Genomic DNA, 135,359 nt, shown 5'->3' on the forward strand with positions numbered 1-135,359 from the left:
GTGGTTTCAGTTCAGTTCAGTTCAGTCACACAGTCGTGTCTGACTCTTTGTGACCCCATGAACCGCAGCACACCAAGCCTCCCTGTCCATCACCAGCTCCAGGAGTCCACACAAACCCATGTCCAGTGAGTCAGTGATGCCATCCAACCATCTCATCCTCTGCCATCCCCTTCTCCTCCTGCCCTCAATCTTTCCCAGCATCAGGGTCTTTTCAAATGAGTCAGCTCTTCACATCAGGTGGCCAAAGTATTGGAGTTTCAGCTTCAACATCAGTCCTTCCAATGAACACCCAGGACTGATCTCCTTTAGGATGGACTGGTTGGATCTCCTTGCAGTCCAAGGGACTCTCAAGAGTCTTCTCCAACATCACAGTTCAAAAGCATCAATTCTTCGGCACTCAGCTTTCTTTATAGTCCAACTCTCACATCCATACATGACCACTAGAAAAACCATAGCCTTGACTAGACGGACATTTGTTGGCAAAGTAACGTCTCTGCTTTTTAATAAGCTGTCTAGGTTGGTCATAACTTTCCTTCCAAGGAATAAGCATCTTTTAATTTCATGGCTGCAATCACCATCTGCAGTGACTTTGGAGCCCAGAAAAATAAAGTCAGCCACTATTTCCACTGTTTCCCCATCTATTTCCCATGAAGTGATGGGACCGGAGGCCATGATCTTAGTTTTCTGAATGTTGAGCTTTAAGCCAACTTTTTCACTCTTCTCTTTCACTTTCATCAAGAGGCTCTTTAGTTCTTCACTTTCTGCCATAAGGGTGGTGTCATCTGCATATCTGAGGTGATTGATATTTCTCCCAGCAATCTTGATTCCAGCTTGTACTTCCCCCATCCCAGCGTTTCTCATGATGTACTCTTCATGTAAGTTAAATAAGCAGGGTGACAATATACAGCCTTGATGTACTCCTTTTCCTATTTGGAACCAGTCTGTTGTTCCATGTCCAGTTCTAACTGTTGCTTCCTGACCTGCATACAGGTTTCTCAAGAGGCAGGTCAGGTGGTCTGGTATGCCCATCTTTTCAGAATTTTCCACAGTTTATTATGATCTGGGCTTCCTCAAAGCATGAACTGCAGCAGCAGAATTGCACTTCATTGTGCACCAAGGCTCCAGAGCTAGCCATTCCAGCAGACAAAGAGGAAACTGCATTACCTTTTACTACCTCGCCTTGGAAATCACATAGTGTCAGTTCCTATTCATTCCTATTCTCTATTGGTTGAAGTTGTCACAGTCTTGCCCAGATTCAGGAGGGAGGAAAGGCAGACTTTACTTTCTCACGAGAGGAGCGTGAAAGAATTTGCAGTTGTGTTTCAATGAGGGGAAGGGGGGGTGCAAAGAATATTCCAGGCAGAGGGTACTTCATGTGGGAAATACCTGTTGTGGAAGTGAGGTCAACAAGTTCAATAAATTGAAGTAAGTAGCTGTAAATTGACTCCTCTATCACACTCCCTTTCCCCAATCTCTGCTTAATTTTTATCCATATTTTAAAATATTTATTTTGCAAATTCTTTTCCCACTAGCTTTTGAGTTCCATGTGGGCAGGGTATATTTCCCCCGTTTTGGTTACTGATAGATCCACAAATTACATGATCAGAGTTTTTGAATGAATGAATGGATTGATCAAGGATGTACCTTTGAGGACCTTGTTGAGGGCATGACCAATGGCAAGTTCTCTTGGAAAGGGTATTGTTACAGAGCGTTTTCTGAGCTTCAGTCAACAACAGGAAAAATTAGAATTGAGTTTGTGCGAGTCATCTGAGCCAGTGAAAAACATCCATGGGCCAATGTTCTTAGTATTCCAAGAACAGGGGTAGGGGCTGAGTCGGGACTGACAAAGTGGGGAGCGGGACTTTGAAGAGCTGCTTAGGGAGTGGAGAAAAGCTTGCGTTCATGAGAGAAGCCAGCTAAGTGTCAGAAGAGCCATCACTGACAGTGGACTAAGGGAAGGGTCCACTGCTTAGTGTTAGAAATGTTAGAAGCAAAGCATAAAGAACCTGGGGGTGTGTCTCAGGAGGGGAATGACGACCAATGAAACGCAGGCATGGGCGTGGTGCTGTCAAACTTCGCGGGGCGGGACCGAAGAGATCTAGCCAGAAATAGGACCCAAGCTGAAGCCAATGATTAGCCGCCAGGTGGGCGGGGCGTCATCTTAAGGCCAAGGGTAGAGCCAATGAGAATCTGCGCCGCGTCCCTCATTGCCCCCGCCCCCGCGGAGCGCGCGCGCCAGAGCCACGGGCAGCCGTTAGAGGCGGGGCCTGCAGCCGCCCGCGCGCGGCCTGCGCCCTCCCCTTTGTGTCGCCATGGCGGCGGCATCGGCGGCGAGGACAACGAGCGAGGGGTCCAGCGCGGCTGGCGCCTGAGGAGGCTACGCGGCTATGGTGGTGAGGCGCCCACGCGGCCGTCGGTCCATCGGCGAAGTCAGTCTGTCCGCGCGCGGCCACGCCCCACGCGCCCCGCCCCTGGCCCCGCCCGAGTCCGCGGCCCGCGCCGCCCCTCACCCCTCGTCGCGGTCCCTCTCGTACCCCGGCCTGGTCTTGGGCTCGAGCCCTTACCCCGGCCCCGCCCCCTCAACGCGCATCCCTGTTCCACGCCCTGTATGGGGGTGACAGTAGCCGAAGACCCAGACTTGGGAGGAAAAAGGGCTGGTCCAGGGAAGGACCTCGCATCCTCTAAGTGGCCTCCGCGGGGGCCTTCTGAGGGTCTCCGAGTCCTCCACCGGCCGCTGTCCCAGATCCATCCTCAGCATCGTCATCCCATCTTCCTCCTCTCCCTGGCTTAGACCCCTCCTCCTCCTACCATCAGCCCCTTTCTCATTCTTGAGCCCCACCCCCACCCGGCTCCATCCTCAGCCTGACCCTTTTCTTCTCCTTTCTCATCCCATCCCAGTCCTTCTCAACCAACCCTCCCTTACCCCATCCCCGCATCAGCCTGAACCTTTACTTCAGCCTCTCCAACTGCTCCCCTCCTCCTTACTCCACCTCAATCCCCAGCGTGCATTGTACCCCCCGATGTGATCATTGGGTCCTCTCCATCTTCTTGTCCTCATCCCCCCTCCCCCACCATCTCCCTCTCCCACCATGCTGCTCCTGCTCATTCATCCATTCATTCCCTCACTTAGCATTCACTGAGACCTCTGTGTAGCCCCTTTGCTCCAGGCACGGAGAAAGTCAGAACCCATCCTGCCTTGGGGAGCTTCATGGGCTGGAGGGGGACCGACCCAAGGGTGAGACCCAAAGGATGAAGTCGGGGTTGTAGGAGAATGAAGGAGGGAGAGGCTAGGGCCCATTCTGGGAAATCCTCATCTGGCAGATGGTTAATTTATTCATCAGATTTTACCCAGCCCCTGCTGGGTGACTGAGCTGGCACTGGGCATTGGGACCCAGAGAGGAATCAGGCACAACCCTACTTGTGAGGAGCTTCAATTCTCTGCCCAGCTCTGTGCAGGGCAATGCTAGGGGAGTAGGGACTGAGCCTCAGTCCAGTGGGGGAGATGGACTTGTCACCAGATGGGGACATCTCAGAGTGCACAGGGCTGTAATGAGGGAAGTTAAGGCAATATCATCAAGCCTGGGATGGGGGAGGCTACCATGAGAGTCAGATCTGAGGGCTGAGTGAAAGCATGGGAAAAGATGGGGATGAGTGTTCCATGCAGCGGGAACAGCCTTTGCAAAGGCCTAGAAGGAAATAAGAAGATGATTCTTTTGTTGGACTCTTAGAAGTCTGAGAGCTCTGAGAGTAGAGGCAGTGGGAAGAAATGAGGCTGGAGAGGTAAGCAGAGACCACAGTATTTAGACTTTATCTTAAAGACAGCAGGGAGCCATTGAAGATCCCTGACCTGGGGAGAGACAGAGGCAGGTTTGTGTTTTGTGAAAGTGATACTGACTCTTGCTGTGAAGAAGCTGGCAGGAAGGGAGAGGTGGAAGCAGGGAGACTGATAAGATGGGAGCTGTGATTGTCCAGACGTTGATGAAAGGCGCGGAAGGCACAACCCCTTCTCTCCTGGGGCTGGAGGCGGCTTTTAAACAGGGAGAGAGAGCACCAGCATGCTCTTGCCCTGACGCACCCATGGCCCCTGCTCTTCCAGCCCCCACTCCAGACTACACATGAGGAAGCAGACCTACCCTGAGCCCGGCCTTCACCTCCCCCTGACCCACCCCTCTACCCCATGCTCAGGACAGCGTGTGGAGCAATTCGGGCCTGCAGGCCCAGGCTGCCAGATAACAATGCTCCCGTTGTCTCTCTGCTCCCATCTCTGGGGGCCTCTGATTCTTCTTTCTGCTCTACAGGCTCGCAGCACTGACAGCCTGGATGGCCCAGGGGAGGGCTCGGTGCAGCCCCTCCCCCCCGCTGGGGGACCCAGTGTGAAGGGGAAGCCTGGGAAGAGGTGAGAGGTGAGGGAGAGCCTCAACCTAGGAGGGGAGCCAAGCATAGGGCTGCCAGTGACCTGTCGTTTGTCCCCCAGGCTCTCGGCTCCTCGAGGTCCCTTTCCCCGGCTGGCAGACTGTGCCCATTTTCACTACGAGAACGTTGACTTCGGCCACATTCAGGTATGGGGGTTGCACCCAGGTGGGTAGGTGGGATCCCACCCAGCCCTGAAGCAGCATCAGCCACTTTACCCCTGAAACCTCCCCCCAGGAGTGACTACTCGGTGGCGGGAGCTGCAGGGCAGAGGGGAGACTTGTTCCTTCATTCATTCAGCAATGACTTTGTGCCAGGACCTTGGACTCTGACTGAGCCATCACCAGGCCTTGACTGTGGGGAGACCCAGGAGGCGGACACGGTCCCATCCCTTAAAAGTGCCCATCTGGAGAGGTCAGGACAGGGACAAAAGCGAGACCCTCACCTGGGCCTTTTGTTTCCCTCTGCAGCTCCTGCTGTCTCCAGAGCGTGACAGTCCGAACGTCTCTGGAGAGAATGAACTGGTGTTCGGGGTGCAGGTGACCTGTCAGGTGCGGCAGCCACCCCTGCCTCTCCGCTGGCCTGGTGAACTGACTGCCGTGGTCCTCAGCTCAGTATAATGAAGCTGCTGTATCCCCGTCCTTCCCTCTCCCACAGGGCCGTTCCTGGCCAGTTCTCCGCAGTTATGATGACTTCCGTTCCTTGGATGCCCACCTCCACCGATGCATATTTGACCGGAGGTTTTCCTGCCTCCCAGAGCTTCCTCCACCCCCAGAGGGCGCCAGGGCTGCTCAGGTAAACTACTTGTCCTAGCCCTGCTACAGCCAAGGTGTGTCCCCACCAGTGATGGGTGAAACCATCAAGGCAGGGGAAATAGATAAATATTAAACACTGGTATGTCCTGAGTTCCAACCAGTTGGGGGCCTCAGAACTGCAGCAAGGTGACTCCCTGTAGTTTTTAGGATCATGGGGAGCTTCAGGGGGCTCCAGGGGAGGGTCAGGATGGCCAGACCGCTGGAGGCACACAGGGCCTTGGTTCAGCCTGTTTATCAACTGATATGGCAGCATTTCAGTACTTCACAGCAGAGTGGCACCCATGTGTTCACGCTGAATTTCAGCCCTGCCAGAGGCGACCCAGGGCAGTACAGGAGGGCGGTGGGCTCTCTTGGGTGGGGTCTTCTCACAAACCCCACTCTGACAACCTGCCCCAGATGCTGGTGCCGCTGCTGCTGCAGTACCTGGAAACCCTGTCAGGGCTGGTGGACAGTAACCTCAACTGTGGGCCGGTGCTTACCTGGATGGAGGTGGGCCCGGGCAGGGGGCTTGGAGCTGGGGGTGAGGGAGGGATGTCTGAGGAGCAAGAAGCAGCCTGGGAGGGTGTGTGGGCACAGGAAAGAAAAGAGCTGGAGTGGAGGAGGTACTGGTATTTCAGTGTCTGTGTGGGCGCTTGCCTGTGAGAGAGAACACAAGTGGGTGCATGCGTGCGTGTGTGTGTGTGTGTGTGTGTGTGTGTGTGCAGGTGTTGGGCTGTGGGGATGTGAGAATTTCAAGGTATATTGATATACTGGCTAGAAATAGTTTTGGCTGTAGCTAGCAGAACGCCAGGCTAAGAGTGCAGGTTTTCAGATAGGAGATATGCAGTGTTTGCTGTGGAGGATGTGGGTGCAGGAGTGAATCAGCATGGTTTCGGGCAGGGGCATCCTGGGACATGGAAGGGAATTTGCTTTGGAAGGAGCAAGAGTGTAGGTGTTTTACCAATAGCTCTGAGTGACAGGGGCACCCAGGTAGGGGACAGGGGGTGGCCTCTAGTGGGGGAAACTTCTCGGTCTTTACTGTTACCTTCTTCTGGCCTCTCCCTGCCACATCCCCCTCCATCTCAGCTGGACAACCACGGCCGGCGACTGCTCCTCAGTGAGGAGGCCTCACTCAATATCCCCGCAGTGGCCGCTGCCCATGTGGTAAAGCGGTACACGGCCCAGGCACCTGACGAGCTGTCCTTCGAGGTAAGGCTGTGGGGGAGCCGGCTCCGGCTGGGCTCCCACTTCATCTGCACCTTCTGACCCTGCCTCCTCATGCCCACCTACTCCCAGGTGGGGGACATTGTCTCCGTGATCGACATGCCGCCCACGGAGGATCGGAGCTGGTGGCGGGGCAAGCGGGGCTTCCAGGTGAGCCTGGCTAGAGCTGGACAGGTAGGGCTGGGGCACTGGGCCAGCTCAGGTGGCCCCATCACTGACCCCAAATCCTCCTCAGGTCGGTTTCTTCCCCAGTGAGTGTGTGGAACTATTCACGGAGCGGCCAGGTCCAGGACTAAAGGGGGGTGAGTGTCCTGGGCAGAATGGGGAGGCCCTCCTGCATCCCTTCCCTGCCCTCCATCCTTTCCACCATTGTTCACCCTGCAGATGCCGATGGTTCCCCATGTGGTGTCCTGGCTTCCCAGGGTGTTTCCTCTCTGACCTCAGGTAATGTGAACATGACCCGTTTGTAATTACCAGGGGCCAGACCCTGCCCCGTCTCCCCATGCGACCCTGTGTGACCAGCCTTTATCTCCACAGTGGTGCCCCGGCCGCGGGGGAAGCTGGCTGGCCTCCTCCGCACCTTTATGCGCTCCCGCCCTTCCCGGCAGCGTCTGCGGCAGCGGGGCATTCTGCGGCAGAGGGTATTTGGCTGTGACCTGGGAGAACACCTCAGCAACTCAGGCCAGGATGGTGAGGCCCAGTCCGCCCCCCCTGCCCTTCCTCCCCGCCAGGGTGTGACCCACAGCAGCAGGCCCAACCCCTGCTTTCTCCCAGTGCCCCAGGTGCTGCGCTGCTGTTCTGAGTTTATTGAGGCCCATGGGGTGGTGGATGGAATCTATCGACTCTCAGGTGTGTCATCCAACATCCAGAGGCTACGGTGAGGACCCTCCACCAACCTTCGTGAGCACCTCCCACACGTCAAGCGTTAAGTTCTAGGGACACCATGGTGAACGAGACAGCCGGAGACTCCTGCCTCTTGGGGTCCACGTGCTGGAAGGAGAGGCAGACAGGAAAGGAGAGAGTTGACAATAGTGACAGGTGGACTGGAGAAAAAAAAGACGGGGTGAGGGAGATCATAATAACAAATCAAGGTGGGTGGAGAAGGCCTCCTGGGAGAGTGCTCGCTGTGGAGGAGGTGGGGGAGCGAGCATTGTGGTTGCCCACCGTGGAGAGAACAGCCAGCGAGAGGGGAAAGTGGCAGGAGATGATGTTTGAGAAGTGATAAGGGGCGAGTAGGCTCACGGGCCTTTTTTGATGACTGTTAGGCTCTTGGCTTTTACTGGGAGTAAGGGAGGAACCACAGGAAGGATTGTGGGCCGAAGAGGGGCAGTAGGCATAACAGTCTAAGAAATGGGAAGCGCTGAGGCCCGGGCTTCCAGGCGAGAGCAGAGGGCCTGAGGCCGAGGTCCCGTGTATAGAGCTTTCTCACCTGAGAGGGCGAGACACTGCCAGGTGGTGAGCAGAGGCCGCTGGGATTCCAGCTGCAGTTTGCAGTGCCTCTTGGAGCCAGGAGAATGGCACAATTTTGTGGATGGAGCCCAGTCACACTCTGGAGGCAGATGGGCTTGGGTAGCTACAAGCAGGGTGTCTCCCACCAGAGCCCCAGTGTGCTCCTGTGTAAATGGGGCGCCCTGTCTTTGGCATGCAGGGTTGTTGGAGGGGAGGGGGCTCAGTAAGGTACTGCCTCTGAAAAGCCAGCACAGGAAGCGGGTTGCATCTACCTGTGGACACTTTGGGTGTGGGGGCAGCACCCAGCCCGGTGGGCCAGCTCTGACCTGCATCTTCTCGACGTGGTGGCCTCAGGCATGAGTTCGACAGTGAGAGGATCCCTGAACTGTCTGGCCCCGCCTTCCTGCAGGACATCCACAGCGTGTCCTCCCTCTGCAAGCTCTACTTCCGAGAGCTGCCCAACCCCTTACTCACTTACCAGCTCTACGGGAAGTTCAGTGTGAGTGAGGGTGACTGCGAGGTAGGAGGGGCTGGGAGGCAGCAGCCCAGCCCCGCTCACACTGTGCACTGTCTCAGGAGGCCATGTCGGTGCCAGGGGAGGAGGAGCGCCTGGTGAGGGTTCACGATGTCATCCAGCAGTTGCCCCCGCCGCACTACCGGTAAACCAGGAGGGGCAGGGAAGGGTGGTGGTGGACTCCCAAGGGAGGTGAGGCTCAGGCGTTCTCTCTCTACTCCCACCCCCAGGACCCTGGAGTACCTGCTGAGGCACTTGGCCCGCATGGCGAGACACAGTGCCAACACCAGCATGCATGCCCGCAACCTGGCCATCGTTTGGGCACCTAACCTGTTACGGTAAGCTGGCGGCTCACCAGCCTGCTCCCCCAGCTCCCTACCAACCCCCAGGCTGGGCCTGGAGTCTCCCCGCCCCCACCCCCCAACCTCACTCCAGAAACCCATCGAGCTTTTGCTCTTTTGATCATTTCACCCAACACATTATTTCTTTTCTTGTAATTTATTTATGGTTGTGGGGGTCTTCGTTGCTGCGTTCGGGGTTTTCTCTAGTTGCAGTGAGCAGGGGCTGTCCCTCGCGGTGCACAGGCTCCTCATCGTGGTGGTGTTTCTTGTTGCAGAACACAGGCTCTAGGCACATGGGCTTCAGCAGTCGCAGCGTGTGAGCTCCAGGGCGCCCAGGACTCAGTAGCTGCAGCACAGGGTCCCATTAGCTGTGGCTCACCAGCCCTAGAGCTCACGGGCTCAGTAGCTGTGGCACACAGGCTTTAGTTGCCCCAAGTCATGTGGGATCCTCCCAGACCAGGGACGGAACCCACATTCCCTGCATTGGCAGGCAGACTCCTGCCACTACCACCAGGGAAGTCCCTCAACACATATTTCTTAAGTGTTGGGTGCCCCTATGCCCGCCCTTGTTCTCAGCACTGGGGTCGCAGTGGTGAGCAGGAACCTACGCTCTGAGCTCACAATCCTATGTGGGAGATGACAGTGGACATTACCAAAAAACAAGAGCACAGTGTGACAGTGATGAGGGCTGAGGAGAAAGATTACAAAGTAGGGGATGGAGATCTGGTCAGTCATGGCACTTGAAATTTTTAGATAGAGTGGCAGGGAAGGCTTCAGGAAGAAGTCCTTGTTGGCCAGCAGCAGGGTAAGCCCGAAAGGATTTGATGGTGACCAAGACAGGGAAGTTCTCTTTCCTGGAGGAGTTCAGTTCTTCTTGGGAATCAGATAAATAAATAAATAAAATAGCTAGTACGTGGTAGGTATAAGAACTGTGAGCAAAAATACAGACAGACCTGGGATATCTAGATTTACAATTTTAAATAAAATAGGTGGGGAAGACTCCGTTGAGAAGGTAACATTTGAATTAACAGCTGCAGAAGGTAAGAGAAGGACCTGTGTAGCTGAGAAGGAGCAAACCAAGTAGAGGGAATAGCAAGTACAAAGGTCCTGGGGCTGGGTTAGGGCCCAGCGTTTTGGAGGCCATTGTCACTGGAGCTGAGTGAGAGAGTGCAGGGTTGAAGGGGAGGAGATGGTAAGGTCAGAGAGGTAATGCAGGAACAGACAGGGGAGTGACTTACAAGTTGTGGGTCATGGTGAGGATCTGGCTTTTACCAGGAATGACGTGCAGCCAGAGGAGGGCTCTAAGCCAGGAGGGCCCTGATCTGTGACTTAGGGGTTCACAGGCTCCCTCTGGCTAAGTGTGGGGAACAGACTGTAGGGATTTGGCAGGGAGCAAGGAGAACAGGGAGGAGGCCGTGTGTTGGTCCAGGACGGAGAGGATGGAGGCGGGGCCAGAGTAGGGGCAAGGGGAGCCGAGTTCAGATTCTGCATAGAGTTTGTAGGTGGAGCCCACAGGGTCTCCTGCAATTGGATGTGGGTGTTAGGGAAAGAGGGGTCAAGGGCAATACCAAGGTATTGACTGAGATGGGATAGGCAGGGAGGGAGCAGGTTCTGGGGAAAGGCTGAGAATCTAATTCTAGATGTGATCAGTGGATAAGGTCAGAGACGTTGAATGACAGTCACTGCTCCCACGGCGCCCCACCCCCGCCCCCGGCCAGAACCTACCAGCTGGGGCTCCAGGCACCTGGCCACCCTCACCCTCCTCCCATCCAGGTCCATGGAGCTGGAGTCAGTGGGGCTAGGGGGGGCAGCAGCATTCCGGGAGGTGCGGGTACAGTCGGTGGTGGTGGAATTCCTGCTCACCCACGTGGACGTCCTGTTCAGCGACACCTTCACATCTGCTGGCCTCGACCCTGCAGGTATGCCCATCCTATCCCATGTCCTAACTACTGCCCCCCATCATCAGGGCTGCAGTGGGAGGGTAGGTGGGCTCCCAGCCCCATCCCTGTCCCACTGAAGCTGGACCTCCCTTCTGGTTCCTTGAGGACCCCGCCCCGGCCTCTCCCTCCCCTTCCCCCACCTTCTCATTTCAGCTCCTACGCTCAGGATCCCCACTTCTTGGCCCGGACATCGTTCTTCCTTCACCCATTGTAGCTCCTGGGGGCACTTGGGGCCATGGGTCCACCTGGGAGGAGGTGGGAGGTCCCCAGACTTGACCCTGCCCCGGCCCCACCCAGACTCCCTGCCCTGCCCCGGACCCCAGCCCAGTCAGGACTCAGCACGTCGGAGGGCCCTCTGGCCCGAGGTAACTGAAGCCAGAGCCGCTGTCCTCGCTGGCTGCTGGGAGCTGCCTCCTCATCAGCTCGTTCTGCCTCACTCCTCCTCCTCACCTGCCTGCTGCCCACCCATTCCCGCCTGATCCGTCCTGGCCCCCTGCCTTGCCAGCCCGGGTGGGCACGCTGCGGGGCCGGGGCTTGGGCTGTAGCGCTTGGCTTTGCCTGTGGCCTTCAACAGCCCCAGGGCTGATGGCTGCCCCCTCTCCCGACTCCTCAGGCCGCTGCCTCCTCCCCAGGCCCAAGTCCCTTGCGGGCAGCGGCCCCTCCACTCGCCTGCTAACACTAGAGGAAGCCCAGGCTCGGACCCAGGGTCGGCTGGGGACACCCACCGAGCCCACAACTTCCAAGGCCCCAACTTCACCTGTGGAAAGGTGAGTAGGATGTCCAGAAGGGAGGGACTGGCCTGGGGGGCCCAGCTCCTCAGCCAGCCTCCTATGTCTTGACCCAAACTCCAGGAGGAAAGGGGAGAGAGGCGAGAAACAGCGGAAGCCTGGGGGTAGCAGCTGGAAGACCTTCTTTGCACTGGGCCGGGGCCCCAGCATCCCCCGAAAGAAGCCTCTGCCCTGGCTAGGGGGCACCCGGGCCCGACCACAGCCTTCAGGTCAGAGGCCGGGCAGTGGGCGTGGTGGCTGGAGAGGCACCCTGGAGTGCCCCCCATGACCCCTCATCCTCTCCCTGCAGGCTGCCGACCTGACACTGTCACACTGAGGTCTGCCAAGAGTGAGGAGTCTCTGTCATCGCAGGCCAGTGGGGCTGGTGAGCACGGGGTGACCCTTGCCTGCACCCAGGTGGAGCTGGGAGGGACTGGGGCTCTGAGCTGGCCTCCACGTGGTGTTCTTAGGTTTGGGGGTCTTGAGGTTTTTTGTTTTAATCTAGACCTTACGTACAATAAGTTTGATAAAGCTTCACTCTTGGTTCACGATGCCCTCTGGTCATTGGCCCACGCAGGGTCCTTCTAGTCTTTTGTTCATCCCTTTTGAAAAAAATTAAATAGTATCATGAACACCCATGAATCCACTGGCCAGAAATAAAGGCCTCCCACCACAGTACCTGCGAAGTCCTCCCCGTCCCACCTGCTGCCTCCTCACCTCAGGCATCCTCTGATAGTCTCTGTCCCTTTGCTTTTACAGATTTGCCACCTACAGGTGTAGGGATCGACAGCATACTGCTAGTTGTTTTGAATCTTTGATTAAAGGGTGTCGTTAAAAAGGGGTATCGTGCTGTGAGTGTACTCACTCACCACTCCATCACAGGCTGCCGTCCGCGCAGCTGGCGTGGCTCAGGCTCCTTCCTCTCCATCACTGTCCACTGTCGAGTGTGGGTATCCCCTCAGGGGAGGGGATACTTGTCCATGCCCCTCCTGATGGATGTGGGGGCTCTGACAAGCGCGCCCAGGAGGGGAGGCGCACACTGTATGATAGGCCCACATCCAGCTGTACAAGACGAGGCCCGAGTATTTCCCAGAAGTGGTCGCCTCAGGCTGTCCTCCCAGCCACCGGGTATGAGATCCTGTCGGTGTGGAGCTTGTAGCCAGTGGGGTTGTCAGACTTTGTTCTTGCCTCTGGAACAGTCCTCTTCATGGACTTGCCACTGATGGCCTCTTATCACCCGAGAGTCTGCACAGCTCTCCCTGGATCCCCAGCCATTGTGACCCTAGGCAGGGATGTGTCTCTGTGTTATTTCCCCAGCTTACTGGGGGTGTGTGTCCTGTTCTCACTGATGTATCTGGGTAGGTAGTTCTGACCCCTGACCCCTAACTCCACCTCCCCCGCACTGCCCTTCCAGGCCTCCAGCGGCTGCACAGGCTACGGCGACCCCACTCCAGCAGTGATGCTTTTCCCGTGGGCCCCGCACCTGCTGGCTCCTGTGAGAGCCTGTCGTCATCCGAGTCCACCGAGTCCTCCTCCGAGTCGTCTTCTTCCTCTTCCTCCGAGTCCTCCGCAGCTGGGCTGGGAGCACTCTCGGGCTCCCCTTCACACCGAACCTCGGCCTGGCTAGACGACGGTGACGAGCTGGACTTTAGCCCACCCCGATGCCTGGAGGGGCTCCGGGGGCTTGACTTTGATCCCCTTACCTTTCGCTGCAGCAGCCCCACCCCCGGGGACCCAGCACCTCCCGCCAGCCCGGCGCCCCCAGCCCCCGCTTCTGCCTTTCCACCCAGGGCGACCCCCCAGGCCCTCTCGCCCCGGGGCCCCACCAGCCCTGCCTCACCCACTGCCCTGGACATCTCGGAGCCTCTGTCTGTGTCAGTGCCACCTGCTGTCCTGGAGCTGCTGGGGGCTGGAGGAACACCTGCCTCGGCCACGCCAACACCAGCCCTCAGCCCTAGCCCAGGCCGGCGCCCCCACCTCATCCCCTTGCTGCTGCGTGGAGCTGAGGCCCAGCTGAGTGACACCTGCCAACAAGAGATCTGCAGCAAGTTGGCATTGCCTGGTCCCCGGGGAGCCCAAGGCCAGCATGGTGTGTCCTGTCCAGCCCAGCCCAGCCCAGCCCACTCCTTCACAACCCCGAGGCTATACCCAAGACCTGGCTGACTCCTCTTCCCGTTCCTCTCCTAGGTGCTGGTATGGATTCACCGCTGCTGCCCCCTCCCCTGTCCCTCCTGCGCCCCGGGGGGGCCCCACCCCCGCCTCCCAAAAATCCAGCACGCCTCATGGCCCTGGCCCTGGCTGAGCGGGCTCAGCAGGTGGCCCAGAGACAGAGCCAGCAGGAGCAGGGGGGCACCCCGTCTGCTCCTCAGTCCCCTTTCCGCCGTTCACTGTCCCTGGAGGTGGGCGGTGAGCCCCCAGGGACCTCAGGGAGTGGGCCACCCCCCCACCCCCTAGCCCACCCAGGTGGCTGGGCTCCGGGACCCCCACCTTCCTTACCAAGGCAACAAAGTGATGGGAGCCTGGTGAGGAGCCAGCGGCCCACAGGGACCTCGAGGAGGACACCCCGAGGCCCTACCCAGGTTAGTGCTCAGCTCAGGATGGGTGGGGGGTGCGGGGCTGCGCCAGAGACGGCAGCCCAGTCCCTGTGTTCTGTCCCCCAGCAGGTTCCCACCCCTGGCTTCTTCTCAGCCCCCCGGGAGTGCCTGCCACCCTTCCTCGGGGTCCCCAAACCAGGCTTGTACCCCCTCGGCTCCCCATCCTTCCAGCCCAGCTCCCCAGGCCCAGTCTGGAGGAGCCCCCTGGTTCCTCCTACACCACTGGACAGAGGAGAGAACCTGTACTATGAGATCGAGGCGGGCGAGGGGTCCCCCTACTCTGGCCCCACTCGGTCCTGGAGTCCCTTGCGCCCCATGCCCCCAGACAGGCTCAGTGCCTCGTACGGCATGCTTGGCCAATCCCCACCACTCCATAGGTCCCCTGACTTCCCACTCAGTTACCCACCACCCTCCTGTTTTCCCCACGACCACCTTGGCTACTCAGCCCCCCAGCACTCGGCCCGGCGCCCCACCCGACCTGAACCCCTCTACGTCAACCTAGCCCTGGGGCCCAGGGGCCCCTCACCCGCTTCTTCCAGCTCCTCCTCCCCTCCTGCCCACCCTCGCAGTCGCTCTGATCCTGGCCCCCCAGCCCCCCGCCTCCCCCAAAAGCAGCGGGCCCCCTGGGGCCACCACACCCCTCACAGGGTACCTGGGCCCTGGGGCCCTCCAGACCCTCTCCCCTACAGGGCAGCCCCACCAGCCTATAGGAGGGGGGGCGAGCACCACCGAGGGTCCCTGTACAGGAATGGGGGGCAAGGGAGGGAGGGGGCTGGTCCCCCAGCCCCCTACCCTACTCCCAGCTGGTCCTTCCACCCTGAGAGCCAGACCCAAAGCTACTGCTGAGCCAGAGCTGGGAGGGACCTTCCTTCTTTCTCTTCCCCTTTCACTGATCTTGGTCCAACCTGATCCCTTGTTTTGTATTTTCCTGAGCTTCTGACCCCTACCCCAGGTTTCTAACTTTGTAATTTGCCTTTGATGTGGGTCCCTAACCCGTTATCATAGCCTACCTACCCTGGGCTGATGGGCATGCCCGCCTCCCACCATCCTCCATCCTGGGGCCTCTCGCACAAATCTGAGAGGGTTAGGCTGACTCCTTACCCTCCCTTTCCCTCCAGGGGTCCCCAGCATGTCCTGTCCTGTGCACGGGGGTGGGGGGCTGCTCCTGCTATCTCCCCACACACCCCACTAAACCATCTGACAAAATTAATGAATAAAAATGGTGAAAATGTGGCTGCTGCTGTCATGCTGAGGCCAGGCTCAATGAATAAAGAGGCAGTGACAGGTGGGTTGCTTTCTCATTTTATCATTTCAGCAGGTGCTAAGTGGGGAGTCACTCCTGGGAGGCTCTGAGGGGCGACATCTGCACAGAAGGGGCCACAGGTGCCCTAACAATGTGTGTCAGGAGTGGGATTGAGCCTGGGCCCGTCTTCAAGTTGGCATCCACCTTGCAGCTCTGCTATGATCTCCTCCAGCAGATCCATCCTGGGAGAGGGTGGGGTAGGGGTGGGCTGAAGTTGACCTCGGGGAGGTGGAAGGGGCCCAGGGACCTCCCACCAGCACCCCACTTCTCACTTTTGCAGGCTGGAGAAGCGACTTCCTCTGATCAGCTCAGGGCTGGGTACCTGCAGGAGTAAAGACTAGAGCTGCCACCAGTGGCCACGGAGCTCAGGAGGGCCCTGGGTGGGCGGGCTAGGGCAGGGCCTGGGCTCAGGGCCCTCTGCTTCACCTGCCCTCGTGGCCTTCCCTGCCAGCAGCCGCCAGGGCATGGGAAGCCTCCCTGTGGGTCAGCAGGCAGGGGCTGGGCTCCCAGGGCTGGGGATCCAGCAGGGCAGCCCTGTGTGTGTGCCGCCGCAGCCCCCGCAGGGCTTGGATCTTGGCTGAGAACTTCCTCTCAAACCGCTCCTCAGAGCTCTGAGTCCCCAGCAGGGAGGCTGAGTCCTGAAGGCTGGCGTGCAGGGCAGGGCCCTGGGGGAAGCAGGGTTGGTCGGGAATGGGGGTGGGGAGGGGGTAACCGGTCAGTGAGGGGAACATTGTGGGTCCCAGGTGGTCCCTGGTCAGAGGAGAGGCAGCCAGGGAAATTGGGGTTGGTGACAGCTGGGGGGAAGGGTCATGGGTAAGCAAATGGACAATGGCGCAGGACTTGGGGTATCCATACTGTTGATCTGGGCTCCAGGCTCTGGTCCAGGCTGACCCTGGCTGTGGGGCTGTGCCCTGGGCAGACGCCAGGGCGGGGACTTGGGCTGCTGCCTAGAGTCAAGCTGCTGCCTGAGTCCCAGGTGGCACCCCTCTGGACTCTGCTGTGGCCCATGACCTGCAGAGAGCGACGGCAGAGGGCTGGCGTGGGTGGCCCACAGCTCCCTTGGTCCTCCACATGCCTGTCCTGGCCCCTGCCTAGGATGGGGAGGGGCCTAGGGACATCACAGCGGGCCACAGGCCCGGGTGCAGTCTTGGCTCTGGGAGCCAGCTCACAGTACAGTGTCTGGGCTTGCAGACCAGCCAGTTGGAAATGGGGCGGGGGCACAGCCGAGCTCTGCTCAGCGCCGGCTCCCATCCCTTCTGGGCCCTCTAACCTGGGAGAGAACCCTGCGGTGGCGGGCACTGTGTGGCCCAGTCCCTCGGGGAGCTCACCTCAGAGGCCGAGTCCTGTGGGGAGGAGTAAATACTGCAGGAGTAAAGTGGGTGTGGCACACACGCCCTGCCTGAGGTTCCCCGGCCGCAGCCCTCCCCTGCCCGCCTGTCCTGTACCTGAGCCACGGCCTCCCGCAGCAGGTAGCGTGTACTCTGCAGGCTGCCGCAGCGGTCGGCAGGCCCTAGGCCCAGCCCAGCCCGAACCAGGGCCTGGTAGGGGGCTGGCACCAGGGGGTCCAGGGCCGGGCTCTCACCCGCCTCTAGTTTAGCCTTCACTTCAGCTCCTTTTTTTCCAGCCCAGGGCAGCTCTCCTGTGAGGAAGCATGATTGGGGGACCCAACCGAGGTGGGGGGCCTCAGTGGGGCTGGGAGCAGGGTTACTCACTGACCCGTGAAGACCTCCTGAGCCAGGATGCAGAAGCTGTAGAGGTCTGAGGTGGCCGCAGGCGTGTCACCATGGATGAGCTCCAGCGGCAGCCATGGGTACAGTTCAGGAGGTGGGGGGAGCCCTGGGCCTGGGCCTCCCCAGGGGTAACCCTGCCGCGGCCTGTGGAGGCCAAGGGACCTGGTGAGTCAGTGACTGCCGGACGGGGCCACGGGGGCAGGACAGGGAGGCAGGCACTCACTTGGGCTGCAGCCAGCGTTGGTGCAGCGGGCGCCCGTGCTCCAGGCTGCCCACCTTTGCCAGGCCTGGCCGCACCAGCTGCACAGCATGGGAGCTGAGGCCGCCGTGAGCACGCCAGCGGGCTTGCAGGAACAGCAGGGCCTCCAGTACCTGCAGCAGCAGGTGGCCCGGCAGCAGGCCTGGCACGAGGTGGGGGGGTCTCCCTTCTCGTGGGCCCCGGGGGTGTAGCACCACATGAAGGGAGCCCAGCCACACGGGTTCGAAGAGAAGGCACAGCCCCGACAGGTCCTCGGAGGGGCTCAGTGCCATCAGCAGCAGCAGGCTGGGGTGGTGCAGGGCGCTGGGCAGGAGGAGAGCAGGCCACTTGTGAGGAGGCCCTAGCCCACCTGGCCCGGAGCTGACCATCTGCCTCAGCCACCAGACAGAGGAGAAACGGTGACCCCAGGTCACAAAGCCTGGCAGTGGTGGGGCCAGCACCACTGTCCTTGGTACCCTCCCAACACCCACTCCTCTCCGAGGCCTACAAAACTGGGCGCCCACTTTCCCGTGGTAAGCTGTGTCACTCCAGTAGGAGGGCTCCATGCCAAATGCTGGCCCAGGGGTGAAGGCTGTAACCACGGCCACCACCACATTCCCTGGGCATCTATTTCCAAAACACTCAAGTTGGGCAGGGTGGGTAGAAGATGGCGGGCCTGGGGGGCTGGCTGGAGGGACCCACCTGCAGTGTTGAAGGTCAGCCAACAGCACATCAGCCTGGGCTCCTGGCACCTTCAGCTGCCGCACGGTCACAGGGTGGCCCCTCCACAGGAGGCTGGAGGAAGGCGGAGGGAAGAGAGCACGGGTCTGAGACAAGGGGTTTCCCAGTGAGGGGGGGCAGGAGGGCCAGACTCTCCCCAGCTCTGCTAGACACCAGGCAGGGTGTCGGAGGGGCTCTCTCACTTGGCCATGAGGGTGTGGGAGCTGCTCCTGTAGGTGCGGTCGGGCTCGCCCTGCGCTGGCAGCAGCTCCTTGGGGTCCACGACAGGTACGCCTGTTACCAGCCCCAGTGGCCACAGGCTGCTCAGCTGGGGGTGGGGAGCCGGACCATGAGGCAGGAAGAGGGCGGATGCCATGGTCCCCGCTCCCTCCGACATCTCCAGCTTACCTGGCCGAACCCTAAGGCAGGGACATGGGGGGGTCTCCTGGTCTGCTCCGGCCTCCATGCCCTGAGGTAAAGGGCCATCTGAGAGCAAGTCCAGGGTAGCCAGGCATGGTGGGTAGGCAGGCCTCAGGACGTGCACCGTTACCTGTTCGCCTGCACCAGCCGCAGACCACCACACAGGCTGTGTCCAGAGCTAGCCTGCCACTGGCCCAGGGAGACAGCGGGCGCCAACTCACTGCCGTGCACCAGGGCTGACATGTGGGCCCGGCACAGCTGTAACAGTTCCAGCATCTGGATGGGGCGGGGAGCATGTGGGGTGAGGCAGGGTGGGAGGCCCGGCCCTGAGGCCCTCAGCCCACCCTGGCCACAGCTCACCTCCCAGCTCTGCTTGGCACCACCTTGTTCTGCCCAGTCCCAAGGGCTGTGCCCCTGCTGGTCACGCAGACGCAGGTCGCCGCCCGCCTGCAGCAGGTGTAGGAGTACGAGGCTACGGCCCGAGAAGGCGCCCGCGTGCACAGGCGTGCTGCCGTCCAGGCAGCGGCTGCAGCAGAACAGCGAGGACAGGAATGGGTTAGGAAAGGCATGGAACAGGGACAGGAGGTGGCAGGAGGGGAGCATGGAGAGATACGGGGGTCACTATGCTCATGGGAAGAGGGCATCAGGGCTGGGGCCTCACTTGGGGACACAGCAGAGTCCTTGAAAGAGTGAGAGGATGGCGGTGAGCATAGAGGCACCAGGAAGATGGGAATAGTTTCTGGAGGACAAGAAGGGGTTAACAGAGAGCAAGATGGGTCACCGGGGATGGGAGGGGGTCTGAGGGAGAGAGGTCTCTGGGGAAGACAGCTGTGGCTCTCAGGCTCTCTGGGGCTCAGACTCAGAGCACTGGGAGTGTGGGGCATCACCACGTGTCCACGTACTGGTTGGGGTTGGCACCAGAGGCCAGCAGGAGCTGCACAGCCGAGCTGTGGCCCAGCAGCGCCGAGAGGAAGAGCGCCGTCTGCCCAGCCGAGTTCTCGCCATCTACCTGGACAACTGAGGGGCAGCGAGGCTTAGGACTATCCCGGCCCCTTACTCCAGGGACAGAGGTCCTGGCAACACCTTTCCCAATTCCCAGCCCCCACAATCCCTCCCTGACTGGGTGACCCTCGGCTCCAGATTCCATCTCTATGTCCTGGAACCGCCACCTTCCAGCCGCTGGGGAGTCTGCCTCAGAATCCATCTCAACACACTTCTCACCACTAAATCCACAGAACTGGAACAAGGTGATGTCTACTTGCCCGGCCAACATCCACCCCACCCCCATCCCAGAGGTGTCAAAATCACACAAAGGGGGGTTTCCCTGGTAGCTCAGTAAAGAATCCGCCTGCCAATGCAGGAGACACAGGTTCAATCCCTGGTCTGGGAAGATCCCATATGCCATGGAGCAACTAAGCCCATGCACCACAAGTACTGAGCCTGTGCTCTAGAACCTGGGAGCCTCAGCTACTGAGCTCCACTGCCTAGAATCCATGCTCCACAATAAGGGAAGCCACCGCAAAGAGAAGCCTGTGAAGCACAACTGAGAAAAAGCCTGCACATCAGTGAAGACCCAGTGCAGCCACAAATAAATAAATTTTTAAAATCACACAAAGGTACCCAGGGCAAGAGGGCAAGGCTCATTTTTATGAGGCAAAATTTGACCTTAACTCCGAAACGAGATGCGAGTTCCAGAACCAGAAATGAAGTCATAAACCAATTCAATTTATGATCATATATGTAAAGCCCCTAAATAAAGTAAAAGGGGTAACCCAATAGATTTATTCCCAGAAAGCAAGGATGAATCAACAAAAGAAAATCTATCAATGTAAAAAAACACATTCACAAATTAAAAAATAAAAATCACATTTAACTGTATCAGTAGATGCAGAAAAAGCACTTGGTAAAATTAAATGCCAAAACACACAAAAAAATTCAATGCCTGCTTATGATTAGAAAAAGAAATCTACCTCAGAAAACTAAGAATAGATGGAAAGTTTCTTACTTGATAAAAATTACAAACCAAAACCCAAGAGCAAGCAAAGTACCTAATGCAGAAACATAAGACTCTTCTCTTTAAGAAAAAAGATGTCCAGTGATAATAAGGTTTAGAAGTTCTGGCCAATACCTTATGACAGAAAAAAGAGACTGTGGTTTAAAGACTGAATAGCTGAGAACAAACTGTTACTGTCTGCAGATAACAATAAAGTAAAAGAATCAACACACACTTACAACTATTAAGCAAGCTCAGAAAGCGGCTGGATACGCAATCAACTTACAAAAATCAGTGAACAACAGGAACTGTAAGTCTGACCATGTTAATTTCCTGCCTACAACTCCCGGGGTTTCCAATTACACACAGAACAAAATCCAACAAAATTGACACCATTCTTAAGGCCTGTTTCTGTCTGTAGTTGCTGCCTCCCTGAGTCCTTTTGCTCCCTGCTGCTACTTACATATCCCCAGTTTTGGGGTTTGTGGGAGGGTTTTTTTGCTTTTCAAATTTATTTTTAATTGGAGAATAATCGCTTTCCGATACTGTGTACCCAGTGTGTTTTGATTTCAGGGCCTTTGCACTGGCTATTCCCTCTGAAGTGCTTGTTCCCCAGCTGTTTCCCTGACTGGCTCTTATGCTGTGGGACTCAAATATCAACCCATTCGAAAAGCCATCCTTCCGGGGTGTCTCCCTCATTCTCATCACTCTCTTAAATTCTCATTATAGATTTAATTCACAGTGATCTGGAGGGTCATTCTCACCCCTAAGTCTCCATCACAGACAACAGTGCCTTGGCACATGACAGGTGCCTGATACACAATTGTTAACAGGTCAGCTGAAGTTGCATCCTCCTTTCTGCTCCTTGATCTAGTGCCCCCAGGCAGTTTCAGCAGCCAAACTCACCTCTCCGCAGGAGTCGGGTGAGGCCCCAGCTTGGGCCCCCAGCCACAGCCAGGCGATGCAGACGGCCCACCTGGCTTTCTGGATCCGGAACAGAGCCCAGCTCCACAGGGAGTCGAGAACGCAGTGAGGGCATCTGTGGACTCCGTCAGCTCCTGGCCAGGGATCAGTGAGCAGGTCTCATGAGGGCAGGAGGACATGAAGGACTAGATCCCTGGGAGCAATAAAGACAGAGCTGGCTGTGAGTCTTGCGGGGCAGTCTGAGAAAGAAAGGTGATTTGAGAGGGGTGTGACTTGGAGAGAGGCGTCTGAATGAGAAATAGGGTGGGACGTGGGAGAGCTTCAGACCAGAAGGTCAGGAGTCCAAGGGAGTCTGGAAGTGAAAAGAAGCTAAGGAAATCTGCTCTGTGGTAGAGGAGTAGTAAGGGCTATGAGGATAGGAGTCAGGGGCTTGGGAAGAGAGTCTGAAGACTACATAGGGCTGGAGGAAGAGGGCTCTGAGGGTTAGGACCTGAGAGGGAGGCGCAGTCTACAGGCTGTGAGACAGGAGTGTCCAAGGAAGGCGGACAGCCTGAGGGCAGGGTCTGCAGGCTGGGAAAGGGCCTCGAGGAGGGTTAGGGGGCGGTGGCTGGGGTCCGTGGGCTGGGAAAGGGTCTGAGGGCTGGGGGCATGGACTGAGCTTCAGGGAAGTGTTTGTGTACTAGGATGGGGTCTATGGATTAGAAGGGATGGAAGAAAGAAGGAGTCCTGAAGACGGTATCTGTGGGCTGGGGAAAAGGTGTGCAGAACTGAGACCGAGGCTGAGAAACGGGTGGGGTCTGTGGGCACAGGAGGGGTAGAAAGGGAGAATGGGGGCGGGGTTCTGTGGGCTGGGGGCGGGGCCTGGTGGCCAGCTGGGGACCCAGTCCCCACAGCTTTGCACCTACCGTTGGGCTCCGACAGTGACCACCACGTGACTGCCACGTGACCCCACGCTGAAGTTTCGGAGGTCTAGGCGGCAATTCCAGGCGCATGCGCATCAGTGATCGCCAGCCATCTTTGCGCTTGCGCACAGTAGCGTCTCGCCTCTGAGAGCCACTCTTACGGCCCTGAGGCGACGCCATAGAAAAGACGGCAATTTCCACCCTAGAGCTGTGGCTGTTCCCTAATGTTACTGCCTTGTTGTTTGGAATGCCCAGCCTTTCACCATCCCTGTCTTTGGCTGTCTTCCCATGCTTCTCCTCTCAGCCGCACGGGCAGTTTCCTGTTCGTCTCTGCCCCAGTCTCTCTTCTTTGCCCCACAGGTAGGCTCCTCAGTGTGCTGGACACCTCTCCCTGGATGTCCCCTGGGACCTTCACACCCACCCGGTCCCACACTGGCTTCAGTATCTCCTCCAAACTGCATTTCCGGCCAGATCCCCATCTTAAGAGTTGGTCCCATTTCCCCTCTCACCCAGAGCCCTGGGTCTCCCTCATATTCAGGCTCTCAGCTCCACGGCCCTTCCACTCAGTCTTCTGGTGGTTCTTTCCCCTAGTCCACCCACCATGTGACAACCAGGGGACTCTTAAGTCTTACCTGACTCTGTCCCTTCCCTACTTCAAACCTTCCTGACTCCCTAGTGACCTTGGACAGAGTTGAAGCCCTGCAGTGTGGCACCTAGGACTGCATCATCTGCCCCCGCCCATCCTTGTCTCCCCATTCCCCAGTCTGTTTGTGCACATGCCCTTGGCTTTGAATGCTCTTCTCAATATTTACTTGGTTATTCTTGGGAATTCTCTGGGAAGTCCTCTTGATCACCAAATGTCTCCTCTGGCCTCCTTCAGTCTCTGGGCTTTCCCCAAGGTTGCCCAGGTACTCCCCTGAGCTCACCCATCACAGCCCTGATTACCCTGGGCTGTCACTGCCTGAAGGTGGGTCTGTCTACCCTTACTGGACTAAAAACCCGGTGAGGCCAGGCCTGGGGTTGTGTTGGTCTCTGTTGTGTCCCCAGCGTTATTTACCTCAGAGCCTAGCTCAGAAGGAGACTCAGTAAATGCTTATTAAGTGAGAGAGTGGTTTGCTCTTCTCTCTGTCCCTCCTTGGACGTGTGGCCTTAGCCCAGCCTCTAGATTTCAGTGTTTCAGTGTTTGCTCTTCATCTGTGCTGTTTACCTGGGTGTCCACAGGAGTGAAGAAAATTCCCATGTCAGCCACTGACTGGTTGAGTAGAGCTGACCCCAGGCCCTTTGCAGGATAGACTGCCTCAGGGCTTGGGGGGTACCTCCTTAGTCTTTGATCAATGCCCTCGCTGTGCTCTAGGGTCATCTAAAGATCCTTCTTGAGCCACAGAGCCCCCGAACTTGGGCTGGCTGAGGTCAAGATGAGCCCGTCCCCAAAGAGGTGGCTTTGGTGCAAGGCAGCTGCCTGGGCAATAGCTCAAGAACTTTATTCACCACGTGACTCCTGAGGGTGCTAATGGGGGGATACCCTCAGGCCCCGCCCCAGCAGCCTCCGCCGAAGTTCTTGGCTGAGCAGCTCCTGTTCCCTGCGGGCACCCCGTAGTACACTTCGGTTCTCCTGGGCCCTCCGGATCAGGTAAGGGATCACCTCCTCCAGGGAGCCATAGGGGATGGACTTGTACACAGCATAGCCAGCCTGCCCTGGAGGGAGAGTATTGGCAGGGTGTGGGCTCAAGTTTGACGAGAGGCTTCCCTAGGCTCCATCTAGAACAAAGACTTCCATTTCTGAGAGCATGACAGATTAGGTGAGTTGGACAAAATCTCCCGCTGAAAAAAACTAAAACTCCTGGAGTAAACATTAAAGTAAAAAATTCTCAAAGTTATAAAAATGCTGCAAAGAGAATAAAGTGAAAGTGAAAGTCACTCAGTCATGTCCAACTCTTTGCAACCCCGTGGACTATACAGTCCATAGAATTCTCCAGGCCAGAATACTGGAGTAGGTAGCCTTTCCCTTCTCCAGGGGATCTTCCCAACTCAGGGATCGAACCCAGGTTTCCCGATTGCAGGTGGGTTCTCTACCAGCTTAGCCACAAAGGAAGCCCAAGAATACTGGAGTGGGTAGCATGTCCCTTCTCCAGGGGAATCTTCCCGACCCAGGAATCGAACCGCAGTCTCCTGCACTGTGGGCGAATTCTTTACCAACTGAGCTATTAGGGAAGCAAAGCGAATAAGGAATTTACTAATTCAAGAATTAAGAGAAAATGAGGGGCTTCTCTGGTGGAGCAGTGGTAGAGAATCTGCCTGCCAATGCAGGAGAGACGGGTTCAATCCCTGGTCCGGGAAGCGCAACTACTGAAGCCCCCATGCCTAGAGCCCGTGCTCTGCAACAAGAGAAACTGCAATGAGGAGCCCGTGCACTGCAACTAGAAAGTAACCCCCTGCTCACCACAGCTAGAGAAGAGACCATGCAGCAGTGAAGACTTAGCACAGCCAAAAATAAATTAAAAAAAAATTTTTTTTTTAAAGAGAGAGAACCCAGAGCAGAAGGATTACACAAGAAGTGTTTCTTTCCTGAGGACAAAACTGAGTTTCTGTCTAATGACTTCAAAGTTAAGGGGGTACAGAAATGGAGGCCTAAAGCCTGACCAGGATTAAGAGTTATTAAGGAGAGTTCCCCCAGATTGAGTGTGAACCCCAAAATCTAGACCCTCAGAGTAAGAGTTAACTAGAAGTCAGCTCTCCCATAAGGAAGGTTGGCCTTGGCTGTAAACAGAGCAAGGAGGAAAACAGAAATCCATCTCTGAGAAGTTGTGGCCATGGGTTGCGTGCGTGTGTGCTCAATCACTTCAGTCGTTGTCAGACTTTGCATACAAGGCTGTGGACTGTTAGCCCACAAGGCTCCTCTGTTCCTGAGATTCTCCAGGCAAGAATACTGGAGTGAGTTGCCATGCCCTCCTCCAGGGGATCTTCCTGACCCAGGGATTGAACCTGCATCTCCTTCATTGCAGGCAGATTCTTTACTACTGAGCCACTCGGGAAGCCCATTACCGTAGGTTAGTCTCCTAAAATATTTGCAGCCCCAGTGTGGATCCTTGGGATATCTCAAGAAACCTCAAGCTATGAATTTAGGGTGCAGTGATTTTGCACCCCTTAGTGCCTGGCAGAAGAAAACATAAATATTCTGGTCTCAGGCCCTGGGGAACAACACAGTAAAGATAACAAAGCAGACAGGAAACAAGATACCAAGATCAAGAACCAAGATACCAAGATCAAGACAAAAACAGCAGAGCACAGACACAGAAACATAGGCCCGCGAGGCCTTCAGATATGGAGCAGACCTCTCTGAGGGCCTGCCACTGGGCTGGCTGCGAGCTGTTGATGGGAGCCTGGCCAGGCTTCATCTGGGAATGGGAGAAGGGATCTGTTTGGGAGGGAATGATGCTGGGGCAGGTTAGGTGGGAGGTGGGAGTAGGGGTCAGGAAGGACGGATCACTCACATACCCAGTGCCAAGGAGACATGGTCACACATCCCCAGAAGTTGTCCAAAGCAGACTGGCCCATCTGGAGGAATGCCCAGCTCCCACATGCTACAGAAAAGGTCACATCATCAATCTAGACAGTGGCTGGATCCAGAGCTGAAAGCCATGACACACTCATATGGCTCTTCTAGTTATTCAAATATTGAAGTATTTCCAAACTCACTGATAAATAACCATGGCCCTGGGACCTCTGAAAGTTCCCCGGTAAGTCTCAGCTCCTTTCCTGAAATATTTGGACTTCCCTGCTGCTGCTGCCAAGTCACTTCAGTCATGTCCGACTCTGTGCTATCCCATAGGTGGCAGCCCACCAGGCTCCCCCATCCCTGGGATTCTCCAGGCAAGAACACTGGAGTGGGTTGCCATTGCCTTCTCCATTGGACTTCCCTATTCCCCAGCAAATAAGGGGCAGTTCCTTGTTCAGCTAGAGCCTACAGGTGTAGCAGGGGTTAAATATTTTGAATATTCTCCCCAGACCCCCTTTGAACCTACTGGCCCCTACAGTCCCTCCCCTTGTCAACCACCCTTTGGGCGCTTCATACCGCTTGGTTGCCTGGCGAACAGAGTCCTCATTATGGGAAGCCACCATGAGGTGGCACATGGGGCCACGATGGGACACCTGGGTCAGCATCAGCTCCAAACAGCGGCTGTAACTGAAGGGAGATGAAGGATCAGCATATGGTACCTGGTGAGTTAGGGTCAGGCCCCAGAGACTGAGGATTTATGTCCTTGAGGGGCAGGGTGCCTAAGGGCAAGGACCCTGAAGTCAGGAAGTACCTACATCCCACCTGCCTCAGCTGTAAGGGGCATCTTCTTTCTGAGCCTTTTTCTTCTCTTTAACAACACACGTTCACCTGTTAGCCTTGTTGTGAGGATGGAGTGAGATGAGGGTAGACCTAAAGTCTTTGGCACAATGGCAGTCTCACAGCAAAGGGCCATGTCACAGGAGATGACATTTACCCACTGACATTCACTTCAGCAACGTCTGCAGAGCAGGGTTCGCAACACCCCCAAATGTCTGTAAGTGGGAAACTGGCTAAATGAACACCCAGAGGATAGTGGAAGGCCCCTGTAGGGGCAGGGACCACCCCCCTCATGATTGGATGGGGATGTGGGTGGAAGTGAGCTGTATCAGCCTGTTTATTTTTGTGTCATTTTGATTTTTGTTTTGGTTGTGCAGAGAGTGGCATGTGGGATCTTAGTTCTTCAACCAGGGATCAAACCCATGCCCCTCAAAGTAGAAGCATGGAGTCCTAACCTCTGGACCATCAGGTAAGTCCCCATTTTGATTTTTGAATCATGTGAATGTATTATTTACTTAAAATCTCTATTAAAACATTAATGGTACTATGCTGGAGAAGATGTGGAGAAACTGGAATTCTCCCACTGTGCTGGTGTGAGTCTAAAAGGCTGCAGCCGCTTTGGGAAACCATCTGGCAGTTCCTCAAAAAGTTAACCATGGAGTGACCATAGGACCCAGCAATGCCAGTCCTAGAGAGCTGGACTTTCAAGAGAATTTAAAATGTACATTTACCAAAAAAATATGTACATGAATGTTCATAGCAGCACTATCCGCAATTGACAAAAAGTGTAAACAATCCAGATATCCATCAATTGATGGATGGATAAATCAAATGCGGTCTCTCCATACAATGGAATAGTATTCAACTGTAACAAGGAATGAAGCATTGACACACACTACAACATGGTTGAACCTTGAAAACATTATGCTGAGTGAAAGAGGCCAGGTACGGAAGGCCGCATATTATGTGACTGTACTAATGAGAGATGTCCAGAATAGACAGACCCATAGTGACAAAAAGTAGATCTGTGGCTTCCAGGGCCTAAGGGGATGGGAATTACGAGTGACTGCTAGTGGATATTTGCATTAGCAAATTAGCAAATAGAAGGGGGAGAGGTGGAAGCAGTGACAGATTTTCTCTTCTTGGGCTCCAAAATCACTGCGTGGTGATTGCAGCCATGAAATTAGAAGATGATTGCTTCTTGGCAGGAAAGCTATGACAACCCTAGACAGTGTGTTAAAAAAGCAAAGACATCACTTTGCTGACAAAGGTCTATATAGTCAAGGATATGGTCTTTCCAGTAGTCGTGTACAGATGTGAGAGCTGGACTATAAACAAGGCTGAGTGCCAAAGAAATGATGCTTTCAAACTGCAGTGCAGTGCTGGAGATGACTCTTGAGGGTCCCTTGAAAAGCAAGGAAATCAAACCAGTCAATCTTAAAGGAAATCAACCCTGAATACTCTTTGGAAGGACTGATGCTGAAGCTGAAACTCCAATACTTTGCAAACAGCTGACTCAGTGGAAAAGACCCTGACACTGGTAAAGATTGAAGGCAGAAGGAGAAGAGGGCGACAGAGGATGAGACGGTTGGATGGCATCACTGATTCAATGGTCATGAACTTGGGCAAACTCTTGGAGATGGTGAGGGACAGGGAAGCCTGACGTGTTGAAGTCCATGGTGTCCTGAAGAGTCAGACACAATTTGGCTACTGAACAAAAACAGCTGATGGATATGGTTGTGTTTTTTTTGGGCTGTGCCATGTTTATTTGTCTGTCTGTCTGTTTGTTTGTTTTGCTGAGGGATGTGAGACCTTAGTTCCCAGACCAGGGATCAAGTCCATGTCCCCTGCAGTGGACCCTCAGAGTCTTAACCACTGGACCACCTGGGAAGTCCCAGAGTTTCTTTTTGAGATGATGAAAATGTTCTGGAATTGGTGGTGATGGCTGCACAATTTAAGGAATATACTGAAAGCCACTGAATTGTCTAAAATAGCAAATTGTATGGTATGTGAATTATATCTCAGTAAAAAAAAAAAAAAGATTCCAAATGATTAAGCCCATAGAACACAAATGTGCCTAGGAGGCTTCGTGGGCTTTGGATTCAAGCTTAGCCTTCGTGGCTTGGCCACTTTCTATGGGAGCTTGGTAAGTCCCTGTGGCTCTACAGACCCCTCCTTTTCCACTGGGAAATGAAATCAGGCTTTGAAAGCTCCATGAGGACAGGGCCTGGGGTCCAGCTGGATTGCTACTGCAACCAGAATCCAACACAGGTCCTGATCTAAAACAAGTGATCAGCAAGTGTGTATTGAAAGAATAAATCTTTTCTTCTCGGGGCCATGAGATGGTGGCCCCAGGAGCTCAGCCATGTCTTGCCTGTGATTTGAGGTGTATCAGAATGAGGGTTCTAGAGTCAGTCTGCATGCGCTAAGTCGCTTCAGTCGTGTCCAACTCTGTGACCCGATGGACTGCAGCCCGCCACGCTTCTTTGTCCATGGGATTCTTCAGGCAAGAACAGTGGAGTGGGTTGCCATGCCCTCCTCCAGGGCATCTTCATGACCCAGGGATCGAACCTGCATCTCTTGCATTGGGAGGAGGGTTCTTTACTGCTACCGCCACCAGGGAAGCCAGTCTGCCAAGGCTCAAATCTTGGCACTGCCACTCACTAGCTCTGCAACCTTGGGTAAGAGATGTCATGTCTCTGAGCCTCAGTTTCATCCTCTGTGAAATAGAGAGAGAGCAATAGTATCTACTTCTTGGGCTCATTTACTCCTTCATTCACCAGACCTGTACCAAGCACCTCCCATGGAGCAGGAGCAGTGTTAAGCACTGAGGACTCAGCAGTGAACAAGTTAGAAAACCCTGCCCTCCTGGGCCCACGCACTCATGGGAGAGAAAGGCAATGAGCAACTGAACGCCAAAGCTCTACTGACAATAAGTTCTGGGAGAAAAATCAGTCCAAGAAGAGAGGGTGTGGTATGTGTCAGTTTTTGGTAGGGAGGGCAAGAAGGTCCCCTGAGAAGGTCCCAACAAGTGAAGACCTAAGAACATGAGTGGCTGAGCCCTGCCACACGGCCATCTGGAGGGAGAAGGTTCTGGGCAGTGGGAACAAGAAGTGCAAAGTCCCTGGGGTCGTCAAGGAGGCCAGTGTGGCTGGAGTGAAGTGAGTGAGGGGACAGGACTGCCGGCCACTGATCGAGGGTGTGCTGGGAGCTATGGGAGGATTTGAACTGAGGAGGGAGATTTGACAACAGGTATTAACAGGCTCCCCACTGGTGACAGGTTGGGGAGGGGTGACAGAGAAGGGAGTAGGCTGCTGTTCATGTGGGAAGTGACAGTCTCATGGTCGGGGAGAGAGATGACCTGTAGACGCACGTAGGTTGCTGGACACTGTGGGGAATGAGCTCTAATGAAAGGTTAGATGCTATTGCTATTCCTCTCAAGGCCAGCAGAGGATGAGATGGCTAGATAGCATCACTGACTCAATGGACATGAATTTGAGCAAACTCCAGGAGATAGTGAAGGACAGGGAAGCCTGGCGTGCTGCCAGGCCATGGGGTCACAGAGTCAGACACGACTTAGCTACTGAACAACCACAGCAACAATTATTCATCTCAGAGGCCGGTCTGCCCCTGTCCCACCTCTGACTGGTAGCCTCATAGTCAGGCTGAGTGGGATCTTCGGTTTCCTGGAGCCGGGCCATCTCTCTCTCCTTGTCCAGATACGCCCCTCGTACCAGCTTCACCCCAAAGGCCAGGCCAGCCCTGTCTGCGGCCTCAGCATCCCGCTTCAGCCGCTTGTAGGTGTCCTGGTGGAGCACATGGGTGGCTTCAGATCAAGGCGCTGGGACCCCAGCCTGCAGCCCCTTGTCCCCAACCACACCCCGCCCCCATCCCCGGAGTGCACCACACACCTTCAGATAGGCCTGGTAAGTGTTCCACACCCAGGGCCCGCCTTCCCCGGAGCTGTTCCAGCGCATGGCCAGGGCAGCCACCAGCAGAGAGAGTGCCGGGTTCAGGGAGGTGTACTCAGCATCCACCAGGAGCCTAACGCGCTGGGCCCGGGCGTGCTGAGGGAGAGAGGGACTGCAGTCGGGGCCCAGGAGTGACCAGCAAACAGGTGCAGTGGAGGCAGGCCTCGACCGAAGCTGTTACCTGTACCACCCGGTGCAAGCGACTCAGGGAGGCCTGGAGATGTCTTGTTTGCTCCGTGTTGAGGCAGGAGACCCGGAGGTCCTAGGGGGCAGTGGGGAGGCAAGGCGGATCAGGCCTTCTGGACCCTTCCAGAGCCCAAGCCGCATCTCCCCAACCAGCAGGCAGGGAAAAAAGTTTAGAAATTACTAGAACTCTGGAAGCCAGCTGTGTCATATAGATACTGTTTATTGAGGTGTAATATACGGATGGACGGGCTTCCCAGGGGGTGCTAGTGGTAAAGAACTTGCCTGCCAATGCAGGTAAAGAGACCCTGGTTCTATCCCTGGGCCGGGAAGATCCCCTGGAGGAGGGGATGGCAACCCACTCCAGTATTCTTGCCTGGGAAGTCCCATGGACAGAGGAGCCTGGCCAATTACAGTCCCGTGGGGTCACACAGAGTCGGACATAACTGAAGAGACTTAGCACGCGCTCACACACACACACACGGATTGAGAGCCCAGAATTTGAGTTTGAGTTTTGGCTCCACCATTCACTGTGTGGCCTTGAACAAATGTAACCTCTCTGGGCCTCAGTGTTCTCCTCTGTAAAATGGGGATGATTATAGCATCTACCTCATTCAGTTGCTGTGTGGATAAAAATGGGTTAATATGTGAGAAGTGCCTGGCCATAAACAGGACAGGACAGGGCCAGCATATGAGAAGCGCTCAATGTTTTTGTTGTTTTGTGTGCATGCTCAGTCGTGTCTGACTGTTTGAGACCCCGTGGACTATAGCCCGCCAGGCTCCTCTGTCCATGGGATTTCCCAGGCAAGAATACTGGGGCAGGTTGCCATTTCCTACTCCAGGGGATCTTCCTGATCCAGGGATCAAACCCATGTCTCTAGCACCTCCTGCTTTGGCAGGTGGGTTCTTTACCACTGTGCTACCTGGGAAGCCCTAAGCACTCAATACATGTTGCTATTGTTATGATAATAGGTGACCTCAAATGCCATCTTCTGTATTTAATCTTCACAATGATCCTAGTAGGCAGATGTTATTCGAAGCTCCGTTTTCCAGTGAGAAAACCAAAGCTGGGAAAGTGAAGTGACTTGGAATTAGCATCTAGGAACAGTTCAGTTCAGTTCAGTCGCTCAGTCGTGTCCGACTCTTTGTGACCCCATGAATCGCAGCACGCCAGGCTTCCCTGTCCATCACCAGCTCCCGGAGTTCACTCAGACTCAAGTCCATCGAGTCCGTGATGCCATCCAGCCATCTCATCCTCTGTCGTCCCCTTCTCCTCCTGCCCCTAATCCCTCCCAGCATCAGTCTTTTCCAATGAGTCAACTCTTCGCATCAGGTGGCCAAAGTACTGGAGCTTCAGCTTTAGCATCATTCCCTCCAAAAAACACCCAGGGCTGATCTCCTTCAGAATGGACTGACTGGATCTCCTTGCAGTCCCAGGGACTCTCAGAAGTAGTAGCCAGCTCCTAATAAGAGCCGTGTTACCTTGCGTTAGTTTCTCAGGATGCCTCATTGCAACTCACAAGGCTCCCCTGGTCTGACCCCTTTATGCTGCCTCCTCCCACCCTTCACCTCGCTCCCTGCTCTCCGGCCTCGCTGGCCTCCCTTTGATCATGCCAGGTACCTTCCCACCTCAGAGCCTCTGCTCTGGCTGTTCCTTTCACCTGGAACACTGTTCCCCCAGATGTCGATCCACCCAGCTCCAACCTCTCAGCAGGGTCTTTATTTTCTCTGGTTTGAATTTGTAACTCCCTAGCTGGGGCTTTCCCTTCCCCTTCCTCAGCCTTATTTTTCCCTACAATGCTCGTTTTTTTAAATTAGTTTATTTATCTGGCTGCGCAGGGTCTAGGTTGCAGCACTTGAACTCTTAGTTGTGAGATTTGGGATCTAGTTTCCTGACAGGGATCTGACATGAGCCCCCTGCATTAGGAGCATGGAGTCTTAGCCACTGGATCACGAGAGAAGTCCTCGTTGTTGTTCAGTCGCTAAGTCATGTCTGACTCTTTGCAACCCCATGGGCTGCAGCACACTAGGCTTACTTGTTCTTCACTCTCTCTCAGAGTGTGCCCAAACTCACTTCCATTGAGTTGGTGATGCCATCCAACCATCTGATTCTACAGTGCTTATTTATACTTGTTGCTGCTAAGTCACTTCAGTCGTGTCCGACTCTGTGCGACCCCATAGACGCCAGCCCACCAGGCTCCCCTGTCCCTGGGATTCTCCAGGCAAGAACACTGGAGTGGGTTGCCATTTCCTTCTCCAGTGCATGAAAGTGAAAAGTTAAAGTGAAGTCACTCAGTCGTGTCCAACTCTTAGTGACCCCAGGGACTGCAGCCCACCAGGCTCCTCCGTCCATGGGATTTTCCAAGCGAGAGTACTGGAGTGGGGTGCCATTGCCTTCTCCAATTTATACTTAATGTTACATATCTGGTTTGAAGTTTTTTTTTTAATAATTAAACATTTTTCACACACTTATGAATAGAGTGAAGAGAGGGTAGTATTTTTCTGTGTCTGTCTCTGCATCACCCTCCACATCTGAATCCAAGATCACTTCTAATAAACAGGAACCTTTCAGAACAGCTCAAGTGAAAAGGCAGTTTACTAATACAGGAAAACTCTCAAAACCCAGTTTTGAATGTATCTACTTTATCTGCATTAATTTCTGCATTAATTTCCCTAAAACAATTAAGTAAACATAATTTCCAATTTACAAATAAGGAAACTGAGACCCAGAGGGCAACCTAACCTTTAAAAAGAACGAATTTCCTGGCTGGGTGCACTTGCGCCCCCTCCCCACCACGTGACCGGGAGCCGAGCAAGTCTGCACTCAGCTTTGGTTTTTTGTCTTAACTTTTTATTGGACTTTTTTGGGGCTTTTATTGCTGCTTTTTGGGGCTTCCCCAATGGCTCAGTGGTAAAGAATCCACCTGCCAATGCAAGAGACTTGGAGACACAGGTTCCGTCCCTGGGTTGGGAAGCTCCTCTGGAGGAGGAAATGGCAACTCACTCCAGTATTCTTGCCTGGAGAATGTCATGGACAAAGAAACCTGGTGAGCTACAGTCCATGGGGTCTCAAAAGAGTCAGTCAAGACTGAGCACAGCACAGCACAGCACACATAGTTGCTTTACAATGATGTGTTAATTTCTGCTATACATCTAAGTGAATCAGCCATACATATGCATATTCTCCTTTTTTGGATTTCCTACCCATGTAAGTCACCATAAAGCATTGAGTAGAGTTATCTGTGCTATACAGTAGGTTCTCATTCAGTTCAGTCGCTCAGTCGTGTCTGACTCTTTGCAACCCCATGAATCACAGCACGCCAGGCCTCCCTGTCCATCATCAACTCCTGGAGTTCACTCAGACTCACGTCCATCAAGTCAATGATGCCATCCAGCCATCTCATCCTCTGTCGTTCCCTTCTCCTCCTGCCCCTAATCCCTCCCAGCATCAGAGTCTTTTCCAGTGAGTCAACTCTTCGCATCAGGTGGCCAAAGTACTGGAGTTTCAGCTTTAGCATCATTCCTTCCAAAAGAAATCCCAGGGTTGATCTCCTTCAGAATGGACTGGTTGGATCTCCTTGCAGTCCAAGGGACTCTCAAGAGTCTTCTCCAACACCACAGTTCAAAAGCATCAGTTATTCGGTGCTCAGCCTTCTTCACAGTCCAACTCTCACCTCCATACCTGACTACTGGAAAAACCATAGCCTTGACTAGATGGACCTTTGTTGGCAAAGTAATGTCTCTGCTTTTGAATATGTTATCTACATTACATATAATACTGTATATGACTGCCAGAAGAAATATCAATAACCTCAGATACGCAGATGATACCACCCTTATGGCAGAAAGTGAAGAAGAACTAAAGAGCCTCTTGATGAAAGTGAAAGAGGAGAGTGAAAAAGTTGGCTTACAACTCAACATTCAGAAAACTAAGATCATGGCATCCGGTCCCATCACTTCATAGCAAATAGATGGGGAAACAATGGAAACAATGAGATACTTTATTTTCTTGGGCTCCCAAATCACTGCAGATGGTGACTGCAGCCATGAAATTAAAAGACATTTGCTCCTTGGAAGAAAAGTTATGACCAACTTAGATAACATATTAAAAAGCTGAGACATTACTTTGCCAACAAGGGTCCGTCTAGTCAAAGCTGTGGTTTTCCCAGTAGTCACGTATGGATGTGAGAGTTGGACTAGAAAGAAAGCTGAGTGCCGAAGAATTGATGCTTCTGAACTGTGGTGTTGAAGAAGACCCTTGAGAGTCCCTTGGACTGCAAGGAGATACAACCAGTCCATTCTAAAGGAAATCAGTCCTGAATATTCATTGGAAGTACTGATGCTGAAGCTGAAACTCCAATACTCTGGCCACCTGATACAAAGAACTGACTCATTTGAAAAGACCCCAATGCTGGGAAAGATTGAAGGCAGGAGGAGAAAGGGATGACAGAGGATGAGATGGTTGGATGGCATCACCGACTCTATGGACATGTGTTTGAGTAAGCTCTGGGAGTTGGTGATGGACAGGGAAGCCTGGCGTGCTGCAGTCTATGGGGTCAAAAAGAGTCAAACACAATTGAGCGACTGAACTGAACTGATAAATGTCAATCCCAATCTCCCAGTTCGTCCTACCCTCTGCCCTTGGTATCCATACATTTGTTCTCTATATCTTTGTCTCTATTTCTGCTTTGCAGTAGGTTCATCTGTACCATTTTTCTAGATTCCACATGTATGCGTTAATATACGATATTTGTTTTTCTCTTTGGCTTTGATTTGAATGATTGTGTCTTGCAAGTAAGTGCCTCAAGGACATATATTTTGTTTATCTTGGTCAGCATCCCCACCCCTCAGTGGACATGAGCAAGCTCTGGGAGATGGTGAAGGACAGGGAAGCCTGGCGTGCCGCAGTTCATGGGGTTGCAAAGAGTCAGACATGATTGAGTGACTGATCAACAACAGTCGCTACCCCTAGCACAGCACCTGGAACATGGTCCATATTCAACAGACATTTAAGGAACTGTTACACATTTGTAACAGGAGTCTTCTCTGGTGGCTCAGATGGTAAAGAATCTGCCTGCAATGCTGGAGACCTGGGTTCAATCCCTGGGTCGGGAAGATTCCCCTGGAGGAGGGAATGGCAACCCACTCTAGTAATTCTTGCCTGGAGAATTCCATGGACAGAGGAGCCTGGCAGGCTACAGTCCATGGGGTCGCAGAGTTGGACATGAGTGACTAACTCACACAGTTCTCGGTCTTCTTATGGGGATTCCACAGTGAATGTGAGCTGCTAGTGACTCAGGGAGTCCAGCTGGGTTCAGAGAAATGGGGAAGTTAAAAGAGAGGAACAGGTGGAATTCAGGGCTCTGTTATGGCCAACAGGACTCCTTCCCAGGCGGCGCTAGTGGTAAAGAACCTGCCTGCCAATGCAGGAGATACAAGAGATACGGGTTCAACCCCTGGGTTGGGAAGATCCCCTGGAGGAGGGCATGACAACCCACTCCAATATTCTTGGCTGGAGAATCCCATGGATAGAGGAGCCTGGAGGGCTACAGTCCATAGGGTCACAAAAAGTTGGACACGACTGAAGTGACTTAGCACACACACACACACACACACACTCATGGCCAACAGGATGGATATGGACCACTTCCTGGGGAAGAAGACTCTCTCCAGGAGGAGGGAGGAGCAAGGGGCACCTACCTGCCCAGTGCTTCTCCCCAGTCAGGGAATCGTCCCCCTGTGGGGCATCATCCGGGGGAGTTCTGGGGTGTGAGCAGCTGGTGGAGCTGCCACCCTCACAGGGGGCCGGCCCAGCCCTCATTTACCCTTCACTACTGTCTGAGGTGGCGACTACTGTCACCCCCGGTTTACAGAGGGGAAGCAGAGGTCAAGGCACAGAGAGGTGACGTTACTCATCTAAAGTCACACAGCTTGACCTAGGATTTAAACCTCAGCTTCTCCAGAGCCTGAGTACTTAACCGTCACCATGTACACCCACCCACAGGCAGAGAGGAAATGCTTCCCTCAAATATATGTAAAGCCATTAGGACAGCGCACGGCACGTTGTGAGTGGTCGGTAAGTTCTCCACCATTAATATGTTGTTCCAAACTCACTTGCTTCATTCATTTATTCATTCACTTGACATGTTTATCACATCCTGTCTAGGTGCTAGGGCCTGGGACAAGGCCGTGAACAAGACAGTCAGAAATCATGCTGACTATGAAGACCAAGGATGGGTGGGGGCTGGGATCTATGGGGGGGAAGGCAAGGAGGCTCTGACATGGGAACAGGAAGAAGGGAGAGCTTTAGGGAGACACAGGCCAGTGTGGGACCCCGTGGGTGTGAGGTCTGGGGGACGCCCAAGGGGAAGTTCGGTGCAGAGGGAGGGTCAGGGGAAAGGCTGGGCCTGGAGACAGAAAGGTGGGCATCATTAGTGCAAAGCAGGGAAACTGAGGCTGAAGGGGTGGGTGAGAAGGCCCTTTGAGGGGAGTGAGGAGCAAGCCTGGGCCTCACCCTGGGGAACCTCCATATTTGAGTTTCAGGCAGAGTAAACTTAACAAAGACTGAGGATGAGCCAGGAGAGATGGAAACTGAGGAACACCAGGTCTGATGGTATTGGGGAAGACAAGGGAAGTGAGGGACACAGAAGGAGGCGGGCCCCTATGCCATGGTGAAGATGCCAGCCTGGCAAGGGTTTTAGTCCTGAAAACTGCCCTGGGAAGAAATTACTACCATTGCCACGTGCAAGTGGAAAGCTCATGAAGGGGTGAAGCTTGTTATGCTCCAAAGCTGATCCTTTAAGCACTGCTTCTATGTGTTCTGTGATGCATTAAAAAAAATTACAAATTAAAAAAGAAACATCAGCAGGTCCCAGGTAGTGTTATTTGGCAGTGATGGAGACTGAGAGGCCACCTGGGTGCCCATCCCAGGAGAGGTAAACCAGGCGGCCAGAAGCCCAAATTAGAAACAATGGATTAGGACTTCCCTTGTGGTTCAGGGGTTAAGAATCTGCCTGCCAATGCAGCGGATGCGGGTTTGATTCCTGGTCTGGGAAAACTCCACATGACTTGGAGCAACTAAGCCCAAGCACCACAACTAGTGAAGCCCGGGCACCCCAGAACCTGTGCTCCGCACCAAGAGAAGCCACCGCAGTGAGGAATCCCATGCACCACAATCAGAGTATCCCCCACTCTCCCCAACTAGAGAATGTCCAAGCACAGCAATGGAGACCCAGGACAGCCAAAAAGAAATAGGTAATTAAAAAACACAATGGATTAGGTGTATACAGAGATGCTTGGAGAGATCTAAAAATCAGAGTGCTCAGTGGAAAAACATAAAAAACAGAACGCAACAGATAACATAATGTTGTTTAGTCGTAAAGTTGTGTCTGACTCTTTATGACCCCATAGACTGTGGTGTGCCAGGAGTCTCTGCCCTTCACTATCTCCAGGAGTTTCCTCAAACTCATGTTCACTGAGTTGATGCTGTCTAACCACCTCATCCTCTGCCACCTCCTTCTCCTCCTGCTCTCAATCTTTCCCAGTATCAGAGTCTTTTTCAACATAATGATGAATGTTACTTGTAGATATTTAAAACTATACCCAACCCCCAGATTGATGGAGAAGGGCTCAAAGGGACTTTCTGCAGGGATGGAAATGTTCTGTACGTTGATAGGGATTATAGTAGCTCCAATGTGTATTTGTCAAAACTCATCAAAAGGTACATTTACAATGTATGCATCTCACTGTATATAAATTTTACCTGAAAAGAAATGACTCCTGAGCTCTAGTTGGTGATATGCGTTCTGAAGCATTTGGGGGAGAAGCGTGCTGATATCTGCAAATTACTTTGAAATGCATCAGAAAATAAGATGGGTGGGTGGATGGATAGAGGAGTGGATACGATTTTAAAGCAACAGTAGTTAAATGTTAACAATGGCAGGTGTTCACCATAAAATACTTCTGATTTTTCTGTATGTTTGAAAAATTTCATAATAAAATGTTGGAAAAATATGCCCCCAAATACCATATATTTGGCAAAACCACATCATGGTAACAAAGAGATGTATATTATACAAGGTGAAGTGATTGCTGATGGCGGGGAAGGTAGAAATAAGATGCGGAAACCAAAGAGTAAATGAGAGCGCGAATGAGTGAATGAATGAACCACAACCCCGCTGGTCTAATCATAGCTCCTAGCTAGTTAGCACACACTAGCGTAGCCGAGTTGATTGAAAAAATATTGGTTACTTTTTTATTGGTAAGGAGCTACTGTCTTAATTGATCCTACAAGAGCTCCCAGCTCCCAGGCCCCTAGCCTAGAATCCCCAGGTGACCCGTATTCCGGTTGCTCTCCAGCCATGCCCCAGGGCAGTAACCCTGTTTATTCTGATAGTTCTAAGCCTGGGAAGTAGAGATAGTTAAATATTTAGAACATCGCGCTGGCAGGTGTCTGCCGCCTCTGCACTCCCCACCAACCATTCCTCTCCCCCAGCCTGTGGTCCTTACCTGTCCAGAGTCCATGGCTTCTGCCAGCCTCTCAGGGCTCAGCTCCAAAGAATCCCCTGGCCTTCGGACCCACGAGGTGAGCTCCTTCTGGAATGGGATGATGGGTGGGGCGGTGAGGGGGACCCGGTGGGCAGCCGCCCCTCCCCTCCCAACCGGCCTGTCCCTTACACAGAGCCGAGTGCTCATCAGCGCCGTCATCTTCAGCTGCATCAGGGCGGTTCCCTTCGGGTCAGGGGTCTCCAGGAGGCCTCGTGACAGGTCCACGCATCGCAGCATCGCGCTGAGGTTCCCTTCATACCAGGCCTCGCTGCCCAGCCGGCAGGCATCAGGGCTGGGAGCCCACTAGCCCCCTTCCCACCAGCCTCCCAGCCTCCCTGGGCCCGGGCCCCCCTACTCACCCCGTCTTGACAGCCGAGTCTGGCTCCTCCTCAGTGGGCACTGCCAGCAGAGGCCGCAGTCCTAGGTTCTGGAGCTGTAGGACACAGCCCCTCACCTCCTCGGCAGTCTCACCAGCCACAAACTGCCCGTAGATGGATGCTCGGAGAAGCGCACCCGAGAGCCGGGAGCCCAGGAGTCGCTGAGACCAGGCTTGGAGCTGGGGTGACAGGGAGCAGGGGCTCAGAACCAGGCCCCGGGAACTTCCTAGGCTAGTCCCCTGGGGATGACTGCTCACCGCCAGGCCATGGGTGACCAGAGGCGGCCAGGCACACAGCCGTAGCACCAGCAAAGCCCGGGTCAGTTCTCCCGTGCCCTTGAGATGGAAGGCCCCACCATCAAAGCTGAGGGGCTGCCAGCCCCCCGGGGAGGGGCCAGCTCGGGAGCAGAGCACACGACAGGTCTGGAGCATCAGGAACCCTTCACCACTTCCACACTGGATCAGGGGGCTTTGGAGGCAGCTGGTCTACCCAGTGCCCCTTGCCCGGCCAGGGACAGTGACTGATTAACCAGACAGTAGCCAGGGAAAGGCAAATCTTTAGGATCACAGACTCCTTGATGGGCAGTTAATTATTAACTTATAGGGACATAGTTCAGAATAATGGGGACAGGAAAGGAAAGCCCCCCCTCAAAACCTCAATAACCCTCAGCATAACAGCTCACAATTATTAGGCACCCATCATATGCCAATGGGTATTAAGTCAGCTCTGGGAGCCAGGCAGTGTGGCTTTGTGATCTTGAGAAAGTTATTAAACATCTCTCGTTGCAACTGTTTCATCTTAAAGTGGGAGAGAGTGTAGTTTGCAAATACACATAATCTTTAATCTATCTGTTCTATATTAAGTATATAATCCTAGAGAACTTGAACATGGACCTCCCGAAACATGTACAGGAAGAAATGTTCACAACAGTGTTTTCTTCAGTAGCCCGAAATGGAAGCTACCCAAGTGTCCATCAGCTCGAGAATGGAGAAACGCACTGTGGTAGATTCATATGACAGACTACTATACAGCAATGGAAAGAGGATAAACTACTGATGCGTACAACCACACGGATGAGTCTCACAATGTTGTGTGAGAGGAACCAGGCTCCAAACAGGACATGCTGTCTTATTCTAATGAATAAACTTGAAAGCAGGGATAATGAAATGGCAATATAGTGTGTGGGGGGATGGGTGCATACATGGGTGGTAAAACTATAAAGAAAAGCAAGGAAATCATTAGCACAAAGATCAGAAAGGGATCAGAGGAGCTCTAACCGGGTGGGGTCTCATGGGGGCTTCTGTGCCCTTTTTTCATAACCTGATAATGATTCACAGTTGTTCATATTATAAGGGTTTTAAAATATATTCTTATTTTCCCTCCCACCCACTCTCAAGATTGAAGTGGGGAAGTTTGCTTAGTATTTATTTGGCTGTGTCTGGTCTTAGTTGCAGCACTTGGGACCTTTAGCTGTGGCATGTGGGATCCAGTTCCCTGACCGAGGATGGAACCCGGGCCTCCTGCATTGGGAGGGCGAAGTCTTAGCCACTGGACCACCAGCGAAGTCCTTAAACTTTTTTTTAGTTACATGTACAGTTTTAAAAATTATTTTAAAATTAAGATAGCACAAAAGGAAATGAAGTGAAACAGTCTTTCTCCAACTTCTCAATTTCAGTCCCTCAATTTCATGCCTCCAAGGCAATGAGGCATCCTTGGAGGGGATAGTTTGTGCATAAAAATGCACCTGTATAACTCCTTTTTATATATAAATGAGAAAATATTATTTGTCCCTTTGCACATTGACTTTTTTTTTACTTAATGTATTTTGAAGGATTATGCTCATCTCAGCATGTAAAACTATATGTCAAATTTGGAAGCTTCTATGTTATTTCTTCCTTTAATCTTTCGTAGATTTCACCAGTGAAGCCATCTGGTCCTGGAGCTTTCTTTGTGGGAAGGATTTGAATAATAAGTTCAATTTCTTTAATGAACATAGGGCTGTTCATACTTTCTGTTGCATCTTGGGTTAGCTCTTATATGTATATGTATATGTATTTTTCAAGGAATTGGCATTTCATCTAACTTGTCAAAGCCCTTGGCACAGAGTTGTCATAATATTCTCTTTATACCCTTTTAAGGGTAACAGAATTTTTTAATATCGTTTATTTATTTTTGGCTGTGCTGGGTCTTTGGTGCTGCCCAGGCTTTTCTCTAGTCAGCGAGCAGGAGCTACTCTTCATTGCAGTGCATGGGCTTCTCTCGTTGCAGAGCACGGGCTCTAGGGTGTGTGGGCTTCGTAGTTGTCACTCACAAGTCGCGGAGCACAGGCTCAGTAGCTGTGGTGCACGGGTTTAGCTGCTCCACGGCAAGTGGGATCTTACCGGACCAGGGACCGAACTCGTGTGCCGTGCATAGGCAGGGGGATTCTTAACCACTGGATCACAGGGAAGTCCCTAGAGAAGATATTGTCTTTTATTTCTCAGCTGGCAGGTCTTACTTTCCCCGCCCCCCCCCCACCCCCTTGCTTATTCTTAAGGAGATAGGACCAAACAGCAGATGAGTTGCTTTCATTTGTGGATCACAAAGGTTAATGGTGATAGAAGGAGATTGTTGAACAGAGAAATAATTTGCTCCTTTCTCAAATTAGGCATAGGTGAGCCACACTTAAGTTTAACTAGTGATGTGTGTGGTTGTCTTCTATTTCCTATTTTGGAAATAGGAGGAATTTCCTGTTGGCAGGAGAAATAAAACCCACTTTCTGACTTCTGACATTGTGTTAACCAATCAGGAGAATTTCGTTCTTCTCCCAGGGTAGAGATGTGGGGGGTGCACTGGGGTATGGTGATGAGATTATCCTTCTGATGTTGATATTTACATATGTGAAAAGTACAGACTGTCCCAAGATGGGGCAATCCAGAACTAGGGGTGAATTCTTTAGGGTTATTGAGCAAGAGGGATGAGAAATGGGAAGTCTCATCTGTAGTTAACCTTGAGGTCTGTCCTAAGACAGAAGCTTCCAGTAGCCTTGGAAGAGCTTAAGTGAAGCTCCCAGATTGTCCTTCTGTGGGTGACTTCGGGGTGAGAGTGAAAGAAGCTTTAATATTAGCTCAGAGGCGGGGCAAGAGTTCTAAGTGGGAGGCCAGTCCTCAGAGTCCTCTCATTGGCTCTGACTGGGCCGCCTGGTGAACCCTAAGCCAATCACTGGGCTTGGAAAATGAGACACTCTGGTTGGCCAGTTCTGAGAGCTATGCCTATTGGTGGAGCTCCAGGTAGTGTCGGGGCTTGGTACAAAATATATCCGAAGTAGGGGACCTGGGCACTGACTGATGCTTCCCAAGAGAAGACTGCATATCACCAGGAAAAGGGTGAATAAACCCTGGATGACGGAACAACTGAGCTCATGAGTGATTCTGATGGTTCTGGGAAAGAATACATAAACTTAGAAGAGACTGGCATGTAGAAACAACTCATAAATGCTGTTCATCTGTTGTTTCAACTGTTCAGTGGCTTCCTATCACCCAGGGGATAAACTACAATCCTTCGTAATGTATCTTTGCCCATCTCACCAACCTCAACTCCTACCACTCCCTGTTATTCTCCAGCCTCAATTTTAGGAAAATCCCTTCCCACACTGTGTTCCTGCGGTCCTCTGCATCCCAATGCCCTACACAGCTACTTCGCCTTTAATATTGGGCCTCAGTGACCACAACATGCAGAGGACATTCTCTTCCACGACACAGACACTCTGAGCTCCAGATCCCAATACACAACCAATCTTCTGGTATATTGAGTCTTCTCAAACGGGCCGGTACTGCCCCCTGGTGGGAGTTTCGGGAAATTGCCTGAACGTTCTTGGTTGCCGCATTATGGAGGATGCTACGGTAGGCTGAGCGCGGAGTTAATGCTTTCAAAATTAATGCTTTCAAATTGTGGTGTTGGAGAAGACTCTTGAGAGTACCTTGGACAGCAAGGAGATCAGTCCGTCCTAAAGGAGATCAACCCTGAATATTCATTGGAAGGACTGATGCTGAAGCTGAAGCTGCAATAATTTGGCCACCTGATGTGAAGAACTAACTCATTGGGAAAGACCTTAATGCTAAGAAAGATTGAGGGCAGGAGGAGAAGGGAGCTACAGAGGATGAGATAGTTGGATGGCATCATTGACTCAGTGGACATGAGTTTGAGCAAGTTTCAGGAGATGATGGGAAGTTTCAGGGAAGCCTGGCATGCTGCAGTTCATGGGGTTGCAAGGAGTCAGACGCGACTTATCCACTGAACAACAACAGACATTGAGAAGCCAGGGTCAAGGCAGGCTGAACACTGTGTCTGCATCCTCAACAACTTGAAAATATCTTTAAAAGCATTCATATGGGTACAAAGAAAAGTTTATAATTATCTAAAATTAATATAACACAAATACACATGTATGCATATTTGGGGGGTGGTTTAAAGTATACTTTTTTCTGAAATGAAACAGTATCATAAATAGAATGACAAATATAATTTAGTATTTCTTCAGAATGGTACCAAGGGTTGTTCACCATATCAGAAAAATCATACCATCTATGAGATATACTGTAAAAAATTTAATGTTGTATAATACAGAGAAAGAAATACGCATATAATCACAAGTATTCAGTGTGATAAATTTCAGAAAGTGACAACACCTGTGTAACTAGCACCCAGGTCAAGGAACAACATTATCAGTCCCCTAGAAACCCTCCTTGGGTCCCTTTCAAGTCACTGTTTCCCTCTCCCCCAAAGGAAACCACCTTTGCCATAAATCAGTTTTCACTTTTTAACTTTAAAGAGTTGAAATCATACAGTATGTTCTCTTTTGAGTCTTTTGGATTCAGTATTGTGTTTGTGAGATTCAACCATGTTGTCGGTCAGTAGTTCATTTATCTTCATTGTCATAGTATCTGTTGGATGAATATACAATTTAAATGGGCTTCCCTGGTGGCTCAACAGTAAAGAATCTGCCTGCCAAAGAGGGAGACATGGGTTTGATCCCTGGGTCAGGAAGATCGCCTGGAAAAGGAGATGGCAACCCACTCCAGTATTTTTGCCTGGAGAATCCCATGGACAGAGGAGCATGATGAGCTACAGTCCACGGGGTCACAGTCAGACATGACTTAGCGACTGAGCATGCGCGCATGCGTATGTGTGTGTTCAGAATTAGTAGATACAGCCAGTTTGGCAAAACGGTTGTACTGATTTACAGTCCCATAAGCACATGCTTTTTCCTGACCATTTTTGTTCAGTTTTATTTTTCTTTTTTCTTTCTGTCCTCAGGCACACGGAATGAATTAACCACTATCCTTGGTTCATGATGCCATCTGATCCATGCAGGTTCCCTTCTCTGATAGTGAGAAACCAGCTGTCATTAATATATTGATGTTCTTTTATGAATTCCTCTGTATTTAACCGATTTCGCACTGTTACTGCCTCCCTTGTCCCAGGTACTAGCCCTTTGCATTACCCCAGGGCTCTAAGAGCCTGCACTAGGCAGCCCTCTCATTGTGCTTGGGTTCTGACACCGTACCTCGGTGGGGCGGGGGGGGTCATGGCTCTCCACCCGGCACACACATGTGCATGAACACACACACACACACACTCATGTGGTCTTTGGGATTGCTTTAGCCTACAGAATACCATTAGGACTGAAAGCTCTTATTTTTTTCTCTTAGTTTATTTTTTTTAATACATATTTATTTATTTGGCTGCCCTGGCTGTTAGTTGCGGCACCTGGGATCCCCAGTTTTCCTTACAGCACACTAGATTTTTTTTTTTTTTTAAGGCATGTGGGATCTAGTTCCCTGACCAGGGATTCAACCCAGGCCCCCTGCCTTGGGAGCACAGAGTCTTAACCACTGGACCACCAGGAAAATCCTTCTTTTACTTTATCTTTAACCCTTCCTTTTCATAGTTTTATCGCCTTTTTTATTCATATTCCTAATGATTTTCTTTACTATGTAGTCAGATTTGTATATTTTGTTAGTTTCAAAGACCATACTTCTGGATTTTTAAACAAGAATCTGCATTTTTCCTTTAATTTATTTGATTTAATTTTCTTATTCCTTCTTCTTCCTTTGGGTTTATTCTGTGGTTCATTTATTCGTTTCTTAAGATAGTCACCTCATGACTTTGGAGCTTTCTCCTTTTCTAGTATAAGTATATAAGGGTTAAATTTTTTTCCCCAAATTCTGCTTTTGATGCCTCTCACAAGTTCTGATAGGTAGTATTTCCACTTTCTTCCAGTACTCGATAGTCTTCATTTCCCCATGATTTCCTTTTCTTAACCTGACTTGAGCCCATCCAGCTTGGTCCATCTGGAATGTGGAATAAAGCCACCACATTTCAGTCAGGCAAGCGTGTGGTGCTCTAGAACTGGGGCAGCCAGTCTCCGGACAAGCAGTAATTATGGACGAAGAGGGAAGCTAGGTATCTATAAGGAGAGAGTGAGAGGAATTTGCTGAGGGATGCAGACAAGAGATGACGAGATCGAGGGAAGATGGAAAGAACCAGTCAGATCTGCACAACCCATGAGACGCGGTGGTACTTCCTATTCTTTGTCTCTATGACTTTGTCATAAACCTTCACAGTGTACTTTTAAAAATCTTTTTTTAAAGATTTTCTCATGTGAACTTTTATTTTAAAAGTCCTTATTGAATTCATTGCAATATTGTTTCTGTTTTCTGTTTTGGTTTTTTGGCCACACTGCATGTGGGGTCTTAGTTCCCTGACTAGGGATAGAATCCTCAATACCTGAATTGGAAGGTGAAGTCTTAACCATTGGACCACCAGGGAAATCCTGGCAATGTACTTTTTAATCCTAACTTTAAAAAAATAATAAAATCTTAACCTTCATTTTGATGTAATACTAGCTCTACAGAAAAGTTCTAAGATGGATGCAAAGAATTTCAATACATTTCACCCTCTTTCCCCAAACGTCAACATCAAACCCCATATCCCGCTCAGAGGGCTCAGACATAACTTGTGCACACTAGGACCCAGAAAAACCACAGAGACTGAGACAGAACTGTTTGAGTGTCTCTCATTGGAGGTACGGGTCAGCAGTGGCCTGCCACAGGGGCAGGGGCTCTGGGTGCAGCAGACCTGGGTATGGCATAAGCCCTCCTGGAGGAGGTTGCCATTAACCCCACCACAGAGCTGCCAAAACTTACACAGGACTGGGGAAATAGGCTCTTGGAGGGCACAAACAGAACCTTGTGTGCACCAGGGCCCAGGAGAGAGGAGCAGTGACCCCACAAGAGACTGATTCAGACTTGCCCAGGAGTGTCCAGGAGTCTCCTGTGGAGGCGTGGGTTGGCGGTGGCCTGATGCAGGGTTGGGGGCACTGAGGGTAGCAGTGCCTGCATGGGACCTTGTGAAGGAGGTTGCCATTATCTACATTACCTCCATCATAGTTTCGTGAAGTCATGAAGTCTCTCAGTCGTGACCGACTCTTTGCGATCCCATAGACTGTAGCCTACCAGGCTCCTCTGTCCATGGGATTTTCCAGGCAATAGTACTGGAGTGAATTGCCATTTCCTTCTCCAGGGGATCTTCCCAACCCAGGGCTTGAACCCGGGTCTCCCGCATTGTAGACAGACGCTTTGCTGTCTGAGCCACCAGGGAAGTCCCATCCATCATAGTTTGGCCCCAGGTAAATAACAGGGAGGGAACACAGCCCTGCCCATCAACAGAAAATTGGATTAAAGATTTACTGAGCATGGTCCACCAATCAGACAAGACCCAGTTTCCCCCTCAGTCAGTCTCTCCCACCAGGAAGCTTCCATAAGCCTCTTATCCTTGTCCATCAGAGGGCAGGCAGACTGAAAACCACAGTCACAGAAAACTAACCAGTCTAATCACATGGACCACAGCCTTGTCTAACTCAGTGAAACTATGAGCCATGCCATGTAGGGCCACCCAAGACAGACGGGTCATGGTGGAGACTTCTGACAAAATTTGGTCCACTGGAGAAGGGAATGGTAAACCGCTTCAGTATTCCTGCCTTGAGAACCCCATGAACAGTATGAACAGGCTTTATTATAGTGCCTTTTTTAAAGTATTTGTTTATTTGACTGCACCAGGTCTGGGACATAGGATTTTCAGTCTTCACTGCAGCATGTGGGATCTTTAATTGTGGTCTTTTGGAGTCTCGTTCCATGATCAGGGATTGAACCCAGGCCCCCTGCATTGGGAGCACAGAGTCTTAGCCACCAAACCACCAGGAAAGACCCTATGGTGCCTGTTTTTAAGGTCACTTTTGTTGAGGTAAATTTATGTACCATAAAATGCACCCATCTTAAGCATAGAGTTCAGTGAGTTTTGACCACCACAGTCATCATATAGAATATTTCTATCACCCCCTCAAAAGTTTTCTCCTACTGTTTTGTAGTCAGTTCCTTCTCATGGTCCCAGGCAACCACTAATTGCTCTGTCACTGTAGATTAGCTTTGCTTGTTCTAGAATTTCTATGAGCAAAACCATACAGTATGCATTCTTTTGAGCACAGCTTTTTCAATAAAGTCTGTTTATTTTCTGTGGAGTCTGTTTGCGTATACATATGTGTCATAGTTTATACATCGTGTTGTAGATAACTGTGGAAAAGCATAAAACAAGTAGGATACAATAATGGCTCATAAATTCCACTTGTTAGCTATTTCAGATTTAGTTGAACTCCAAATGAACTGAGTTTTTAGTATGTCTTTTACCACTTCTAAAATTTTTACTTCAAAAAGCATAAAGACACTTTTCATTATTGAGATGTCTTTTACAATTCCTGCGTCCCTACAGAGAACTCTAAAACCAAGCCTAGGAGGAGCCTTGTTGATACTTGGACCAGCTTGAACCATCTGTCACTTACACACACCCCCTCCACTTCTCCTGAAAAAGCCCAGTCCCTTTGTATCCAATGGAGCTCACTTCACAAGCTCAGCCTAGCCCGGAATAAAAAGGACAATAGGCATATTGTGTCTTGCAGGTGTAGGAAAAGGGTGTTGAGGAGGTTCTCACACCAGATGTCCCCTCAGCTCAAAGGGTATAGCATCGGGATCCACAGGGTCCAGATCTCCCGCCACCTGATCATAAATTCCTCTTGCATCCTCATATCTGTCCCCAGGCCAGCGGAAATCACAGGAGTCCTGACAAGCAAAGGTGGAGTTAGAACCATAGAGAGATGTTATGGGTGAGTCATGTTTGCAGCTCTGGGGGATACACTCTCCTGCTCTACTTCACAGGAAAGAAAAATGTTTTAGCTTCTAATTATAAGGGCAGTTCCAACATATACAAAGAGGATAGTGATTATAATAAACCCCCATGAACCCATCACCTAATTTCAACAGTATCAACCTTTGGTCAATCTTGATTTATTTTTATCTCTATCTTCTCATCCCTTGCCCCCACTAAATGGAATTCTTTTAAAGCAAATCCAAGATAACTCAGGATTTCATGTCAAAAAGCAATTTAAATGTCATACATGTGAAACTTTTCTTTTTGAATATGGAACGCATCACAAATTTGCATGTCATCCTCACACAGGGGCTATGCTAATCTTCTCTGTATCATTCCAGTTTTAGTATATGTGCTGCTGAAGCAAGTACGTGAAACTTTTAATTAGCCCACGATATCATCTTAAAGGAAATCAACATGAAATATTCACTGGAAGGACTGATGCTGGGGCTGAAGCTCCAATACATTGGCCACCTGATGTGAAAAGCCAACTCACTGGAAAAGACCCTGATGCTGGGAAATATTGAAAGCAAGAGGAGAAGACAGAGACAGAGGATGAGATGGTTGAATGGCATCATCAACTCAATGGACATGAGTTTGAGCAAACTCCAGGAGATGGCAAAGGACAGGGAAGCCTGGTGTGCTGCAGTCCCTGGGATCTCAAAGAGTCAGACACAACTTAGCGACAGAACAACAACATCAGTTATGGGAACTGTGGCATGTGAATCTTGATTGTTGGTCTTATGAATGTCCAAAACACGACCTCATCAAAATAGAAGAAATAAAAGGCTGTGTAGGGTGGTCCTTACTGAGGATGTGCTTTGCCTTAGATTTGGGGAGAAAATGGTTGTTTTTGATCAGCAAACTTAGGAGCAAGCAGCCAAATATGGCTCGTTGCATGTTTTTTGTAGTGCCCAAGAATATTTTTTATATTTTTTAATTGCTGAGAAATATTTGTTTAAAAAGTGATACTTGTGACATGTGAGAACTATATGAGGTTCAAATTTCAGTGTCCAAAAATAAAAGATTTATTGGAAGTTAGTCATAATTGTTTATGTATTCTCTATGGGTATTTTTATGGCAGAGTTGAGTAGTTTTTAGGAAGACACTATATCCTGCAAAGCCCCAAATATTTACTATCTAGCCCTTTACAGAAAAAGAGGGCAGGCTCTGTCTGTGCTTTTAGAGGGCAGGTGTGTTCAGCACCATGGACAGCATCACGCTATTTCCACAGTGCTGGGGAGGACGGTGCCCCATTGGGAACAGAGTTACAGAGGGAAGTCTTTGGCCCACAGATGCTAGAGCATTAGTCAAGGTCACACGGAAAGGCAGGGGTTCTGCCCCATCTCTTTCTGTGAGCCAGTAGGTGGGGCTTAGTTGGTGGTCAAGGTGCTTGTTTGTGGTTTGTGCCTGCCCAGGCACCATCTTCACTTCCCTCTGGCTTCTGCATCTGTCTCCCACTCTCAGTTCAATGGACTGAGTGGGGCTGGCCTCTAATCCCAGATGCCATGCGTGGACACTGCCTCAGATTTGTCCATTAGTATATATTCTATCTCCTGCCTCAGTGAACCAGCAACATTCAGCAACAACTTTGTGAACCAAGCTAAACCACTAAGTGTCTGAGCCGGGGCTTTGGAGTGATTGGATGAGAGGCATTCTCTTTCTCTGAAGGTTTATAATCTAATAGGATAGAAACCTGGATTTGCTAGGGATTGTCTTTAGAGAGGCAATTCTGGGTGGGCCTGAAGACAATTCTATCCGTTGACTTTTCCATTGAGTGGGTCAAAAAAGTATTTCTCTCCATCTGTCTGCTGTAACCAGTATAGTGGAAATGGCTAGTTATCCAACCAAATACACACCTTCCTTCTTGCACAGTAACAGAATCCTAGTAGGGCACAGAGCTGCCAAGGAGACTGCATTTCTCAGCCTCCTTTGCAGTTAGAGTGTGGCCATGTCCATATGCTCACCAGTGGAATAAGAGCAGTGTGTACATTTCGGGGCCTGGACCATAAGTCAGGGTCGTGCCTCTACCATGCTTTCTTTTTCCCTTTCCCACAAGCTGAAACCCCCAGTGAACTGGCCCATCCATGTAAACTTGTTCAACTCACTAGAGGATAGCAGAGGAACACAATGGGAAGAACATGGGTGGCAGAATAACCATGTGCAGCATGGCCGCTCCCTCTGAGAAAGAAATAGACTGTCTCGTTTAGGCCGCTGGATTATGGCCAGGCCTCTTTGCTACAGCAGCTAGCTTACCTGAACTAATAGAGGCAGTAGGAGGGGGATCTCTGGCACTAACTAGGAAATATTTCTGTGGATATAAATCTCACCATCTGTACTTCATCGTAGAGGGGTCCCCAGGCCTGAGATGGAGCACACACTCTTTCCACCTCATCATACAGGTGCCCAGGAAAGGCCATATTCTCCTCCTCAAGAGCCCTGAGACCTGGAATTGGAGTGGCAGGGGGGGAGTGATGATCAGACAGCTAGGTCCAGATGTCAGGAGTATCAAAGATGGGGAGGGGATGTTCCACTGTGCATACCACTCACCTCGGGGATAAGACACCTCTTCCATCGTGGGGGGCAGCTGGGGGCTGAAGTCCCTCATGGAGTGGTAATATGGCTCTACATCTGTTGTGCTAACCTGTCCACACCCCCCCACCAATAAAAATACATTAAGTGTTTTCCATCCTCTGACTCCATCATTCCTGGAAAGGACAATGATGAACCTAAAGCTAATGGAGGGATTTTAGTCACAGTCAGTCCCCTGTCAGTGGGGTGTCAGGACCACCCCCACTTACCGTGGAGCTTCGAGTGTCCCGATCTCCAGTCCACTGGCTCTCCTCATATTCATTCCTGACTCGGTCTTCCTCCGACCTTCCAGGATGGAGGCATGGGGAGGCAGTTGGGCATTGACCCTTTGACAGCTGTCACCCTCACACCTCCTCCCCACAGTCTTCCTTATAGACAGATATCCCCACTTACCCTGTCTCTGTCTTCTCTGAAATGCCTGAGGGAAGTAGGGGGAAAGGGGTCAGAGATACACCCCTTGAGCCCATTTGGCCCTGGGAGACCTTCAGTATGCAGCAAACCCAGAGTTCCCATCACCCTTGGACCTCTGTCCCAGCAGGAGAAGGGTCTCTTCTCACCCTCAGCAAGACGCTTCAGTCTCCGCTGCCAGAGGAATCCCCCGACGCAGGAGGCGTTAGAAAGCAGCAAAAGACCTCCAACAGCAAGCAGCACAGGCAGCAAAGGCATCTCCGAGGGTCCTGTGGGTGGAAGTTCCCCCTTAATGAGCCCAAACAATTGGTTTCAGACTTCAATTGAGGTTCTCTGAAAAAGCCTGTTGCCGACCAAGCAAAGCCCTCCTCCTAGGTCAGGGAAGCAGATGGGCAGGGGTTTCTATGTCCACTTCTTTTAAAAAAATTTTCTTGGCCGCACCACAGGGCATGTGGGATCATAGTTCCTTAACCAGGGGTTGAACCCACACCCCTTGCATTGGAAGCACAGTCTTAACCACTGGACCACCGTGAAGACTCCATGTTCACTCCTTTTGCCAACTCAGAGCAGGTGGCTCCTTTCTCAAATCAAGCCATTAGCAGTGCTACTGCTAATGCTACCTTTGTCCAAGCCCCATGTATGGACTCAAGTAGGAACTTCAGGTCCTTAGCTGGGCATTCAAGATCTTCTCTGATCTGGCCTCTTCCCACATCTTCACTCTTGCCCACCAACTATTGACCCTCCAGCCACACAAAACTAACCACTGGCTGTTTCCAGAATCATTGAGGCAAACCCACACATCTAAGCCTTTAAATAGTAGAGTGTCTGTCTTTCAATGTCCTTTCATCTCAAGCAAGCTTCTAGTCTTCTTTCAAACTTCATCTCAAATGACTTCCTTTTTGCACAAACTTCCATCTCAGACATCAGAATCCTCTGCTATATCCCTGAGGATAAGACTAAGTCCCTCTCAGCAGCCATCTGCTCAGCACCCATTTTTCCACCTCCTGCTAACAGGACTCATTTTCCTTTGCCAGTCATTACTCCCTGCTCTCAGTCTGGTTGGCTCCACAGGACTCCATGGAGGACACATGGCCTGACTTGGCCGTTAAGAGTTTCCATCCCCATTCCCCCAGTGATCAGTTCAGAGACTGGCATTTGACCCAAGGTAGATTTTTGGCAGAACACCTAGCACACGCTTTGGCTAGTTGCTAAGAAGTGAAATAAAAGTTGAAGGTGTGGGAGGACTTCTCTGCCTTCTTAAGAGAAAAATCTGAGAAAGAAGTCATCAGAGTTGAAGGCAAAGTTGAGAGAATGAGAAACGGATCCTTGGTGAACATTTTGAGTACCTGAATCCAGCCACAATTGGAGTTTCAATTTCATGAGCCAAGCCATTCTTTTTATTGTCAACAACAACTGAATTTCTGTCATTTACAACCTTCTCAGACTCTAAAGGGGATTGATTATTTGCAAAATGGTCATGATTGTCTCACTATATGCATAGTCTGAGAGCTTTCCTGGTGGGTCAGATGATAAAGAATCTGCCTGCAATACAAGAGACCTGTGTTCAATCCCTGGGTCAGGAAGCTCCCCTGGAGAAGGGAATGGTTACCTACTCCAGTATTCTTTCCTGGAGAAGCCCATGCACAAAGGAGCCTGACGATGTACTGTCCATGGGGGTCACAAATAGTTGGACATAACTTAGCAACTAACATGCATAGTCTTAAGACTTCCCCCTACACTAACTCTGAGTTGAGCCATGCCACTTCAGCCAATCAGACACAATGAGAAGCTCAAAGGGAAATCCCTCATGGTCCAGTGGTTAAGACTCCACACTTGAAAGGCAGAGAGTGTGGGTTCAATCCCTGATCGAGGAGCTGAGATCCCACATGCCTCATGGCCTGGCCCAAAATTTTTAATAATTAATATTTTAAAATTAAAATAAAAAAATAATCTGAAGCTTGAAAAGTGCCTATAAATTGGAACTTGCACTCTCTTGTTGCTTTTAGGACTCCAGTGACCACCTCCATGTGAACAAGCCAAGGAGACACATGTGACTCAGTGATCTCCAATGTCCCAACTACAAGTCAGATTGCCAGACGAGTGAGGAGAGGCTATCCTAGATCCGCAGGTCCCAGCAGAGCTGCCAGCTGACCATAGCCCAGAGCAGAACTGTTCAGCCACTCATAGAATCATGAGAAATCATGTTTGTTGCTATAAGTGCCCGTGTTTGGGATAGTCTGTTATGCAGCAAAAGCCAACTGACACAGGCTCTGCACAGGGAAGAGAGAAATTTTATCACATGCAGGTAAATTAGGAAAAAAGAAAATTTATCACACTCAAGTAAGAGGAAGAGCTAAGGATATGAGTGAGGGCCTATGAGGCTGACTTAAGTCTTAAGAGACGATAGTCATAAGGCAAAGGGGTGGGGTTAGAGACCAGAAAGTTGTTTTCAAGAGGGAGAGGGCTATTTGGGGATTGAAGACTTACCTGCAGGCTGCTCTGTGGGTAGCTGGGAGTCGGGTTCTCGAGAAGGTTGGTCTAGACCTGGGAGGTGGATATAGAGAATGAAAATTAACAAACTGAGATAAACCTTAAATATTTCTACGTCTCCTATTAAGCTTTGCAACCCAGTTTTGAGACTTATAGGAACTAATTTCTGACTTTAGGAATATTTCAAAGAGAACTGGAAATTGCTAATGATAATGATGATACTATTAATAGCCATTCTAAAGCTAATGCTAATAATAAAATAATAATAATATATCATTGATGAGTGCTTTATGGTGTGGAAGTCTCCTTTAACCTGCATTGTCAATTGGGGGGATTAATTTTTAAAAACGCAGGGTTCTCTGGATGCCTTAATATAGGTATAAGTTTTAGAGCAAGGGAGGTGAATATAGTACTACTTTATGCTTTAGAGCTTAAAGGGAAAACTGGAACAGGGAAAGAGGAGGCAACATTGTAGGGATGGGAAAGAGTCCTTACTTCCATGAGGAAAAAGTCTGCCCTACCAGAAAGGAAAAGGGGGGGGGGGGCGGGAAGCAGGAGGAGAAGGGGATGACAGAGGTTGAGATGGTTGGATGGCATCACCAACTCATTGGACATGAGTTTGAGCCAGCTCCGGGATTGGTAATGGACGGGGAAGCCTAGCATGCTGCAGTCCATGGGGTTGCAAAGAATTGGACATGACTGAGTGACTGATCTGAACTGACCAGAAAGGAAAAGATAGAAAAAGGGAACTTTCCTGGGGTAAAGTAAAAAGTGAGTGGGGGCATTTCTTTAAATTAGCATCTACATAGCACTAGCTTTGTTCAGGGCCCTGTTCTAAGAGCTTTAGATATATTAATTTATTTATTGCAATTGTCTAAGAAAGACCTTACTTTCAGAAACTGAGGTATAGAGACTGGAGACACACTTTATCTTTACAGACTGAGGCTCAAAGGTTATACTGAGTCTTCAGTAACTTGCCTAAGGTCTCACACCTAGGAAGTTGCAGAGCTGGGACTTGAACCCAGGTTTGTTGGAACCAGCCTCTGTGTGATTGGCCACTGCACCGTAGTAGTCTACCAGAGTCCAGATGTTCTCGTTCATATTCAAGGAATTAATCCATGTCATCAAAGTTGCTGAATTTATTGACATAAAGTTGTTTGTAGTACTTCCTAATTTTCCCATAATGTCTGTAGGATCAGTAGTAATGTCCCCTTTTTCATTCCTTATATTGGTTAAGAGTGGTGTCTTCTTTCTTTTTTTTGTCTTGATTAGCTCTATAAACATTGATCTTTTCAAAGAATCAGCTTTTGGTTTCATTATTTTCTTTTATTGCTTTTTAATTTTCTAGTTCCTTAATTTCTGTTCTTTATTATTTCCTTCCTTTTGTCTACCTTGGGTTTAATTTTCCCTTCTTTTTCTAGTCTTTTTAGGATGGAAATGTAGTCAATTTGAAGACTTAAAAAAATCTAATATGAGAACCTAGTGCTATAAATTTCTTGCTAAGCACTGCTTCAGCTGCACCTCACAATTTTCATTTGTTTTCATTTTCATTCGATTCAAATTCTCTTTGAATTTCCCTTGTGTCACTAATCACATTCAGACAGTATAGTCTAGTGGCAAAATCTAGTCTCTGGAGTTCATCTGCCTGAGTTTAAATTTCATCTGTAGCTCCTTCTACGTGTGTGAGTTTTGACAAGTTGATTAACCTCTCTGGACCTCAGTTTCTCCATCAGCAAAAAGGGAATAGTAGTATCGACTCCACCCCATAAGTCCTCTGAGTAATTTTGTAAACTGTGTAAGAATGTCCCTTCCCACCTGGGGTGGTGATTGAGATCTGGGACCCTTTGTCAACTAGTCCGCTGTCACCCAGGGCATTGCTGGCTAGCAACCAGACCCTGTATCGTGTAGAAGGCTGAAGCCCGGTCAGTGTGAAGCTGGTGGCCTGGGGTGGTAGGACATCCATGTAGAGGAACCCTGGAGTCCCCAGAGCCTCATACCTGCATAAAAGGGAGGGCAGTCAATCAGGAAGGTGCCCCAGCCCTATTGGCTACAACCCTTTCCTTTCATGATAGAGACCTACCTGATTTGGAACCTCTGTGGCAAGCCCCCATCAAAGCCAGGCTTCCACTCCAGGCCCACTGAATATGGGGTCACGCTCACAGCCTTCAGTCCCGATGGTGGATCAGGGCGGCCTTTGAGGTAAGAGATGGGGGACATAGAGGATTCAGAAGGATTCTGGAAGATCCCTTCCAGATTATTGCTAAGAATGATTTCAAATATACAGTTGAGTCTCATTATTCATGGTGGTTATGTTCTCTAAAGTCATTGGGAACATTCAGTTAGCAAATACCAAGCCATTGCTCCCAAGGGAAATGCAGTCAGACTCCCACAAGCCTCCAGTCACAACATTTTCATCAACCAATTAATGTATGATATTGTATTATACATGTTTCTGCTTAAAGATATCTTATTTAATACATCTGTTGATTCATTAACATTGAATGAATTGCTGGAACTCAACAACTGTTCGAAGCTTACCAAACACAAGTATTTTCTCAAAATGGCACATCTCAGCCTTCCTGAGCTTAGGAACACCAGACAGCACTTTAGTGCTGTGCTTAAGGGCCATTTTATATAGCAAAATGATTAACAAAAAGCACAAAGGTGCAAAAAGAGGGCTGTAAGAAGGCAGAGTGTCATCTTGTTCCACCTCTGCTGAGAGTGTACTCATTGGGTGACTCAAATTTTTCATCCCCTCTTTACAGTCCCCTGAATGTCTGAGAAAGCAGAATGGGTATTGATTTGGGAGTTATGAATACATTCTAACAAGTAGGCAAAACTGTAAATACAGACTCTGCCAATCATGAGGATTGACTGTATGACACACGTTTCTTACAGTGGACTTTTGTGTCTATCTCGTATCCATTCCCCTCATTTCTTCTGGTTACAGAACACTGACTACCCATTGGAGAGTCACTAGCCCACATTCTCAGGCCACGTGCATCTGATGGAAGTGACTCCACTCCTTGTAGGATGGACACATGACTGGGTCTCGCCAACAAGAACAACAATCAGGTTGTCTTCCTTTCGCCACCTGATTGGTTCAGGAATGGGCTGGGAGTCAAGGGGAGCCAGTGGATCTTAATCCTAGTACGTTCATACCACTGTTAGGAAGCCTTACAAGATAGCCAACACAGAGAAAAGTAGTCCAGAGAGATGGAGAGTTCTTGATGACAGCTGAACCTAGATCCAGCGACTCCTGAAAATCTACTTTTCAGTTGCATTGCATTCAGTCACTCAGTCATGACTCTTTGTGACCCCGTGGACTGTAGCATGCCAGGCTCTTCTGTCCATGGGGTTCTCCAGGCAAGAAAACTGGGGTGGGTTGTCATTTCCTTCTCCAGGGGATCTTCCCAGACCAGGGATCAAACCTGTGTCTCCTGCACTGGCAGGTGGGTTCCTTACCACTGAGCCACCAGGCTTGGGGCAATAAGAAACCCCTTCCATTTTTTCCTTTGTTGTCAGTTTCCCTAAAAAAATCCAGTCTCCACTGGGACTTTTGGAGCAGGCAAAAACTCCATCCTTATTCATAAACACTTCTCAGGTCTCAGGAACATTGTCATTCTGGGACCAACCAGAGACTGGGGGATTTACTTAGGGGATTACCCTCCCAGCAGCCTCCCAGCCCTCTCCCACCATACTGATGCTGACGAGTTGAATGTTGGTGTGGTCCGAGCCGAGGGGGTTGGTGGCTATGCATGTGAAGAGGGCATAGTCCTGGGCTGCAGACACGTTGGCAATGGTCAGAAGGCTGCTGTGGACGCCACCCTGGTGGTATGTGTGCTCTGTGTACCTGGAGCGGAGATGCAGCAGGGACTCAGGGAGGGTGACTGTTGCTGGGGGATCAAAGTTAGGGCTGGAGGGTTACCTGGTTCAGCCTGGACTCACCTTGGATCCTGGAGATCCAGAGGGACCCCATTTTTGGTCCAAGTGAAGACGATGTTGGGGACACCTCGGGCACGACAGTGAAGGGTGGCAGAACTAGTGCTGTCCCCAGCTGCAGCCACTTTCGTTAGGGGAGCAGGATGCTCCACGTGGGGGGCAACTAGAAGGGTTGGAGGTCAACATGAGGTGTATGGAAGGACATGATATGTGGATTTAGTGGCAGGCCTTGAAGTTAGGGCTTTGGTTGTTACTCACATCTGACAACAAGACGGACCAGCCCTCGGGCTGGAGGTGCCACCCCATTGTCCACAATGCATTGGTAAGCACCAGCCTGGGTCAGCTTGGCATGGTGAATACGAAGACGCCCTGTGGATCCCTTTGACATCTTCTCCATGTCATCCAGACTCTGGTCCTCCCCTTCTTCTCCCTAGAGGTCCAAGACTCAGGAGATTGTCCCCAGGTCCAGCCCCAGCTCCATTAGCCCTCAAACTGGGTCCCCATCTGTAGCCTCTATCTCCCAGCCACAATCACTTCCTAGCAAAGAAAAAAATTTCCCTGTCATTCCACCCAATTATTCATTTATTTATCCAACCATTCATGCATGGATCCATCCGTTCAGCCACCAATCCAGTCAACTACTCATCCATCCATTTACTCAACCATTCTTGCTTGGCACTCTCTATCCACCCATCCATCAATGTATTTAACCATCCACCTATCTGTCAATTCATTCATTTATCCATTCATCCATCAATCTTTCCTTCCATTCATTCATCCATTCACCCATCATTCATCTAACTATTTGCTTCCTTGTACCCATCCATTCACCCTTCTATCTCTCTACTTATCCACTCCGTCTATTCACTCAAACACATGCACATCAATACATCCAGGCATCTGTTCATCAATTTACCTAGCTGCCTATTTATCCGTCTCTCCATTGGCCTGTGCACCCACCCGTCCATCCATCCATTTATCCATTTTCCTTCCATAGACATCTTTTCCACCAATGGTGTATCTACCCATCCATCTACTCTCTAATCTAATCAGTCTACTCATTTCTCTCATTCAGTCGTCTAATTGCCTAATTTATTGATCCATTTATCCACTCATTCACTTGCTCATTTGTCTAGCTGTTCTTCCATCCACTCATTCATCTGTCTACTAACTCATCCACCCACCACGTATCCATCCATATATCCAACCATGTAACCCCCACCCAGCTGATTATCTATTCACTTATGCACCTATCCATTTACCATCTTAGTTCTTGGAGCATGTCCTGACAACTACAGTTATATAGGATCACAAAGATGTGCCCCTCCTCCCGAGGAGCTTACAGTCAAGAAATCACATCTCCCAGCCCACACCTCTATTTACCAAATGTTAGATCCTCACCAGCCTCTCCCAGCTGAACATCTCAGGAAGGATGGGATTGGCATCCACAGTGCAGACTATGTCCACAGAATCCCCAACATTCACCTCAGTGGGGTCTTGGAGAGCTCGGATGGTGGGAGCATCTAGGGAAGGCAGGAGCTTGGGGAAGGCATTTGGGCCCAGACGGGCCATGGTGGAAGAGGGCCCCAGGTGGGAGGGGTGTCTTAGAGGTGCCCAGGAAAGTTATGAGTGTGATCAAGTTGGCCTCTGGAATAAAGTTCTCGGTGTTAGTGAGGTTGTCCCCACCGTCTGTTATGCCACTGTAGTGACAAGAGTAGGTCCGATGGACTTCCAGAATTGAGTGGAGTGGGCTTGGCTTCCTGACCAGAGTAGGTGGGCAGAGATTCTACAAAGGGTCTCTCTAATGGGCACGTTCCCCAAAGTGGGCGTGGCTCCGTCACGGTAGGGTCTCCCAGAATGGGGAGGTTTCCAGGATGGGTATGTCCCTTGGGTGCGGAGCTTCCACAGTGAGGAAACTCCACAGCGGGCAAGATTCCCTGGGTGGGCCGGGCTTCCGTGATGGGCGGGGCTCCCGAGCTCCTTAGTTTCCTATGGTGATGAGGGGTCTCACATTGTACATCCAGTCTCACGAGAGCTTCCGCTGTGCCCTCCGAGTTCTGACAGTGCAACTGGTAGAGGCCATCGTCAGCGCGGGTCACGTTCGATAGCTGCAGCGCTCCACCAGACAGTATACGATGCCGAGGGCCGCCAGCTGGGGGAAGTAAAGGTGAGGAGCTTGCCTAATCCTCCCTCAACCCCGTCCGGGAGTCCTGGAGACCTGCGCCCCTCTCCATGGCCCCTCCGTGCACCTGGGCTGAGTCGGTAGCCGCGGAAGGTCCAGTTGAAGGCCTCCGGGGCGGGGTTGGCAGACACGGAGACGGGCAGCAGTGCCTCGCCCTGCTCCACCGCGGTCACCACAAGCACCTGCTCCCCCAGGAACTCTGGAGGGTCTGCGGACGAGGAGGCCCGGCGGGGAGTCAAGATTGGTAAGATTCGGGCCGGGGATGGATTTGAGATCAGGTGCAGGTATAAAGGGTTGAAGTCGAGGTCTCGCCGAGATTTTAAGCTTGTGGACAAGGAAGCAATTAAGTTCAGAGCTGAGATGGGGGTTAGGTTCAGAGAGACCAGAGTCAGACTGAAGGATGGAAACAGGGTTCGGGATACAGGTCAAGGTCAGGGGTTAGGATACAGGACAAAAAAAGGAAGATGAGGGATGGGCAGGATAGGAATCGGTGCAGGTCGAGTGTCAGGATAAAGAGCGGGAAAGTTTCTGAAGTTAAGAATGAAAGTCAAAGACAGTATTCAGGTATTGTACTGTATTGGATTGTATATTGTAACCCAAGTATTGTAGTATAGGGTCAGATAGGAATCAAGAGGGATGCCAGGCCTGCGCACGTACACAGCACGTTGAGGCGGTAGAAGGCGCTCACGGTTTCCCGCAGCTCGGTGCTGTGGGCGCTACAGGTCACGCGGTGGCCGTGATCGCGGGATGAGAGTCTCAGAAGGACGCTCCTAGCGGCGGCGGAACCTTTGAATGGAGCCCGGCGGGGCTGGGCGGCCACACCTTCCAGCCTGCGGACCGGGCGGGGAGCGGGACCAGAGCTAGAGTCTGGGTACTGGGTGCCGGGTACCGGGCAGGACCGCAAGTCGGGCTGGGGCAGGTTTCTGACTGTAAAGGAATGCGATCAGAACCGGGGAGGGACGGGGGTTGTCGCACTCTCACCTCTCCCCCTCCTTGTCCCACGACAAGTTGACTGGAGGATTGCTGCTAACGCTGACACACGTCAAGTTTAAGGCATCCCCGGGGCGTAGCGTCGACGCGTTGGCCAGGATCGTCACATTAGTCGGGGGGACTTCGGGAAAGGGTGGGAGGAGCGAGGCTCAGAGGTGAAGAGGAGACCCGTCTGGCTTCCGCTCGGCGGGGACCCAGGCCCCGCCCAGCCGCGAGCGCGTCCTGGGCTCTTCGGCCTCCACCCCTCCCCCAGCCGCCTCCACTCCCCCACCCCACCAGCCAAGGCTCCCTCTCAGTTCCCCGCGGCAGCAGCCCTCCCAGCCCCGCAGTGCGCCCCTCACACTGCACCACGAGCTGCGTGGACGCGCTGAGCTGGCCGGCTTTGCATGTGAACTTGGCCTGGTTGTCGGACGGACCCGTGATCAGCACCAGCTCTCGGGAGAAGATGCTCCCCGACTTCTCCACACTTCCCAGCTGCACCCGCCGTGGTTCCTGGGGCGGCCGCGGTTCGGTCACGGTGCGCGAGTCCTAAGGGCCGAGACTGACTGGGGGACCACGAGGAGCCCTGCCATCCTCCCCCCCCCCCCCCCCCCAGACGTCCCCATTAGGTGGGCTGCCTCCAGCCCAGATAAATAAAGCCGTTGTGTGGTGTGGAAAAGGCGCCCCCTTCGGCGAGCATCGGCTAAGGCAGAGGAATGGGGACTAGAATTGAGCCGACCCCACCCGGCATCTCTCCCGTCTACTGGGCCCCTGGAGCCCCGAGATTTTGCAGTCTGAACCCGCCTCCAGTCCCACGCTTCATCCCCCACTCCCGCCCCGCTCCTCTGCTTTCTGGAAGCCTGCAACTGTCGATGCGCTCGGCCCACCCTCAGCCCCACTCCTCGAAATTCATTCCAGCTATATTTACTGAACCTCCCACACTGGGAAACTCCCTTGGAATTCCCAAACCTTTCCCAGAATTTGTTCATTTTTGCCTCTCCTTAACTCTTTTTCTTAAAATCCCAACCTTCCTCAAAGATTTTCTTTGATCTTTCCCTTAATTCCATTCCCTGGTCACAGATTTCTGAATCCACTAATGGCCTCTTATTATACTAGTCCTTTACTAGAATCCTTTGTGTTGCCCCAGTTCTTGGCATTTCCCCATCCAGTTAAACGAGAGTCCCTTAGACAGAGATCAAACCAGTCAATCCTAAAGGAATCAACCTTGAATGTTCAGTGGAAGGACTGATCCTGAAGCTGAAGCTCCAATACTTTGGCCACCTGATGCACAGAGCCAGCTCATTGGAAAAGACCCTGATAATGGGAAAGATTAGGGCAGGAGGAGAAGGGGGTGACAAAGGATGAGGTCGTTGGATGGCATCACCAACTCAGTGGACATGAGTTTTCGCAAACTCTGGGAGATAATGAAGGACAGGGAAGCCTGATGTGCTGCCGTCCGTGGAGTTGCAAAGAGTCGGACACAGCTGAGCAACTGAACAACAACAAAATGAAGAATTTCATTCCTAGAATTCCTAGTCTTTCCCCAAGAATTTCCACTAGATTCCTATTTTCCCAAAATTCTCCAAGAATTCAGTCAGAATTCTTAAATTTTAATGAAATTTCATTTTCTTACTCCCAATCCCAAGAATTCAACTTAATATTAATATTAGTGACTTTTCAAATGTTCTGTAGAATTACTGGTCTTTCCTCCCCTAATTTCTAGCTTTTATCCACCTTTGTCTTTGTTTCTGGAATTCTTAGTCTTTCCCTGAAATTATAGCCATTTTACCTGAATTCCAAGCTTTCACCATTTATTGCCTTTTCTCTAGAATTCCCATTGCTGATCCAGAATTCTTTAATTCTATAATTCTCACTGTTTTCCCAGAATTTCCTCAGTTTTCCTAAGATTGCATTTAATTCTCACAGTGTTTGTCGTTTCAGTTCCCTGCTGAAACTCAAAATCTCCAGTATTTTTCAAGAAACTCAGGTTGCCCTAGACTCTGGAGGAGAGAAGGAGCTTCATCTTTCCCCCATGTTCCTGGCCACCCCATAACCCTTCTTGCTGGGCACCAACCTTATACCAGGTGAGGGAAGGGTCTGGGTTGCCTCCGATGGCCAAACACACCAGCCTCACCCGGTTCCCAGCCCGGAGGCGCTGCCCCTCTGGGGGGCCCTCAATCCACAGCTTCTGGGCAGGATCTGTGGGGAAAGCCAGGTAGAGTGACTTCTCTCTGGGCTGGGGCCTGAGGTTGAGGGTCTCAAAGGCTTGGGGTACCCCCGGGCAAGGGTGGAGGCTCACATTTCACATTGAGGGTGAGCGACTTCTTGAAGGTCTCTTTGGTGAAAGCCTCGCTAAAGGCCTCACACGTGAGGGTCAGACCGTTGTCCTCCCTTCGTGCCAGGAACGTCAAGTTAGACATGGAGATGTGGCCACCATGTAGGCCCTGGCGGGGATCGGGCTTCAGATTTGGGGGACTAGGGCACCCGCATCCATGATACCAGCCCAGGTCACAACAGGGACCCATGAATCATGTCCACCGACTCATCTGTTAAACCCAGGGGGCCCCGGACCCCAGTCCAGGCTCCCCAGGGATCAAGGCATCCCAGATGCCAGACTCCTCCTCTCCCGGATCCAGGAGATGTACCTTTACCTCCCTCCACCCTTGGACCCAGGAGCCTGACCCCCGCCTCACGTCCATGACCGTCTCCTCGCTGGGCTGCAGCTGCCGCCAGCCCAGCCACCATCGCAGGAGGACCCGTGGGCGACTGGACTTGGTGATGCAGGAGACTGTCACATTCTTGTTCTCAGACTGGGACGCAGATCCCAAGATAGTAATGGCGCTGGGGGGAACTGCAGGGAGGAACGGAGGAGAGACACTAAGCTGGGCTGGATGCCTCACAGATCAGCCCAGACAGACAGGAGACTGGGGACAGATGATGAGGTCTTTGGCATCTGACCGGCATGGTTTGGGGGCACAAACAGATGGTTCCCTGGGGCACAGACTGACAACAGATGGGCAGCTGGCACCAGGACTCACAGGTGACCTGCAGCGTGACCCCACGTTCCTGGATCCCTGTAGATACGCTGTTGTAGGCCTCACAGCTGAGCCTCGCCCCATGGTCTTCCGGCCTCACGATCATCACTAAGAGGCTGCGGGCTACCGCCTGAGCATGTTCTGTGCCCCACGCTGTGGACACGGGCTGGCCGTTCTGGAGACACAGACAGGCCTGGGCCAGCTCGGGGCCAGCGCCTGGCCCCACCCTTCCCCCCACCTCCATGCTGCCTCTGCCCTCACCTTCAGCCACTGCAGTGTGGCTAGCGGATTCCCTCCTCGGGCTGTGCACGAGAGCTCCAAGCTCTGCCCTGCTCGCACCTGCCCCTCGTCCAGGCCTGGCCATTCGATGATGGGGGGCCCTGGGGGGACTGGGGAGCAACTCACTCAGTGGGCCTGGGGAGTCCATCCATTCTTTCCAAGCCCCACAACCTGCCTCTGAACCCCCATGTTTCCCCCTTAGAACTTGAGCCTTCCATAATCCCTGTGCTCCTCGGGCCCCCCACTTCCTGTTCCCCAGCGGCCAACTCAGTTCTCCACTTACACAGAACATTCATGGTGACTGAAGCCTTGATAGGAGTATCCAAAGCTGGGCTGGATCCCTCACAGACCAGTAACTGCCCATTATCCGAGCTCTGGGGTGTCACCCTAGGGGGGGATATTGGGACTTTTAAGTCAGTTATCATCTGAAATTTGGGTAGTCAAGGTAGAGAGGTGGGGATCCAGGTCCCCACACCTAGTTTAAGTCTCTGCGGTGGTTTCCTTTAGGATCTAGAGCTCCGTGGAAGAGAGCTGAGGGTCAGCAGTGAGAGTGGAGGTCCCAGAGGCCCACACCTGGCCAAAACCTTTGTACTTGATACTCTGGAACTAGGGTTCCTACGAAGAAATTTTAGAGCACCCAAGTGGGGAATTGGGTCCCAGATGTACCTACCTGACCCAAGTTCCCATGCATGAATCCCTAGGGTATGGGGTTTTCATGGAGAATCGGGCTAAGAGGGGGGCATCCCAGTTTCCATACCTGGCTGTGGCCTCCGTGGTGAAGAGTTTCTGCTGGGACCCCTCATTCACATTAGCAGAGATACCGGAAATTGTTTGTCCACCTTGGGGTTAACAAGAAGGCTAGAGGAGTGGCAGGTTTCCCCCAGGGTAGATCCTGGAGGCCTGGCTTGAAAGCCTTCAGGATGTACAGCCCCCCTCCCTCCTGGTTCTGGAGGCGAAACACCAGCTTCTTTCCCTCTGCACACTCTGGCTTCTTTGAATCCTGGAGGCCCCAGGACTGGGTCCTGGGCCTCTCCTATCCCCTCCCCTCCTTGCCAGGTTGTATCACCCATTCATAGCTTCTCGTATCTGCACCAGAAAGACATACATATCTCTGTCCGGAGCCTCAGCCTCGTAATTTCAGCAATTACGAAAATTCTCAGTCCTTTCCCTTGATGTCCCCTCCACTCACCGGGTCCCACACCAGCCTCAGCATCTCCCCACGCCTGCTCCTGCATCCCATCTCAGGAGGGCCCTGATCACGGATACACCCACTCCCCACTCCAGGGGCTTCACACTGCTCCCACCAGTTCACCCACACTCACTCAAGAGAAAGGTGATGTCAGGTGCTGGCTTGGCGTCCCCAGACACACAGCTGACGGTGTACTCCTGCCCAGCTACCCATGTGACTGTGCTCCCTGCTTCAGGGGTCAGCTGAAGCACCTTGGGGGGCACTGGTAAGAAAGGGTCTGGGGTGAGCTGGAACCACCCAGAGGGATATAAGGATTTGGGCTTTGAGTCTGAGGAAGCGGGGGCGGGGCCAGAGGCTTGGACTCCCAACTCTGGAGATGGCGAGGGTGGAAGTCCAGACTCATCGGTCCTGGGGAGGTCTCTCATTCATACCCAGGATGGAGAGGATCACTCTGGGAGACACGAGTTCAGGGCCTGTCTCTGAGCGGCCAACCTGGCACTCATACTCTGCATCATCGCTGAGGTCACACGCTTCAATACGCAGGTGGAATTCACCTGCAGGTAGGACCCAAGGTCAGGGCCAAGGTCAGCCTCGGCTGGTGGCTCAGGATCTCAGGGTCTGGCCCCTTACCTTTAGCATGGTCTCCCTCCAGGCGATACCGCGGGAAACTGGGGATCCTAGGATCGGGGCCGAGGAGTAGCCCATCTTTGGCCCATTGCACCGCGCTGCCAGGAGCGTGGACCCCGCACCGCAGTTCAGCAACAGCCCCCTCCACCACTGTCAAGTTTTCGGGCAGAGCCCAGAAGCCTCGGGGGGCTGAGGCCAGGATCGGCACCTGGGTCAGGCCTGGGGACACAGAGGTGTCAATAGGAGAGGGCGGAGAGGGCAGAGTCTGTCTAGAGAAGGGGCCGTGGGAATGAGGGCCACCTGGCTCTGGTCACAGCCCAGGCTCCTACTCACCTGTCGTCAGAAGCCCCAGGAGCAGTAGTTCAGCCTTGATGCGGGTGCTCAGGGCCATCCCAGGTCCTCTGTCTTTGATGTCCGCGGTATTCGCGCCCACCTCCTGCGTCTGCCTGCCTTTCTCTGGGTCCCTCTTTATGTCTGTCCTTTACTTTTCTCTTTGTTTCTCTTTTTCTATTTGTCTCCTTCGTTCTCTCTTTCTCTCTTCCTGCCCTAGGTCCCCTTCTGCTCTCCCTCCTGTATTCTATCTCACGCCCCTTCCTGCTCTAAGGTTCTCTCTCTCTCAGTCTCTGTCTCCTTCCCCAAAGTCAGTCTCTGTTGCTCTTTTTTCTCTCATGCCACTCCCACCCCTGGTCTTCACTCACAGCTCCTCAGGGAGGACCCACCGCTGAACCCAGCAGGCCCCGTGAACCCAGGGCAGCAATGATGCAGTCAGTGGCAGAACTGGGCCTGTTCTCAGTTGATCTCGTCCTCACACTGCTCATCCTCACCTCCCCCAGGCACACTCTTGAGTCTCCAGCTTCAGGCCTCTGCCGGAGGGCTCCTCCCAGCACAGCTGGAGCAAGAAATCCCCTGTCAGCACATGCCAGGAGCATCGCTCGGTCCCTCCCCAGCCCCCATGACCCCAGGGGCCAGTCTTGGTCAGGGGCAAATGGGAGCAGGTCAGAGCCAGGAGGTCCCAACACAGCATGGGGAGCAGGGAGCTGGGCCTGGCCTGGGGGTAAGACTCCCCCACTTTTCCTACCCTGGTACCTGACCTTCAAGTCCCTTCCTTACTTTGTTTTTGTTTAATTAAAAAACTTTTAAAAATAATTTTATTTGTATGTTATTTGGCTGTGCTGGGTCTTCGTTACTGGACAGTTTCACTCTAGTTGCAGACATAACTACTCTGTAGTTACGGTGCACAGGCTTCTCCTTATGCCGGCTTCTCTTGTTGCGGGGCTCAGGCACTAGGGCATTCGGGCTTCAGTAGTTGTGGCATGTGGGCTCGGTAGTTGCCTCTCCTGGGCTCTAGAGCACAGGCTCAGTAGTTGTGGCACAGGGGCTTAGGTGCTCTGAAGTATGTGGAATATTCCTGGATCAAGGATCAAACCTGTGTCTCCTGCATCGGCAGGTGGATTCTTTACTACTGAGTCACCAGGGAAGCCCCTCTTCCCTCCTTGAGTAGACATCTCCCTCTCAATGAGATCATGAATCTCTGCTGAGGAGTGTGCAAGTGTGTGCGAGAGACTGGGAGAGTGCATATATCTGTGCACACACGTGTGAAATGCACATAAGTGAACGTGCCTGGGGAAGTTGATAGTGAACTGTGATCTGTGAAAACTTGTGCAGTGTGTGTGTGTGTGTAAATGTCTCAGGTATAAACGTGCTGGGCCATCAGAGTGGGTGGGAATGAAAGGCAGGGTCCGAGGCCACCAGCACTGAGCCCGATGTGCGGACACTTTGGCACGGGTCTTGTGAGTTCTAGTTCACGTAGCTTCCCTCGGTCTCTTTCTATCTCTTCTTTCCTTCTGGGTGTCTCTGTCTCTCTCCCTCCCTCAGTTCATCTTGATTTATTTTCTTTTCTCCACCACTTTGAGAGTGTCCTTCTCTGACTCGGTGTCTTTCTCCCCATCTCTCTCCGTTAGGTGGTTACCTCTCAGTCAGCCTTTAACTCTGTCACTGTCTGTGCCTGTACACGTCTCCGTTTTTCTCTTAAATATTAATTTATTTGGCTGTACTGGGTCTTAGCTGTGGTGTGCAGGATCTTTAGTTGTGGCATATAAGCTCTAGTTCCCTGACCAGGACTCAAACCCAGGCCCCTGCATTGGGAGCGAAGAGTCTTAGTCACTGGACCACCAGGGAAGTCCCCATTGTTTTTCTCTTTCTATTCTCATCTCTCCCTCTCTCCCTCCCGATGCTCTGTCTCTCACACACACCAGGAGCTCAATAAATATTTGCTCTCAGTCAGCCTGGACTCCGCCTCTTTCTTTTATTCGTTTCTCCGTCTTTGAGTCTTCCTGTCACATATTTGAATTTTATAACCATATGCTGGTCAGCCTGCCCTCCCCACCCCAGTGTGCGCCTATACACCCACACGGGATAAGCTTCTTCTGCCTGCTGATCTCCTGCAGGAATTGGAACTGCTCGCTTTCTCTCTCTCCCCTCCATGACCCCCATCTGGTCCTTCTCCCTACACAAGACGAGGCATCTACGAGGCATCTGGGCTGAGCCCCCACAGCTCCATCTTTGACTCTAATCTAGTCTGTCTTCTTCCCTCCCGTTATTAACTCCTTGCCCTCCTCCCACGTTTCCTCTCCCAGCTGGCCTCACGCCTCCTGGGAAATGGGCTGGGTGCACAGCTGGAGGTTCTGTCTAGGGCTATCACCAGATGGTGTCCCTCAGGGCCCGGGCATGGGGCTGTCCGTTGCTGGGACCTTTAATTAGCACGAACCTTCCACCCTCCACCTTGGATGTTTTCCTTCTCTAGATGCTCCTGGGACCTCAAACTCTCCATCTTTCCATGCCTGTGGCCCCCAGAGAGCCAGGAAGGGGAAGTGATGTCAGGTGCCTGGAGAAACAGCCTTTCTACCTGCCTTCCACCCCTAAGACTCAGGAGTCCTGGCCATAAGACCAGCCTATTTCAAAATCCAAGGGCTGAATCCCCGAAACAGAAGCCACTCAGACTCCAGAGTCCAGGTCCCTCTTTCCCAAGGACCTGGGGGTTCAGGCCTGCAGTCCTTCCCCCCTAGCCCTACACACACACACACACACACACACACACACACACACACACACACACACAGGACTTAGGGCAGATGTTCACTGTCGGCTGATTTTCAAATCCTCCGGGGCCTGTGAGGGGGTGGGAGAGAGATTGGTGGTTAAATCCACTGACTCTAAGACTTAAGAGCAGATTTTCTGACCTCAGGTCATCCTTTCCCAACTGCACTCTGCTTCAGGCAGGGGCCCTAGTTGAGTCCCCAACGCCTCAGAAATTCGGGGTTCAGGCCATTAACTTCTCGGTCATCAGAGATCTGAAGGTTCTGGTCTTAGCATCCTGGGGTGGGGGGGGGGGGCGGTGTCCATGTTCCTGCTATTTAGGGACACAAGAATCTGAGCTCAGAACAACGGAGTGTAGATCCCCAATCCCTACAGGTTTAAGAATGTCATACCCAGGGTCTCAGGCCCCCAGTTCCCCCTCTGTCGGCTTCGGGTTCCACCCACCTGCCCCGCCAGCTGCGCAGCGCACCGCCGGCCTGCAGCGTGGGAACGCCCCAGCTGGGCGACATGCAGCCGTCAGGACAAGCTGCGCGGTTCCCAGCCTCCCTGCCTGACTCAGCCCGGGCACCGCCGCCTCCCAGCCGTCGCCCGGCAACCACTGCTGAGTGGGGCGAGGGGGTGGTCCAGAACTGCAGGGTCCTGGGAAAGGAGGGGCGGGGGGGTGCTGGATTCCTGGATCTTAGGACGAGCTCTGATTTGCAGCGGTAAAAAGGCAGGCATTGAAGGCGTTTTGAGGTGGGGAGAACTGAACTCTCTCTTCTCGGGGGTCCCAGCAGCCCCCCAGGCAAACATGGTGCCCTCTTCTTGACCCACAGGCCCAGAGGAGCCCCGGGCCCCGCCTCCCCAGGGCGCGGAAACTAGCGAGTCCCCAAGGGTTCCCATTTATAGCTGCGTTTCCACTCAGCGCGGTCCCTCCAGGACCCGGGTTGAGCAAGTTTCTTCCACTCCTTCCCCTCCCTCCTCCTCACCCCCAGCCATCCCCCAACCCCGGCAGGGTGCAGATGTCCAACCCAGACGGTACCCCCGGCTTCAACCCAGGTGTTCCAGCTCCCAGACCTTAAGGGGGCTGGAGTGTCCACCCGCTGGCAGGGACGCCGCCCTGAGTGCCCCCATTCATCCGCGTCGGGCCGCGGGAGTTTCTCAATGGGAAGAGGGCGGGTATCCCAGGGGGCGGGCCGGGGCGGGGCGAGTGGGAACCAGCCCTCCAGGGTCTCTCGGAGACCTGACGCGCCGAACTGGCAGGCGTTTCAGAGCGGCGGAGCAGACGAGGGGACCTCCAGGTCAAAGAGAGGGGAGCTTCTAGCCTGGGGCGAAGAGTCAGGAGCGGAGGGGACTCCAGGCCAGAGTGGTGGGAAGTGTGCTCCGAGAAAGGAACTGGCAGGGAAGCCAGTGCAACAGCAAGTCTGCTGGGTCTTGGGGGACACACTTAGGATGCTCGTGCCAGTACTCCTCGTCCTCTCCTTCTGCCTCAGGGGGCGTGCAGGTACCACGAGGGGCCGGCGCAGATACATACAGGGGAGGGTCGTTTGCCAGCTGTCGCTTTGCTGGGATAGATGGGACTGAGGGTCCAGACTCCTGGGTCTGACGGAAGAGAACTCTGGGAGCCTGGGCTTCTGGGTCTGAGGGCAGAGCGGATTGGGGACTGGACTTAATCGGGAGCTCCTGACTATGCTAAGCTTGGCTCTGCTCCCTCGCCCCACTCTCTTAGGCCTGGCACCCCACTTTCTGCAACAGCCAGAGGACCAGGTAGTTCTGTTGGGAGACGAGGCCCGGCTGCCCTGTGCCCTGGGCGCCTACCGGGGACTGGTTCAGTGGACTAAGGACGGGCTGGCTCTAGGGGGCGAAAGGGACCTTCCAGGTGAGGCTTTACTATCTCTTCTGGGAGGGGCTGGCTCCAGGGTGAGGATGCTGGGCTTGAGGTACAACTGAAATTTCTAGTTTGACATTTTCAAGTTTAGGAAATTAATGGGCTCAGGGAAACATTTGGGAGTCTTGAATTTTCAGGATCTTCTTTGGAGCTGACCCATAGGGTTTGGAAATTTTTATTTGGATTGTAAAATAGTGCATCAGTGCCAAATAGCACATAAAACATAAATGGAAGATTTGTCAAATAATTCTAAAATAGATATCCGTGTAACAACTACCCAGCCCTGTTGCCAGCTCCCCAGAAGCCCTCCTTATTATTCCCTTCTCTCGTAGCTCCCTCCCTCCCTACTACCTACAGGTAGTATCTACTCTGATTCTTATGGCAATTGTTTTCTTGCTTTTTCTCCCCCTGAATTTATCATCCCCTTAAGTTTGTAGCGACACTGGACTGGGAAGGGATTAGTCTCTCTGGCCCAGCCCCCACTTTTGGTAGTGTCTTTCCAGTGTGAGGTGCCTGGGGATGGAGGCCTGGGACCAGGAACTCAGAACCACAGTGTGACTGCCTCTGTCCCTGACCCCAGGCTGGTCCCGGTACTGGATATCAGGGAATGCAGCGAGTGGCCAGCACGACCTCCACATTAGACCCGTGGAGCTAGAGGATCAAGCATCATATGAATGTCAAGCGACACAAGCTGGCCTCCGCTCTCGACCAGCCCGACTGCATGTGCTGGGTGAGGACTCAGCCCACTTATCCCTGTGGAGCCCGGGGGAGGGGGGATTCACCACCCCAGGGAACCGGGAATATCAGAGTCTGGCGAGAACGAAGGAGATGGCAGTTAGAGCTGGGAAGATCAGGGTCTCTAGGACCCGGATCCAGCTCCGACCCCAGATCCACCCTACAGTGCCTCCAGAACCCCCCCAGGTGCTGGGCGGCCCCTCTGTGTCTCTGGTTGCTGGGGTTCCTGCGAATCTGACCTGTCGGAGCCGTGGTGATGCCCACCCTACCCCTGAGCTGCTGTGGTTTCGAGATGGGGTCCGGCTGGACGGGGCCATCTTCCGCCAGGTTAGGTCCAAGTCTCTGTGCCAGCCCTTCCTTGCTCATTCTGGGAAATTCGGGGGTCCACTCAGACCACAGGCTCATGCAGAGGAGAAGGGCATGAGAAGGCAGAGATTCAAGGCTTGGGATCCTTGGTATGTACTTAAGCATAGGGACTCTAAGTCTAGACTGTGCGTGCAAGCTAAGTCACTTCAGTCGTTTCTGACTCTTTGTGACCCCATGGTCTGCCAGGCTCCTCTGTCCATGGGATTCTCTGGACAAGAATACTGGAGTGGGTTGCTATGCCCTCCTCCAGCGGATCTTTCTGACCCAGAAATCAAAGCTGCATCTCTTATGCCTCTTGCATTGGCAGGCAGGTTCTTTACCACTAGTGCCACCTGGGAAGCCCCCATAGGGCTAGACTACCTGGGTTAAATCCTGTCCCAGTCACTTGTTAGTTGATTGATCTTAACCTCTCTGCCGCTCAGTTTACTTTTCTGTACAGTGGAGTTAATAGTAGTATGCCCGTCTAGGATTACTGGAAGATTAAATAAAGGAATATTTATAAATGCCTGGAAGAGTGACTGACATTAAGTACTACCTAAAGGTAAATGAAATCATCATTATTATTCACAACCTACAGACCCCTTTGAAGGAAGGAACCATCGGGTCAGTGGAGAGCATCTTGTCTTTGACCCCTTCCAGCCATGATGATGGAGCCACCTTGGTTTGCCGGGCCCGGAGCCAGGCCCTGCCTGCAGGGAAGGACACAGCTGTCACACTAAGCCTGCAGTGTGAGTGCAATCAGACACTGGGCTTTGAGCCTGAGGTCCTTGGAGAAAGAAGAACCTGGGATCTGGATTTCAGGGCATGAGAAAGGCGGGGGCTGTGTACCTTGGTTCCCTGGGGGAATTGGGAACTGGAAGCCTAGACTGCTAGCTGAAAGGGAGAAGGGGACTGAGGATCAGACTTCTGGGGTGGAGGAGCTGAGAACTGGACTCCTAGGTCATCAGTGGAGGTGTTCCATGTCCTCGCCCACTACTAACCATTGACTTACCTCTACAGACCCCCCAGTGGTTACTCTGTCTGCAGAACCACAGACAGTGCAGGAGGGAGAGAAGGTCACTTTCCTATGCCAGGCCACAGCCCAGCCTCCTGTCACCGGCTATAGGTGAGGACCCAGGTCATTTCTCCCCAGCCTGGAGGACCAGCTTAGGTGTGCCTGAGGAGCAAGGACAACAATAACACGCCACCATCTTCGCAGATGGGCAAAGGGGGGCTCCCCGGTGCTCGGGGCCCGCGGGCCAATGCTGGAGATAGTGGCTGACGCTTCATTCCTGACTGCACCGGTGTCCTGCGAGGTCAGCAATGCAGTGGGTAGCGCCAACCGCAGCACAGCGCTGGACGTGCAGTGTGAGCCGGGGCGGGGCCGTGGGTGTGGCCAGAGTGTGGCGAGCAGAATGGGACAGCGGCTACCATGAGGCGTGGCTGCGAAGGGCTGCTGGGGATGGTGCGCCCGATGTAGGATTTAGGCGGGATTTGGCTGTGCTGGATCAGTGCCAAAGTGGAGCAGGGGCGGGGCGAGAGTGGGATTGAGGCTTGTGGGTCGGACGTGCGCCGCCGAGTTAACTGGGGGCTTCAACCCAATGGGCCCTTGTGGGTGTCGTTTCTGAGCGTCTGCTCCGAAGACAGAAGTTACATCCCTCCCTGGTCACGTGGCCCCTCTTCGGTCTCCTCCAGTTGGGCCGATTCTACAGGCAAAGCCGAAACCCTTGTCGGTGGACGTAGGAGAAGACGCCTCCTTCAGCTGTGTCTGGCGCGGGAATCCGCTCCCAAGGGTAACCTGGACCCGCCGCAGGGACGCACAGGTGAGGCCAGATCTGGGGCTTGTGGCCACGGCTGGCAGTAGGGGAGGGACTTCCCCCCAAGGTCGTGCCCTTGACGCCCCTTCCCTTTCTCAGGTGCTGGCCTCCGGGCCCACGCTGCGTCTTCCCGCGGTGGGGCCCGAGGATGCAGGCGACTACGTGTGCAGGGCCGAGCCGGGGCTCTCGGGCCAGGGCGGTGGCGCTGCGGAAGCTAGGCTGACTGTGAACGGTGAGAAAGAGGTGCTCCCTAGTGGACCCAGTGGGTTCTGGGATAAGAAGTGGGCAGAGGGGATGAGGTCTAATGGGAGTGAGAGTGGCCATGAGAAGGGGTTGGGGTGCCTGGAGATTGCAGCTGGACCTACAAAAGGCTAGCCTCAGTAGGGTTCACGTTTGTCGACAGGAGTGGGATGGTAGGTTGAGGTTAGTGGGGAGAGCGGAGGCCTGACCCCGCCAGCTTGAGAATGGGCTCTGGGGAGGGCGGGGCCTCTCCTCTGACTGGTCCACCATCTCCACACCAGCTCCCCCAGTAGTGACCGCTCTGCACTCTGCACCCGCCTTCCTGAGGGGCCCCGCCCGCCTCCAGTGTCTGGTCTTCGCTTCCCCTGCCCCAGAAGCCGTGGTAAGGAAAGTCCCCGTTCTCATGACCCATCCGGCCACACGAACCTCCTAGACAGACTCCCCAAACCGCTGTGGTTACCTCTGACTTTTCCCAGACCCTGCCCACACCTTCTCGCCCTCCCGAGTCTCCTCAGTGACCTTCCTCTTTTGTGCCCCCAGGTATGGTCTTGGGATGAGGGCTTCCTGACGGCGGGGTCACGGGGTCGGTTCCTGGTGGAGAACTTCCCAGCCCCAGAGGGCCTCGGGGGACAGGGTCCAGGCCTGATCTCTGTGCTACACATTTCGGGGACCCAGGAGTCCGACTTTCACCGGGGCTTCAACTGCACTGCCCGGAACCGATTGGGTGAGGGAGGCACCCAGGTCAGCCTGGGCCGTAGAGGTGAGATTCTGGGCCTGAAGACCCCAAATCTGAGGTTTTCAAACCCTCAAAATGCCACAGTTTCCAAACGGAAGACCCTCAAAGGCAGAGCCTTCAAACCTTGGGAGCCTCAAAACTAGGAGTCCCTTGAATCCTGAGATTCCACACCCCCAACAATAATTTAAATACAGAATCCTAAACTAAAAGACCTCTCACACTTAGGGACTCTAAAGAAGACAACCTCCAAATATAGAAAATTGCAAAGTAAAATACCTTCAAACTTTATGGCTTCCTAAAGTCAGGGAATCTAAACTTATGAAACCCCAAGTTCATGTGCTCTTAAACCCAGAGACCCCAAGCTAGGGGACTACTAAACTTGGGAATCCCCATACTTGATGACCTTTGAGCAGAGGTTCCCTTACTCAAGCCCTGTTCCCCAGTTCCTGCTCAGTCATCTGCTCAGCCTCCTCAGGAACCCCCTCCCCTTCTTCCCACAGACTTGCTGCCCACTGTGCGGATTGTGGCTGGAGTGGCCGCCGTGGCCACGACTCTCCTTATGATCATCACTGGGGTGGCCCTCTGCTGCTGGCGCCACGGCAGGGGTCAGTGTCTGAGCCCCACCCCAGACCCCCACACAGGCCCTGTACACTGGTTGCTCTGGCCTTGGGGCTTGTCCCAGTCCTGCCTCTCCAGACTCACTTTGGGCTTGGCTCCCATTCAAAGCCTGGTTCCCAGCTCAAGCTCTAACTCCATCTCCTCAGGGTCGCACCCCTCACCCCCCCTAGGTCAGTGGTCTCTTTGATTCCCAGCCTTCCAGCCTGATTTGCCCCAGTTCACTCTCCTCCTGCTCACTGGTCTCCACAAACCGTGACCCAGCCCCATCACTTACCTTTGCCCTCACCTCCAATGTCCCTGGCCTCAGCCTCTTTCTCCAAGCAAAAGAACCTGGTGCGAATCCCAGGGAGCAACGATGGCTCCAGTTCCAGGGGCCCTGAGGAGGAGACAGGCAGCAGCAAAGATCAGGTAGGATGTGAGGGTCCCCAGACTTGATGGTACCTCAAAACCCGAATAATAACCCAGTCCCAGTTGTGATCCCCATCCCAATCGGGCCCCCAAAACTCAAATAGAGCCCTAGTCCCAACAGTGACCCTTAGATCCAAACGTCCCTCAAATCCAAGTATGCCCCATCCCAATTATTCCCTATCCCTATCCCTATCCCTAGGGCTCCTTGTTGTCCTATGTCCAGACCCCAGCTCCCAGGTGCCCTTCGCCCTTCCTCTCTGGCCTCAGATGTTCAACTGAGGGTCTCTGGGGTCTGGCATCCCCTGCAGTGTAGTCTACACTCCCTCTCACTAAGCACTATACCCTAGGGCCCCATCGTGCACACAGACCACAGTGACCTGGTTCTAGATGAGGAGGGGGCTCTGGAGACCAAGGTGAGTGCTGGGAAAAGCGGGGCTCCCTTCACTGTGTCTCCAGCTCCCTCCCCACTTCTGTTCCCTCCCTTTTCATTCTGGCCCCTAGGTCCCTCTACCCACTTCTTATTTTTTAAATATTATCTATTTATTTGGTTGTGTTGGGTCTTAGTTGTGGCACGCAGGATCTTTGATCTTTGCTGCCGTATGCAGGATTTTTTTTTTAGTTGTGACATGTGAGATCTAGTTCCCTGATCAGGGATCTAACTGCATTGAAACCCTGCCTTGGCCTTCTGCATCGGGAACAGGGAGTCTTAGCCCCTGGACCAGCAGGGAAGTCCCCCTCTACCCAGTTCTTGCTGCCTCCTGGGCTGTCTCACCCACCTCCACAGTCTCAGTTGGTTTGTCTGCTGACTATGCCCACGTATCTGCCCCAGCCTTGGCTTGCATCTTGAGCCCCAGTCAAGGTTATACCCTGCCTGTGCTTTTCCCATCAGAGGCCAACATCCCACATCAGGCCTCCTAGATGCCTCTCCCCCGTTGCTTCACCCAGGCCCCTTATGCCTACCAGGTTCCACACTAGCTTCATATTTCCCCAAACTTGTCCTTCCTTTGGGGCCCCATTTTTCGGGGGCTCCAGTGACCGCAGTTCCCAGTCCAGAGCCCTTCTCTCTCTCTCTACCTAGCAGATGCTAGTCTCTTGGCCTCAAACACTCCTTTCTTCACGTGTGCATGTATGCTAAGTCGTTTCAGTCCTGTCTGACTCCTTGTGACCCTATGGACTGCAGCCTGCCAGGCTGCTCTGTCCATGGGATTCTCCAGGCAAAAATACTGAAACAAGTTGCCATGCCCTCCTCCAAGGGATCTTCCTGACCCGGGGATCGAACCCACATCTCTTATGTCTCCTGCATTGGCAGGCAGGTTCTTTACCTCTAGCACCACTTGGGAAGCCCCCTTTCTTCACATACCTACCTAATTCTCTCCATTATTCCTCTGGTGTCAGTTCAAACATTTCTTCTTCTTTTGCTTTTAAGATTGATTGATTGATTGATTGGCTGTGGTGGGCCTTTTGTTGCTTCCGGCAGACTTTTCTCTAGTTGCAGAGAGCAGAGGCTACTCTCTAGCTGTGGTGTGTGGGCTTCCCATCTTGGTGGCTTCTTATATAGCAAAGTTCAGGCTCTAGGGCGCATTGCAACACATGGGTCCAGTAGTTGTGGAGCACAGGCTTGGATGCTTCATGACTCGTGGGATCTTCCTGGACCAGGGATCAAACCAGTGTCCCTTGCACTGACTGGTGGATTCTTAACCAATGGACCACCAGGAAAGCCCTCAAACACTTTTTGTGCTGGAAAACTTTTGCTTCTCTCCTCTTAGCCCCAATCATTCTGTTTCACCTGTCACAGCTATGACCACTGTGATCTAGGCTTCCCCACCGCAGTCTGAAGGTTCTCCCATCACTGTTCCAGTCACTCTGCCCGAATTTCCTCCATCGCATCCCTGACCCTTCCTGGTTCTGTCTGGTGACTCATCATTTCTCCTTTGACCTGCGATCTCCATGAAGATGGGACTAGGTCTATTCTAGAGAGAGATGTCTCCAGCAGCAGCACAGGGCATGACATAGAATCAAAGCCTCTGGGCTGTTGAGCAAATGTAAGAATGGATGTCTTGATTGATCTCCATTTCTTTCTCTTGTTCCCTCTGCATCTCCTTCCATACCACCATCCCTTGGCAGACCTCTGTCTCTGCCTTTCTCTGTCCATCTCTTTCTGTCTTTTCATCTCTTGTTACTGTTTTTGTGTCTCTTTGCCCTTCTATATGTCTCTGGATTCTCTGCCTCTCCTCCTTCTATCTTTTTGTCTCTCCCTAGGTATGGTTCTTTCTCAATGTCTCTCTCTAGTCACTTACCGTCACCCGTGTATACCCTCACACACCTTACCAAGTCCCATTTTGTCCCCTCAGGACCCAACCAATGGTTACTACAAGGTCCGAGGAGTCAGTGTGAGCCTGAGCCTTGGAGAAGCCCCTGGAGGAGGTCTCTTCCTACCACCCTCCTCCCCTCTTGGACCTCCAGGAACCCCTACCTTCTATGACTTCAATCCACATCTGGGCATGGTCCCCCCCTGCAGACTATATAGAGCCCGAGCAGGCTATCTGACCACACCTCATCCTCGAGCTTTTACCAGCTACATCAAACCCACATCCTTTGGACCCCCAGATCTGGCCCCCAGCACTCCCCCCTTCCCATATGCTGCCTTCCCCACACCCAGCCACCCACGTCTCCAGACTCATGTGTGATATCTCTCCCGCTGAAGAGTCTTGGGATCTTCAACTAGCATAATGGATTGTCCTGATTTCTGAGTAACCAGAACAAACTGGCTATGGAACAAACCCTTCCAAAACTGAACCTTGAGGGGAGGGAAAGATCATTGCAGTTGCCTGGGTCATTGCAAGAAAGCCGCTGGGCTTGCCTCTTCCTCTGTATAAAAGAGATTCAAGAGAGCAGATGGGCCCTTTGCAGAGGGATGGGGACAGGGGTTATGGGAGTTAGGGACAGAGAAGGAAATTGCTTCCAAACACTGAAAGAAGAGATTTCAAGATGGCCACTCACATTAAGAAGAAAGGCAACATAAAGCAGATCAAGATACAGGATCTGCCCTTGCTATCCCCGAGGGATACTTTGCTTCACCCATGGAATTGCTGCCAAAATGGCCATTCAGTCCCTGGGAATCCAAGATGGCCACCATCTTGATTCTTTCTACCTTCCTTAAAGGCCCTGGAAGAACCGGACCCAAGAAGTAAGGACAGGGTGAGGGCTGTTGTGGTGGGAAGGGGGGAAGGAGTGGTGTTGGAATCTGGGAATGAGAATATTTATGTTCAATTAAAAAAAAAAGTTGCAAAGTGAATATCTTAGAAATCCCCTGGCATTATTACTGTCAAGAAAGGGGTCCATTGAATCTGCCCCAAGGCCCTTCTTCTTACCCTAGACTACGAAGTGGCTGTAGAAAAAAAACATGAGCCACCCCGCAGCCCTTTACTATCCACTGAGCACTCGTGCTGCAGTCGTGGGGTTGTAAAGAGTCAGACACGACTGAGTGACTGAACTGAAGTGAGCACTCTAAGCTCTTTTAAGATACATCTGGACAAACAAACTTATGCAGATGCATGCACATGACAGGATTGCCCCAGCCTGCTTGGGGAAGACAATTCTACACTGTATTTTGGGAAGAGAAGGAAGTGAACCCTGAAGGGGAGGCAGCAAAGGAGAGGCTAGGGGTGGGAGAAGAGAACTGTCCTGATCCTCAGAGCAAGAATGGGGGTTGACCCTTATCTTGAGGTGATGGGTACCTGACTCAGCTCATCCTTAAAGAATGGGTCTGGGGGCTTTGGTTCATGCATCCTTGATCTAGGAATTAAAGGTTAACTTGACTAGGGCTCCTGGAAAGCAGAGGAGAAGGCCTGGACTTGTTGATCTTAGGGAGAAAGGGCTGAGGGCTTGGTCTCTGGTCCAGAGAGAGAAGGTGCCTGGGACCCAGACTCTTGGATCTGAGGGAGAAGAGGACTGGGTGTCAACTGCTGTGGGTTTTTTTGTTTTTTTTTTTTTTTTTTTTTAATCAAGCCATTTTATTGAAGGGTTTCAGAGGAGGATCGAAAGGCCGGGAGAACAATGAGATCAGACCTCCTTTTCCTGGCCAGAATCTCCCTAGCTTCACAATCATTTAAAGCTCAACTGCTGTGTTCTTGATTGAGGAAATTTTGGAGGCCTAGGACCTCAAGAGGGGACCTCAAGAGGATTTGGGGGTGGGGTCGGGGTTCCTGTGCTGGCGTCCCTGGAAGAGAAGAAAGACGTTTAGTGAGGGTCTGGGTCCGAGGGAGGAGAAAACTGGAGGTGACAGTCTTGGAGAACTCAAAATCCACAACTACGAAGCCTGTGACCCAGACTCCCGGGTAGGCCCTTCCATAGGCGGGACGCCTGGAGTCTCAAGGGGGCGGGGGCCTGGCGCAGGCTCCCACCCGGGGGTTCCAGGCTGCTCAGCTGTGCGCAAAGCTACCACGCTATTGTCCTGGCCGGGAAGGCGGGGCCGGCGCGGGGCGGGGCTGGCGGCGCCGGCGCAGCTCGGGGGCGTCGGCGGAGGCGGCGGCTGTGGCGCTGGGAGCTCCTGTCACCGCTGGGGCCCGGCCGGGCGGGAGTGCTGGAGACGTGAGGGCTCGAGGGCCCGGACATGGGGCCCGCCAGCCCCGCCGCTCGAGGTCTGGGCCCGCTGCTGCGGTTGCTGCCACTGTTGCTGCTGCTTCTGCGCGTGCAGCTCGCCGAAGGGAACCTGGCCGGTGGGAGCCCCAGCGCGGCCGAGGTGAGGCCCGGCCGGGCCCTAGGGGGTGGGGGAAGGGGCGGGACCGCGCCTCTGGACCCCGGGGCGGATAGGTCCGGAGCAGAAGGCGCAGTCTTTTCAGCCAGGTGGCCAGCCCTCAGGCGCCCCTAATAGCACTAGGCATTCAGAAACCCCTAAGTCCAGGCCCCAGCTCGTCCCGAAGTCTAGCCCCTTGAGACACTCTGGACCTAGGTGACTCAGCCCCAGCCCATCTGAATAGGACCCGCCGGGCAGCAAGGCATCTAGAGCCAAGAATCTGGGCCCTTTTTATCCTCGGGACCCATATGAAGGCTCCCGCAAGGCTCCCAGAACCCAGGAGGCTAGACCTCCAGTCACCGCCCCCCCAACCCAGGCTGTAGCTCTCCATCCCCCAAGGACTTAGTGTCCAGGCCTGCAGCGCCCTGAAGCCAGGCCTTGTGGTCTTTCCACTCGAGAATGATGCGAGCGTGAGCTAGGGGCGGAGGGAGGAGGGGCCAGAACGCCTGGGTTCTGGCCTTCTCCCCCGCCATTCAAGTTTAACCCCTTCGAGCTCCAGTGCGGCTGCGCTGGGGTGAGGGCGGGGCTTGTCTCCGCGGCAACAAGGCCGTGAGAATCCCGGGAGACCCCGAGTCGCCATAGCAACGGCAGAGCTGGGGCGGCCCCAGGCCCAGTGGGAGCTGTTTCCCAGGGAACCAAACCTCCACAGAGGCGGGTGCGCGACGCTTGATGGAGGGGGCTGGTGCTGAGGATGTGACCATCTGGGTCCTAGGGAGCAAAGGACCGGGGGACTCACATGTCAGCGTCCCCCGTGCCCTCGCTGATCCCTCCGCCCCACCCCCAGGCCCCAGGGTCTGCGCAGGTGGCTGGACTATGCGGGCGACCAACCCTTCACCGGGACCTGCGCACCGGCCGCTGGGAACCAGACCCTCAGCTCTCACGACGCTGTCTTCGGGACCCGCAGCGCGTGCTGGAGTACTGCAGACAGGTAGGCGGGACCGACTGAGAGGGGCGTGGCCAGCAAAAAAGCGGGTCCAAGCTGGGACCCGGTTGCCCTTAAGAAGCTAGCCGTGCAAAGGCAAGGTCCGGGGAAATGAGGGGTTCAAGAAGGCATGGGAAACTAGGGGACATGGCCAACAAAGAGGCAAAGTTAGGATAGGACTTACCTGTTTTTGAGAAACTAGGTCAAGAAAAGAGAAGAACCATGCAAACACGGCCAGCTGAGGACAGTGTCCAAGTGATGAGATGGAATTTAACAATGTGGTGGACACTTTAAAGAGCAGGTGTAGGTGGGCGTGGCAATTAAGAGGCGGGGCTAAGACAAAAAGACCTCGTGGACTCGAGTGACTCGGAAAGGGATGGAACCCAATGGGAGAGTGGAAAGCTAGGAGGTGTGGCTATGAAAAAGCAAGTCTAATACAAAAAGAAAGGATCCTGAGAGGCCAGAGGCGAGGCTTAAAGAAGGGTGGAATCTATGGGGAGATGAACTTGATTGGGGGAACGGGCAGAAGCGACTAGAAAAGAGATGGGCTTAGAAGGACAGCTTTGGGGTAATGGAGGGACCTTCATAAAGAAACCCGACAGGCAAAGGGGTGCAGCCTAAGGATGGAAGGGAGAGGTACTAAGGGGCGTGCCCAGTGACGGGTGGGGCTTAGATATCTAAGTCCTGTTCTACTGAGAAGCAGGGCCTAGGGAAGAGTGGTTCTTTCGAATACTAGAGCCTTGAAAAGGGACACGCCGTCGCAGGAGCGCACCTGGTAGGGGAGGGACAGAGGGCTAATCGCCCCGACTCGGTGCCCCCAGATGTACCCGGAGCTGCAGATTGCCCGTGTGGAGCAGGCGACGCAGGCCATCCCCATGGAACAATGGTGCGGGGGTGCCCGGGGTGGCCACTGTGCCCACCCCCACCACCAAGTTGTGCCTTTCCACTGCCTGCGTGAGTCACAGGCTGGCGGGTTGGGGAACGGAAGGTGGGGGGTTGGGTGGTAGTCCCCAGGGGGTGAGAGTCTGGCCCTGGTCTCAGGCTCACATTAGGGGGCTAGGTGCCTGAGTCCACAGTGGGACAGAAGCCTCTGAGGATAAAAGATCTGGATTCTGGGGTGGGGGGAGTTGGTAGGGCTGGTGGCTATGGGAGTGTCTCACACCGATGCTGCCCATTTTCTAGCTGGCGAATTCGTGAGCGAGGCCCTGCTGGTGCCTGAAGGCTGCCGGTTCTTGCACCAGGAGCGCATGGACCAGTGCGAGAGTTCAGCCCGGAGGCAGCAGGAAGCACAGGAAGTAAGGACCCAGCCCCTCATCCTCCCACCCCTCCCGAGAACCCAGGATTCCAATCCCCTAACACCCTCCTCCTCCACAACCCGAGTCTGAGCCTCAGCCCCCTCTTCCCAGTGGGACAGAACCAGGAATCCAGGCTCCAAGCCCCATCAGGTCCTCAGACTCAGGCATCCAGGCTCCCCCTCCACCCTTCCTTACTCCCCAGTCCTGGTATCTATGCCCGCTCTGCTCACAGGCCTGCAGCTCCCAGGGCCTCATCCTGCATGGCTCAGGCATGCTTTTGCCCTGTGGCGCGGATCGGTTCCGAGGTGTGGAATATGTGTGCTGCCCACCTCCAGTGACCCCCAACCCATCTGGGACAGCAGTCGGGTGAGTGAGAAGGAACCTTCCAGGCCCAACCCTCCAGGCTCCTGAGGCAGAAGATGGAAGCCTGGGGACCTGGGCCCAGGTTCTTATTTTCTTGGGTCTTCTGCTCCCTCAGTGACCCCTCCACCCGGTCCTGGCCCCCGGGAGGCAGAGTTGAGAGGGGTGATGACGAGGAAGAGGAGGAATCCTTCCTGCAGCCAGTAGATGATTACTTTGTGGAGCCCCCACGAGCTGAGGAAGAGGAGGACGACGACAGAGTCCCACCCTCAAGCTCCCAGACCCCTGCAGGGGTCAGCAAAGGTGAAGCCATCTCTAAACCCCACCCTCTCCACCCTAGAAGGAGGAGGATTTAAGAGAGCTTTGGTGTAGGGGCATTTGAGAAGGGACCTGCTGGGGAGAAGCCCTGTGGGGGGAAATGGGAGGGATGGGAATGGCTTTGGATAGAGTGGAGGTGAAAGGGCCACCCTGTGAGGAAGGCAAAGGGTAAGGGTGGTTTGGGAGTACCCAGGAGTGAAGGAGCCATTTGGTATGTCTGAAGGATTATTTGGTGGAAAGCTTGAAGGATAGTGTGATGGATTCCTAAACTTTGCAAGAACAGGTCCAATTCAGAACCAGATCTGTGATGCCAGGCAGCAGCTATGGTTGAAGTGAACACACAGGGGTCTCCACTGCGCTCTAGGAAATGCAGTTCTCTGGGAAGGGAAGCTGACCTGGAGCTGGGCTTCAGGCTGACTCCTGGATTCCCGGCCTTGCAGTGACTCCCACCCCGAGACCCACAGATGGTGTGGACGTGTACTTTGGCATGCCTGGAGAAATCAGTGAGCATGAAGGCTTCCTGAGGGCCAAGATGGATCTGGAGGAGCGCAGGATGCGCCAGATTAATGAGGTGATGGTACTGGGGGCCCCAGGATCCCCCATAACACAGAGCTCCCTAATTACCAGGAAATTGCTCAGGGACACATTGAGACTACCTCTCAAGGTTCCCGCAGCCTCCATCATCCCCCAGCCCTCCACCCACCCCTAAGATGACCAAGGATCCCCAAGCCACCTAGAGTCCCATTGAGACACCGCCAGATTCCATGGACACTCTGATGCGTGGTACTCTTCCACTTTAAATGCCTCCCGAATCCTCTCTCTCTTGGTGATCCAAGAGGCCGCGGGACTTAAGGGATCTGGAGACTCTGAAGAAGGATGGGATGTGGGGACTTAACTGGGTACAGCAGAGTGGCTTCTAGGATCCTGAAGCTCCCCTTTCCCAGGTGATGCGTGAGTGGGCCATGGCTGATAACCAGTCCAAGAACCTGCCTAAAGCCGACAGACAGGCCCTGAATGAGGTAGGACAGCCTCTAGAGTGTCCTGCTTTGGTACTTGGGCCTATCCACTACCTGGGGCGTAATGAGCTTCAGCCTGGCTCATGCTTTTTCTGGCCTCATTCAGTTTCACCCCTTCCTACTGATATGGGCTTCTCCTGGCCCCATCCCTACCCTTGGCTCCGCCTCTCTTGGCCTACATCCAATCTGACTTTGCTTTCCTCTTCTTCCTCCTCCCACTGGCCATATTTTACCCTCTCTTAACCTGATCCTAACCTCTGAGGGCTGGCTCTGGAGACCTCTCCCAAGCTGGGGCCCGCAGACACAGCCAAGTCCTTTTCAGCCTCTCTCTGATGCTCAGCCCTGGCCCCCCACCCCCGACTCTGGTCCTGCCCCTCTCATTTCACTTTTACCCAATCCCTCCTCAGTAGACCCAGCCTCATCACTCTCCCAGCCACCTGTCTCAGCCTCACCTTGGCACAGCCCTACCCTGTGTAGACCCAGCTCGGCTTAGCCCCATTCCCTGACTCCTGCTCCCGCTCCACTCAGGCTTATTTAGTTACAGCCTGTCTCCAGAGGGCCCTGCCCAGGCCCAAGCCCCACCTTTCCTGCAATACTTGGTCCCTTTCAGCTTCACAGGCTCTGTTCCTACACTCTTCCTACCCATACAGTGGGCTTCACCCGGGCTCCCAGTAGAGCTGGTTCTGCCCCTACTCTACCTGGCCCCTCCAGCCAGTCTCCTGTCTTCCAGTCCCACCCCAGTTCGACTCTGCCTAGGCCTGGATCCAGGGCATCCCACCCCACTTATGGTCCAATAGCCCTCCCTTTCCAGACTCCCTTTGACCTGGGTTTCATCCAGCTGGGCCTCTCACCTGACCCTGTGCCCACCCCGTCACCAGCACTTCCAGTCCATCCTGCAGACCCTGGAGGAGCAGGTGTCCGGCGAGCGACAGCGCCTGGTGGAGACCCACGCCACCCGAGTTATTGCCCTGATCAATGACCAGCGCCGGGCCGCCTTGGAAGGTTTCCTGGCGGCGCTGCAGGGGGATCCACCTCAGGTACGGGAGCCGTGGGGGGTGGGCGGAGGGTAGAGGGTGGAGAGGGCTGGGACGGGCCTGGGCAGCCTCCATCCCTTCCATAGCCGGAGCGGGTCCTGCTGGCCCTGCGGCGCTACCTGCGAGCTGAGCAGAAGGAGCAGAGGCACACACTGAGGCACTACCAGCACGTGGCTGCCGTGGACCCCGAGAAGGCCCAGCAGATGCGCTTCCAGGTGCTCAGCTCTTCCAGCTCCAAACGCTCTGCCATCCCTCGGACCTTGGTCTCTTGGACCCCATCCCTCAGATGCTTCTCTTGCCCCTCAGACCCTCTTTCTTTTTTAGCAATTCATTTATTCATCTATTTCTGTGGGGCTGAGCTGGGTCTTTGTTGCTGTGCAAGGGCTTTCTCTAGTTGTGGCAAGTGGGGGCTGCTCTTCCCCGTGGTGCTCGGGCGTCTCACGGCAGCGGTTTCTCTTGTTGTGGAGCATAGGCTCGAGGCGTGCGGGCTGCAGTAATTATAGCCCGGGGGTTCAGCAGTTGTGGTGCGCCAGCCCAGCTGCCTCAGGGCACGTGGGATCTTCCCAGACCAGGGATCGAACCTGTGTCCCCTGCATGGGCAGGCGGATTCTTAACCACTGGACTACCAGGAAGTCCCTCAGACCCTCTATCTGCCCCTTGGACCTCCTTCCTCTCCCTGGATCCCCCCTTCTGTGCCTGGGACCCATTCTAATCCCTCAGATCCTTAGTTGCTGACCCTGGAACACTGCCTCCACCACCCCCTGTGCCTCTGACCCCTTTCTTGTTCTTGAATTCCCACTTGCTGCCCTTTGGATTCTTATTTCCTGTCCTAGAATCCCCCTCCTGTGCCTGGAACCCTGTTCCTGTCCCTCAACGCTCCTTCTTCCCTAACTCCGCTTGTTTCTCCCTAAAACCCCTGTTTAGTGCCTTTAGATCCTAATTCTTATTTTTTGGATACTCTCTTCCTGTCCAAGAATACTGATTCCATACTCTTGAGCTCCAGGCCTTGCCCTTGAACCACATCATTTCTAACTTTTTATAATGAATTATATTTTTAAAATTATAACAAATTATAATTTATTTATTTTAAATTTTATTTATTTATTCATTTATTTTTAATTATAGCAAGTTATAATTTGTTTACATAGAAACTAATTATATTTATTTATTTTTAATTTTTGGTCACACCCTGTAGCACATGGGGTCTTAGTTTCCTAACCAAGGCTCAAACCCACATCTCCTGCCTTGGAAGGCACAGTTAACCATTGGACCACCAGGGAAGTCCCCACATGACTCCAATTCTACTTCCTTCTCCAGACCCCCTCAAACCTTGCTTCCTACTCCTCAGACCCTACTTTCTGCCTCTCCCCCAACGCATCTCCTCTTGCTGTCTTCTATACCATAGTCATACCCTAGACTCAGCGTGCCTCCTGTGCCCAGCCTTTCCTAGCAGCTACTCCTTTTCCTTCTTCCTTGCTTTCCTTCCCAAGACTCTCACCGCCTGTCTCCCATCCATCTTTTCCTTTTCATTGTATTTTGCTTCTCTTCATCCAGTTTCTCGCCCCCCATGGCCCAATTCCTGGCCCCTGTACCCTCCTTCCTGTCCATTGTAGGTGCTACTATTCCTAGGACCCTCCTGACCTTCCTCCTTCACCCTGCCTCAGTTTCCCCTTCTGTAGCCCACACGGCTCAGTTCATCCCTCACACTCACTCCCCAACAGGTGCAGACCCACCTTCAAGTAATTGAGGAAAGGATGAATCAGAGCCTGGGGCTGCTTGACCAAAACCCCCGCCTGGCTCAGGAGTTGCGGCCCCAGATCCGTGAGTGCCTGACCATGAGCCCCCAACCTTTGACTCCCCTGCCGTTTCAGTTATCTATTCCTATGTAACAACCATCCCCCCCCACCCCGACACACACACACACACACTTAGTGACTTAAATCAGTCATTTTCACTGCTCGTGATTCTGCCATCTGGGTTGTGCTGGGTGCTTATTCTGCGGGTCTTGTCAGTAGGCAAGCGTGTAGCTACCTTGGGCTAGCAAGTCAGCTAGGAGCTAGGACTCTGGCATGAATGAGCCTCCCTCCCTCCAGAGAGGCCTCTCTTCTCCATGGAACCCCTTCATGCGGTCTCTCCAGCAAGGCACATGGACTTCCGTGGTGGTTCAAGCTCCCCAAAGCACCGAAGTAGAAACTGTCAGGTCTTCTTAAGACCTGGGCCCACTTGGTTAAAGCAAGTCACAAACCTAACCCAGATTTACACTGTGGGATCTATTCAAAAGCGTGAATACCAGGAAGTGCAACCCCCCAGAGCCCCTAGATCTACTGTAACTTCCTCCTGGGTCTCCCTAATTCTCCTGCTCTGTAAGGAGGCCATTCTCTATTTATTTGGCTACACCCTGTCTTTGCTGTGGCATGCAGGATCTTTAGTTACGGCTCGTGGGCTCTGAGTTGCAGCATGTGGATTCTAGTTCTCTGACCAGGGATTGAAACTGGACCCCTACATTAGCCACTGAACCACCAGGGAAGTCCTGAGGAGGCCGTTCTCTTGAACTTCAACCTCGCTTCTCCAACATTCAGTTCCCTGTTTTCCCACATCTCACATATGGCTCCCCCCAATCATGCTGTTGTTAGGGTGCCATTCATTCACCCTAACAGGCACCATCCTGTTTTGGGGATCCCTGTGTTCATGAAACCACCCCCTCTCTGCATGTTCCACTCAGAGGAACTCCTCCACTCTGAACACCTGGGCCCCAGTGAGCTGGAAGCCCCTGCCCCAGGGGGCAGCAGTGAGGACAAGAGTGGGCTACAGCCCCTGGATCCCAAGGGTGGTAAGTTAACCCAAATGCACATAACTGCGGACCTTGGGGGCCAGGCCCTCCATCTCAATTCCAATCCCCTAAAGTCTGGAGGTGTCTTAGCCACCGGGTGAGCACTAGAGGGTGGGAAGGAATGTCTGAGGTTTGGAGGCCTCTGGAGGGTCCCCCGGGAGGGGGCGTCCCCGCGCTCTCTTCATGATGCTCTCCTCTTCACGGTTCCGCCTGTCTCATCTCCTCTGGCTGCCAGCAGACACCCCCATGGCCCTTCCCAAAGGTGAGTAGCTCACAGAGTCGCCCCTGGTCACCACATCCCTCTGAGTCCTTGAGCCCAGAGTGGAAAAGGGCCCACATACTGGGAACCCCAGGTCTCCTGGCGTGGGGTCTGGTGCCCCTCTGACCCCTTCCTCAGGCAGGGGTATCACCATTCTGGACTCTCAGGAATGAGATAGGATTTGGGGGTTAGGGTCCACAGAACAAGATGCCGCATCCTCTGGGAAAGACAAGATGACTCCCCTGGAGCAGTACGAACGGAAGGTAAGCCAGCCAGACCTATGGGCACCTGAGGCAGGGCGGGAGAGGGTCCTGGATTCTTAGGTCTTCAGGAGGAGCACGCGGGGGGCTTGAATTCCTTGGCCTCGGAGGGAAGAGGGGACTGAGAACTTGCACTTCAGGGTCCTAGGGGAGAAGAGGGTGGGGGGATGCCCTGCTGGGCCCAGGGGAGGAGTTGGCTTGAACCCAGACTCCTGACACCTCCTACTCCTCCAGGTGAATGTGTCCATTCCAAGGGGCTTTCCTTTCCACTCATCGGAGATTCAGAGGGACGAGCTGGTAAGAGGAGGAATATTCAGGGTACTTAGGGGGAGGGGTCAAGAGGTCAGTGGCTAGACTGTGACTCCCAAAGCCACACAGGGCCCTGGTCAGCCTCAAAGATGACCCCGGTGCCCTCTCCTCCCACTGCAGGCCCCAGCTGGCACAGGCGTGTCCCGAGAGGCCGTGTCCGGTCTGCTGATCATGGGAGCCGGCGGGGGCTCCCTCATCGTCCTCTCCCTGCTGCTCTTGCGCCGGAAGAAGCCCTATGGGGCCATCAGCCATGGAGTGGTGGAGGTAAGGCGCACAAAGACCTGGAGTGGGGAGGAGCCCCAGAGCCCGGGAGATCTGTGGTTGGGTCCCTACAGCCCACTTTCCCACCCCTGCCCCCGTTGCAGGTGGACCCCATGCTGACCCTGGAGGAGCAGCAGCTCCGTGAACTGCAGCGTCATGGCTATGAGAACCCCACCTACCGCTTCCTGGAGGAACGACCCTGAACCAACCCCCTTCACCCCTTCAGCTGAGCCCAGACCTTCCCTCTTCCTGGAACCCCTGAACCCTAACTCCCAGCCTGGGGGAGAGGGTGAAAAAGTTCATTTCAGACCCTTTGTGATGGGGCTGGAAATTCTTATTTCCCCTTTCCAATTCCAAATTTCATCCCTAAGAAATCCCTGGGTATTCCCAGCTGCCCTCCCCACCTCCTTGAGACCTCCTCACTTTAATTTATTTTGTACATTAATTTATTGTCCTTAAGGTGACCAGCAGCTTGGTCCCAGTGTCTGTTGTTCCCTGTAATTCATCCTCCCCTGTGTCCTCCACTAATATCCCAATAAAGTCCTCTTCCCCACCAGGCCATCCTTTGTCTGTCTGGGGGAATGAGGGTGTAATCAGTTCTGGACATTGGTGTGCAGCCCCACCCAGACCTCCTTCACATTTTTAAACTGTGTGCTCAGTCACTCAGTCGTGTTGGACTCTTTACAACCCCATGGACTGTAGCCTGCCAGGCTCCTCTGTCCCTGGGATTTTTTAGGCAAGAATAGTGGAGTGGGTAGCCATTTCCTCCTCCAGAGGATCTTCCCAACCCAGGGATGGAACCTGCCTCTCCTGTGTCTCCTGCATTGGCAGGCGGATTCATTACCACCCGGGTAGATCTTTAAATTTGGGCGGGACCTTGGAAGGGGGCGGGGTCCAGAATCTAGAATAGGCTCTCCCGCCCACCCAGGAGCTTTCCGTGGTACTGAACGGACTGCCCTTTCTAGGCCAGTATCAGCTGGGTTTCAGGCTGGACTCCAAGGAGACTTTGCAAATTTCCCCTGCCTTCTACTCATACACAGTCACATACAACATCCATCCCTGACCTGTGAGCTCAGTGAAGGACAGGGAATCTTGAACCGTACTTCCCATTCCTAAGTCTTCATCCCTTCTTGGGGAGGCGATAGGAATCCCCCTGGAGTGTGGAAATTCAACCACGTGTCCCAGTAAGGCTTATGTGTTGTCTGCAAGTGCCTCCCATTTTGTGACATGCCAGAGCTATCCCTCTATACATTACTTGTTTCAAGAGGGTTGTTATGAGGATTAAAAGGAGTAATGTTTGTTGAGACATTGGAATTGTACCTAGCACTTCGTGAATATTTGTTGAATAAATTCTAAAGTGACATGGGAGCACACTCATATAGTACCCTGTGGCAGGCACTGATCCAAGGGCTTTACATGCATTGGCACGCTTAATCACCCCATAAAGTAGGTACTACAGCTATCCTCATTAATAGATTAGGAAATGGAGGCAAAGAGACGTTTCATCACATTCTCAAGGTCGCCATTTAGGAAGTGCTGGAGCTAGAAATTCAACCCTGAAAACCTGGCTCCAGTGCCCACACTCTTGGCCATTTTGCTAACCTCCTGGCTAATAATCCATGTATGTCCCATATGGTGTTCAGGTTGCTCACTGCAAAATTTCAAGTGGTACCATTCATCTCCTACCAGGCTCCTCTGTCCATGGGATTTGCCAGGCAAGAGTACTGGAGTGGGATGCCATCACCTTCTCCACCTAGACATTGCAGATGGCATTTTTACCACAGCTTCCCAGCAGATGGCAGTAATATGTTGTGTCCCAATAGCAGGATAGCACAGTTTTCTGACAGACCTAAGGGAGGGAGCAGTATTTCTATTTTTCCCAAAGGACCAATGAGCTCACAGTGGTGGGCTCTACATAATATATACATATAAATATAGGTCGTGTATATTAAATATAGATGTGAAAAGTATTGGGAGAAAGATGTCTACATGATGCAAGTTGGATACAATGTTACAGTTTATTAAGAAGCAGTTTCTGGGACTTCCCTGGCGGCCCAGTAGTGTGACATCGTGCTTCCACTTCAGGGGGCACGGGTTTGATCCCCGGTTGAAGAACTAAGATCCCACATTCCTTGCAGTGTGGTCCAAAAAAGAACCCATGATGTTAGAAACACCATTCTGATCTGGTTTTAACATCAGGTCAGAAACCTATAACTAGCACTACAATCGGGAAAACCTGCCTTTCTATTTTCACAGCCAAGGGTGATTAACAGGCTAACACTGGGTAAGGAGCTCTGAGCAGGTGGGATAGAAAATGAAAGGCCATTTTGCTCAATATGCTCAGTGCATAATTCCTTAAGAATATTTGCATTTTAATGGATATACTTAAGAGTAATTAGTTTAAAAACACGGTTTTATTGAAATTCCAGCAGGAAAAATAACTTTACTATTGCTTATTTGATGCTCTTGTGTCCCTAAGCCACTCTTATTTTCCCATTGAAAAAGCAATTTAATTCTTCTTTTACTAAAGCAGTTTTCTTAGAGATATGTTGGGCTTCCCAGGTGGCTCAGTGGTAAAGGATCTGCCTGCCAATGCAGGAGACTCAAGAGAGGTGGGTTCAATCCTTGGGTCAGAAAGATTCCCTAGAGAAGAAAATGGCAACCCACTCCAGTATCCTTGCCTGGAAAACTCCATGGATGGAGGAACCTGGTGGGCCAGAGTCCATAGGGTCACAGAGTCGGACACAACAGAGAGCACACACACACACATACAGACATGTTATCGTTAGCGGTGTGTGTGTGTGTGAATGTGTGTGTTTTGAAACATGTTGGGATACATATATGTCAACAGAATCTAAGATACTATAAAAAATAAATAACATTATTTTGTGTACCACAAAGGAAAAATATGCTGACATTAAACTAGGTCACATAATTGACTGTAAGATGAATTCCTGTAAGTTCTCCTTAGAATTGATGAAATATGACATATTTCTATGAATTTTTCATGGGTCAGCTGCCAGTATGTGAGTACACACAGAGGCGCTCACGTGCTGGTCCCAAGCAGCTGGTGTGGAGGCTTGCGCTGGCACCGCCAATGACCCCACCTCCGTCTTCTTGTCCTTGGGTAGTACCCTCCTCCCCACAGATCCTGGGCTTGGCCACATGACGGACTTTGAGCAGTGTGGTGTCTGCAAGCATGGTGTGAGCAGGGGCTTGTTCTCTTGGAGCTACCATGTGAAGGGATCCTCCTACCCTCCTGGAGGGACCAGAGAGATGCTCGGTTCACTCTCAGGGGTTTCAGCCATCTTGACGGAACTCTGAGACATGTGAGTGCCATTGCCCAGCCCAAGCAGGCCTCCAGCTGACTTCAGCCACACGCATGACCAAAGCAAGACAGCAAAACTGCCCAGCTCAGCCCAGCCCAGCCTGCAAAATCATGGCCATAAAAAGCGGTGGTTGTTTTAAGCCTTAGGTCTTGGGGTAGAGACACTGGCCCGCACCCTCAAATGTGCTTGGTTTGCTGTCTGTGAGAGGCTCCAAGCAGTGGGGGCTAACGTGGGTCAGAGGGCTTTCTGGAGGGATGAGATTGGAATGGAGGCCAGAGCAGAGGCTGTGGGGCAGATATGAGAAGAGGCATTGTGGACCAGGCCTTCTGTCTTTAGTTAAGGTTTCTCCAGAAGCAGAGGCTGAGGCAAGGATTTGAGGACATGATTACCTGAAAGGGGTGGAAAATACTGGTGGGGAAAGCAGGAAGTAACACAGGAAAGGGGAAAAGCTGCCACAAAAGGGCATGTTAGCAAGCCAGAACCACTGGGTAGAGAACTGGAGGTTCATCCCATCAGGGATGAACACATGTAGATGAGCCCATGTAGAACACATACAGTCATCCCCACTGATGCGGTGGGCCTGGAGCATTTACATACCACCTCCCTTCAGTCACTGGTTGAGGGCTACTGGAGTGGGAAGACGCAAAGCGGGCACCAGAGGTCTGAGAAGGCCCACAGGCAAAGACTCGCGTGCTGGCCCTGGCCGTCAGACCAGGCGTTGAGCGGGGAGGGTGACAGGATGTGGACTTGGCCCCCCCACGGTGTCTGCTACAACAGCCCACCCAGACACGCTCACCCAAACACAGCTCCTCAGTCGCTTCCCTGCACCAATGATGAGTGATTAGAGAGGAATGGTTCCAGTCCAGGTTGAGTTTAATCGGGAGTTTCAGAGACGGGAGGGGATTCACTGGAAATACCGATGTCTGGGACAGGGGCCTGGTTGAGTGCTGACTTAAAAAGACCTAGGGGACCCTAACTTAGGAGAGTCCTTCCTATGTCTCAGGGTTATGGACCTAAAGGGGTTGGGTCCCGGGGAGGTCACTGGATCATCCTGGAGCTCTACTGGGATGGTACGAGAAGCTGTTTCGGGGGGTACTCCAAGTAACATGTAAGGGAGTTCTATCTGGGGTTCCAGATGTAAAGAGCTGAGTTAGCAGAGGGGACCCCGAAAGATCCTGCTGGGGAAAGGGTGGGGCTATCTAGGGTGTTTCACAGAAACAATCAAGGGGCCTCGATTTCACAGAAATCATCAAGTGGGCTCCTTGTGGGTGGGAGAGGGGTATCATACCGCCCCAAATATTGGGGACTGTTTACTCCCTAGCAGCCATTTTGGGGTTTTAATGTAAGACCCCAAAGGCTGGACATTGTCCACATAATCACTGATTTGCAACATTAGCATACGCTGGTTGTCCCACAGGACGGTGGGGACTGGAAAATCAGTCCAGGTTCTGGGTTTGCGTCCTAAGAGGACAGGCCTGGGGGTGCCACTCGGCTCCTCTTCAATAGCTGCCGGAGCTGTGGACAAAACAAGACGGGGAAGAAGTTTGAGAGGCTGCAGGGAGAGATGGGGCAGGCGCACCCTGTGAAGTTGGGGGTTAGAAAGAAGTGAGTCGAGTCAGATGGATTTGAAGGTTAAATGCGTGGGAATGGGGGTGAAGCCTCGTGCACACAATGAATCAAGGCTCCTGAGCAAAGGTGTTGCTGGCTGGGAGTTCCCACCTTGTGATTAGCATTGAGGACTGGGAGTCCAAGGGGAGAAGCTAGGAGTCAGTCACATTTGAGGGTCAGAAGTCCCACTCTGAGGTCAGGACTAAAAGTCAGGGGGCTGGAGGTTATCCTGGGGATCAAAGGTCACACCTTAAGGTCAAGATTCAGGGTTAAAAGTAGAGGTCATACTCTGAGGTCAGGGTTTAAATAGAGATCAGGTGGAGTCACCTTATCAGGCAGGGGAGCAGACACTGAGGTCCACGGTCACTTTTGTTTTCTGGCTGTGCTGCACGCCATGTGGGATCTTAGTTTCCAGACCAGGAATCAAACCCAAGCCCCTTGCAGCGGAAGTGGGAAGTCTTAACCACTGGACTGCCAGGGAAGTCTCTCAAGGTCACATTTTGAAGTTGGGGTTGGAGAAGGGTCAAGGTCACCTTCTGAGACCACAAGTCACCCTCTAAAGTCAGGAATGGATGGGGTCAGAGGTTCACCCTGCAGTAAGGGCTGGCTCAGCACTCACCCCCTCGGGGCCCGGCCCAGGCCGTAGCAGGTGGACAGGCTGCTCGTTCTCCAGGTTGCGCAGTGTTGGATCCGCTCCAGCTGCCAGCAGGCGCCGCACAATGGCCTCCTGGGCCGGCCCAGGGGGCAGGGCGGCTGCCATGTGGAGGGCGGTGTTCCCATGGGCCTGGAGACAGTGAGGGGAGGACTGCTAAGGATGCAGACTCAGCTGGCCAGGGCTCTCGACCTCACACTCTCTATATTGCCACGTTCACGTCCCACATGTCCCCTCTCATGTCCCCGAGCCCTGCTCCACACCACATTCCATACAGCCCTGTCTATGCCCAACACGTACCTCGGGTCTAGGTCCACATCCTATACATCGTCCCCTCCACAGCCACAGCCCACAGGACCCCCAGCACCCAGCTGCCCATCTCTGCCACATCTCACCCAATCTGCACATTCCAGGCCAGGCCCCTACCTTCATGTTGACAAAGGCCCGCAGGTCTCCCTGTGGCAGTGCCAGTAGCAGCTGAACAAGGGTCGGGTTGGCAGCCTGCACAGCCAAGTGCAGAACAGTCTTGTTGCTCTTGATTTCCTGTGGAGAGGGAAATGGCAGAGGTCAGGCCAGTCCTCATACCCAGGCCTCCAGCCATGGAACCCAAGAGCCTTTAGAGACTCTGTTCCTCTTTTGCAAGCACCCATATGTGCATCGGCGAAGGCGATGGCACCCCACTCCAGTACTCTAGAAAATCCCATGGACAGAGGAGCCTGGAAGGCTGCAGTCCACGGGGTCACTAAGAGTCGGACACGACTGAGCGACTTCACTTTCACGCATTGGAGAAGGAAATGGCAACCCACTCCAGTGTTCTTGCCTGGAGAATCCCAGGGACAGGGGAGCCTGGTGGGCTGCCGTCTATGGGGCTGCACAGAGTCGGACACGACTGAAGCGACTCAGCAGCAGCAGCACATGTGCATTATACAGCTGCACGCACTGAGCACTCTACAAGAACACCAGATTTACGGGGGTGCCGTTCAGATCATGCAGCAGTGGTAAAGACTTTGCCTGCCAGTGCAGGAGACACAAGAGACATGGTTTCCATCCCTGGGTTGGGAAGATCCCCTGGAGGAGGAAATCGCAACCCACTTCCCCTGGAGGAGGAAATCACAACCCACTCCAGTATTTTTGCCAGGAAAATCCCACGGACAGAGGAGCCTTGCGGGCTACAGTCAAGGGCTTGTAAAGAGTTGGACACAACTGAGCAATTGAGCGAACACAAGCACACATTCAGATCATAAGCACCATTGAACTGTACATTCATTAAGACAGTCTTCCAGCCCAGGTATCATTGAGAAAAAGACTCCTTTTCTAGTCCTCCAAAGTAGCTCTCTGGATTTCTGGACTAGTAGCTGCCCTGGCCAGCCCACATTCTATTGAACACAATAAAATGCACCCACATCTCACATGGACTATTTTATCTACAAGGATGGGAGCTGAGAAGCACTTATCAGTGGACTACCTAACCCTATATCTATTTCCATATTGAGTAGCTCTCTTCATATTTTGAAGCAAATAAAGACATTTTCCACAATGAAACTTTATTATGTACCTTCAAAGAATCCCTAATGATAATAAACATGGAAAATTGTGTGTTTAGACATAGAAAACATACTAAAAGGGAAACAGGGTGGGGGAGGATAAAATTAGGAGTTTGGGATTAGCAGAAACAAACTACTACATATAAAATAGACAATCAGGGTCCTACTGTGTAGCACAGGGAACTAGACTTAGCATCCTGTAATAGACCATAATGGAAAAGAATATGGAATAGAATATGTATATATATGTACAAATAAATCACTATGCTGTATACCTGAAACTAACACGACGTTGTCAATCAACTATACTTCAATAAAAAATTTTTTAAAAAGGAAAGAAAAGGATCTATCATTGCAATGTGTGGGCTTTATTTGGATCGTAGTTTTTTTTGGTTTACTTTTTTAATGAAAAAAATAAATATATGTTACCTTGCTTGCATGCTCAGTCACTAAGTTGTGTCCCCAGAATCTACAACCTGCCAGGCTCCTTCTTCCATGGGATTTTCCAGGCAAGAATACTGGAGTGGGTTGCTATTTCCTTCTGGAGGGGACCTTTCCAACCCAGGGATCGAACCCTCGTCTCCTGCTTGGCAGGCGGATTCTCTACTGCTGTGCCACCTGGGAAGCCCTTATGTTACTTTAGAGCCAAACAAAAATTTGAACACAAAATATTTGGTATTATGAGACTGTTAATTTTTTTAAGGTGGAATAATGGTACTGAGGTTAAAAAGAATTCTCAATCTTTTAAGACAAATATTTATAGGTATAATTTTACCCATAAAATTATAAGCTTGGATTTACTTAAAAATAATACAGGGAAGTGGAGAAGCAAATGGGATAGGACTAGCTTTGAGTTGCTGGTTATTTATGTTGGGTAGGTGGTGTTTCAGAGAAGGCGATGGCACCCCACTCCAGTACTCTTGCCTGGAAAATCCCATGGACGGAGGAGCCTGGTGGGCTGCAGTCCATGGGGTCGCAGAGTCAGACACGACTGAGCGACTTCACTTTCACGCATTGGAGAAGGAAATGGCAACCCACTCCAGTGTTCTTGCCTGGAGAATCCCAGGGACGGGGGAGCCTGGTAGGCTGCTGTCTATGGGGTCACACAGAGTTGGACATGACTAAAGCGACTTAACAACAGCAACAGGTGGAGTTTATTGTATCAATATCATTTTCTGTACTTTATCTGCATTCAAAGTTCTTTAACTAAAACAAAAAAAATCCAAAACAATGAGTGGATGTGTAATTCTTTCAGCCAGCCTTTGAAGGAGCTACTGTCAGGAAGGAGGACAGTATATATATTAAGAGCTGGATTCTAGGGTCAGGCCACCTGGGCTTGAATTCCCTCTCTGACACTTACAAGGTACAAGATTTTTGAGTCCTGGAGCCTCAGTTTCATTATCATTAAAATGGAGAAGGCACTAATAGCACACACATCAAAGAATGTTTGTGAGGATTCAATTAGCTAATTGGTGAAACTCAGTGTTTAATAATAGTTAAGTGCTTGATAAATATAAGCTAAAATCATTAATATTATTCCCAGTTGACAACTGGGACACAGAGAAGTGAAGTAGCATGTTTAAGTTCACGCCACTGACAAGGGGCAAGTCGGCATTTATTTAGCCTTCTTGGACATTCAAGAGCTCCCATCCCACATGCCCTCCTGGGGGCTAGCTGTCCACTGCCCAGCTCACCTGGCTGGTGTGATCAGCACCCATGTGCAGCAACATCTTGACGCAAGCCAGCCTGTCCTGGGCCTGGGTACTCAGTACTGGGGGATATAGGTCAGGTGGGTGCATAGCCACGTTGAGGGCCAGGATGGCTGTGTGGAGTGGGGTGAGGCCTGCAGAGCAGAGACAGTGAGGACTCTGTATCTGGAGCACTCCCCTGACCCAGCCCCACCTGCCACAACACCCTGCCCACCATTCAACTTACCCTCAAAGTCTCTGGCTTCTATGTCAACTCGAACCCCTGAGTTAATGACAGCCTGGAGGAGAAGGCAGAGAGCTGGCTTAGAGTCTCTCCAGGCCATGTAGCCCTGGAAGTCAGGATCTAGGCAATCTAGCCCATCCCACTCATCCCATCTGCCAAACGGACATACCGAGAGGACTCTTGGGAGCCCATACGTAGCGGCCACGTGTAAGACAGAACGTCCTCGATGGTCAGTGGCATTGGGTTCCGCTCCCAGGTTCAGTAGATCCTCCACAATCAGGGGTTGGTTGGCAGCAGCAGCCACCAGAAGAGGGGTCTGCAGGTGTCAGGAAAGGTCAGTCTGGGGCCCCCATCCTCTACCCTCTGAACACCAGGGACCCAGGCCCTCAGCCCTGTTGTCCTCAGATCCAGGAGACCAAGCCTCCAGCCCTCACCTTGCCCTTATGCTCACGAATGTCCAGATGTCTGTATGCTTGGAGCATCTCAGCTGCGGCGTATGCTGCCCAGCGCAAACCCCGCGCCGCAAACAGGTGCAGGAGCCTGGGGACAGGTTGGGGGTAGCAATGAGCACAGCACCCCAGCTGAGCAGGGAGCCCACAGACTCCACTCCCCTGTACTCACGTGTCTCCCTCCTCATCCTGCGCCAGCAGCTTTTGGGGCCCTAGAGCCAGCATGTGAGCACGGGCAGTGTCCAGGGATGGTCCAGTGACCACAGGAGGCAACTGTGGAGGTCCTGAGGGAAGCCCAGAAGCCCTCCAGGATCCTGCCTGTGGCAGGGAAGGGTCTGCATAGAGCCGAGTGTCCAGGGGGTCCTGAAGGGTACAGAGGGTGGGGAGAGCCAGTCAGCTGAGAATTCCCTTTCCACCACATACATATACATACAGAGTGCTAGGCAGAGTGGCTGGATGTTCCATCTGCGGCCAGTAACCCTGGACCTTTGGGCCTCAGTTTTGCCCATCTGAGGAATGGGTTCCTAACCCAGACATATCAGAATGCTGTGCTGCAATAAGGGCAACTGGGCATCTCAGGGACCCTTCAGCATCCAGTTCCCATTGTCAGTCTCACCTCCATCCCCAGGGGAAACGAACACGGCCGCCCTGGGTCCGAGGGTGAGTAGAAGTCAGGAGTCAGAAAACTTTCAGCAGCAGAAGCAGGATAAGAGTAGAGGCTGTCCGTGTAGGCAGCATGCGTGTTGGGGTCCCAGTCTACAAAGCCAGTGGGGGGTGCCAGGCTGCCAAGTCCAGAACCCACAGTCTCCTGGTGTGCTGGGAAGTGAGTATGGCCTGTGTGTGAGAGAAGGAGCAGGGGCAGGCCCGGTTACCAGAGTCAGGGAAGCGGAAGCCCAGACAGGAGCTGTATGAGGGGCCAGTGTCCCCAGGATACAGAAAGCTAGTACTTCTGGGGCACCAAAGGGCTGGAGGTTTGGACTATGGGGGCCTAAATGCCTGAACACTGAGTGAGTGAGGGCCTAGACTCCAGGCTGGGAGCCTGGGCCCCAGGACTACCTGCATAAACTATTGAGCTTCAGAGAATCTGGGAGATAAAACTTCTACCAGGTCTCAGCAAGAATAAGGGCCTAAGTTCTAGAAAGTTCTAAGAGCGGGGATGTTTGAGTCCCTGAGGGAACCCAGTGAGTTTCTAGACTTACCAGCTTCACCTTCATTCACAGATGAAGTCAGGGGCTGGGCCAGGGGAGGTGGGAACTGTCCCTGTAGAGGCCAAAACAAAAAGAAACAAGGGGGAATTTATCCAGCAGACTCCGCGGCACCCATTCCCCACCTACAGGGCATCTAAGTCAGAACTACATCTCTCCTCAGCCCTGAGGGCCCTTGCCCACCAGGACACGGCCTCACGGGAGTTGTAGTTTATAGGGCGTCCTGGGGCTCACCGGTAGCCCACCGGCGTCTGGCTGCTGCTGGCGGCGCCTCTGTTCTTCTAGCAGCTTCTTCACCGTCTGTGACGGGCAATGGCTGCGCTCATTCCGGCTCACTGCGGGGTGAGGAGGGAGTGAAGTTATCAGGGGTCTTTAAGTCACCCAAAGGCGCGGGGGAGTGGATCTGAACATCCTCCTCGCCCTCCCGCGCGGAAAAAACTGGCACATTGCTGTCGCCTGAGAACTCCAAAGCCAATCTACGATTTCGGGTGAGGCGCCGCAGCCGCCTCCGCCGTTTCCTTCCTTTTGCTCCGCACTTTCCCCTCTGACCCAACTTTCCACCAGCGTCGTGGAAACTAAGGAAGGGGGTGGAAAGCGCCCTCTGCAGCCCCCCTCCCTCTGACCGCTACTTCCGTGAAAAATCCCACGGCACCCCACCCCCAGATCTCCCAGTCCTGAGGAATTCGGGGGGATGCCGGGCTTCCCTTCACAGAGACGCACATCCAGGTTCCCAAATCTCCCTGCCCTAGAAGCTGCCCTGATACTTTTCCTTGGGAAACCAGATATCCGAGTCCACAGCCCCTCTCCCTGAGGAACCACGAATTCAACAGTCCCCTGGCTCTTCAGGGATCCAAAAGTTCGGACCTTGCCCCCTTCTTCACACCCAGGAGTCCAAGCCTCACCCCACAGGAGTCTGGGAGACTCTCAACTGCTACCCCAGGACCCAGGAGTCCGGCCCTCAGCTCCCAGTTTCCAGACTCCTTGTTCACGCGACCCCAGAGGCCTGGGCCCTCGGCCCTCACCCGGTTCGGGCGGAAAAAGGGTTAAGCGCGGGAGGGCGGACTCGGAAACAGCCCAGACGCGACGCGCTGACGTCACGGCGCTCACGCAAGGGAATCTTCCATCTCCCTCTTCCTCTCTACCCCATACACCAGGTGTCCGGCTCCGAAACACGATGCGTGGCCAAGCGTGGCGTTCGTGGAATCCCCGCACATGGGGAATTCCTGCTAAGCCCGGGGATCCGGGCCGGGCGGCAACTCGGGAAATCCCAGGGTGGGGGGCAGGATCACGGGCAGAGAGCATCCCTGCAGCCAAGCCTTGGACATTGCCTATCAAGACCTTGGCCAATTTCAAACGCCCCCAAGGTCTCAATCCAGCCTCTTTCTCGAGTATGGCGGCTGGGTCGCCAGCCCCTCCTCCTAGGACTCAGGCAGGGCTCGGGGCCTCCCAGCACTTTCACCCCCAGGACCTAAGATTCCGGATCCCCAGTCCTTTAGCTCTCCGGACTCGGAGCCCAGAATCCCAGCCGCTCCTGCATCACGACCCAGGACTCTGCACCCTCTGCCCCCTGCACACATTGGGTTCTCACTCTCAGCTTGATGCTAGACCCCTCACTCCTGATGTCCATCTCCGTCCCTCCGAACTTCAGGAGTCCGTTCCCCAGCCCCTCTCTTAGGGGCCGAGCGTACTTCACCTCCCCGCCCCCCAGTTACCTCGGGGATTCCGTGGTGCTGATTGCGGGCCCCCAGGGCCCCGGCCTCGGCGCTGCGCCAGCGTCGCTGCTTCCCCGCGGAGCCGCCGCCGGGTCCCCGATCTTGGACCGAGTCTCCCCGCGAGTTTTTAAACCAGAGAGTCTGGCCCCGCCCAGTGCTGGGCAGGGCCCCGCCCACAAGCCCGGGAGTCCCCGCGGTGCGCTTGAGCGAATCTGGTGTCTGAATGGGCGGAGCTCATTTTGAAGGCCCGACTCCGAAGTCTCCTGGGAAAGAGGAATTGGGAACCCTATCTTTGGTCTGAGGGAGAAGGTGCCTCAGAGGCACCCTGAGAGGGTGGCGGACTCCTGAAGGAGGAGGGAACTGGGGACCCGAATTTCTGAATCTTTGTCCAAGTGGATGTTGGAGGCCTTGACTTCAAGGCCCTGGGCTGGTAGAGGGTGGGAGGACGCTGCCAGTAATACCAGGTCCAGGGAGAAGGGGGCTGGGGTTCTGGACTCCTTGGTCTCAAGGCAGGAAAGGTCTGTAGGTAAGAGTAATATAGGTGAACTCAAATGTCCCCTCTTCCCCACATCACCGTCTTTTTCAGAGGCCAGTTCTCATTTGTTCATTCGTCATTAAAAAGAATTTATTAGTGCAAGGGAGGCACTTTGCTGGGTGCTGTGGTGTATCTGTGAACTAAGCAGGCAGGAATTCCCAGCCCTCGGGCAGACTGTCATTCCAGTGGGAGGCTCGTTTCTCAGTTCCCATCTTGGTTACCATGTAAATCACATTTCTCCCCTGCGTTCAAGACTGTGCTCTCCTAGTTCTCCTCCTTCACTTGCTGCTCCTTCCGTTTCCCTGCCTGTTTACTCCTCGTCACCCTTTCTTGGTGCTGGGGGAGGTAGTGTTGCTCCCGTGTCTCTACTCACTTCCTTGATGATCTCATCCAGTCTTACGGCTTTAAATACCATCCATGAGCCATCAGTCCCCAAATTTACATCTCCAGACCAGACATCCCATGAACTCAAAAGAGGCCGCTGTGGTCATTCAGCTTCTCCACAGGGAGTTCTATCAGGCATTTCCAACTCAGTTTGCCAAACCTGGGCACTTTTTCATCTAAACCTACTTCCCCTCCTTCTCCATCCTATCAAAGGATTCTCTGTCCTTTGTTGCTCAGACCAGAATCTTTGGTCATCCTGGACCCCTCTCTCTCATACACACTCATATCCACTCCGTCAGCAAGTTTTGTCGCCTCTACTTTAAAAATCTTGCCAGAATCTCCCCAGTGCCCACACCCTGGTCTACCTGTCACGTCTCACCTGGACAATCATAGCAGCCTCCCTGGCCTCTCTGACCCTCCCCCTGGTTTGTCCCTGAAGGCAGTCAGAGGGATCCATCACCTCTCCCCCTCCCACACAGACACACAGGAAGCAGGTGGCCTTGTCACCAGCAGGGTGACATCCGCTATTGCTGCCTCTCCGCTCCCCCATTGTTCCTCAGGACTTCTCTGGACCAAAGCCCTTTGAGAGGTCCCTTCCAGCCCCCAGCCCATCATGGTCCTGCCAGGCAACATCCTGTTCCTGCTTTTGCTCCCAGGTGAAGCCAGTGGTTACGGGGGCTGTGGGGGGGTGGTGTTAGAGTTTTGTGAACAGGACAGTTTGGGGTGGCATCTAAAGGGAGGGGTGCTGAGGGCGGGTCCTTCTCTCAGTGCCCTTTCCTTTCCAGAAATAAACTTCTGGGCCTATTCTTTGGGAAGGGAAGCTGAATTTGGATGGCTGCCTGTCCATCCCTTTCTACTGCTGCGTCTCTGCCTCTACTTCTGATTTCCTGTCTCTCTCTGGGTCTCTGGGCACTCCCCTCCCACTTGGCCCCTCTTCTCATTTGATCTCTGTGGAGTGGAGGTTATTTCTCAGGGCATCTCCTTTCCCTGCACCCTGTTTTGAGAACCACCTCTGCCCACTGATCTGCCTTCCCTCTCCTTCCACAGTGGCTACAGCTCAGATGACCCCAGGTGAGAAGTCAACACTCCCTCCCCTTTGCAGCATCACTTCAGGTCCTGCTTGCATTCCTAAAGTGTGGCCTGTGAGTCCTGAATCTCACTTCTCATCCTTAAGTTGGAGCCGCCGGAGGATCTGCAGCCCTCTCTGGGTCCCCATGTCACCATCCTCATCACCAAACTGAAGGCCCAACGATGCGCCAACCCCCCGACCTGTCTTCAGGGGTACTCACTGTGCCCAAAGCACAGTCCTGGAAGCTATAGGACATCCCCAGCTTCTCTCTGAATCTCCATTGCCCCTTTCCTTCCCCAGGAATTCTGGGACACCCACCCTCAAAGGGATTTCCTTTGCATCATATGCCTGAAGCCCAGCCTTGAGCGTCTGGAACCCCCCTCAGCTGCCTCTTGTCTTGGTCCCCACCCTTCAGGTTCCTGTTCCGGATGTGGGCCCCTCTCTCTGCCACTCCTGGCAGGCCTTGTGGCTGCGGATGCTGTTGTGTCACTGCTAATTGTGGTGGTGGTGTTTGTGTGTGCTCGCCTACGCAGCAGGCCCACCCAAGGTGAGAATGGGGACAGGGCTGGGCCTAAAGGGACAAGATGTCCCTAGGGAGGGGGTCCCCAGGGTGGGGGCCCCCCTTGGGCAAGCCCTCGAGGTTCCGGGGAAACCCTGGGGGCGGTGCTTGGGGGAACTCCTGAGAAAACCCCTCAGGCTAGGGGTCCCCAAGGGGGTGGAGGTGTGGGTGGGAGGTGGGTGGTCAGGCCTCATGTTTTCTCTCCCCCACCCCCAGAAGATGACAAAATCTACATCAACATGCCTGGCAGGGGTTGACTTCCCTGTAACTGCGAGTTTTGACTTCTGACCTTCTCATCCTGCATGTGGGTGGCGGCACAAGAAAATCCACCCTGCTTTGGGGCTGGAATAAAGCCATTGAAATACTTCTTGTTTTAATTCTTTCTCAAAGGCTCCTTCTCATTTATCTGTTTTCTGAGTCCTTGATCCCCCCAGGACTCCATATATCCCCACCCCATCAGCCCAGGGATCTGGAATAACTCAGCATTGCTTGTGTGCTCGAATGTTTATTTGGGGGCAATAGTGGGGAGAGGTCTGACATCTTATGGAGGTCACTCTGTGCATCTGTGTCTTGGTGAGATTAGGAGTAGAGTGCTGAGCAGGCATCAGGAATGACTGGATCCAGACATCAGGTTGTTGACTGCCCTGCTTTGGACTCATTTGTAATATGGCCTCTGTGTATTGAGGTCGCTGTAGACATCTGTCCTCTGGCCCTGGAGCTCCTAAGGGATGGATAGGGTATGGACCATCAGTGAAAGGACCACCAGGGTATGGACCAAATAAACTGAAAATCTAGCTTTCTTCCAGGGGCTGGCAAGGCCTCCGGAAGCTTCTTCAACTTTGTAGCCATGAAAGAGATCTGGGATTTTATTCAAAGGCATTCAGTGTTCGCCTCTTCCCTCTGCCTCACCATTACGCCCCAGGCAAGGGGCCTTTGGGTGTGCTCTTCTCTCTGCCTGGAACACCAGTCCCCCAGATATTCCCATGGGAGGCTCCTTCTCCCCTTTCTAGTCTCAGCTCATGGCATTTTCTCAGAGAGGCATTTCTCTTTTCCTTTGACCACATGGCATGTGGAACAGAGATCAAACCTGGGCCCCCCTGCATTGGAAGCACAGAGTCTTAACCACTGGACCACCAGGGAATTCCCTGAGAGGCATTTCTTGGTTCCCTCATCTCTAGTTTCTCCTCCTCTCAGCCCAGTCCTTGTCACATCAATATGCTTTATTTTCTTCACACTGCCTCCCCAAGTGATCTTGTTAATTTGCTTCAAGACTGTCTCTCCAGCTAGGATGTAAGCTCGCCAGCATCTAGCCTAAATAACCCCTCAACAAATTTCACCAAAGGAATGAATGAATTGGGGCTTTGCCCTAAAATGTTACTGCCTCCCAGGAACTGGAAATTCCCTTGAGTCTTCTGGTCCTCATGGAGCCAAACTTGAGATTCTTATATTTTACAGAGAGACTTTCAAGCCACGAGTGGGGCAAACCAGAGCTGGTTGCAGACAAATAAAACAGACTTCACAGAGCAGGGTTCACAGTGGGGGTGGGGTAAGGGTCTGTGGCCCCAAGATGCCCGCCTCAGATATCCCTAAAATCACATACAAATGCCTGGTCTGGGAGTTCATCTTTCTGGAGAGGGTCTGTTTGTCTTCCATTAGATTCTCAGAGGAACTCATGATCCCGTAAAGGGTTAAGAATAACACTGACGGGGTGGAAGATGGAAAGATGACATTTGCATCATGGTTCTTAGTTGCGGCCTGTGGGATCTAGTTCCCTAACCAGGGACTGAACCTGAGCTCCCTGCATTGGGAGCGTGGAGTCTTGGCCATTGGACCACCAGGAAAGTCCCTGTATCATCGTTCTTAAGGAGGGTTTCAGGGATACTTGCACTGCCCGTAGATTATATGAACAGTTTTACGTTTTTCGTATGGATTTTTTCTGAGGAGTCTCTGGCTTTTGTCAGTTTCTCAAAAGGAGACAAGATCTGCTCCCTGCCCCCCACTATTAATTCTAAAACTCCTCATTTTAAAGTTAGTAAATTGGGTTGAATTATATCCTCTGCTCTTCGGAGGACTTCTCTGAGAAATCAGCATGTCCTGGGCTGGGCTTTTCCTGCCTTCTGGCTGAGGCAAATCATCGCTGAATTTCCCCTCCGTACATGGTAAGCTGAGGTAAGGTCATGACTGATCACTGAAAGCAGTTTTGGACGCTTCATGTTCAGTGTTTGAGGAGCTCCTGAGAAAGTGGCTTCAGGGTCTGGGTTCTGCCGGGACTGGGAGAGGGCCATTTCGGACAGACAACCACAGGGCCGGAGTGAGAGATGAGGCAAGAACTTGGTTTCCTTACCTGATAAGGCGACTCTGTCTCCGTGATGTGCTGTTTCCGGGTCACTGCTCAGGGGTGGGGTGAGAATTGGGACTATTTTCTTGTTCCAAAGTCAGCCCCTCCATCACCTCCCTTTGGGAGGCTGTGACTTGGGAGCTTACCCTTCCCTTTCCAGGCAAGTCCTCAGAGGGTCCCAGGCCATCCCCAGCCAGCCCCACTCACCCTCCGCAGCCCCTCGCCCCCGAGGGACCAGCCGACCCAGGGAGTACACAGCCAGAGCGATGAGGAGGGTCAGCATCAGGTCCCCCAGCACGATCCCTGCCAGCACGCCTGGGCTCAACGAGGAGCAGTTGCATTCTGGGAATGGATGTGTTATAGGAGTCAGGGGAGGCCACTGGGAGTAGGAATTGGGAGGAGGTGTCAGTCATCAGCGGGGGAGGTGTGGAGAGGCCGGGGAAGGGTCCAGAGGTGGGGCAATCTCTGGGAGGTAGGGTGGGGGATTGCAAGGTCTAGACCTACCCCTCTGGGCCTGGACGAGGCTGAGACCTGAGGAGAGGAAAAGAAGGTAAACTGAGACACGGGGCTGTGACTGCGGGGTAGGCATAGAAGCTGGGGAGGGTGTCTCCTGATGCCCGGCGTGCATGAGAGGGAGCTGGGGGCCGTCATCAAGGCCTCTGGACTGTGTTCCTTCTACATCGACTTGTCCTGTCGCAACACTCTTAGAGTCCGCTCCCTCTGCTTCTCCCCAGGCTAAATCTTGGGGCGGGTAGGAGCGCAGGCTCTGGGAGAGACTCATAGGGTTTGGGGAGCTGGGGATCTGCTGCAGTCCCAACACTCCCCCGCCCCACTTCAATTCTCTCTTTCCACCCAGCTCCCTGCCCTGCCCCGTGCTGAGCCCAGAAGCTGCAGAAGCCCCCAACTCACCACCCACAGTCAGAAGGAGAGATAGGAGCCTATCGGAGGGTCTAAGGCCCCCCATGATGCAGGCAACGCTGCTGGACACCACAGTCCAAGGCGGGTGGGATGTGGCGTAGTGTCCAACCAAGTAAAGGAGGAAGTCTGAGGTGGGTGGTGGCAGGAGGGAGGAGGGGACGGTGGGGGAGGAGGAACAGAGACAGACAGACATCACCAAAGAGAGTCAGGCCCAAACACCCCAGGCTGCAGCCTCCAGTGGTTAGAATGAAGGGTGATGGGCGCATGTGTCCATTCAACCTCCACCCCCAGACAGAGGTCCACCATCATTGTCACAGGAGGGTCTCTGGCTGACTGTGATTGGAGCTAATCTCTGCCTCTTCCTGGCTGGACAACCTTGAGCAAAGTCACTCAACCTCTCTGGGCCTCAGTTTCCTCACCTGTAAAACAAGGAGTAAAATAATACCTACTTTGAAGGGTGTTGTGAGGGTTGAATAAATTTGTATCTCTAGAACAGGGTCTGACACTTGTCAGCTTTTTATAAGCACCAGTTATATTTATTTGACAATCAGAACCTTGTAATGTTCATAGGATATTAAAAGAGACCACCAGGATACGGGTTTTAGTAACGCACAGGCACCCTGTCCAAGTGTTAATGCATTTAAACCCAAGCACACCATTCTGAGGCAGCTTCCCTGGTAGCTCAGTTGGTAAAGAATCCACCTGTAATTCAGGAGACCCTGGTTTGATTCCTGGCTTGGGAAGATCACCTGGAGAAGGGATAGGCTACCCACTCCAGTATTCTTGAGTTTCCCTGGTGGCTTAGATGGTAAAGAATTCACCTGGAATGCGGGAGACCTGGGTTGGGAAGATCCCCTGGAGGAGGGATAGGCTACCCACTCCAGTATTCTTGCCTGGAGAATCCCCATGGACAGAGGTGCCTGGTGGGCTACAGTCCATGGGGTCGCGAAGAGTCAGACATGACTGAACAATGAAGCACAGCACACCCTCCTGAGGAGGTAGATGCTTTTATTCCATTTTAGAGAAGGATAAAGACACTCGTCCAAAGTGACACAGCAAATAAATGTGGACATAGAACCCAGGACCCAAGGACAGATATCTGACCCTTGAAGAAAAAGAGAAAAGAACCAAGATGGAGGCGAGGGAAGGAGAAAGTGGCGACCAGGCAGAGAAAGAGGGAGACGACTAGGCAGTCACACAGATGCACACAGCACAGACCCAGGCCTAGGGCTTTGGGGTGCGGCAGGTGGGGGCAATGGGTGACACTCGGCCAGGCTGGGCTGCCCCTGTCAAATGAGGAAGTGGCTGGAAGCCCGTACTGAGAGAGGCCACCCAGGAGATGACAAGGACTTTTAGCCGCAACAGGAGAGGAGCCACAGCTGGGGAAGGAGGAACCTGAGGTTAGGGGCTACAGGGGGATGGGCCAGCGGCAGGAAGCCCCGTCCAGGCGGCACACTCACAGTTCCCCGGGCCTGGGCTCAGGAAAGAAAAAGGGGAAACTGGATGCCAGTCATGAGACAGACCCTGAGTGACTTGTTGGAGTTGGGGGTGGGTATTTGGAGTCCGGAAGAGGGTAAACACTGCCACTGCCCAGGCCTGGCCGAGTCCTGTCACAGAAGAATCAACACGCCGCTACCACCCCCAGGTCTGGAGTGAGCAGGGCCTGCCTGCTCAGGCATCTCAAGTGGCTGCAGCCCAGTGAGCCGGGGGCAGTCAGCGACCAGAGGAAGCTCTGAGCCAGGAGGGCCCTGATCTGACTCAGGAGTCAACAGGCTCCCTCTGGCTGGACGTGGGGACGTGACTGTTGGGGGCAGGGCTGGGAGCAGGGGGCCAGGATGTGGCAGCAGTGGTCCAGTTTCTTGTGAGGATTTTGTGAGGTCCGTGAGAATCAGGCCTGCCTGGCACACAGTAAATGCTCAGTGAATGTTAATCATTATCAATATCGTTGTTATTGTTACTAGCAATTCAAGGCTTCCCAGGTGACTCAGTGGTAAAGAATCCACAGACATGGGTTCAATCCTTGGGTCAGGAAGATCTCCTGGAGAAGCAAATGGCAACCCACTCCAATATTCTTGCCTAGAGAAACCCAGGGACAGAGGAGACTGGCGGGCTATAGTCCATGGAGTCACAAAAGAGCTGGACATGCCATAGTGACTAAACAATTCATGTCTCCAGCTCTGGGCTCCCCTTCAGAAAAAAAAAATCCTCCTTCTACCTCTCAGTCTCAGCCTCCTGATCTGATTCTTCCAATTCCAGCCAGGCCCGGGCTGTCCCCAGTCTAACAGCCCCACAACCCAGGCACCATCCAATCAGATGTGGCTGCAGGGCTGGGTTGGAGTCTTGGGGTCCCCCTTTGGTTGCTGAGATGTGGGGAAGTCCAGGGTGTTCCAAGGGAATGGGCTGAAGTGGTGGCAATGTGAAGCATTCCAATATTTTAACCACAGGTACAGCTGTACTCCCCGGAAATGGAAATGGCAGCCCACTCCAGTGTTCTTGCCTGGAAAATTCCATGGACGGAAGAGCCTGGCAGGCTGCAGTCCATACAGCCCATAGGGTCACAAAGAGCTGGACACAACTGAGTGACTAAGCACAAGCAAAGCTGTACTGGTACAGACCCTAATATGCCAGCTGGTCTCCAGTCCAGAGTCTGCATCCCACTGGGGGAAGGAAGAGACAGAGATGGAGGGCAGACCCCTCCCCGCAGTGCCCAACTCCAGGAAGCAGGGCTGCCCCAAACCCCACGAGATCTGTAAAGTGTCTCAGACTCTTGGCAGCAGCCCAAGTGTTGGGGAAGGTCAAAGTTGACTGTCCCAAAAAACAAGCCATGGGTTGAGTCTGTGACAAGCTCTCCTCTGTGGAAACTACAGTCCCTTCCCCCACTCCCTGCTTCCATTCCTCCCAACCCCACCAGCGTCCACCCACCCCCCAGCAGCCAGGGGAAGCTTTTTGAAAAGTGAGGCAAATCACTCACTTTTTAAAATGGCCGAAGGATTTGAACAGACATGTCACCAAAGAAGAGATGTGACTAGCCGAATAACATGTGAAAAAGCGTTCAACATCATTAGTCATGAGGGAAACACAAGCTAAAACCACAGTGAAACACCACTACACGCCCACTAGAGTGACGAACATTCAAAAGACAGAGCCTGTCAAGTGTCAGCAGAGATGAGGAGCAATTGGAAATGTGGAATAGAACCATCACTTTGGAAAAGAGCTTCCATTTTCTTATAAACTTAGTCACAGGGACTACTATGGTGGTCCGGGGGTTAAGAATCTGCCCCGCGGTGCAAGGGGCATGTGTTCAACCCCTGATTGGGGAACTAGGATTCCACATGCCTCGGAGCAACTAAGCTGCTGCAACACTGCAGTGGAATATCCTGAGTGTTGCAACTAAGACCTGACATGCCCCCAGAATAAATACATATATTTTTAAATTTTAAATAGTCACCTACACATAGATCCAGCAATTCCACAAAGGAAGAGAACTGCAGAGACCTGCAAACACATATTCAGGGACTTGCCTGGTGGTCCAGCAGATAGCACTCAGCACTCTCAATGCGACCAGGCTGGTAGGGATCGGGCATCCGGGTTCAACCCCTGGTCGGGGAACCCAGGGATTGAACTCCCAGATACCGCAACTAAGCCTACAAGCGGCAGCTAAAGAACCCTGCACGCACCAACTAAGGGCCCACGTGCCTCGGCCAGCACCTAGTGCAGCCAAAATAAATAATAAAAATTTTTTAATTAAAAAAAGAAAACATATGTTTATATAAAGACCTGTCCATCTCTCTGTCCCCTCCTCTTTCCTCCCTTCCCCTTACTTCCCCTACTGGAGCTATACTGGCCTTCTTGCTGTTTCTCCAGTAAGTCAAGCTCATTCTCACCTCAGGGCCTTTATACCTGCTGTCCCTCATGCAGAATTTTCCTCTGGGCCTCTGGGCACTAGACTAAAGACTGCGTCTCCTGGCTTCATTTGCATTTAAAAGGCCATATGACTTCACTCTGGCTGATGGGCCATGTTGGAAGTGAATGAGCAATGTATAGGCCATGGCTTTCATGGAAGGGTATACTCTATCCTTCAACTTTCTCATTTGCTGGAACTTCAATAAGGGAGTGATCACATTAAAACAAGTGGATGAGGACAACATGATAAGGACAAAAGAGCAACAGGATAGAAGGAACCTCTGTACCCATCACACTGGAGGAGCCCTGGACTCATGAGAGAGAGAAACTTCTACCTCATTTAAGCCACCCATGGTAGGTAGTCTCCAAACACAGTCACCAAGATTTTCTTCATCTCAATATGCACATACTACCCCCTCATCAAGAATTACAGAGGGGGAACTTCTCTGATGGTTCAGTGGCTGGGACTCCACACACTTCCACTGCAGGGATAGTGAGGGGCACAGGTTTGATCCCTGGTCAGGGAACTAAGATCTCATGTGGCATGGCCAAAAACAAATACATGTTTAAAAACTTCCCTGGTGGGGAACTCAAACCAGGGTTCTGTGACAATCTAGAAGGGTGCGATGGGGAGGGAGGCAGCAGGAAGGTTCAAGAGAGAGGGGACATACGTACACCTATGGCTGATTCATGTTGATGTATGGCAGAAATCAACATAATATTGTAAGGCAATTATTATTCAATTAAATAAATTTTTTTAAAAAACCTACCATGGTGGTCTAGTGACTAAGTCTCCATGCTCCCAACACAGGGGGACCAGGTTTGATCCTTGGCCAGGGAACTACATCCCACATGACACAACTGAAAGATCCTTTGGGCCACAACTAAGACCAATCACAGCCAAATATATATATATATATTTAAGTTACAGAGTCCATTTTCCCTCCCCTTGAATCTGAACCAAATTCATGACTTGCTTTGACTTAGAACACAGTGAAAGTGATGCTGTGCCAGTTCTGAGCCTGGGCTGTAAGAAACCTTACAGCTTTTGCTCTTACTCTCCTGGAATCCAGCTGCCATGCTGTAAGGAAGTCCAAGCTCCCTTCCTGGAGATTGAAGTCATACAAAGAGGCCCTAGACGATGAGATACCATGAGGAGAGAGAGGCCACAAGGATAAGATCCAAGGCACCCTGGCAGACAGGAAGTGCCCAGGGCCCCGAAAGATCCAGTCATCTTGGATCTTCTGTGCCCTTCTAGCCACCAGCTAAATGCAGAGCCCCTGAATGACCCCCAGGCAATACCACATGAAGCAGAAGAACCATCCCGTCAGCTTACAGTATAGAATCATGAGAAACAATGTTGTTTTAAGCCACTACATGCTGGGATGGTCTATTACAAAGTAGACAATGGAAAGAGCCCTGGTACTTTGGGGGAATCTTATGCATGTGTGTGCAATAAGTCCCTTCAGTTGTGTCCGACTCTGTGACCCCACAGACTGTAGGCTCCTCCCTCCATGGGATTCTCCAGGCAAGAATACTGGAGTGGGTTGCCATGCCCTCCTCCAGGGAATCTTCCCCACCCAGGGATCAAACCCGCGTCTCTTATGTCTCTGGCATTGGCAGGCGAGTTCTTTACCACTAGAGCCACCTAGGAAGCCCTAGGGGGCAGGGGACCTTGCAACTACAACCAACTCTGTAGTTTCAAATGCCCTGCTTGAACTAGCTGAGTTTACCGGGTGAGGTTTGTGAAGATTTGGAGATTAGTGCACACATGATCGAAGAAGAAAGATGAGCACCCAAATATCAGAGGGAAGGAAGTGATGGAATTTTGGATGAATCTGCATGGACACACACCCGTACCACAGCTGCAAGGAAAAGTGGGAAAATGGATTTCTGAGGAGATTGAATTCATAAGGTAAGAAATTCCTAAAAAGTAGAAGACAGCCGAAAAAAAAAAAATAGAGATGATGTTGAGAGGGCTCTGGACGGCTGGGATAGAAAGCATGAGAACTGTCCAAAATAACCAGGGGAACCAATCTATCCAGCCTGCCTTACCCTTCCTACGTAGGATAATAGTTTCTTTGGTTAAAACAAAAAGAAACACCACAGTGAGATACCACTACACGTCTATTAGAATGGCAAACAACAACAAAAAATTGACAATATCTAGAGCTGCCAAGGATGTGAACAGTTGGAACTCTCATGCATTGTTGATAGGAGTGCAAAATAGTACAGATACTTTAGATAACAGTTCAGTTGTTTCTTATAAAGTTAAACATATTCTTACTGTATGATCCAACAATACCATTCCTAGGTATTTACCCAAGAGAAATGAAAACTTAAATTCGCATAAAAAGCAGTTTGCCATATGAATAGTGGGTTTAGTCATAACGTCCAAACTAGAAACAACCCAAGTGTTCTTCAGCAGATGAATGGACAACCTGTGGTACATCCATACAATGGAATACTATTTGGGATGCGTGCTAAATTGCTTCAGTCATGTCTAACTCTTTGCGAGTTGGATACAACTTAGCAACTGAACAATAACAGTGTATTTGTCAAACCCATAGAACAATACACTAAAAAGGATGAATTTTACTCTGTGTAAGTTCTATGTGCATTCCTGCTTGATTGCTCAGTCGTGTCTGACTCTTTGAGACCCCTTGGACTGTAGCCCCACCTGGCTCCGCTGTCCATGGGATTTCCCAGGCAAGAATACTGGAGTGAGTTACCATTCCCTCCTCCAGGGGATCTTCCCGACCAAGGGATTGAACTTGAGTCTCCTGCATTGGCAGGCGGATTGTTTACTACTGAGCCACCAGGGAAGCAAGGTGGAATGCCCCTCATCAGCAGACGTTGCTCTTTCCCCTTCTACTGGAATAGCATTTGGAATCAGACATCTGGTCCCCTGGCCAAGACTATGTTTCTCAGTCTCTTTGGAGCCAGGTGCGGCCTCCTAACTGTCTTCTGGATGATGGAATAAAGGAAGAAACAAAGCAGGCAGCTTCAGGTTGTGTTTCTAAAGGCAGAAGTGAGACTCTCCCTGTCTCTGCCCTTCCTCTTGGCTGGAATGTGGCCCTGACGCTGGCAGTAGGCATGCATCTTAGACCACAGTGGTTGAGTTTTCATTCATAAAATGTAGGTCTTTTAAATATAATTAAGGTAATGCTTGATGGATTTATCAATTGTGGTTCACCCATATCATCAATGCAGTCATTACAAATGAATTAGAACTCTACAAGCTGATTTGAAGGGATTTTAACTGAGAAAAGCAAGATGCAGAGAAGTGATTCTATTGGTGGTACAAGTGCAAACAATGATTAAAATGAATCCCTTATAAATATGTATGTATATATATGTTTGCATATTTGAGTGACGGTGGAGAAAACTACCTAAAGATACACTCAGGCTGTTAACGTTGGCAACACTGGTGACCTCGGTCAGGATAGGAGATGGGGAAGGGTAAACACAAAATAAGGTTGAATGTAAAGGACCTATATGAAAACAACAGTGTGTATAACATGATGCTGTTTATATAAAGTGATATATGTAAAACTGTGTATATCTGAATAGAAAGAAGGATGAATGTGTAGTCAAGTGAATGTCAACAGTGATATCTCTGGGCAATGGGATTTAGATCATTTTTATTTTCTTCTTTTTTAAAACTGGGTTGTCTTTTTTGTTTTTACAGGGGATTTTTTAAGTATATATAATTGGGGGGAAAGATATTTTAATTTCAGAAAGCATAACAAATAAATTCAATTTTGCAGAAAAAAAAATAATGTGACTTTTTCTGCCAGGAATGGTGTTCTAAAGAAACCAAAAACCATCTCCATTGCAGAACAGATAAAAATGCAGGATGAAATCTATGGGGTAAAAAATTATTAAAAGCAGCAAAACACTAATTAGAGGGAGGGCCTCCCAGGTGGTGCAGGGGTAAAGAATCCATCTGCCGATATAGGAGACGCGAGAGATGCGGGTTTGACACCTGTGTTGGGAAGACCCCCTGGAGAAGGAGATGGCAACTCACTCCAGTATTCTTCCCTGGGAAATCCCATGGACAGAGGAGCCTGGCAGGTTACAGTCCATGGGGTCACAAAGAGTCAGACATGACTGAGCACACACACTAATAAAAGGGTAAGGAAATAGTATTGAAAACTCTGAATAAAACAAAAGATGAGTTCAAAACTCAAATGCCTTTGGGACAAACGCCTTCTTCCATGCAAAAGATGGTTTGAGCAAAAGTAAAGGCCCAGATCCACCCAGACTGGAGAGTCTGAACCTCAGCTCTTCATTTTAAGCTGAGACCTGGAGGTCATCAAGGTAAGAATGCACCAGGAGGGACTTCCCTGGTGGTCCAGTGGCTAAGACTCTGCACTCCCAATGCACAGGGCCCAGATTCAATTCCTGGTCAGGAAACTAGATCCTACATGCCACAACTAAGAGTTCCTATACTGCAGCTAAAGATCCTACATGACAAAACTAAGACTGATGAGCCCAAGTGTCACAACCAAGACCTGGGGCGGCCAAATAAACATTTCAAAAAATCTTTTGATGAAGAGCATTACCAAAAACCTACACCTAACATCATTTATGGTTAAGTATTAAAATATTTGGGCTTCCCAGGTGGCACCAGTGGTAAGTACCTGCCTGCCAATGTAAGAGACTTAAGAGACGCGGGTTCGAGACTTAAGAGATGCGGGTTTGATCCCTGGGTCGGGAAGATCCTCTGGCTGAGGGCACGGTAACCCACTCCAGTATTCTTGCCTGGAGAATCCCATGGACCGAGGAGCCTGGCGGGCTATAGTCCATAGGGTCACAGAGAGTCAAGCATGACTGAAGCGACTTAGCACACATGGATTTAAATATTTAATGGTTAAATATTAAAAGTTTTCCTTCTAAAAAAAAAAAGTTTTCCTTCTAAGTGTGGAATAAGACAAAGAAAGATGCCTGTTGTTATTACTTCTGTTCAATTTTGTCCTGGAAACCTTAACTCTGAAGTAAAGCAGGAAAATAAGTAAAAAGTTATTGGCATCATTATTAATAGATTATATGATTCTGGCTAAAGAATGTTCAGAAGACTCTACAGACTAATTTATTAGAATTCAAAACAGAACTTAGCTAGGTAACTGGATATAAAATCAATGTATAAAAATCAATTTTATTGCCACATACCAGTCATAAACCAAACAAAGGTGGAGAAAAGTAACCATCTCTATTAGCGTAAATGATCAAGTGACTGGTAATAAATCTAGCAAACTGTATGAAAAGCCTGTATAAGGGAACTTTGTAAAGAGAAGAGAAGTCGCTCAGTCGTGTCCAACTCTTTGCAACCCCATGGACTGTAGCCCACCGGGCTCCTCGGTCCATGGGATTTTCCAGGCATGAATACTGGAGTGGGTTGCCATTTCCTTCTCCAGGGGATCTTCCCAACCCAAGAATCGAACCTGGGTCTCCCGCATTGTAGGCAGACGCTTTACCATCCAAGCTACCAGGGAAGATAATGGTTTGTTATACCATGTTATTGGATTTGGATAGTAGTTTCCCTTGAATTGGGCTTCCCTGGTGGCTCAGAGGTTAAAGCGTCTGCCTCCAATGTGGGAGACCCGGGTTCAAACCCTGGGTTTACCTGTATGTCCATCCATTCATAATCTAGATTTTAAAAGCTTTTTTCTGTGGAACTTGCAGGTAGATTCTAAATTTTATACTAAAATACAAAGAGCCAATTATAACAAAGATACTCTTAGTGAAAAATAATGTGATGGTTTCCACCCTAGCCGATATGAAGACTTTTTATAAAGCCAGACTTCTCTGGCGGTCCAGTGGCTAAGACTCCATACTCCCAATGCAGGGGCCAGGGTTTGATCCTTGGCCAGGGAACAAGATCCCAAATGCTACAACTAAAGATCCCACTGCTGCAACTGAGACTCAGTGCAATCAAATGAATAAATAAAAATAAATATTTTTTAAAAGACTTGTAAAGCAATGGATATTAATTCAACGATTGGTGAACTAGAGCAGAGATTCTAAAAGTATACCTATGTACATATGGCCCCCTGACTTGTGATAGAGGCTTTTACTGCAAAAAAAAGAAAAAGATGATCTTTTCAATAAATATACTGACTTTGCTATCTAATTGGATGAAAATTACATTAGACTCCCACCTCATACGAAGCACAATAATCAACTTTAGGTAGATCACAGACCCAAATTGAAAAATTAAACAAAAAAATTTAAAAGATAATGTAGCATAACTGCAAGGAAGAGAAAAGATTTCTCCTTTTTTAATTTTTAAAAACTGAAGTATAGTTGTTTTGAAATGTGTTAATTTCTGCTGCACAGCTAAGTGATTCAGTTATACATAGACATATTATATATATACTTTTAAAATATTCTTTTCCATTATGGTTCATCACAAGATATTGAATACAGTCCCCATGCTATACAGTAGGACCTTGCTGTTTATCCATTCTATATATAATAGCTAACATCTGCTAAGATTCCTTAATCAAGACTCAAAAAGCACTAACTACAAAAGACAAGATTGTTACATTTGGCTAATCAATGTTAATAATTTGTATTCATCAAAAGATGTCTTAGAGTGATATGGTTATATATTTATATTTTAAAAGGTCTTTATTGCTTAGAGATACTTACTAAATTTTTTTTTATAAAATAATAAGACTTTTAGAATTTGTGTAAAATAACCAAAGGGGGAAGAGGTGCAAGTAGAGAGGAAATGAGATTGGCTATATACTGACAGCGGAGAAGGCAATGGCACCCCACTCCAGGACTCTTGCCTGGAAAAAATCCCATGGACGGGGGAGCCTGGTAGGCTGCAGTCCATGAGGTCGCTAAGAGTCAGACACGACTGAGCAACTTCACTTTGACTTTTCACTTTCATGCACTGGAGAAGGAAATGGCAACCCACTCCAGTATTCTTGCCTGGAGAATCCCAGGGACAGGGGAGCCTGGTGGGCTGCCATCTCTGGGGTTGCTCAGAGTTGGATACGACTGAAACGACTTAGCAGCATATACTGACAGGCTTCTCTGGTGGCTCAGTTGGAAAGAATCTGCTTGCCAATACAGAGGTGCAAGTTCGATCCCTGGATGGGAAAGATCCTTGGAAGAAGGAAATGGCAACTCACTCCAGCATTCTTATCTGGGAAATCCCATGGACAGAGGAGCTTGGCAGGCTACAGTTCATGGGGTCACAAAAAAGTCAGACATGACTCAGCGACTAAACAACAACAAATACACTGACAATTGTTGAAGCTGGTGATAAGTCTGTGGGAATTCATTACACTGTTGTCTCCACTTTTGTGATGTTTTGAGATTTTCCATTAAAAAGATACCATTACCAAATGGTCAGAGTGGGAGAAGATATTTCCAACATATAATGTAGACTAAGGATTTGAGTAGGGCATATAGAAGTAACTCCTTCAAAAACAAACAGCCAACCCCAAAAGAAAAAAGAGCAAAACTCTTAGGCAGACTCTTTACACAGGAGGAAATCTATATGGCAGTAAAGGTATCAATAGGTTCTGAAGTTCAGTGGGAAATGTGAATTAAAACACCTACTCCTCAGGACTTTCTGAGCGGTCCGGAGGTTAAGATTCCACACTTTCAAAGCAGGGGACAAAGGTTTGATCCCTGGTGGGGGAACTAAGATCCCACATACCATGCGGTGAGGCCAAAAAAGGACACCTTCCCCTCTATACCTAGAAATGACAAAAATGGCAAAATCTGACAATACTAGGTGTGGTTGCTAAAAGATAGGGAGCAACCAAGACTCCCACACCCTGCAGAAGGAGTGATCGGCAGTGGTTTAACCACTTTGGGAACAATTTGGCATTGGTATTCCCAGTGACTCAGAACTTCTGCCTCTCTATCTATATCCTAAAGAGACTGGTGGATGGACACCAGGAAGCCTGTGTAAATCTCTTCATAGCTGCCCTACTTGCAAAGCCCTTCAAGGGAATCAACACAAATGTTCATCAGAGGAAGATGGATACATACTTTGTAATAGATTCACACCATGGGACATCATGTGATAATGAGAATAAATATCTTGACTGCGTAGAATAAACACAGTAGGTACTAATACTTGTCACAACATGGGTTTATCTCACAAACAGAATGTTGAGTGAAAGGAGAAAAACATATATGAAAGAGTATATGCAATATGGTTCCCATTTACATAGAGTTTTAAAGTAGTCCAGATTAGGCTATAGTGTTTAAGAAGCACACATAGGTGGCAAGACTACTAAGAAAACCAAAGAAAGGATTCCATCAAGTCTAGGGTAACCTGTCAGAAAGGAGGAAGTTTTATGAATAAAATAGGACAAAACATTTTCTAGAATGCATCAATGACATCTTTTTTTTTTTTTTTCCTGTGGATGTGTGTGCCTGAGTGTTCACTCAGTGATTCATTATCCTGTGCTTTTGCTTTTTGATTGGGGGTTTTGTGGGCTTTTTTTGGATAGGTGTTTGATATGTCACAATAAATAAAATTTAAAAGATCTTAATGCTTGCTCATTATGAAACTTTTGAAAAATACAGCAAGATACAAAAAGAAAAATTAAAAAAAAAAACACTTCACCTACATCTGAGAGACAATCTCATTACAGTATTTTGTTGTTTTTCCTTCCTGTCATTTTCCTGAATATATTTTTATATATTTCTGACCATATCATATATGCAAATCTGCATCCTGCCCATCTTTGCAAACCGCTTGTATTTACCTGAAACAAGGAGCTATATTCTCTTTGACTGCTCATTCGGGACCTGACCTCACTGTTACACATCTGCTCTTTGCCCTGGGAAAAGAGCAAAGAGTTGACCTTCAGAATAAATTAGACACCAAAGCTGAGATTTTATTTCTCAATTCACCTATGCTTAAGAAGAACCATAGGATGAGTCACCATTTTCCTTTTCCCCTTCCCACATGAAAAACAGAATGTGGATATGGTGGGAGCAACCTTGGACCACTCAGCCCAGGGCACTCCCCTAGGAATGGGAGAGCCAGCGGTCAAAGCAGCTTGCCTCTCTGATGCCATGAAGCCTCCATACTGACACCATGACGCCTTGGACTGTTTATGCTTGGTCTATTGGTTCAGTTCAGTTCAGTTCAGTTGCTCAGTCATGTCCCACTCTTTGCGACCCTGTGGACCACAGCACACCAGGCCTCCCTGTCCATCACCAACTCCTGAAGTTTACCCAAACTCATGTCCATCGAGTCAGTGATGCCATTCAACCATGTTATCCTCTGTCATCCCCTTCTCCTCCTGCCCTCAATCTTTCCCAGCCTCAGGGTCTTTTTAAGTGAGTCAGCTCTTCACATCAGGTGGCCAAAGTACTGGAGTTTCAGCTTCAACATCAGTCCTTCCAGTGAACACTCAAGACTGATCTCCTTTAGGATGGACTGGTTGGACCTCCTTATAGTCCAAGGGACTCTCAAGAGTCTTCTCCAACACCACAGTTCAAAGGCATCAATTCTTCAGCGCTCAGCTTTCTTTATAGTCCAACTCTCACATCCGTACATGACTACTGGAAAAAACATAGCTTTGACTAGACGGACCCTTTTTGGCAAAGTAATGTCTCTGCTTTTTAATATGCTGTCTAGGTTGGTCATAACTTTTCTTCCAAGGAGTATGCATCTTTTGATTTCATGGCTGCAGTCACCATCTTCAGTGATTTTGAAGCCCCCCAAAATAATGTCAGCCACTGTTTCCCCATCTATTTGCCATGAAGTGATGGGTCCATCTAGTCAAGGCTATGGTTTTTCCTGTGGTCATGTATGGATGTGAGAGTTGGACTGTGAAGAAGGCTGAGCGCCAAAGAATTGATACTTTTGAAATGTGGTGTTGGAGAAGACTCTTAAGAGTCCCTTGGACTGCAAGGAGATCCAACCAGTCCATTCTGAAGGAGATCAGCCCTGGGATTTCTTTGGAAGGAATGATGCTGAAGCTGAAACTCCAGTACTTTGGCCACCTCATGCGAAGAGTTGACTCATTGAAAAAGACTCTGATACTGGGAGGGATTGGGGACAGGAGGAGAAGGAGACGACCGAGGATGAGATGGCTGGATGGCATCACTGACTCGATGGATGTGAGGTGAGTCTGAGTGAACTCTGGGAGTTGGTGATGGACAGGGAGGCCTGGTGTGCTGTGATTCATGGGGTCGCAAAGAGTCAGACATGACTGAGCAACTGAACTGAACTGAACTGATGGGACCAGATGCCATGATCTTTGTTTTCTGAATGTTGAGCTTTAAGCCAACTTTTTCACTCTCCTCTTTCACTTTCATCAAGAGGCTCTTCAGTTCTTCACTTTCTGCCATAGGGTGGTATCATCTGCATATCTGAGGTTACTGATACTTCTATTGGTTAGAGAGAAATAAAGTTCTCCTTTGTTTAAGCTACTGTTATATTGTGTTCTGTTATGGACTCCTATCGTACCTAGCCTGAAAGTGAAAGTGTGAGTCCCTCAGTCATGTCAGACTCTTTGCGACCCCCTGGACTGTAGCCCTCCAGGCTCCTCTGTCCATGGAGTTCTCCAAGCAAACCTACTGGAATGGGTTGCCATTTCCTCCTCCAGAGGATCTATCATACTTCACCGAGGCCCTACCTAAATGTTCACATGTAAACAATTTTTCGTGTTCCCAGAATCTTAGACATATCAGTCTTAATTGGTTCATAGTATTGCATCCTGTGAAACTGCTGAATTTTTCATTCACTCATGCATTCACTGATTTATTCCACATATATTTGTTGAGTGCTTACCGGGCCCCTAGTTGGTGAAATGGTGAACAAAACTGCCTTCCTGGAGCTTACAACCTAGAGAAGGAAGACAAGTGATATACAAGAAAACAAATAAATAAACACAATAACCCTTCTTTACTTTCAGATACAGCATGTTCCTAAACACGTTGTAGAGACTAATGGCTCACTAACACTACTCTCCTTTGCCCCTTCGGGACTGGACTACATTTCCCATCCTCCCTTGCAATTGGATATGTGACCCAAAGAGCTAGTGAGCAGATGTGTGTCGACTTCCAGGAGTGATCCCCAAAACCTCTCAAGTATGCCCCTCCTCTCTTTCAACATTCACTGATGGAGAGGATGAGGGGCGGGAGCAGGGGAGCTAAAGGAGCCCAGAGCTGCCAGACGGGGTCGCTCTACCCCACTGAGTGCATCATGCTATCCTGGGAAAAAATAAAATGAAAAGGTTGTATCAAGCCACTGAGACTTGGGGAAGGAGACTTACTTCTTCAAGTAACAACTGCTATTAATTTGGGACTTCCCTGGTGGTCCAGTGGCTAAGACTCTGTGCTCCCAATGCAGGGGGCCCAGATTTGATTCCTGGTCAGGGAACTATATTCCACATGCCGAAACTAAGGCCTGGTACACGCAAATAAATAAATAAATAATTTTTTTTAACTGCTAGTAATTTACCTTTCCTCATACACATGAAGAAAGGGCTCTGGCAGACTGCAAAAATGGCTCCAGTTTTTCACCCCTTCCTGTCTCCTTGCCCTTTGCCATCTGATTTCACAGCAACTTCCATCAAAGGGAGGAATCTATTTCCCCACCCCTTGATCTGAGTAGGTCTTGGGTCATGAGGTGGCCAATAGAATGAAGTGGAAGAAATGACTTGATAGTTGACAACAATTGCCGAAAAACTGAAAATAAAGTGATACATAAATTTGTTTAGAAAAAAATACCTAGGAGGGCCCTTCTTATTACAGTTATCATGGACGCTAGCATGTTAACTAAAGCTCCTGCATCTCGCTTAGCTTCATTCAAGTCAGCATTTCCCACATTCATTTTATTAAGGAGGCTTTTATTCTCAAACACCAATTAATATCCCATGGACCTTTGTCAAATGTTAGTAGGTCATAGTCAAATTATTCCCAATTTGGTTTTGTTTGTTTTGCTTTATTAAAAAATGGTGCCATAGAGACTTTCCTGATGGTCCAGTGGTTAAGAATCCACCTTGCAATGCAGCAAATGTGGGTTCAATTTCTGGTCCAGGAACTAAGATCCCACATGCCACAGGGGAACTGAGCCCCCTGCACCACAATGACTCAAGCCCATGCACCCTAGAACCCATGTTCCACAACAAGAGAAGCCACCGCAAGAAGTCAAAGATCCAGCACAGCCAAAAATAAACAAATTTAAAAAAAATTTAATGATGCCATAAAAATCCTTGGGGAGAAATCCTTTCCACTTGCCAGATTCTTTCCAGTAGTGTAAATGATGAATTAACAGATATGAGCATTTTCAAGTTTTAGACTTGGGGCCCAATCCTTCTCTATAAAAATTTGCTCCCCTTCACATCCCAATTGTGGTGAATGTGAACAGGGTCTCCCATTTCCCCAAACTCTCCTCACCAAAGGGAACCACATTTCAAACATCTTTGCTGATTTGACAGGCAAAGGGCTGCCTCTCAGTATTTCAAAGGGTAAATTATTTGAATATTACCAGGGATAAACTTGGCCTTTATCTTTTTTGGCTCTTCGTGTTTCTTCTTTGAATTGTCCTTTCATATTAATTGCCCATCTTTCTTTTGGGTACTGGCTTTTCCTGTTAATTCCATGTTAATTTATTAATATGTTTATTATGTTTATCACTTTTCTATTATACCTGTTGCAAATATTTTTCTCTACTAGTTCACTTCAATTTTAGTCATGTCTTTTTAAAAATAATTATTTTTGTTTGTTTTAGTCGGTATGTGGGGTCTTAGTTCCCCAACCAGGGATTGAACCAGCACCCACTGCATTAGGGAGCAAGGAGCCTTTACCTTTGGAATACCAGGGAAGTCCCTAGTCATGCCCTTTTCAAACACATGGGATATTCAACTTTTTATACAGTCAAATCTGTCAGTCTTTTCCTTTATGATATATTCTCTCCCTCTTTTTTAAACAGGATTTTTTCTCAGCCACACCCAGTGGTAGGCATGCAGGATCTCCAGGGATCCAACTTACGCCTCCTGCAGTAGAAGCATGGAGTCTTAACCAGAGGACCACCAGGGAAGTCCCTGTGATTTGCTCTCTTAAAGTTCAGAAAGTCTTTCTCAACCCAGAGGTTATTAAATATTTATTTCATCTTCAAGATTTTTATTGTGTAATTTTCTTCCCACATTTTACTCTAGTCCATCTGGAATTTATTTTCATTTATCATGCAAGATGAGGCTCCAAATTGATATTTTCCCCCAAATGGCTGAGACATAAACCCAACTGGTGTGACATTATGCTTCTGTTCAATAATAGTCTTGCTTTCTTTACTCTGTCTTTAGCCAGTCATTCTGGTATATTACACAGGATGATTGCTCTTATACTGACATCACACTTCATATGATATGAGTTCCATGATTTTGTCTATCTTGTCACCAGTGTATCCACAGCACCTAGAGCAGAGCTTGGCATATGCCACGATCTCCATATCTAGTGAAAGAATAAATGAGTGAATGAATGAATGAGTGAGCAAATAAATGCATATATACAATACGCTAGCCCTGATCTGGGCAGTGAGTGTATTTATGTTGGTTACAACATTCTGCTCGTTCCTCTGTGAGGCCCAAGGATAAACAGGAAACAGTTAACTCAGCCTATATCAGGTAGCCATTGCTGCATAATGAAATTCCTCACAACTAATGGCTTAAAACCACAACCAAGGGCCAACTCTTCCCTCAGGAGCAGAGTCAAGCGAGGCCTAAATCGGCAGCCAGCCACTAAGGGCTTTTTCTTAAGCTCTGTGAGGAATGGCCGGGGACGAGGCCAAACAGACAGGAACTTGGGCACTTATTTGTGGCAGTGGGTAGCGCAGGCCTTTCAGGAGAGACAGAACACCCAGATTGCAGAGCCTGAGGCCTATAGTCAGGTGTGCAAGAGCTTAGCCTGGCTCCATTCAAACTACTGCAAACACAAGTACCCTCACCCCAGAGACACAAGCTTCGGTGGCCTGTCCTTGGAAGAGTACAAACTGATCCTGTCCACAGATATGTTGGACGAGTTTAAGGAGATGAATAAAGGCACGTGGAAGAAACTGCAGAAGTTTGTCCCCAGGAAGCCCAAGGAGAAGCACGGAGCCTAGGCTCAGGCCTTATAGCCCCGCCTACCTAACCATGAAGTCATGTATATTACCATTATCAATAAAACACCCTGATTTTCCCCATTTAAAAAAAAAAAGAAGAACAGCAACTTTATTTGCTCACTGTCCTGAATTTCAAGAATTTGAAAAGGACACAGCAGAGATAGTTTGTCTCTGTTCGACATGATGTCAGCTCTGGCTAGGACACCCAAGAGGAAAAGAACATCCAAGGGGCTTCTTCACTTGTGAGCCTGCTGCTTTGGGAAAAGTTCAAATGGCTAAGGGATAACTTGAACAGCTGCACTGGGGTCATATATCAGGGGCATCTATTCTCACTGTCACCTGGCTTCCTTAGGTCTCCACGTGGCCTTTCCATGTGGTCTTCCCAGTATGGAGCTCAGAGCTCCTGAGTACACAAAAGCAAAAGCTCCCAATCTTAACATTTAGGCCAGAACTGGCTGCAGGGAGCAGTGACTTCTTTCATACTCTATTGGTTAAAGTGAGTCACATTCACACATCCAAGGCAGATTCAAGGAGAGAGGATTACACGAGTATGAATAGGGAGGTATAGCTCTTTGGGAATCTTAGTATAAAACTGCCTTCCACTATTCAGTAAATGGCTCCCTTGACCATTCACAAGGGCCAGGCTGGAAGCAGGTGCTATTGGCAGGCCTCACAGACACAGGCTCCTGAAATGCAGTGAATGTGGGGGCCCAGGCCATTACTGGGCCCTGAGGCAGGTACCTCTCCCAGTCGGAGAGAGAGTGGACTCCATTGGCCATAACCCCAGGGATGCGCCTTAAAAGTCAGGAGGTCACCTAGGGTACACAGGTGATAAACCACTTAGAGACTGTCTTGCTGAACCCCTAAAGTCTAAAGGCAGAGAGATGAGGCTGGGGCCAAATCAGAACCTATATAACGGGAGATGATGGAGGCCCTGGGTATCACTGTAAGAAATCTAACATTCATCTTTGTAAATATTTATTTATTATTTATTTGGCTGCATCAGGTCTTATTTGCCCTGTGACATGTGGGATCTTAGTTCCCCGACCAGTGATCAAAACTGCATCCCTTGATTCTTAACCACTGGACCATCAGGGAAGTTTTTAGCACTCATCTTGAAGAACAGTGATTCCCAACCAGCAAATGGGTATCAGAATTACCTGAGTTTAGCTATTTCGATGTGTTTAAACAATACCTCCAGGTATCTCTTGACTTCCTACTTTTGCATTCCAGTCCCCTATAATGAAAAGGACATCTTTTCTGGGTGTTAGTTCTAGAAGGTCTTGTAGGTCTTCATAGAACCATTTAACTTCAGCTTCTTCAGCATTACTGATTGGGACATATACTTGGATTACTGTGATATTTAATGGTTTGCCTTGGAAACAAAGAGATCATTCTGTCATTTTTGAGACTGCATCCAAGTGCTGCATTTTGGACTCTTTTGTACTATGGTGGCTACTCCATTTCTTCTAAGCGATTCTTGCCCGCAGTAGTAGAAATAATGGTCATCTGAGTTAAACTCACCCATTCCAGTCCATTTTAGTTTGCTGATTCCTAAAATGTCGATGTTCACTCTAGCCATTTCCTGTTTGACCACTTCCAATTTGCCTTGATTCATGGACCTAACATTTCAGGTTCCTATGCAATATTGCTGTTTACAGCATCGGACTTGACTTCCATCACCAGTCACATCCACAGCTGGGCATTGTTTTTGCTTTGGCTCTGTCTCTTCAATCTTTCTGGAGTTAGCTCTCTACTGATCTCCGGTATCATATTGGGCACCTATGAATCTGGGGAGTTCATCTTTCAGTGTCCTATCTTTTGCCTTTTCATACTGTTCATGGGATACTCAAGGCAAGAATACTGAAGTGGTTTGCCATTCCCTTCTCCGGTGCATCACGTTTCATCAGAACTCTCCACCATGACTTGTCCATCTTGCAAAAGTAGGAAGTCAAGAAATACCTGGAGTAACAGGCAAATTTGGCCTTGAAGTACAGAATAAAGTAGGGCAAAGGCTAATACAGTTTTGCCAAGAGAATGCACTGGTCATAGCAAACACCCTCTTTCAAGAACACAAGAGAAGACTCTACACATGGACATCATCAGATGGTCAATACGAAAATCAGATTGACTATATCCTTTGTAGCCAAAGATGGAGAAGCTCTGTACAGTTAGCAAAAACAAGACCGGGAGCTGACTGTGGCTCAGATCATGAACTCCTTATTGCCAAATTCAGACTGAAATTGAAGAAAGTAGGGAAAACCACTAGACCATTCAGGTATGACCTAAATCAAATCCCTTATGATTATACAGTGGAAATGACAAATAGATTCAAGGGATTAGATCTGATAGACAGAGTGCTTAAAGAACTATGGACAGAGGTTTGGGACATTGTACAGGAGGCAGGGATCAAGAAAAAGAAATGCAAAAAGGCAAAATAGTTGTTCGAGAAGGCCTTACAAATAGCTGAGAAAAGAAAAGACGCGAAAGGCAAAGGAGGAAAGGAAGGATATACCCATTTGAAAGCAGAGTTCCAAAGAACAGCAAGGAGAGATAAGAAAGCCTTCCTCAGTGATCAGTGCAAAGAAATAGAGGAAAACAATGGGATAGGAAAGGCTAGAGATCTCATCAAGAAAATTAGAAATACCAAGGGAACATTTCATGCAAAGATGAGCACAATGAAGGACAGAAATGGTATGGACCTAACAGAGGCAGAAGATATTAAGAAGCGGTGACAAGAATACACAGAAGAATTGTACAGAAAAGATCTTCACGACCAAGATAATCACGATGGTATGATCACTCACCTAGAGCCAGACATCCTGGAATGTGAAGTCAAGTGGGCCTTAGGAAGCATCCCTATGAACAAAGCTAGAGGAGGTGATGGAATTCCAGTTGAGCTATTTCAAATCCTAAAAGATGATGCTGTGAAAGTGCTGCATTCAATATGCCAGCAAATTGGGAAAACACAACAGTGGCCACAGGACTGGAAAAAGGTCAGTTTTCATTCCAATCCCAAAGAAAGGCAATGCCAAAAAATGTTCAAACTACCACACAATTGCACTCATCTCACACGCTAGCAAAGTAATGCTCAAAATTCTCCAAGTCAGGCTTCAACATGAACTGTGAACTTCCAGATGTCCAAGCTGGATTTAGAAAAGGCAGAAGAACCAGAGTTCAAATTGCCAACATCTGCTGGATCATAAAAAGAGCCAGAGAGTTCCAGAAAAACATCTACTTCTGCTTTATTGACTATGCCAAAACCTTTGACTCTGTGGATCACAACAAACTGTGGAAAACTCTTTAAGAGATGGGAATACCAGACCAACCTGATCTGCCTCCTGAGAAATCTGTATGCTGGTCAAGAAGCAACAGTTAGAACTGGACATGGAACAACAGACTGGTTCTAAATCGGGAAAGGAGTACGTCAAGGCTGTATATTGTCCCCCTGCTTATTTAACTTATATGCAGAGTACATCATGAGAAATTCTGGGCTGGATGAAGCACAAGCTGGAATCAAGATTGCTGGGAGAAATATCAATAACCTCAGATATGCAGATGACACCACCCTTATGGCAGAAAGCAAAAAATAACTAAAGAGCCTCTTGATGAAAGTGAAAGAGGAGAAGAAAAAGTTGACTTAAAATTCAACATTCAGAAAACTAAGATCATGGCATCCAGTCCCATCACTTCATGGCAAATAGATGGAGAAACAATGGAAACAGTGACAGACTTTATTTTGGGGGGCTCCAAAATCACTGGAGATGGTGACTGCAGCCATGAAATTAAAAGACACTGGCTCCTTGGAAGAAAAGTTGTGACCAACCTATACAGCATATTAAAAAGCAGAGACATTACTTTGCCAAAAAGGGTCCGTCTAGTCAAAGCTATGGTTTTTCCAGTAGTCATGTATGGATGTGAGAGTTGGACTTTAAAGAAAGCTGAGCACTGAAGAATTGATGCTTTTGAACTGTGGTGTTGGAGAAAACTCTTGAGTTCTTTGGACTGCAAGGAGATCCAACCAGTCCATCCTAAAGGAAATCAGTCCTGAATATTCATTGAAAGGTCTGATGCTGAAGCTGAAACTCCAGAACTTTGGCCACCTGATACGAAGAAGTGACTCCTTAGAAAAGACCCTGATGCTGGGAAAGACTGAAGGCTGATGGAAAAGGTGGTGACAGATGATGAGATGGTTGGATGGCATCACCAACTCCATGAACACAAGTTTGAGTAAGCTCTGGGAGTTGGTGATGGATAGGGAAGCCTGGCATGCTGTGGTCCATGGGATTGCAAAGAGTCAGACTTGACTGAGTGACTGAACTGAACTGAAACAACACCTGGGAGGAGGAATGTCCAGTTAGGAACTATGCTGTGGATCAAGAGATGGGCTGGGCTGCATATAAGGCTTGAAAACATAGCCATGCAGTTAGTCATCAGAGCCCCCAGAATATAACAGAGATGTTCATCTCAGGAGACTGTCTAAAGTCAGGACAGAAAAGAACTCATATCAGTGCCTCAAATAACATTCTTTGGAGCAAGATGTGGCCATCAATTCCTTTCATCAAAAGGTGGGATCTATGTAGCTTCATTTTGAATCTGGGTGGATCTTGACTGCAGAAGTGATGCTGTGTGAATTTTTTATGCCAAGTCATTAAAAAAAAATAGTTTCTGCCTGGGTCTTTTGGAACACATGCTCTGGAAGAAGCCTGCCCCCAAGTAATATCATGATGCTGGAGTGGCCATGTGCAGCCTCTCTGATCAACAGCCCACTGAGTTCTCAAATGACAGCCAGCAACATTGTGAGTAAGCCACCTTGGACAGTCGAGTTTTCAAGTGACCACCCCAGTCAACATCTGACTCAACCATAGGACAGACACCATATGAAAACAATCCCGCTGAAACCTTTGTTTCTGATCCTTAAAGTTAGAGGAAAAAGAAAATGGTCATCTTTAGCTGCTTAATTTAGGGATAATTTGTAATGCAGCAATAGATATCTGAAACACTGGGGTTGCAAACTCAACCCTAACCCTAGGGACTTCCCTGGTGGTCCAGTAGCTAAGAGTCCATGCTCCCAGTGCAGGGGGCCAGGGTTCAATCCCTGGTCAGGGAACTAGGCCTCACATGCAATTAAGACCCGGCAGAGTCAAATAAATAAACATTTAAAAAAAAATCCTAATCCTATAGCAGCCAGACACGTGATGTAATTCAGTAAGCTGCGAAGAGCCAGCTCATTGGAAAAGACCTTGATGCTGGGAAAGATCAAGAGCAGGAGGAGAAGCGGGTGGCAGAGGAGGAGATGGTTGGATGGCATCACCGACTCAACAGACATGATTTTGAGCAAACTTCGGGAGACAGTGAAGGACCAGGAAGCCTGACATGCTGCAGTACATGGGGTTGCAAAGAGTCGGATATGACTTAGCGACTGAACACAACAATTTGAGGCCTAGTGTGGGTGGCCAGGTGGGCTCTTTGGTGCACAGAGGAAACCATGCTGTGCTACTTTGGGCTGTATTTGCCCCAATCTGTTCCTCGCCCTCCTGCTGCATCCCAGGCCACAGTTCATCTCCCCTTCATCTGGATTTACCTTGGGTTCCGCCACTGCAAAGCAGTGGCAGGAGCCTGGAAGAGAGGAGGAAGAGGCCAGGGCAATCCTCCCCCTACCTGGTAAGCCCGCCTCTCTCCCTGTGGCTCTGCCCCCTCCACCACTCCAGCCAGCTAGACAATCCCACTGGGTTTCCAACTTCCATCAGGTAACTTTGTCTCCAGGCCCTGGTGACCCCACCTCCTCGCTTTATTCCTCCAGCCTGGAGCAGTGGTGGCTTCCCACTGCTGTTAATTTCCACTGGCTTCACTAGCTCTTGTTGGCTCCTCAGCTCCTCTATCCACTGCATAACCACCCCAATGTGTTAACATCCCTCTGTTCTAACACTGAAGTGGTTTCTGTATCCTCATGAAGCCCTCACAGGCATAGCAGCTCCAGCGTGCCGATCCCAAATCAGAAAGTGGGCTCTGTGTTGTCAGATATCCCAGTGTGGCAGAAGCCAGAAATGAGGAGGTCATGGGGAAGGTTCCGAGAGTTCAAACACCATGGATGGCAATGGTCCTCTGGCTTCAGAGTGGATGGAGGCAGCGAGAGAGACTGAAGAGGAGCAGCTGCAGCAGTTCACATGCTGGGTCAATGAACAGACTTTTTAAAAGCACCTATTGTGTGCAGGCCCTGTGGGAGGAGCTGGGGTCAAAGTGGTGAGCTTGAGAGATGAGTTCCTGCCCTTGTAGGAATACCTGATAGTGGGAGAAACAGACAAATGACAAGAACAGTGTGTGTTATATAGTACCATGCAGAGAATGAAAGGTGGGTGACATTGTGTGAATATGGATATGGGCTTGGTTTTAGTGACAATTGAGGTGGGGGCATCTAAGCTGAGGCCCAAAGGAAGAGCAAGCCAGTCCTACAAAGAACCACATTCTTAGAAGAGGGAATGGCCATCACGAATTCCCTGAGGCAGGGAGGAGCTGGGAGTGTGTGAGCAATAGCAGGAAGGATGGCAAGGCTGGGGCAGAAAGAGTGAAGGTGGAGTCGGGGGGTCTATGTGAAGATGGGGAGGCTGCAGGAGCCACAGGAAAGGGTTTGGATTTTACTCTAAAGTGCAATAGGAAGCCATTGGAAGTTTTTAAGAAAGGAAGTAATGTGATCTGATTTATGTTTTTGGAGGAGGCCCAAAATGGGAGTGTGAGGGCTACAAGTAGGGCACAAGATTAGATGCTGGGAAACCAATTTGCAAGCGACTGCAGGGGTCCAGGTAGAACCAAGAGATGCTCAGACCAAGGTGTTAACAGTGAAGGGGTGAGAAGTAGGTGGGTTTGGGAGGGTTCTGTGTCACACAAACTGGGAAGGGAGTTTTCAGACACAAATGATCTGGAGGACTTAATCAACTGCAGACTGCTGGGCCCCAATCCCCGGAGACTTGGGTTCAGTAGGCCCAGCGCAACATAGAATTTGCATTTCTAACATGTTGTCATATGATGTTGATGCTGACGCTGCTGATCCAGAGATCACACTTTGAAAACCACTGTTCTGGAACAACACCTTCTGCTAGAAATATAACTCGTAGCCACATATGTGATTTTAACATTTCTAGTAGCCACATTTAAAAGGTAAAAAGCAACAGGTGAAAGTAATTTTTAATTAGATAGCTCACACATGTATTTTATTGTTACTATATACCAAAGACTACCATTTCAACATTATCCATATTTTTAAAAGTCTTGAGATATTTTACACTCTTTAAAAAAAAAATTATTTACTTATTTCTTTTGGTTGCACCAGGTCTTCAGTGCTGCACATAGGCTTTCTCTACTTGTGAGCAGGGCCTACTCTTTGTTGCAGAGCATGGGCTTCTCATCATCAAATTCTTTTTTTTTTTTTTTTGGTACTCTTTGAAATCCCAGTGTGTATTTTATACGTACAGCACACATCTCAATTAGGACTAGTTAAGCTCTCAAAAGGGCTTCCCAGGTGGCACTAGCAGTAAAGACCCTGCATCAGAGACACATAAGAGACGTGGGTTCGAGCCCTAGGTCAAAAAGAGCCCCTGGAGGAGAGTATGGTAACCCACCCCAGTATTCTCGCCTGGAGAATCCCATGGGCAGAGGAACCTGGCGGGTCGCAAAGAGTTGAACACAACTGTAGTGACTTCTTGTGTGTCCCGCATGCTCGCAGGCACAAGCTCTCAGTAGCCACTTATTACAGGACCAGCGAGTTAAGGATGGAGGATTACTTCCTGAGTTTAGCAACAAGGAAGAGCTTTAGCAACAGACCACATTTGTGAAACAGCCGGAGAGAGCTGGAAGGGAGAGCATGGACACACTTCCTGAAGTTTGGCCGTGCTTTTATAATGGATGGATTAGGGTGACAACACTCAGCCCCAACAGTGAATATTAACATCACACACAAAAAAGAAGCAACCGGGCATTATCACATGATAACTGATGGAAGAAGTGGAGTTGAGCTTGGTTGCTCAGTTATGTCCGACCCTTTGCAACCCGGTGGACTATAGCCTGCCAGGTTCTTCTGTCCATAAAATTATCTGGACAAGAATACTGGAGTGGGTTGCCATTTCCTTCTCCATGGATCTTCCCAAACCAGGGATCGAACCCAGGTGTCCTGCATTGCAGGTGGATTCCTTACCATCTGAGCCACCAGGTAAGCCATGAAGTACACTTACCCCTAAATTGAATCTGAATCTGACCCAGCCTCTAGATTTACCAGTTTACACAGCATAGGTGGGACAGAACATATTAAAGGACACCAAGAAGCGCAACCTGCCAGATCAGACTGTGAAACAGATGAGAATAAGGGGGAACTGTCAGCAAATAAGCCTTAAAGAGGTGTCAACACAATGGAATACACTACCTTGTTTGGAGTCTGATTTGAACAAGCAAACAGAAGACATAAGATGATCAGGAAAATTTGGAGATGGGTTGGATATTAGATAATATTATGGAATTATTATTCATTTTTAGGTGTTATAAAAATATTGTTTTTAAAGAACCCTCCATTTTAGAGATACATACAGAAGTGTTTATGGATGAAATAATATGTCTGGGATTTGCTTTAAATGAATTCGCCTGGGGAGGGAAGCGGAAAAAATAAAACAAGATCATACGTTGATAATTATTGAAGAAAGGTGATGGGTAGCTGGAGGATCATTATACTTTTCTAGTTTTGTGCTTGGTTGAACATTACCATAAGGGGTTTGTGTGTTTTAAGGGGGTGCGTGCCTGTGAGGAAAAGGTAAAAGAAAGGAAAGGATTTTATTTTTTCCTCTTAAGACTAGAGCGCCAAGAAAATACTAGGAAGAGTGGAGATGCAGGAGAGCAGGAAGGCGGGCGAGCAGGCTACCGGGCACACAACGGGGGTGGGGGTGGAGCCAGGCGGTATTAAGCTCTTCCACGAGTCAGGACTACGTAGAAACCTGG

At 51.1% G+C, this 135,359-nt stretch overlaps 9 protein-coding genes, 1 non-coding gene and 1 pseudogene across 29 annotated transcripts; 5 read left to right on the forward strand and 6 right to left on the reverse strand.

Annotated features, from left to right (window-relative positions):
• The first annotated feature begins 2,283 nt into the window (after positions 1 to 2,283).
• Positions 2,284 to 15,266, forward strand: ARHGAP33 (Rho GTPase activating protein 33). 6 transcript variants are annotated; one of them, XM_042230815.2, is made up of 22 exons: positions 2,462 to 3,235; positions 4,299 to 4,396; positions 4,475 to 4,559; positions 4,881 to 4,961; positions 5,068 to 5,205; positions 5,622 to 5,714; positions 6,291 to 6,413; positions 6,501 to 6,578; positions 6,664 to 6,730; positions 6,813 to 6,872; positions 6,966 to 7,118; positions 7,203 to 7,305; positions 8,232 to 8,376; positions 8,454 to 8,536; positions 8,622 to 8,729; positions 10,506 to 10,651; positions 11,286 to 11,439; positions 11,497 to 11,669; positions 11,750 to 11,824; positions 12,854 to 13,528; positions 13,627 to 14,018; positions 14,100 to 15,266. In XM_042230815.2, the coding sequence occupies exons 1-22, from the start codon at positions 3,209 to 3,211 to the stop codon at positions 14,877 to 14,879; spliced, it is 3,837 nt and encodes a 1,278-aa protein (XP_042086749.1). In that variant the 5' UTR covers positions 2,462 to 3,208; the 3' UTR covers positions 14,880 to 15,266. The 6 variants fall into 6 exon arrangements, with proteins under 6 accessions (XP_027833182.1, XP_042086749.1, XP_042086750.1 ...); XM_042230816.2 differs by having other exon boundaries at positions 14,103 to 15,266; XM_042230817.2 differs by having other exon boundaries at positions 11,524 to 11,669; positions 14,103 to 15,266.
• Positions 15,267 to 15,323: 57 nt separating this feature from the next.
• Positions 15,324 to 23,605, reverse strand: LOC114117764 (inactive serine/threonine-protein kinase TEX14-like). 8 transcript variants are annotated; one of them, XM_042230819.2, is made up of 15 exons: positions 21,344 to 23,605; positions 19,347 to 19,461; positions 18,805 to 18,970; positions 18,575 to 18,720; positions 18,433 to 18,493; positions 18,228 to 18,352; positions 18,007 to 18,099; positions 17,290 to 17,628; positions 17,053 to 17,210; positions 16,782 to 16,948; positions 16,665 to 16,679; positions 16,192 to 16,347; positions 15,763 to 16,001; positions 15,609 to 15,658; positions 15,445 to 15,518 (listed from the first exon to the last, which is right to left on the reverse strand). In XM_042230819.2, exons 1-14 carry the CDS (start codon positions 21,474 to 21,476, stop codon positions 15,640 to 15,642), a joined length of 1,932 nt encoding a protein of 643 aa, XP_042086753.1. In that variant the 5' UTR covers positions 21,477 to 23,605; the 3' UTR covers positions 15,445 to 15,518; positions 15,609 to 15,639. The 8 variants fall into 8 exon arrangements, with proteins under 8 accessions (XP_042086754.1, XP_042086756.1, XP_042086753.1 ...); XM_042230818.2 differs by having other exon boundaries at positions 16,782 to 16,975; XM_042230820.2 differs by lacking the exon at positions 15,763 to 16,001 and having other exon boundaries at positions 15,324 to 15,518; positions 16,782 to 16,975.
• Positions 23,606 to 23,719: 114 nt separating this feature from the next.
• PRODH2 (proline dehydrogenase 2) lies at positions 23,720 to 40,200 on the reverse strand. Of its 2 annotated transcripts, XM_004015208.5 has the most exons (10): positions 39,932 to 40,200; positions 39,657 to 39,853; positions 39,427 to 39,565; positions 39,259 to 39,345; positions 30,749 to 30,829; positions 30,508 to 30,663; positions 30,236 to 30,402; positions 26,336 to 26,446; positions 25,759 to 25,844; positions 23,720 to 23,958 (listed from the first exon to the last, which is right to left on the reverse strand). In XM_004015208.5, the coding sequence occupies exons 1-10, from the start codon at positions 40,103 to 40,105 to the stop codon at positions 23,771 to 23,773; spliced, it is 1,386 nt and encodes a 461-aa protein (XP_004015257.2). In that variant the 5' UTR covers positions 40,106 to 40,200; the 3' UTR covers positions 23,720 to 23,770. The 2 variants fall into 2 exon arrangements, with proteins under 2 accessions (XP_004015257.2, XP_060254492.1); XM_060398509.1 differs by lacking the exons at positions 23,720 to 23,958; positions 25,759 to 25,844 and adding an exon at positions 25,850 to 25,892.
• Positions 40,201 to 48,199: 7,999 nt separating this feature from the next.
• NPHS1 (NPHS1 adhesion molecule, nephrin) lies at positions 48,200 to 67,443 on the reverse strand. Of its 3 annotated transcripts, none has more exons than XM_042230824.2 (29): positions 66,961 to 67,443; positions 66,631 to 66,846; positions 66,432 to 66,554; positions 66,134 to 66,262; positions 65,569 to 65,650; positions 65,095 to 65,198; positions 64,794 to 64,921; positions 64,536 to 64,707; positions 64,191 to 64,348; positions 63,797 to 63,941; positions 63,572 to 63,696; positions 61,935 to 62,046; positions 61,510 to 61,639; positions 61,186 to 61,358; positions 60,596 to 60,736; positions 60,358 to 60,498; positions 59,748 to 59,869; positions 58,605 to 58,776; positions 58,353 to 58,509; positions 58,106 to 58,257; positions 56,485 to 56,596; positions 56,220 to 56,401; positions 54,402 to 54,458; positions 52,064 to 52,183; positions 51,900 to 51,924; positions 51,716 to 51,791; positions 51,465 to 51,558; positions 51,245 to 51,360; positions 48,200 to 48,826 (listed from the first exon to the last, which is right to left on the reverse strand). In XM_042230824.2, the coding sequence occupies exons 1-29, from the start codon at positions 67,016 to 67,018 to the stop codon at positions 48,695 to 48,697; spliced, it is 3,654 nt and encodes a 1,217-aa protein (XP_042086758.1). In that variant the 5' UTR covers positions 67,019 to 67,443; the 3' UTR covers positions 48,200 to 48,694. The 3 variants fall into 3 exon arrangements, 2 of the variants coding, with proteins under 2 accessions (XP_042086758.1, XP_012045591.2); XM_012190201.5 differs by having other exon boundaries at positions 61,860 to 62,046; XR_006055911.2 differs by lacking the exons at positions 48,200 to 48,826; positions 51,245 to 51,360; positions 51,465 to 51,558; positions 56,220 to 56,401 and having other exon boundaries at positions 61,860 to 62,046.
• On the reverse strand, positions 49,179 to 49,285 carry LOC114118154 (U6 spliceosomal RNA). Its single transcript, XR_003591697.1, has one exon. It is a non-coding gene; the product is annotated as a U6 spliceosomal RNA (small nuclear RNA).
• Positions 67,444 to 70,939: 3,496 nt separating the features above from the next.
• On the forward strand, positions 70,940 to 79,887 carry KIRREL2 (kirre like nephrin family adhesion molecule 2). The gene is made up of 15 exons (XM_042231381.2): positions 70,940 to 71,206; positions 71,432 to 71,581; positions 72,171 to 72,320; positions 72,492 to 72,652; positions 73,269 to 73,419; positions 73,691 to 73,796; positions 73,890 to 74,038; positions 74,366 to 74,493; positions 74,587 to 74,719; positions 75,009 to 75,109; positions 75,268 to 75,487; positions 75,964 to 76,068; positions 76,389 to 76,489; positions 76,837 to 76,902; positions 78,841 to 79,887. Exons 1-15 carry the CDS (start codon positions 71,155 to 71,157, stop codon positions 79,174 to 79,176), a joined length of 2,109 nt encoding a protein of 702 aa, XP_042087315.2. The 5' UTR covers positions 70,940 to 71,154; the 3' UTR covers positions 79,177 to 79,887.
• A 1,105-nt stretch (positions 79,888 to 80,992) lies between these two features.
• APLP1 (amyloid beta precursor like protein 1) lies at positions 80,993 to 90,707 on the forward strand. 2 transcript variants are annotated; one of them, XM_027977396.2, is made up of 17 exons: positions 80,993 to 81,230; positions 82,069 to 82,212; positions 83,028 to 83,160; positions 83,389 to 83,501; positions 83,734 to 83,867; positions 83,980 to 84,164; positions 84,620 to 84,750; positions 85,124 to 85,198; positions 86,074 to 86,232; positions 86,316 to 86,444; positions 87,951 to 88,050; positions 88,952 to 89,059; positions 89,295 to 89,321; positions 89,511 to 89,581; positions 89,813 to 89,875; positions 90,008 to 90,151; positions 90,253 to 90,707. In XM_027977396.2, exons 1-17 carry the CDS (start codon positions 81,102 to 81,104, stop codon positions 90,349 to 90,351), a joined length of 1,944 nt encoding a protein of 647 aa, XP_027833197.1. In that variant the 5' UTR covers positions 80,993 to 81,101; the 3' UTR covers positions 90,352 to 90,707. The 2 variants fall into 2 exon arrangements, with proteins under 2 accessions (XP_027833197.1, XP_027833198.1); XM_027977397.2 differs by having other exon boundaries at positions 89,298 to 89,321.
• A 3,625-nt stretch (positions 90,708 to 94,332) lies between these two features.
• NFKBID (NFKB inhibitor delta) lies at positions 94,333 to 101,912 on the reverse strand. 3 transcript variants are annotated; one of them, XM_027977435.3, is made up of 11 exons: positions 101,770 to 101,912; positions 101,102 to 101,202; positions 100,862 to 100,922; positions 99,835 to 100,025; positions 99,648 to 99,753; positions 99,383 to 99,529; positions 99,217 to 99,268; positions 98,976 to 99,124; positions 96,164 to 96,280; positions 95,705 to 95,869; positions 94,333 to 94,992 (listed from the first exon to the last, which is right to left on the reverse strand). In XM_027977435.3, the coding sequence occupies exons 3-11, from the start codon at positions 100,874 to 100,876 to the stop codon at positions 94,939 to 94,941; spliced, it is 996 nt and encodes a 331-aa protein (XP_027833236.1). In that variant the 5' UTR covers positions 100,877 to 100,922; positions 101,102 to 101,202; positions 101,770 to 101,912; the 3' UTR covers positions 94,333 to 94,938. The 3 variants fall into 3 exon arrangements, with proteins under 3 accessions (XP_027833236.1, XP_042086762.1, XP_042086761.1); XM_042230828.2 differs by having other exon boundaries at positions 101,067 to 101,202; XM_042230827.2 differs by having other exon boundaries at positions 101,051 to 101,202.
• Positions 101,913 to 104,046: 2,134 nt separating this feature from the next.
• On the forward strand, positions 104,047 to 105,503 carry HCST (hematopoietic cell signal transducer). 2 transcript variants are annotated; one of them, XM_012190204.5, is made up of 4 exons: positions 104,047 to 104,154; positions 104,546 to 104,569; positions 104,983 to 105,114; positions 105,343 to 105,503. In XM_012190204.5, exons 1-4 carry the CDS (start codon positions 104,112 to 104,114, stop codon positions 105,381 to 105,383), a joined length of 240 nt encoding a protein of 79 aa, XP_012045594.1. In that variant the 5' UTR covers positions 104,047 to 104,111; the 3' UTR covers positions 105,384 to 105,503. The 2 variants fall into 2 exon arrangements, with proteins under 2 accessions (XP_012045594.1, XP_012045596.1); XM_012190206.5 differs by having other exon boundaries at positions 105,346 to 105,503.
• A 112-nt stretch (positions 105,504 to 105,615) lies between these two features.
• TYROBP (transmembrane immune signaling adaptor TYROBP) lies at positions 105,616 to 108,484 on the reverse strand. The gene is made up of 5 exons (XM_004015190.6): positions 108,374 to 108,484; positions 107,969 to 107,995; positions 107,672 to 107,806; positions 107,471 to 107,514; positions 105,616 to 105,847 (listed from the first exon to the last, which is right to left on the reverse strand). The coding sequence occupies exons 1-5, from the start codon at positions 108,426 to 108,428 to the stop codon at positions 105,782 to 105,784; spliced, it is 327 nt and encodes a 108-aa protein (XP_004015239.1). The 5' UTR covers positions 108,429 to 108,484; the 3' UTR covers positions 105,616 to 105,781.
• Positions 108,485 to 125,244: 16,760 nt separating this feature from the next.
• On the forward strand, positions 125,245 to 126,380 carry LOC114117891 (ubiquinol-cytochrome-c reductase complex assembly factor 2-like; annotated as a pseudogene).
• Positions 126,381 to 135,359: the final 8,979 nt, after the last annotated feature.

This window comes from Ovis aries, chromosome 14 (assembly GCF_016772045.2).
Source record: "Ovis aries strain OAR_USU_Benz2616 breed Rambouillet chromosome 14, ARS-UI_Ramb_v3.0, whole genome shotgun sequence".
Classification (NCBI taxonomy): Eukaryota; Metazoa; Chordata; class Mammalia; order Artiodactyla; family Bovidae; genus Ovis; species Ovis aries.

What these genes read in the sequence shown, in the direction of transcription:
- NFKBID (XM_027977435.3), bottom strand. An exon ending in CAGGATGAGGAGGGAGACAC is followed by an intron (nt 99,754 to 99,834) that starts GTGAGTACAGGG and finishes ACCTGTCCCCAG; the next exon opens with GCTCCTGCACCTGTTTGCGG. An exon ending in CTGGGCCGGGCCCCGAGGGG is followed by an intron (nt 94,993 to 95,704) that starts GTGAGTGCTGAG and finishes TTTTGTCCACAG; the next exon opens with CTCCGGCAGCTATTGAAGAG.
- PRODH2 (XM_004015208.5), bottom strand. Translation starts at nt 40,105, where the DNA reads ATGCTCCAGACCTGTCGTGTGCTCTGCTCCCGAGCTGGCCCCTCCCCG. An exon ending in GCTTGCACCGGGTGGTACAG is followed by an intron (nt 30,664 to 30,748) that starts GTAACAGCTTCG and finishes TCTCTCCCTCAG; the next exon opens with CACGCCCGGGCCCAGCGCGT. An exon ending in CCATGTCTCCTTGGCACTGG is followed by an intron (nt 23,959 to 25,758) that starts GTATGTGAGTGA and finishes CTCTCCCTCCAG; the next exon opens with GGCAGGCTGGCTATGCTGTG.
- NPHS1 (XM_012190201.5), bottom strand. Translation starts at nt 67,018, where the DNA reads ATGGCCCTGAGCACCCGCATCAAGGCTGAACTACTGCTCCTGGGGCTT. An exon ending in GATCTCAATCACCACCCCAG is followed by an intron (nt 54,459 to 56,219) that starts GTGGGAAGGGAC and finishes TCCACCTCCCAG; the next exon opens with GTCTAGACCAACCTTCTCGA. An exon ending in TCTACGATGAAGTACAGATG is followed by an intron (nt 48,827 to 51,244) that starts GTGAGATTTATA and finishes TTTGCTTGTCAG; the next exon opens with GACTCCTGTGATTTCCGCTG.
- LOC114117764 (XM_042230818.2), bottom strand. Translation starts at nt 21,476, where the DNA reads ATGCCCTCACTGCGTTCTCGACTCCCTGTGGAGCTGGGCTCTGTTCCG. An exon ending in CGGCTGGTGCAGGCGAACAG is followed by an intron (nt 18,494 to 18,574) that starts GTAACGGTGCAC and finishes CCTTTACCTCAG; the next exon opens with GGCATGGAGGCCGGAGCAGA. An exon ending in GCCTGGAGCCCAGATCAACA is followed by an intron (nt 16,002 to 16,191) that starts GTATGGATACCC and finishes TGCTTCCCCCAG; the next exon opens with GGCCCTGCCCTGCACGCCAG.
- HCST (XM_012190204.5), top strand. Translation starts at nt 104,112, where the DNA reads ATGGTCCTGCCAGGCAACATCCTGTTCCTGCTTTTGCTCCCAG. An exon ending in GTTCCTGCTTTTGCTCCCAG is followed by an intron (nt 104,155 to 104,545) that starts GTGAAGCCAGTG and finishes CTCCTTCCACAG; the next exon opens with TGGCTACAGCTCAGATGACC. An exon ending in ACGCAGCAGGCCCACCCAAG is followed by an intron (nt 105,115 to 105,342) that starts GTGAGAATGGGG and finishes CCCCACCCCCAG; the next exon opens with AAGATGACAAAATCTACATC.
- APLP1 (XM_027977396.2), top strand. Translation starts at nt 81,102, where the DNA reads ATGGGGCCCGCCAGCCCCGCCGCTCGAGGTCTGGGCCCGCTGCTGCGG. An exon ending in CCATCTGGGACAGCAGTCGG is followed by an intron (nt 83,868 to 83,979) that starts GTGAGTGAGAAG and finishes CTGCTCCCTCAG; the next exon opens with TGACCCCTCCACCCGGTCCT. An exon ending in ACAGACAGGCCCTGAATGAG is followed by an intron (nt 85,199 to 86,073) that starts GTAGGACAGCCT and finishes CCCCGTCACCAG; the next exon opens with CACTTCCAGTCCATCCTGCA.
- ARHGAP33 (XM_042230813.2), top strand. Translation starts at nt 3,209, where the DNA reads ATGGGCTGGAGGGGGACCGACCCAAGG. An exon ending in AGGTCCAGGACTAAAGGGGG is followed by an intron (nt 6,731 to 6,812) that starts GTGAGTGTCCTG and finishes TTCACCCTGCAG; the next exon opens with ATGCCGATGGTTCCCCATGT. An exon ending in CAGCAACTCAGGCCAGGATG is followed by an intron (nt 7,119 to 7,202) that starts GTGAGGCCCAGT and finishes GCTTTCTCCCAG; the next exon opens with TGCCCCAGGTGCTGCGCTGC.
- TYROBP (XM_004015190.6), bottom strand. Translation starts at nt 108,428, where the DNA reads ATGGGGGGCCTTAGACCCTCCGATAGGCTCCTATCTCTCCTTCTGACT. An exon ending in CCTCGTCCAGGCCCAGAGGG is followed by an intron (nt 107,807 to 107,968) that starts GTAGGTCTAGAC and finishes ATCCATTCCCAG; the next exon opens with AATGCAACTGCTCCTCGTTG. An exon ending in GGGGCGAGGGGCTGCGGAGG is followed by an intron (nt 107,515 to 107,671) that starts GTGAGTGGGGCT and finishes ACCCCTGAGCAG; the next exon opens with TGACCCGGAAACAGCACATC.
- KIRREL2 (XM_042231381.2), top strand. Translation starts at nt 71,155, where the DNA reads ATGCTCGTGCCAGTACTCCTCGTCCTCTCCTTCTGCCTCAGGGGGCGT. An exon ending in GGTCAGCCTGGGCCGTAGAG is followed by an intron (nt 75,488 to 75,963) that starts GTGAGATTCTGG and finishes TTCTTCCCACAG; the next exon opens with ACTTGCTGCCCACTGTGCGG. An exon ending in CTGCTGGCGCCACGGCAGGG is followed by an intron (nt 76,069 to 76,388) that starts GTCAGTGTCTGA and finishes CCCTGGCCTCAG; the next exon opens with CCTCTTTCTCCAAGCAAAAG.